The sequence below is a fragment of the Podarcis melisellensis genome (assembly GCF_964234715.1).
Source record: "Podarcis melisellensis genome assembly, chromosome: 4".
Lineage (NCBI taxonomy): Eukaryota > Metazoa > Chordata > Lepidosauria > Squamata > Lacertidae > Podarcis > Podarcis melisellensis.
In genome coordinates, this window is record NC_138531.1 from 79,082,540 (window position 1) to 79,203,176 (window position 120,637).

The following is a 120,637-nucleotide window of genomic DNA, read 5'->3' on the forward strand; positions in this document are numbered from 1 at the left end:
CCCCATCTCTGACTTTTAAAGCTTTTCAGGATTTTTCTATCCTTATTTTGACTTAGTAATTTTATTTTGATGTGTTGTTGTTGTTTTTGACATGCTGTAGCTTTGTAGTTTAAACTTCAGTTTTCAGATATGTTCCTGCTGCTTCATGCTAGCACTGCCCTGACTATTAATTATTATTTCATTTTTCTATTTTGTGAGTTGTCTTATTTTATTGCACATCTTGTCTGGAAAGGCAGTATCCAGTTTTTAATAGATAAATGTACTTTAAAATGTGCTGTTTAATCATCAGGTAGCCATGCTTGCTGCTACTGAATGAAATGTCTGCTGAAATATTGATACAGATACTTGATATATATTTGAAATAAAAATGTAGGTGTTTTTTTGTTTTGGTCTTCTTGGTTCCTGAGCTTTCCGGTTAGTTTTGCCATTTCAGCAACTTCAACAAAGAATGGGATTTTTTTTTTATAATTTAACTTGGAGACCACTGTAAGCAGATGAAAATATTAGCAATAATACTTGTAATGTAGCAAGTACTATGGAGACAATGGAGTAATATAAAATATAGATTATGGGAAAAGATCTAATAATAGGAGCCGTGGAGGGGAGGTGGGAAGCCCAGAGATTCGGAGGAATCTGTAAATGTGTATGTGTATGGTTGTATTATTATTTTATACTTGGAAAATCAAATAAAAATTATTTCCAAAATAAAAAGATGTAGGTTCCCCCCCCCCCGTGTGCTGTGTTATTTCTAGGTGCAATTCACTTCTTTGGGAAAACATTTGGAGGAATAGAAAACCACAGAGCTCACTGGAAGAGAACAGGACATTTGGGGCTTGCTTGTGCATGTACTGAGTCCAGAGATGGCCCTAGGGATGGCAAACGCCTTCGTTTCAAAAGGTCTCCTTAGCCCAGGGACTGGGGACTGACTGCATTAAGAACATAAGAACAACTTGCTGGATCAGGCCAATGTGCATCTATTCCAGCATCCTGTTCTCACAGTGGCCTGTGGGAAACCAGTGTGCTGGGCCTGGGGGTAACCCGAGTGATGTAGTCCAGGTCCGGTCCTGAATCCAAGGGTTCTGTGAGGAGTCAGTCCGACAGGGCCAAGGCAGGACACGAGGCAGGAAACCAGGCAAGGACAGGTGCAGAATCTCAGGCAGGATCTAGCATACAGCAATGTTGGGATGGGGTGTGACAGCCTTTTATCTTTGTTGGGGTAACGGCCGGTCCTGATCCCCCGGTGACTCACCACCTTGCCTCGCCCGAAGGCGAGCACTCCTTGTGCGAGTACTCAGGTCTCTCCTCTCAGACCTCAGTCTCTGCAGCTCTGGAGATGTCGTTGGGTTACTAGACGCAGAGGCCGCCTCAGCCTCTCCTGACCCAACTGGTAGTGGAGCAGCTGTAAGTGATGGCCCAGCTGGAGGCAATGAGGTAATCCCCGCATCTGGATCCAGGGCAGGCTCAGGCCCCTGACTCGGCCCAGCTGGTGCTTGTTGCAGGGGAACCTGTGCAGACTGGGATTCTTCAGAATCAGGCCCCAGACTTGGTTCAGACGCCGCCTCCTGCGGACTGAGACTCCTCTGGTTCCGAGTCCGAGCCCAAGTCCCAGGCCATCACAACCAGCATGCAGATCAGAGCACAAGAGCTCTCTTCCCTCATGTGGTTTCCAATAACTGATATTCAGAATCATTACTGCAGCCATCATGGCTAGTAACTATTGATAGCCCTCTCACTGAATGTGTCTCTTGTAAAGCCATCCAGCTCTGTGGCACCCCTTTCTCCTGTGGGAGTGAGTTCCATAGTTTAACTGCTCTGCAGTGCATGCAGAAGTACTGTTCTCCCATCGCCAATGGGGAATGGCCAATGATTAAGGATGGTGGGGATTTTAGCCACCACAGGTTCCCCAGCCCTGCTTTAACCCATCTTCTTCTCCAAGTTGGGGCAGCAGCAGAGGCTCAATCACAACTCACCTCTAAAGAATCAAGGCTGGGCTGAATCACACCTCTGGTGATAAGGTGTCGTCCAATTAGCAAACCACTGCTACGAGGGTACTTTGCGTTTGGTTTTCCAATTACAAACACTAGGTGGAGCTGTAAGCTCATTTTTTTGTAGCTGGGTATTTGCAGAATGCTCGAAAATAAACGCGTCTTGTTTGCTTTCCAATGAGAACAGAACCAATTTGGTGAGAGATTCTGAAGCAGAATCTCCTAACTAGAATTTGCTTTCAGAAATGTTTTTGTATTTTCGTGATTCAATTGTTTTTAATCTTTTCAACTCCGAATGCTACCACCAGAGAGATACAGCAGGAAACTTTGCCAAACTGACTTTTGGTGTGTGAAATTTTCTTTCAGTCCTCATACCAAGTGGTATGTAATATGTCAGCCCAGGACATCCCACAGATGTCTGTGCAGGTCCTAATCCTGCACTCTAACTGCCACATCACACTGCCTCTAAGTAGTATGTACCATATATTCTCTCTCTCACACACAAACTCCAAACATATTGTTGTACCTTTATAGGCTACTTAGAGGCTATTGTAATTAAGCTAAATATAAATTGTTTAACTAAATAAAATAAAATAAAAATTCAGAAATTAACGAATGTATTCTGCTCTTAATTTTTAAAAATATAAAACATAAATCATGTGCAATGCTAATTTCTTTTTTTTAAAAAAATCCTAGCTTTGGCTGCGGCAAAGTCATGAATGTTATAATTCCTCCAAGGAACTCAGGAGGCCTCATGTATGCTATCCTCACAACAACCTCCTTGTGAGGAAGGTAAGGTTCACCCAGTGAACTTTGTGGCTGAGCTGGGAAACTGCTGGTCTAAAAGATACAAGACCCCAAGACTATAACTTTATTAGCCTACTTGTGGCGCCCTGTCTACAAGAGCCAAGGAAATGCAACTTTAAAAATTAGCTATTATGCAGCTGCACTAAAAGAAAAGAAAAAAATTTGTGTGTGTGTGTGTGTGTGTGGGAGAGAGAGAGAGAGAGAGAGAGAGAGAGAGAGAGAGAGAGAGAGAGAGATATCTTTGGTTTCACATAACATGCACATATTTTGGGGAAGTTACTCTTACTCGCAGATCCCTCAGATACCTTAAGGGATAAAACGCCTTATTTGTATAAAAGTAGGTGGAACATGAAAAGCAGGGTGGGGAGACTGGTTATGTTCTTGCTAAAACTGTGGTCAGGATGCCAAGGAACACATGAGAGGATGCAAAACTTGTTTTTCTTAAACCTCATCCTTTTAAGTTTTATTTTTAAAAGGTGCTCCTAAACTCCTCTTTAAATTCCTCCAAATTCAAAAAGCTTGCTGGAGATTTGGAGAAAGGGATTTACACAGAGTGTGAAATTGTGCATAGACTCTGCCACCTCTCCCGCTCTGAATAGCTCTAATGAGAAATCCACAAATGTCTTCGGTTTGGAGACCAGTTTGAAGGTTCTAGAGGAGCACCTTATGATAAGTGTCACATTGACATCACACGTCTAAAGCACACTTAAGGCACATTTAAAGCACATGTCTTGTCCGATCCCGCCCAATGAGTTGTGTCTGTGTTTTTGGCCACAGATTTCAATGCTCAAGTTTAGTTACTCCACCTATGTTTACCATTCTGCTTATTGCCCAGCACGTAGTAGTAAAACACTGGCTTATGTTTTCTGAATGTGAAATGGTGAAATGAATTGGTGAAACTACAAAGCTGTAGTTAATGTTGTTTAGTTGTTTAGTCGTGTCTGACTCTTTGTGACCCCATGGACCAGAGCACGCCAGGCACGCCTGTCTTCCACTGCCTCCCGCAGTTTGGTCAAACTCATGTTTGTAGCTTCGAGAACACTGTCCAACCATCTCGTCCTCTGTCGTCCCCTTCTTCTTGTGCCCTCCATCTTTCCCAACATCAGAGTCTTTTCCAGGGAGTCTTCTCTTCTCATGAGGTGGCCAAAGTATTGGAGCCTCAGCTTCATGATCTGTCCTTCCAGTGAACACTCAGGGCTGATTTCCTTAAGAATGGATGCGTTTGATTTTCTTGCAGTCCATGGGACTCTCAAGAGTCTCCTCCAGCACCATAATCCAAAAACATCAATTCTTCGGCGATCAGCCTTCTTTATGGCCCAGCTCTCGCTTCCATACATCACTACTGGGAAAACCATGGCTTTAACTATACGGATCTTTGTTGGCAAGGTGATGTCTCTGCTTTTTAAGATGCTGTAGTTAATGCCAAGCAGTAAATGGAGGTTATGTGCTGTGCTGGGCAGCATGGCAGATTTTGACCTGGGTTCAAATCCCAGCACAGCATTGGATTCACCTGGGCAAGGTACTGTTTCCTTTAGCACAATTGCATGTGTGTCTTCTAAGAATCACAGAACCTTAGAGTTGGAAGGGACCCTAAGGGCCATCTAGCCACCCCTTGCAATGCAGCAAAGTACATCCTATAGCATTCCGTGGGAATCAAGGACCACTGATTATGCTGACTGAGGTTTACAGAGACTGGAGATGAACCGCATCTGTATACATCCCCCATCCCTGTATACATCCCCCATGAACCGACTGTATACATCCCCCATTGCTGATGTACACAGTCAGTATGTCCAGAAGAGTGTGGGGATTGTGGCTGCAAGTACCCCCCCATACACATGTGGATGCCTCTGCAACCAGTATGAACATCTCTATGTCTTGGTCAGGGACTGTGACTTTTCCAAGACTTTAGCTGTTCAAAAGGATCTATCTGCTGCTAGTTTCAGTAAGTCATAGGAGACTTGGAACAGCACACCATTTTCCAGATTACAGCCATGCGTGAACCACAATTATTAGTCACCCATACCACCAGAATGCAGAAATCTTGTTCCCCAGTGCCATACAACCCCCTCCTCCTGACATTATTGCCATGCATTGAGACTACCAAGCCGCACCTGTCTAGCTGTCCCAGAGTGCTGAACTGGTAGCATTTCAGGGGGGAAAGCTACCTTAATTGCAGGTCCAGGCTTTCACCATTCTACCTATCTAGCAGCCTAAATTTGGTTTCCAGACCCTCAAGACTATGTTGTTCCATGTCATTGGTGCCAGGGTGCACCATGACCACTCACAGCTCCTCAGCACCATCTACCAGGCTATCTAGATGATGGGCAACATCCTTAACCTTTGTACCAGGCAGACAATTCACCCTGTGGTCTGTATGCCCGCCACACACCCAACTATCTATGTCCTTATTGATTAACTACCTTCCACCCCTTGAAGTACCCTCAGCACAAAATCATACAGCTCTTTGTCCCCCAAAGGAGTAGGTCCCTTCCAAAGTAACTGTGGTGCCCATCCTCAGAGCGATGCTCTCCTTCCCCAGACCCTCATTCTCCCTGAGAGCAGGGAAGGTATCATTATGGTAGTGAGAAACAGCTATAATGTCCCTGAAGGTCTCATTCACATCCCTCCAAGATTGTCTCCTTTTAAAAAATAAAAAAGTGGTTTGTTGTTGTTGTTGGTTTGTGGGGTGTTGCCTGTTGAGGGGAGAGTTGTCTAGTGGTGGTGGTTTTTCTGGCCCGTGTTTTATTTATTTTTTTCGGGAGTGGGAGGTGATTTTTGCCTGTTGCTTGCAGGAGAGTTGGTTCTGAGCATCAACAAGTTTTCTTCTGTGAAATGGGTATTTTATTAGATTTCCGGATGTGCCTCTGGGCCCAAGAAAAGTTTGGGGACCCCTGTAATACCACCACACTCTGCTGCATCCTGGAAACCAGGCCTCAGTTGCTGCCTGAGGAGTTTATCAGGCTTGGCTGTCAAGCTGTGAGCTCTCCTTTTGTGTGGAACATCCTTCAAAGGAAGTTCAATTGAAATCCAGGGGGCTTCACTTCCTGGGAAATGAGCTTAGGCCGAGGGTGTCATAAACTGCAGAAAACAACCTGGAACTTCTTTCTGGGAGGGAGAGATCTACCCTGGGGGAAGGGGCTTGCTCTTCGTTCTCTCTCTCCTTTCCTTTTTGGTTAAAGCTCTTTGACAGAAGACCGAGGATAGGGTGGAGTTGAACTGTTACACTGATGATCACCCAACAAGTTTCTCCTTCAAGTTGGTTAGCTATCCAACTTGTTTATCATCTGCTCCCTTGCTAAATTCAGCTTGGGGAGAGCTGCCGTTTTTCTGGGAGAAGGCAATTTGCACTGAGGGCATGGAAACCTCTGTATGGAGAAACCTCTGACTTTTGCAAGGATAGCCTGTTGTAAAAAAAAAAGTCAAAAAGATAAGATATACATTGCTCCACCCACTTTTGCCCCTAGCCCCGCCCATAATAAGTGTGTGACCCCTGGAAAGTTGTCCAGAAGGGAATGTGGACCTTGGTTTGAAAAAGGGTCCCTTTCCCCAAGTCATACTGACATAATACTCCCTGGAAAGTGGGTCATTATGAGCTTTATAGTAGATTATTGTTTTGTGGTTAAAGAAACAGATATGTACATCGAAGGTGAGTTTGGCATAGTGGTCAGAGTGTTGGACTAGGACCTGGGAGACCAGAGTTCCAATCTCCACTCAACAATGAAGCTCACTGGGTGACCTTGGGCCAGTCTCTGCCTCTCAGCCTAACCTACCTCATAGGGCTGTTGTGCGGATTTAATGAGGAGGGAGAGAACTGTGTATGCTGTCTTGAGCTCCTTGGATTAAGAACATGGGATATAGGCAATAAATAAATTCAGCTTCAGAAGCCAAAAACTTGCGGGAAGGTGAGGTACTAAGAGACACCTTCACTGTCTCCTGAATTATATGCCTTCTTCTGGGCCAAATGAATTAAATATGCTCTCTCTCTCTCTCTCTCTTTTTAGTGTAGGTTTGTTGCGCTCGCTAATTTACGCCCAACTGTGCCAGTTCCATAACCAATTTGCTTCTCCTCCCGGATGAGCAGGCCCTGCGATCCCAGAGGCGTGTATTTCAACAAGCCTAATATCGTCCCCCAGGATAAAAGTATTGGCTTATTCTGCAACATAATCTACATCAAAGCCCTGGGGGCAGCCGTCTTGAAAAGGCCCAAGATGCTTTTTAACTTCTTATCTGGCCTGTGCTTAGGGGGAGCCATAAATTCCACAGGCTGCTCTTCCCACAAGCTCCCTCCTTTTCTTCTCCTCTTCCTAGGCCACCAAAGGCATTGAGGGAGTGGTTCAAACATAGAACTTGCAAACAAAACCCCCCAAGGGAAGTGGGGGAGGAAGGGAGAGAGGGAGGGGAAGACAGCCCCAGAGAGCTCCCCTGAGCTTGCTGACATTGCTGGGCATCAGCAGGTGAAAAAATAAAACGAAATAGCCAGGGTAACTTGGAGCCTAGGATGCAAAAACCCTCCTTCCCTAAATAAATGTCCTCATCCCTATACCTAAGCAGGACATCCTTCATAATATTCTGTGCAAACAGGGAGGTCCAATTGACTGGTGTTGACTGGTGGGCAGGATGAGACACGGTTGCTCTCTGTATCTCCTTGAAGTAAACTTTTCTTAGGATCTAAGCCAACGTCTAGAATGTGCAGAACAGGGAAGATGGGAGTAAGGCAGCTTCCCCCCTCCATGTGCCCGGCCTTGTTCTGTTGTCATTCTTCTGTCTTGCTACTTATTTACTTATAAAAATATTTATATACCGCTTTGGCACAAAAATATATCAAAGCGGCTTATAACAGCAAAAAAATACATTAAAACCATAGAAAGAAAACAAAGTTAAAGACAGAGATCAGTAACCCATTGGGGGGGTGTGCTCTTAATTGCCTGCATTGGTCTGGCAGAATAGAAAAGTTTTTAGCAGGCGTTGGCACAGGAGGTGCCCAATAAATTACTTTTTTAAAAAAAAAAAAAGCATGCCAGAAACACAAAAACCTTTCCTTTAAAAAGCAGGAAGGGTAGTCTGACTGCCTTGCATGGATAACCTTAGTTATTCTGAGATATTGAAAAGACAAAAAATGTTCTTAAAATACACCCAGTGGTCTGATTTCCTTGTTGCGATTTCATCTTCATATCCAACTGTAGGACTTTAAGTCTTGCCGAGAATCTTGCATTTCATGCAAGAAGATAAAGGCTAACTGATGCCTGCCTTCACCCCAGTATGGCTCCCCTTTATCACATACACAGCCCAACAAGACAGCAACAAGAATCCACCGATAGCATATAAATCAATCTGGTTTACCTGACCTAACAAGTCCCCCTCATGAAATGCAACCAAACCCCATGGCAGACAACCACAGACAACCAACCACACCCTGCCCCCAAGACCTCTCACTACCAAGAAAATGTAATAAACGAATAGAAAGAGAATCTACCCTGTTGGTGTGGACACCAAACCCCACACATACACTATATAAAAGAATACAAGCCTCACCACCCCACCTTTCCTCTTCCCCGTCTTCTTCCTCAACCTTATACTGCACTCAACACTAATGTCTCACAACAAATGTAACTGATTTGTAAGAAAGACTGTACAACCTGAAAAAAGAGACAAGGCACGTACTTTTGTAAACCAAGAAAACCTTTCATTAAATAAATTATTTTTTTAAAAAAAGAAGGCAAAGGCTAACTTCATGTGTTTTTATTCAATAACTTGAGGGCTACAAACTTATATTCTTAACACAAGGTTGTTAAGTTTTTACAATATAACTTCATTTGCAACTCCATTAAATTGAAAACACATTTTGCTATAGTTGTGAGTGCTGGAAATTGAAAAGGGATTCTAATTTGATCAAGAAGGTGTAACTCATAAATTGTATGCCTGTCAGGAGGCCAAGGTACAGAGGGGAAACTATTTCAGATGCAAACTCCCCACCCACCCACCAGTTGAGGAATTTAGAAACTCAAATTGTTTGGATTGTGAGTATATCATGTGTGAAGGTGTCCATAGGTTTGGGTTTGAGAAGGAAACTGAGGGCACCAATAGTAGCATCTATTTTTAATTCAAAGCATTTTTATTTTATTTTGCTCATGAGGTTGAAAACTATATGGGGTGAAATCTAACCAGTGGCGTAGCGTGGGTTGTCAGCACCCGGGGCAAGGCAAGTAATTTGCACCCCCTAACCCGTGGATTTGCGCCCCCTAACCCGTGGATTTGCGCCCCCTAACCCTAACCCCCAGATGTTGCGGCCGGCCCCCCCTGCACCCCCCACGCTATGCCACTGAATCTAACATTAGTCATGCTCAGAGTAGACCCACTGAAAACAATGGACTTACATTGTAAGTATGCTATCTGAAATATTTCTACTCAAAAATTAGTTCCATTGAATTCAATGGGACTTACTCCAAGATAACAAGGATCAGGACTATAGCCTTTGATGGATATTACTCACCAGGCTTAAAAAAAATAGCAATCACTCTTCCTCTTGGTTTGATTAGAACTTGTATGATTGAGAATTTCTATTGTCAACAGGAAGGATCTGGCCGCATCTCTAATAAGACATATATAGGTCACTCTTATTATCTCTTCTCCTGGTTAGGTTTCATAGATTTCACAATCGCTTGTGTGTGCGTGTTCATCTGTGCGCTTCTGAGTGAGACTTCCTGAAGGCAAAAATATTTGCTCCGATAAAGGAGAAGCCATCTTCAGCTTGCCTGGAGAGGTGTTTTTTGTGCAATTCTTAAGCTAGAAAGTGTATCCTCTCTCACAAAGCTGTATATAAATAGTAGCTAAATAACAGGGACAAGTCTAATTGCAGATATTGAGCCTTGGGTTTATCTCCAGTGCAAAATTTAAGGTGGGTTGTTGTCCGTCCCCCCCAGAATCTTCTGCAGGACTTCATATTTCCTCCTTCAGTGGGTGGGAAAGCCGGCTTGTGAGGAAGGAGTCGATTTTGACAGCCAAGAATCCTGGTAGGGAAAGACTTAAACCCACCCCCAGTGGCGTAGCGTGGGGGGTGCAGGGGGGGCCGGCCGCACCGGGCGCAACATCTGGGGGTTAGGGGGCGCAAATCCACGGGTTAGGGGGTCAAATTACTTGCCTTGCCCCGGGTGCTGACAACCCACGCTACGCCACTGCCCACCCCACCCCTCCCTCACAGTGCTGCTGGGCTGAAATGTCCCTCCTTATATTCCAGACACTCTCGGATGAAGCGTTTCTGCTTCGGGGCTCCCCAGAGGCCTTTAGTTGGCCACTGTGTGAGAACAGAAGGTTGGGCTGAATGGGTCTTTGAACCGATCTCACAGGGCTCTTCTTGCAACCCTTCGGTTTTCTAGGTCTGTTCCAGGAGAGCCTTCAGGCTTTGCTACCAGGCAGAAACTGCTTTGGCTGGCCTTTGCGGGTGGGCTTTGCTGAGAGAGGAACCAGGGGAGTTACAGCCCTGTTGCTTCTCTTAGACCTCCAAGTGGACCTTCGTATCTTTCTGGATAGGCTGCTTGGGCTTGCTTTTGGAGGTACTACATCTCAGCAGTGCTGCAGTTGCTTGGGTGGCTAGTCCTTTGGCCCAGTATACCTGAAGGAGCGTCTCCACCCTCATCGTTCAGCCCGGACACTGAGGTAGATCGCCGTGGGCCTTCTGGCAGTTCCCTCACTGTGAGAAGTGAGGTTACAGGGAACCAGACAGAGGGCCTCTTGGTAGTGGCGCCCGCCCTGTGGAACACCCTCCCATCAGATGTCAAGGAAAGAAACAACTATCTGACTTTTAGAAGACATCTGAAGGCAGCCTTCTTTAGGGAAGTTTTTAATGTTTGATTTTTTGTGTGTGTTTCTAATATTCTGTTGGGAGACACCCAGAGTGGTCAGGGTATACATTAATCATCATCATCATCATCATCATCTGTTCTAGAAGGTGATGTTGAGGGATTCCAGCTCTTTCCATTGGCTGTTATGCAATGGGGCACCAGAGGACTCTGTGTTATCCACATGTTCTTTACCATCCACAGGAGAGGTCATCTGGCATGTTCAGAGTGAGGTGTCACCAATATGCAAAGCTCTATCTCTCCTTTCCCTCTAATTCAAGTGAGGCAATGGCTGTTCTGAATAAATATATGAACTAGACCATGGGTAGGCAAACTAAGGCCCGGGGGCTGGATCTGGCCCAATCGCCTTCTCAATCCGGCCCATGGACGATCCGGGAATCACCGTGTTTTTATATGAGTAGAATGTGTCCTTTTATTTAAAATGCATCTCTGGGTTATTTGTGGGGCATAGGAATTCATTCATTTTTATTTTTATTTTCAAATTACAGTCCGGCTCCCTACAAGGTCTGAGGGACAGTGGACCGGCCCCTGCTAAAAATGTTTGTTGACCCCTGAACTAGACTCCTGACCAGACATAGAAATTACGAGTGAGCAGTTTGTCTGCTCTGCTCAGTGATATTCAACCTGTTTTGGAGGGTGGGGTGCCCTTTCCCTAAAGGAGTGGGACTCAAATGTATCCTTCCTGGGCCCTTGGGACATTCTGCAGACTAGTACGCCCTCACCAACCCTTAGCAGCCTCCTTGGGATTTTGTCAGTTGGCTGGTTAGTTTTTGCATCCCTGGCAAACATCCTTGATCTCTCATAATGCTTCTTCTTTGACAAGATGAAGCCGAGAGAGGAGTACGGATAGAAACTAACTTACTGTACAAAAGTTAAAAATGGCATTTGCTGTTCCACACACTTTGCCTCAGGCCCCACCCACTACTGACGGAAGGTGACCCAGAAGGGAAGGTGGCTGAAGAAGTTTTCCCTTCCCTTCCCTGAAGGATCACATTTATAATTGGGAGAGATCTTGGATCCAGTAGTGTGCTGGAGGCACACAGGTGGCCTCGGTAGCTCAGAGCGCCTTCTATCAGCTTAGGCTGATATGCCAATCACAACCCTATCTCAACACAGATAGCCTTGCAACAGTTACCCACGCTCTGCGGGATTCCTGAAAAATGCCATACATTTGATCTGGATCTGGAAACTGCAGCTAGCCCAAAATAGGGCAGCCAAGCAGGGACTGGCTGTTGCAGCGGTAGAACACCAGGCACACTTTGTCATCTGTACTGGCTTCCAGCCTGTTTTGGCAAGTGGCTACAGTGGTACCTCAGGTTAAGTACTTAATTCGTTCCGGAGGTTCGTACTTAACCTGAAACTTTTCTAAACCTGAAGCACCACTTTAGCTAATGGGGCCTCCTGCTGCCACTGCGCCACCGGAGCATGATTTCTGAAGCAAAGTTCTTAACCTGAAGCACTATTTCTGGGTTAGCAGAGTCCATAACCTGAAGCGCATGTAACCTGAAGTGTATGTAACCTTAGGTACTACTGTAGTAGAGTAGGGTTACCAGGGACAGTCCCTGGATTTGCCAATCTGTCCCCGGAAAAATTCCATCCCCGGAACGTCCCCTGATTTCATTAAATGTCCCTGGCAAATGCGACACCCTGCTCTCCTTAGAGTGATATGCAGCTGGAGGGGTGGGAACATAGTTTTTGCACAGGCAGAGGTGGGTGGGGGTTAAAGAGTGTGAAAGAAGGGCTTTGCACCTGGCCTGGCAGTGAAATCGCACTTGCACTCCTTCCGGGAAATGACCGTCCACCCATGACTCCCGAGCCTCCCCCAATCTGTCAAAAGGAAGGGGGCAGGAGATTGGGGGAGGCTCAGGAGTCACAGGTGGGCGGCACGCGGTTGTCCAGGAGGGGCGCAATGTGTACGGTTTCTCTGCTGGGCAAGGTGCGGAGGGGTGAGGTGACTTTGATCCCCTCAGCCAACTGGAACAGTGGCAGAGCTGCTGCAGAGCCAGGCAGCTGAGCATGAGAGAAAGCGTGAACGAGAGCATGTCCCCAATGGCCAGGAACTGCAGAAGTCAAAATGGAGCAGGGAAGCCTTATGTTCTTTTAAGCTGAGACTGCTTGAGTTGAGATACCTCCATTGCATGGCCTAGTTGCCCCATAGAGGTCCTTTCCAAATCTGTGATTCTGTGAACATCCCACAGTCGTATTCTCAAACTCTGCTTCCAAATCCACCCCCCGGGCTTCTTTCCTCCACAGGACTTCTCAAGACAGCAAAACAGCTGATGTATAGATGTGCAGTGGTACCTCGGGTTACATACGCTTCAGGTTACATACGCTTCAGGTTACAAAATCCGCTAACCCAGAAATAGTGCTTCAGGATGAGAACAGAAATCGTGCTCCGGTGGTGCGGTGGCAGCGGGAGGCCCCATTAGCTAAAGTGGTGCTTCAGGTTAAGAACAGACCTCCAGAATGAATGAAGTACTTATCCCGAGGTACCACTGTAATTACGGATTATAAAGCATGCATATATATATTTTTTAAGTGTCCTTGGATTCATTGAAAAAAATCTGGTAACCATATACTAGAGCGAAGGTGTATTCAGTGCTGGCCCTCTGATTATGCAAACCCCACCCTGGCTCTCCTGGCACCTGCAAAATGGTGATTTCAATGCTGGGAATGCTTTACTTAAAGTTCCTCCAGGCTTCTCAGTCTTGGTTTTTGTTTTTTTAAGTACTCTTCAGATCTGCTACACAGATACTGTTATCTGCTGCTGGCTTTATTCTGCTTTTAGATTTTATTTTTCTGCTCTGTCTTTCTTTTCCTATCATGATTTTATTTACTGAGTTTTAAAACGGTGAGCATGTTTTATAAATAATTTATATTAGAGGCGATATGGACGGATAAATACGTAATCTATGAATATTGAAAATAAAATAAATAAAATAAAATATTGTTTCTTCTCTCTGCGCTCCTCCCAGTGGTCATTCCTCCTCTAGTCGCTGCTGTGGGTGCACAACCTGTCTGCCGATCTCCAGGCACTGCGATCATCTGTAAGAGATTTCCACATAGCGGGGTTGAAGTTTCCAGCTGTTTGCAGACAGCCTTGTAGCGCAGAGCTGGTCTGCCCATGGACCTGGTGCCTGAAGCCAGCTCCCCATAGAGCACATCCTTGGGGATCCTGCCATCTCTTCCATTCTGTGGATCTGACCAAGCCAGCATAGATGTCGCTGAGACAGGAATACGAACATGCTTGGGATTCTTAGCCTTTTCTCTGTTCTGAATCTGCCTAACATTCAGTTTCACTGGATGACCCCGATTGCATTTTATGCTCAGGCCAGGACTCTGGCGAACCTCCCCTGGGACATTGCTCACCAGAGCCCAAGCAAGAGAGTAAAGGATTCCCCCACCCAGGAATGTGTGGTTCTGCAGGTGATTTAACCACCATGGAGCAATTCCTCCCTTTCTCTCCCATTTAGCTTTTGCGAAGAGAAAGGTGGTTACAGAAAGTGCGTTCGGGTGTAATTAATATTGCAGCTCCCATCATCTCCAGCTCTCCTGGGTTTCTGCTCTGCATTGGCCTAGGTTCATTTGCAAAGCTTGATCTGGCTCCATGTTAGATTAACTGGCGAGGCCCATGTTGTCCCGACAACCATAACCCAGGAGGCTCCGGAAGCCGAAAGGCCATAAACATTCCTGCTGTTGTTCGCAAGCGCCTGGTCCTCAATGGAGATACACAATTAGAGCGGGGAGGGAGGAAGATCCACAGCTCTGTTCAGTTCATGCATTTTGCCCCCAAAGAACTTCCGCTCCCTGCTAAGCACAACCTTACTTTGAATTCCAGAGATACAGCCGTGTTGATGTGGGGGGCTGAATAAAATTTAGCAAGAGCCCCAGGTTAGACTAAAGACTTTGACATTCACTAGGTCAGAGGAGTGAAGTGGCATCTTCAGCTTGTTTTTATTTATGGTCTTTATAGAAGATCTTTCCTCCAAGGGGCTCCAGGTGGCCCATGTGGTTCCTCTCCCTCTCCATTCCAGTCTCACAACAACCCTGCGAGGTAGGCAAGGCTGACAGTGAGTGACTGGCCCAAGGTCACCCAGTGAGCTTCATGGCAGAGTGGGGATTTGAACTCTGGTCTCCTGAAGTTGCCTAGGGTTGGGTGAGAAGACAACAGGTCTATAAGCAGAAAGTGGAGTGCCAGGGTGGCATAAGAGTGTGTGTGCAAGAGTCTCTTATTTGGAAGAGGGGGAATTTAGTGGGTCGCAAAGTCCATTTCAAGGGCTCAGAGCATGCCGCATGCCGCATGCCGCATAATAATAATAAAGAGATTTATTTATACCCCACCACCCCCAGCCAGAGCCCTGGGCTCCGGGTGGCTAACACCAATAAAATCACAGTACAGTGGTACCTCGGGTTAAGTACTTAATTCGTTCCGGAGGTCTGTTCTTACCCTGAAATTGTTCTTAACCTGAAGCACCACTTAGCTAATGTGCCGCCAGAGCCCGATTTCTGTTCTTATCCTGAAGCAAAGTTCTTAACCCGAGGTACTATTTCTGGGTTAGCGGAGTATGTAACCTGAAGCGTGTGTAACCCGAGGTACCACTGTAAAAACATAATAGGGGGAAAGAGAGGGAGAAAAACCCAGTTTAAAATACAGGTTAAAATGCAATTTAAAATGCAGCCTCATTTTAAAGTAGCTGATAAATCAAGACCATAAGGGGAGGGAAACACAAGGGTGAGACCGAGCCCAAACCAAGAGGTATGCCTCGCCTCTTGCAACAGCCCTGCAAGTTCGACCAGCATTATTCCTCCTGTCCCACAAATTCGTAGCAGGGTGGAGCTGCGTGTCAGAGTGCCTTGCATCTACTAAATCCCCCGAGGAAGGTGAGAGTTGAAACGGGAGCTTCCTTCTTGCAGCTCACGCCCTTAGCCGCCAGCTGAAGCCCTATTCGCATTGATTTACACAGCAGGAACCAGCTGGATCTAGTCCAATATCCCGTTCTCACGTAGATGGTCAAGTAGATGTCCGTGGGGAAACCCGCGAGCAGGACGCCAGAACAGGAGCCCTCTTCCCTCCTGCGGTTTCCAGAAACTGGTGTTCAGAAGCATTGCAGACTCCGACCTGCCATTGTGGGTCGTATCCAGACTTGTGTGCAAGCCTCGTCATAATATGTGGAAGCAGGAGTGCCTGCTTGCCCCCGCGACTGACCGTGGGTGCCCGGGGCCATGGGTAATGGCCCCTGGCGCCGAAATTTGTGGATGCCCGGCCCCTTCATGGGGAATGTGTTAGTGGGTGCTCGGACACCCAGGGCCCCAGGAAGTTGGCACCTATGTGTGGAAGACTGCAGGCGCGGGTAGGATCTGGCTCCATAGCCGCCATGCCGAGCACACTTACTTTAGAGTAAACCCTCGCTGAAGTCAATTGGGTCTACAAGTTCCATAGTATCCGGCTGCACGTGGGATTTAGTTACTGGTTTCGTACAGTTCCCAAAACACATTTCATCAGATGTAAACCTCTCTGGGTTCAATGGCATTTGCAAGTTTTTGGGTTTGTTTTTTTAAATAGTTATTTATTTGACAAGATTTATATACTGTACTGCTCAATGGGGGGAAACTAGGAAGTTTCTATGAGAAAATATAAAATATTTAGCAAACGTACGGATAAATGTTAAAAACAAATGGACTTAAAATGCATTAAAATATAAACAACAGATAAACGTAATAAAATTGCATGTAATACATTTGCCTAACCAAAAATGTTTTTAGCTGTTGCCGAAAACAATGAGGCAAAGGCACCTGCCTAATATTAATAGCCATGAAGTTCCAGTAAATAGCTCTAGAAATTCAGATTCCCCATTTTAATTGACCTTCTATTTGCAGGGCGCCTAAAACAGCTCTCAGGTAGCACTTTCTCATGTGCTGCTGCGAGTAGCAAGCCTTGGAGTTACACAGAGCTGTTCTTGTGGCAAAGCCTGAAGAAGAGTTCTGTGACACCCTTCCTTTGTCCAGACCTTTTGTACCCTGCTTTGGAATGAAGAAGGCGCCTCTCTACTCCACACCTCCCACCTCTTACTGCGCCTTCTCCAACCTTGTGTCCCCAAATGTCCTCATTGCAGGGACTGCAACCAGCCTGTATGGCACAGCGGTTAGAGTGGAGGACTAGGACCTGGCAGGTGAGAGTTCAAATCCCCACTGGGTCATGAAGCTCACGGGGTGACTTTGGACCAGTGAGTCACTGCCTCTCAGCCTAACCTACCTCACAGGGCTGTTTGTGGGGATTAAATGAGGAGGGGGAACCAGGTGTGCCAGCTTGAATTCCTTGGCGAAAGAGGCAGGAATATAAATGCAAGCAAGCACACAGCCTCTACCGTGTTAGCAATGCTTTTTTTAAAATAAGATTTTTTATTAGGAATTACAACATAACATTTTATCATATCATCCTCATTTCCCCCCCTTAAATTTTCATCCTCATTCCCCCCCCTTAAATTTTCCCTTCCCCCTCCCCAAAATAGAACCCCCCCTCCCACCCACCCCCAGACTTCCCTCAGCTTCTCTCTCTGGTTTTTCCATACTTATAATTCTCTGCATACCGTGTTAGCAATGCTGACAGAGGATGATTTAAGTTTGAGGAAGGCTATATTGTATGGGGATTTCGCTATCCTTTGTGTAATTAATCATACTTGTTCAATCACCACACCAAGCCCAGCGCTTCTCCGGCAAGAAAAACCCAAACAGCTTCACCTTTCCTTGCCAGATGCGATGCCCCAGATTATTTGGAGGGTGGGGGCGGAGAGAAACGCACGAAAGTGAAATGGGGGGAAATTCATGTTAAACGCTTTGTTTTATTTTACTTTTTTTAAAAAGTGCAGGTTTGATTCCGGGAGAGATTTATCCTTGTACTCCGCTGTTGCGCTATGCTGCTGTTTGATAAATAAGCAATATTTCGTCTCCCAAGGCTAACTGGTACTGAAAAGCGGGGTGTACATTTCAACAATAAAAATACCCCTGTGCTCAGCAGAAAGGGAGGGGCGATCCTGTGCCATAAACGCAACATAATGTGTAGAAACGTCGGTAGCCAATGTGGGATGCGCTCCAGACGTTTTGGGTTGCAATGGCCATCACCTTTGCCATTGGTGTCACTGGCTGGGATATTGCAGTACACAACATCTGGAGGGAGCCAGATATTAGCTACCCTCCTGGTATAAGTTTCTTGCCTGCATGCTAGCTTCGCCGCGACCAACTAGAGCAGATAAAAACGCAAAATCCAGGCAAAGAAACAGACGACTCGGATCCATGTTGTACCTCTACACAGGCCCAACTATGTTGGCGAAGGGCGCGCATTTAAAGGAGGGTTTTTATTTTATTCTTTTGGCCTGTTTTAACTTTGCATATCGAATTTTGTTTATATTTCCCTTTGCACGGGGTCACAATATTTCCTAACGGTGGCAGGTTTATAAAAGCTTTAAATAAGTAAGGAAATGTGTACGCGTAAAGCCTGAACGGTTTCCGTGGCACAGAATCATCCAACTGTAGAGTTGGAAGGGTCAGTGGCGTAGCGTGGGTTGTCAGCACCCGGGGCAAGGCAAGTAATTTGCACCCCCTAACCCGTGGATTTGCGCCCCCTAACCCTAACCCCCAGATGGTGCGGCCGGCCCCCCCTGCACCCCCCACGCTACGCCACTGGGAAGGGTCTAGAGCCAACCCCCTGCAATGCAAGAATCTCAGCTAAAGGATCCACGACAGATAGCAAGTTCAGCCTTCGGCCGGATCGAGAATCCTGCGGAGATCAACAGGATTCGAGGAGGCGATTTTGGCCGGTTGGCAGCCAGCGCTGAATGAGGGAGAGGCAGCTTAAAATTCAAAAACATTGGACTTGAGGCTTGTGGATCGCGTCTGCCTGAAAGGTCTTCTCAGTGAATAGATTTCCCTCATTTAACAGCTTCACAGCAGACAGGAAAGTCAGCCATCCGAGAAACTGCGAGAGCTACTAGCCTTCGGGGTCAAGGCATTTGCAAAATGTACGGTACTCGTCCGGAACGGATCTGACCTCTACCGTGTTAATCTTATTCCCAGTGCAAAAAATCTCACTTTCCGCAATTGATTTAAAGCGACGCTTGACGACTTCTTCAGGCGATTTTGGTACCTTTGGAGACAAATGTGTAATCTTTAGTCTTAAACCCTAGTACTGTACTACAATTTCGCCGGAAAGCGAAGCCAGCCGCAGATAAAACGAGGACAATTGAATCGTAGTGCCACAATTGTTTGGAGACTGAAACAGTTCAGTTAAATGCGACTTGACCAGGTATTCCTCTCATATTCTGAATATTCCGTGGAGGCTGTTCTACGTTGTATTTGATTTGGCTACTACGAACCGAGAACAGAAGAAGAAAGTCAAAGGACGTAAAAGCTACGGTCTAGCCAATAGAACCGCCCTGAGACCTCCGGGTATAGGGCTGTATAGAAATTCAATAAATAATAATAACAACGCGCCTTTGATTTTGACGGGAGAGACAACACTTACCCAGAAGTAAACCCCACTGAATTCTATTGGATTTACTTCTGAGTAGACATTGACAGGCCCGAGGTGTCTGCAAGGAAGTCTATATAGGATTTACTTCTCACAATACATGGTCAGGACTGAGCTATTAGCCTGCAACCCGCTATCTGCTTACTTGGGAATAAGCCCCATTGAAAGCAGTGTGGCTTACTTCTGAGTAGGCAAGCCCCTACCTAGCAATCCCTTCCTCTTTTCCTGTGGTACAGCAACTCTAATTTCCTTTTTTTGTGTATGTGTGGGGGGGGGGGAACAATTGCACCTGGCTTGGGAGTCCTAATATATAGCGCGCGCATAGACACAGACACACACACCCCTTGTGGATCATCGTTATTTTGGATCAACATTCTCTCTGCGGCACTGGATCTCTGTCTTTCTACCTGGAGGAATATATCTCTTTAATTCCAAGTAGCTCCCAGGCAACGGCAGGCGTTGAGCAGCTCCAAAGGTCCTCTCGCCATCTGCAAAAGCAGGGAGGGCCCAGATATACGTGTGGCGCTGTGAACAAAGCGCTCCCTGGGTTAAAAACGAAACGAAACCCAACAACCAACAACAACCCTGGGAACAACGAAAAGTATACAACAAAGCAGCGGGGCCAACCTGAATAAAATATTGGGAAGGGGGGCAAGTTGGTAGAGCATGAGATTTTTAATCTCAGGGTTGTGGGTTTGAGTCCAGTGCAGGGCGTTGGACTAGATGGCCCTTGAGGTCCCTTCCAACTTTACAATCTAATGATCGATCACATGACGTGGTGCGCGGACACTATTTGAATGGCAATGCCCATCAACTGGGGGGACGAACGGGCCCCGCAAATATTTTATTGGGGGACTGAAGACCCCTCGGCCCCTAGGAGTTGGCACCATAGCTGTCAACTTTTCCCTTTCCTTGCGATGAATCCTATTCGGAATAAGGGAATTTCCCTTAAAAAAGGGAAAACGTTGACAGCTATGGTTGGCACCTATGTACCAGACCCCCTGAGACTTGTTTATAGCTGTTAGGGTACTAGACACAAAATCAAAATAGTGCAATCTTAGTAACACACACACACACACACATGCTTTTGAATTACGGTGCTGGAGGAGACGAGAGTCCCATGGACTGCAAGAGGATCAAACCTATCCATTCTTAAGGAAATCAGGCCTGAGTGTTCACTGGAAGGACAGATCGTGAAGCTGAGGCTCCAATACTTTGGCCACCTCATGAGAAGAGAAAAGACCCTGATGTCGGGGAAGATGGAGGGCACAAGGAGAAGGGGACGACAGAGGACGAGATGGTTGGACAGTGTTCTCGAAGCTCCCAGCATGAGTTTGACCAAACTGCGAGAGTCAGTGGAACACAGGAGTGCCTGGCGTGCTCTGGTCCGTGGGGTCACGAAGAGTCGGACTAAACGACTAAACAACAAACACACAACTAATCCTGACTCTAAAGGTACTTGCGTGTGTGTCCACTCGCTCCCCCAGTATAATCCACTCAGCACGAGTATACAAATGTTGACATTTTTATTGAAATGCTGACGTTTATTTGCGCCTTGATCTGCGTTGTGCCTTTCATCGGTGCTGTTGTCCTTCGATTTTTACGCACCGGGCGCAATTTTTGTGGAGAAGCAGGGTTAACAAAATGTCGTGGCGAGGACAGCAGCGATCTGCACAAATAACGTTTGCCAGGCAGTCCATGAATGTCAACAGACGCGCAGAACCGAAATCCTCATAGGTTTGGCGCCCAATCCTAAACAAGCGCGCAGCTCGATCCTCTGCTTGTTTATTCGGGAGCTGGACAGCTCCTCTGAGAGATTTACGGAGCAATCCTATGCCCATTTTACTCAGTCTCACCAAGTACAGTGGAATTTATTCTCAGCAGATAAATGTGTATACTTGTGACATTGTATATCCGAAGTCTGCAGGCGCGCACCTAGCATTACTTAACCCTCAAATGGGCTTTGCTCCGGAGTAAGCACGCACAGAACCAGACTGTTTTCTACCAAAGCTCTTCCTCTCTTTCTTGATTCAGACGAAGGCAGTAAAGAAGCCAGATATAAATTTATAAAGCATACCAGCCTTCGCCCCTCCGGATGTGTTTGGATAACATTCCCTGCATGTAACAAAAAAAGTCTAGAGAGCACCAGGTTGGCGAAGAATGAACTACAGTACATCCATTTCTTTGCCATTTGCCTATCTCGGCTTTTAACGCTTCCGCGACCAAACAAGTATCCAGTGGAAGGGAGTTCCAGAGTCGTTCGCAGGAAGTGAGCGCCTGTTGATGATGGAATTATTACAGTGGTACCTCGGGTTACAGACGCTTCAGGTTACATAAGCTTCAGGTTACAGACTCCGCTAACCCAGAAATATTACCTCGGGTTAAGAACTTTGCTTCAGGATGAGAACAGAAACCGTGCTCCGGCGGCGCGGCAGCAGCGGGAGGCCCCATTAGCTAAAGTGGTACCTCAGGTTAAGAACAGTTTCAGGTTAAGAACGGACCTCCAGAACGAATTAAGTACTTAACCCGAGGTACCACTGTAGACGCTGCTAAACATGTATTGGGGCGAGGGAACTACTTTGATTTGAGCGAGATTTGCTTGGTAGGACATATGCTTAGCCTTGTAGTCTTAGAGTGCGTTCCTTTACACGCCTCCTTAGAAGTAAAGCCCCGTTGAGGTAAGTGTGAGTAGGCAGGTTTCCAGTCCTAAGGTGAGGTCACCAGCTCCTGCAGAAACCAATGAGAAAACACTCCAAAGGTTGAGCGAAGCAAACCCTCCTCCTTACACCCATTTCCCGAAGTTACATACTGTACCTGAAGGTAAAGGTGGTTCTCACTTCGCTTTCTGATCATCCTACTAATTCCGTGTAAACGGCTCGGATGCGGACGACCGTCGGGTCACATTCGGGCTGAGATGATAAACCAGAACTCAGCGAACGGCGGAATCTGTATGCAAAGAAAGAGCAAAGTATCACTGAGCATGAACAGAGTGCATTTCCTTGTTTCCGCTTTTATACTAGGACAGAGGTTTTGACTGTGTGGGTTTCAGTGTTTGAGCCTCGTGCAGACCAGGCCCGTGCAAACATAGTCGGAAAACAACCCCCCTGTTTTAGACGCGCACAAGAGACTGAACGCCAGATTGTCCAAAGCGAATCTTCTCTCCCCTCCTTCAGTCACAGGATTCTCTCTCTTTCTCTCCCCCAAATTATCTTTGATTCACAAGGAGGATGGTGACGTCAGCAGCAGCAGCAGTATTATTATTAAATACAAGTGAATGGAGACCCCCACGTGCAGCTGCTCTAAAGCGTGCATGCAGTTGTCCCCTTTCAATACGCTGCGTCCCGATCTCTGTCAGTTTAATGGCCTTGTTTTCCAGTTTATTGCTGCTCCATCCAATGCACACATACCAATAGATCTGCTTTGTTCGCGCTTATCGGCAGAGCGGATTACATGACACAGCTTTCGTGGGTCTGCTGTAAGCCCTTAGTCCTGGCAGAGGTGGAGAGGGGGGGCAAGTGTTGATTGGGGGGACTTTAAAAAGAAAGCTCTAAAGCCCCCCTCCCACTTTCAGCAAGGAAAAATAACTCGGCGCTTTTGTTGAGAAACGGGGGTCTTCCTGTAATTTTTTTTCTGTCTAGGCTGGCTAATTCCAGAGGATCAAGTCCTGTTATCGCAGTTTTTAAAAAAAGTGAGATGATTTCTTCCACGGACTTTAGCTACAGCCAGATCCTAGGCATGCTAGCTTCTTCCTTCTCCCGAGGGCCAAGGATTTACGCTACAGTATAAACTCCCTGAGCTGAAAGCAACGGGAATTCCTCGCGAGTAAAATTGGGGGTTGACTGATTTATGGTGGCGCCATGTCTTTTCCAGGCACGACTTGGGCTAGGGCAGATAAGAACTCCGTGGATCTAATATTAAGAACCAGCGATGCCGTTAATCTTACATTGCACTTATTGCTTATTGCATTTAATCTTCATTTAATCGGCCCAACAACCCTGCGACTAGGTTAGGCTGAGGGGAAGTGACTGGCCACAAGGTTGCCCAGTGAGCTTCATGGCCGAGTGGAGCGCTGAACCCTGGTCTCCCAGCTCCTAGTCCAACAACTGGACCACACTTGCTCTCAATCCTGCTGCGTTTGGGGGCCTTTATTAATATTCTTGTGCGGGGCTGGGCGTCCTCTTACAGGTGATAATGCAAACGTCTTCAACTGGTAGCCAGTCAATCCTTGTTTTCTTTCTTTCTTTAATTTATATACAGTGGTACATTGGTTTGCAACTGCTTTGGATTACAACCGTTTTGGAATACAACCGTTTCAAACCGGGGAGTGTGTGTCCCTTTTTTTAGATTACAGCCAATTGGGGGGGGGAGGCCCCATTGGCAAAAGCGCACCTTGGCTTACAACCGGACCTCTGGAACAGATTATGGTTGTAAACCAAGGTACCACTGTACCACCTTTATCTTCCAAAGATCTCTTAGGTGGCTTACATAGTTCTCCTCTTCCCCATTTCCTCCTCAACAACCCTGTGAGGTAGGTTAGGCTAAAAGATGGTGACTGGCCCAAGGTCACCCAGTGAGCTTCATGGGTGTGTGGGGATTTGAACCCTGCTCTCCTAGGTCCTAGTCCAACATGCTAACCATTGCACCACACTGGGTCTCAATCCTACTGTGTGTGTTTGGGGAGCCCTCTTAATATTCTTGTGGGAGGCTGTTCATCCTCTTGAGTGGGGCCCTTTACTCCTGCCCCCAAGTCCTGCCCTGAGGGCACCAGTCCTAAGCACAAGAAGTATGACTGCTTTGCTGGTTTGAGATCTAAGGTTGGGTAGCGCAGCATTCTGTTTGTCACAGTGACCAGCCGGGGAGCAGGCAAGCTTTTCTGCATCTCCTCCTGGGTAACCTTCCAAGAGCCACATGCCAGGGGTGGGTGGAGTCGAAGGAGAAAGTGGGCAGAGCGATGGTTGTAAATTTTTTCACCTTTGTACAGCAGGCTAGTTTCCACACACACCTCTCTGTCCTCCCGTCCAGGCAAACAAGAAGCATAGCCAGAGTTCAAGGATACCTTCCAGTCCTGCAAAAACAGTGAAGGAGGGTGCCTTTCAGGATCGAACCTTGCCACATGGAAGGTTTGCATGGAAACCATAATTCATCGGATCCCACAATCCGGAAGATGAAGACACTGAAACCCTAGCAGTTAAAACAACACCACATAATAAAAAGCAGTTTGTAAATGAAGCCAATGTTTTCCAGGAGGGAATCCCACCAGCGCGGGGCCACTATAGAAAAGGCCCTGACTCTCTGATTCCTGCCAATCTAATATATTTATTTTCTTATATATTTATTACATGTATAACTCGTCTTTCCTTCTATGTGCCCTTCATACTTCTCCCTCACCCCATCTTGTCCTTACAACAACCCTGTGAGGTTGATTAGACTGAGAGAGAGCAACTGGCCCAAGATCACTCAGTGAACTTCATGGCTGAGTGGGGATTTGAACTCTGGTCCCCCAGGCCCTAGATCAGCACTCTAACCACTGCACTACACTGGATCTCAATGATAGACCAGGATGGCAACCCACATGCAAGACCCCTGAGATGTATCTCAAGGCTGAGGCAGGTTCCTGCTGAGGCAGGCGGTCTTTCAAATAATCTGGTCCCATAGACCAAGTCCTATGATGAAAGGTTGAAGAAGCTGGGTTATGTTTGGCTTGGAGAAGAAGAGAGGATTAAAAGACGATACGATAACCAACTACAAATATTTGAAGGGCTGCGCAGAGATGAAGGAGCACATTTGTTTTTCTGTTGCGCCAGAGGGTAGGACCCAAACCAAAGGGTTCAAATTACAAAGGAAAGAATTTAGACTAAACTTCAGGAAGAACTTCCAGACCGTTGAAGCTGTTCCACGGTAGAAAAAGTTAGCTCAGATAATGGTGGACTCTCCTTCTGAAGGCTCTTAAGTAGAGGCTGGATGCTTATAGTAATGAATTTCCTACATCGGTGGGAGGGGTTGAGCTGGATGACCTTTGGAGGTCCCTTGCAACTCTTTGATTGTAAAGCTACCTCCTGCTTATTGCTACAGATCAAACTAATACTGCATTAAAAAGATTTAGAAGCTGGCAGTTCCATCTCTTCTCCCCTGCCCCACTTTCCACACGCATTAATTTTGCATCTCCACCCTGGCTAGAATCAGGGTCTTTTCTGCCTAACTTGTGTTTCCCGTAATGAACTTTGCCTTTTTGTTTTCCATACTCAGAGTCTCAGTGCCTTTCCATCAAGGTTACAGCGTGCTCCTCCAAGCAGTGGTTTCGGTGCACCATGCAAGTTCCTGTGGTTAAGAACATGTAGCTGAGGACTCCGAGAACTCATCTTTCCACTGCTGGCTTATATGCATTTTATATATGTATGCTGGGATAGCTCAGTCGGAAGAATGTAAGTCTCTTAATCTCTGGGTCATGGGTTCGAGCCTCACATTGGGCATTGCAGGGGGTTGGACAAGATTGTCTTTGTGGCCCCTTCCAACTGAGATTCTATAATTCTGTACCACAGGGCTAGAGAACCCGTGGCCCTCCAGAGGTTGTTGGACCCCAACTCCCATCAGCCTTAGTCAGTGTGGCTAATAGTCAGGGTTCATGGGGAATGCAGTCCAACAACCTTGGGAGAGCCACAAATTCCCCATCCCCCCCAAAAAAAACCCCCGACTAAAGAACAATGGCAAGAGAAACTGGTGGACTATGCAGAACTGGCAAAATTGACACATAAATTACAGGTCAAGGATGACTGTGACTTTAAAGATGAATGGGAACCTTTTACAAAGTATTTAAAGAAGCAACAAAGTGAACTGGACTCCCTGGCAGGCTTTGAATAAACACTCACAAACTCTTTTTTGATAATAACTAGTCAGAAAAATTAAGGATTTATACAATTTTATAACATGCCTAGAATAGCATCTACAAAGAAACCAGAGATTGGAACTGAGGGAAGTCGGGGGCGGGTTGTTTTAGGGGGGAAGGGGGGAAATGGGGGGGAATTAAGGATGATATGTTGTAAGTTAATATGTTTTGTCTAAATGCCTAACAAAAATATTTTAAAAAACAAAAACAAATTCCCCATCTCTGTTGTTAGACCTGTTTTAGCTGTTGTAGTCGCTCCTCTCCTCCATGAACCCTGGGAAATGTAGTTTTCTGAGCTGTGCTGAACGTGCTCTGTCAACACACCCCTGGCCACACAGGACAAGAATTCCCCCAGAAAGAGGCCAATGCTTATTAAACCCGTTTTCAGAGGCAGTGTTTGATATGCCTTCCGTGTCTTTGCAAATAGTAAAATTTTCTTATAGAGAAGCCATGCAAGATAAACCAGCTTCACATGGTAGACGTGCATCGTGTAGATGCTCCTGTCAAGGTGTGCTCAGCGACATGATTTCCATTATTAAGCAGAATCCCTGTCTCTCATCTCTGCTTAACACTCGACTCCTCTTATGGGTGGGAATAAGAGGAGATTGCAGAAAGCCAGTGCAGAGCAGTGGTTAGAATTCAAATCCCCCCTGGGCCAGGACGCACAGCGAGTGACCTTGGCTCAGTCACCATCTCTCAGCCCAACCTACCTCACAGGGTTGTTGTGAGAATAAAATGGGGAGAACGCTGCACACCGCCTTGAGCTCCCTGGAGAGAAAGGTGGGATATAGACATCAGGAAGAACTTTCTGACAGTAAGAGCTGCTCGACAGTGGAGCGGTCTCCCTTGCGAGGTTGTAGACTTGGAGGTTTTTAAGCAGAGATTGGGTGGCCATCTGTCATGTACACTTTAGCTGAGATTTCTGCATTGCAGGGGGTCGGACTCAGTGACCCTCGGGGTCCCTTCCAACTCTACAATTCTATGATATGCAATAAATAAATGTGGATTGGACTTTCCTTCCCTGAAATCGTGTTAGTTCATCCCAGCTGCTGCAATCCCTTCGAGGAACAAGAGAATTTGCCTTATACCCTAAAAGTCAGACAATGGGTCCATTTAGCCCAGAATTGCCCACATCAATTGGCAGCAGCTCTCCAAGGTTTCGGCATGAAATCCTTTGCAGCCGTACCTGGAGACCTCGGAGAATGAACCTGGGACCTTCTGCCAAGCAAGATGGACTTTTCTCTGTACCTCAGGCAGATAAACACGGGCCGAGACCTAAGTGAGGAGCGTCAAGTAACAAATCGCTTTACAAATGGAAATTCAAATCCAGAGTTCCTCGGAGGTTCTAGCTGCCGGCATGAGAATATCGGGCCACTTATTCGCACCTCTTGATCCCTCCAATGAATTAAATGTCTTGTTTGCGCTCTTCATTCAGGAAATCTATTTGCAACTCTCCATTCATTTATTCCGCAGCAGCTCTGCAAAAAATCAATGGAGGTGATCTAGAATAAGGAGAGAAGACTGTGGCCTTCTATTATCTTCATTCAATATTCGTTTGTTTGTTTGTTTGTTTGTTTGTTTTGAAATTGAACTGAGCATTTGTTTCAGCTTGTTAGCTGCATTTGATGAATCAGAGGAAAGAGAGACAGTTGAGAGGTTAGCAAAGTTGATCGCGTGATAGCGCAGCGCGTGTAGATAGGCAGCTATAATGATCGGTAGCTGTATACAGTATGAGCATACACAGTTTTTTAGAATATAGCTTTAAAAATCTTAATGGTTTGGCTGGGGGTCTTAAGCGTACAAACACGGCCCTGCACATTGCTGGCTTTCAAGGAAGCCCCGTTCAAATCAACGGGGCTCTTTTATTTCATTTCTGAAACTTACAATTCTGTCCTTAGTCACAAAGCCCCAAGGCGGGTTACAGCACTTCGTGCGCGCGTATATCATGCACCTACTTGGGTTTCGGGGAGAAGCGAAAGGCGTGCGTGTGGCCCTGCACCTCCAAATTATTCGTGCAATATTATTTATTTATGATTTAAAGGTTTCAGCAGTTGCCTTTCTGCCGGAGTACGGAGCTCAGAGCAGTTCACTACGCCATGAAAAACACACACAATAAAACTGCTATTATAAGAACTACAAACGATCAATAAGAAATGTTGCGATTCTGAAGCACGTGGCTCCCCACTCAGAAATATTCTCCTTATTTCCCAGGAGGCATATCTGGGCTCATCTCTGCCCATTGAGGTGCGACTTAAACGTGAATGAATCTGGGTCGATGGCGCTGCGTTACTACTGCTAATAAATAATGTCGATTCGAAGCATACACAGAGGCTCAAGACTTTAATTTGGATTAACTTTGTCTGGATGTGCCACCGGTGTTAGTCCCGTTTTCCCACTAAACTTAATGGTGTGGGGGGTGGGGTGGGAGGGTGTTACTGGTTTGTTTTGTTCTTGTTTTAATTACGTATTTTGTGCTTTTATCTTGTACCCCCCCCCGCTGAAATTAGATCTACAGAGGAAGGGCGGTACGCAAGTTTAATAAATAGCAATAGTAATTGTGTATGTTTGTGTGTGTAATATGTGAGTGCATCTGTATCTATACAAAACCTTATAAGACTGACCGCGCGATCCTATGTCTACTGCGGATACTTGATTATTTGCCGCAATCCTTTACCTCGCTACCTGGGAATTAGCTGAGTGCGCAAACTCCGAGCAAACACGCGTGAGGTTGCGCTGCAAGGCTGCTATCCTATGCACCCGGGCGTCAATTATCACCGTGGGAATTCCCAATAAACACACGCATCATATAGGATCGAGATGCATTAGGTTTATTTTGTGACATACGCTTCGGAGGCTGAGAGCCAACGAAAGGTGGCGGCGCAGGAACAGCGCGATCCTGTAGTTACAGTGAGGCTCACTTCTAAGGAAGCATGCATACAACACCTCCTTTTTTTCCCTTCTTCTTTGGTTTGGCCGGATTCTGCCCTTTGCACAGCTTTCGCCGCCTCCCTGCCCCTAAGGCGACTTCACCTCCGCGATCTCAGCTGCGGCTGGTTCCCCGCAGACGATTGTTCTAGCCGGGGTCGAGAAGGAGACGAAGGGGCTGGCGCTCCTGTCCGCCGGCCCGCGATGGGAACGGAGGAAAGTTTCCAGCACCGCCGGCAGTTTGAGCAAAAGATTTGGCTGCTGTGTGTATTAAAGGGATGCAAATATACCCTGCGCCTCCCCGCATTGTCCCCGGCTCAAGGTGAAAAGTTAAAGCATAAAAACAATGAGTGAATCTGCTGGGATTTAGAGGGGGAGCCGGGGGAAGCGGGGGCCGCCTGCCGCATCTTCAAAGGGCGACTTGTGTCTGCGCCGCGACGCGCGGCAGAATGCTCATATCAAAGTGGCCTGGTCCTATCTTCACCGCAGAGGCTCTGCGATCTGGATCGGGCTTAGAAGCTGCCCGAAACCGGATCAGTTCATGGGGTTAACAAAATAAATCAGGCCAGAGTCGCAGTGACCCACATTTTTCTCTCTCTTATTGGGAAGATTGAAAGTACCACCCTCCGTTCTTCATTCCACCCCCCCTTCGTGTGTGCAAATTGATGGACTTAAAGTTCGTCTTTTTCCTTCTCCGGTGTCTTGAGAAGGTCAGTTTCTGCTCGGGTTTCATTGTATATTGACAGACTGTCCTTTGTTAGAATTATATTCTTCGGGACTTCTTCTGTAAAACAACAGCAGCAGCAACAACAACAGATCCATCTCTCCATAGAATGGTACTGAAATATATACAGCCAGATCAGCCTAGTTTAAAAGTAAAAAGCTTTGGGTTTTAAATGGTATGAAATTGACTAGCAATTGACTCTCCTACCTTTTCGCCTCAAGAACATCGATTCTCTGCCTCTTTCTTTTCGTCCATTTGATCTAGCTGGCTGGAGACTCAATTGATCTTCTTTAAAAATTTGCCTTGGATTCGGGTGCTTTAATATATATATATATATAAAAATAAAAGCCACTCTTTTCACGATCCTCAGTAATGGGCAGGTTCAGAGAGGCGGGAAGCCTATGGAACGGACTGGTCAAATATAATCTCAATAGCTTTGTACCAGGAAAAATATATAGGACCAGCCCTCGGTAACTTTTAAGCAACAAATAAAATGAAATAAATAAAAACGTATAGTCTGTAAGGAGCCTCAATGTGTGTGTGTTTCTTCTGTGAGTGTAACCCGGGACTTTCCTAAATGTGTTCAGGTCCGCACCTTGATAAGGGAATCGGGGGCTTTCTTGCCGCACGACAAAACCCTAAAGAAATTAAGATAATCCCTTGACATTCTGAATTCTCTTTTGGGGTTGTGCGCGGCGTTGGCGTTTTGTGCCTGCCGCCTCCTTATCCGGGATTAGCCTGGCAATTGGTTATTAATGAGTAAACGGGCTTTAAAACGTTAAGGGAACACTTAAAAGGGGGGAAAAGTAGTTTCGAACCTATGGAGAGAGTCTGAGCAATCTGTTTCCTAGCCTAACGTCTCCACATCCTAGGCTTTAAATTTCTGCCTTTAGATGAGGCTGAAATCTGCGTAACTGGGCCTGGAAACCTCTCTCTGTTTTGGCCAGCACAGATCCTCTGTTTTCTTCCTTTGGAAGGCACTTCTCAGCGTTGCCAACTTCTTAGGCCTTTTCCAAGACCTCACATCAAAGAGAGGCGCAGCATTTATTTTTATTCTTGAGAGGCGCTCTTTTTCCAGACCTTCGGTGCGCTTCCACCTTCGCCCACCGCCCACCCGCCCCTTCGCTCCGCTCTCCCTTTTGCAAGTTCTTCGGATCCCCATTCTTTGAACCTGTGATTGGAGGTTAAAGTGCACCAGGTTGCAATGGGAGAAGGAAGCTCTTAAACAATAAAGGCCCGAATATGTCTCTGTGATCAGGTCGCTGCCCTCTGCCTTATCTTTTTAAATGCAAATCTTCTTTGGGGGCTTGGAGCAGCTATATTACCCGGGTGCCTCCCTCCCTCCCCTCCCTCCCTCTCTCCCCTCCCTCCCGCTCCCTCTCCACGTCACCTGCCTTGGGTGCTAGGCCTGGCCTGGCCATTGCTCAGAGCGCCTTGTCAACATACAGCGCAGAACCTCGTCCCGAGCGCGGCGAGCCTGGCCGGCCGATGGAGCCGGTGGCTCCCTGACCACCGCGCGTCGGCTGCGCTCTCGGCTCCTCTGCGCCCACAGGGAGGGCTCTTCGACCACGGGGTGGTCGCCGATCCTCGCAACGCACCGGGTTCCCCCCCAGGGAAGGGAGGCCAGGAGCCCATCGCCGGCGCCCTCGCAGCAGTATGTGGAGGAGAGCCCCTCGCCTCCGGCCACCATGTACGTGAGTTACCTGTTGGAGAAAGACGGCGCCTCCATGTACCCGGGCTCGGTGCGCCACGCCGGGGGGCTCAACTTGGCGGCGGCGCAGAACTTCGTGGGCGCCCCGCAGTACTCGGACTACGGCGCCTACCATGTGCCCGCCGGGATCGGGCTGGACAACGCGCAGTCCCCGGGATCGCCCTGGCCCGGCGCCTACGGGGCGCCTTTGCGCGATGACTGGAACGGCTACGGGCAGGGGGGCGTCCCTGGGGCTGCTGCCAACGCCGTGCACGGACCCTCCGGCACGGCAGGGTTGGCTTACAGCCCCGTCGGGGACTACCACCCGCACCCGCACCACCACCACCCTGCGCAGGGGCCGCCGGCGCCCCCCTGCGGAGTCCCCGCTTCCGGGGGGCTGATGCAGCCGCTCAACTCGCCGCCCGGCGCCGAGCACCTTTCTCCCGGCGGCCAGAGGCGGAACCCCTGCGACTGGATCAGGAAACCCACGGCAGGGGGACCCGGTAAGGAAGGAGAAGGGGCAGGGAAGGGCGGCTCGTTGGGTGTCCGGAGGAAGGGGCTGTGGGGCGCAGGCCTGGAGGAAGCCCGGTCACCTCATCACCTACAGGCGCAGCGGGCGGAAGTTGTTCAGTGGGGCTCGGCACTCTGCACCAGCGCCGGGGCACGGTTGCCGTGGGAGGGGAAAGAGGGAAGAGTTAAGAAAGCAAGGACTCTGGAAAGGATCGCGGCTGGCCTTGCTCGTTTCAAGGGTTAAGGTGACGCGCACACCTCGATCAAATTGAGCCCGGTGCGGGGGTGTTTGGTCGGGGACCTACGGCCTGGTGTGAGGATCTCTCTCGGACTGAAGCGAGACAGCCATCCTACGGAGCCTTCTTTTGGAAATATGCATATATTCGGTCTGGATCCAGGGTTGGCGGGTCTTGCAGGGATGGTGGAGCCGATCGCCAGCGCTGTGAGGCCGGAGGGTTGGGCCGTCCTGCGCGCGCCTGCTTGCTTTTAGTATCCAGTTCCCTCGTAAAGCCGAACCATTAAAACGAATGCAATCATCAATAGGCTTCCTGTGCTGGCCTAAGGCCGTGACAGTTTAAAAACGAATATTATTTCCTGCTAAGTTTGAAAGCCACGCGCTACTCCAGATTCCATATAAACTTTCTCGGAAGTAAGTCCGCTGGCGTCAGTGGCGCTTTACGTGCTGGGAATACCTCGCCCTGTCAATTTATTATACCTCTGCCTCCCCTTAAAAGGCATTTGCTCCGAGGTAAAGGCTTACACTGAGAAAATCCCAGTGAAAGCAGCGGGACTTCACTCCTGAGTCGACAAGGCCAGGATTGAGCCAGATTTGTGCATTAAATATTGGGGAAGATAGTTCATTAATAGTGGGCAAAGGAACAAAGAGCGAGCCGGCACATTCTCTGGTTCGGATCTGAGTGTAAATGTGGCGGCAAATAAACTTAACAGGCTGCAAATCCACAAACTGCAATCCACAAAACTGAACTTCGTGACTCTCTTCGGTTCTTAAAACCAACGGGTGTTTTGCCCTTCAGGGGAGCATGAATCTCAGATCCACCCCGTCTGAATTGATATGCCTTACATTTGTGCCAGGATCCCAGCTCAGGATTTACATGGAAGTAAATCCCGTGGGAAGCAGGGGCACTTCCTTCCAAATGAAATTGCGCGTTCACGATCCCCTCTGCAACTGCGCTTCTTCAATACCGTTTAAACTATTTCACAGATTTAGCCTGGATGAGCCGGGCTGTCACCAGAAAGGTTCTCAGACTCTCTCCATCCTGGTCTATTTCCTCCGCGATTCATTCCTGTTGGGCTGGTGAGTTTCCAGACTGTACAAAACTACAGATCTGATTGGAGACAGGCATCTTTATCGCCCGAGCCAGTTAAACTGAAGCATGTGGGCACTAAAACTGCCATTCTAAACACACGAGACACACGCACACATTTCCTGGGAAATCCGTCCCGTTGCAAATTAATGGGACTTTCCCTTTCATGGAGCTTCTCAACCTGGCGAGGTCAAGCCCCATATATAAATCCAAGCACTGCCGCCGAGCTGAAATTTGTGGCTGGCAGGAACTGTCCCCCTAAGGCCTTTCCAATCTGCAGGGGGGTTTCCCACCGACGTTTTCTTTCGGGGAAAGGGCCGCAGCTCCGTGGGAGATCACCTGCTTTGCATGCAGAATGTTCCTGGTTCGATCCCCGGCATGTCCCGTGTCTGAAACCCTGAAGAGCCTCTGCCAGCCAGTGTAGACAGCACTGAGCTAGATGCGACCAATGGTCTGACTCTGAATAAGGCAGATCTTATGCTCCTTTGTCGCTAATATAAATAATTTGGCTTCTGTAAGGGTTCTTTCGAGCGCTCTACGCGCTCCGCCTATTGTACTAATGACATTCCTTACCGTAACTTTGATCGTAGGGCAGGTGAGGCCAGGATTACTTGATGCGGGAAGATCTGTGGTTTTAGTTGTCGGTGGTCCCCGGACCGGTGTCTCCATCCAGCTTCGCAGAATAGGTAGCTATCTCCCCTCTCTCGTCGCTGGGTTTTTGCGAGGAAGGGATACTATGGCGAGGCGCAGCGCCCCGGAGACTTGAATGTGTTCCAAATCTATAGGCGGACATGGATGAACGCGGGAGGCATGACCCAGGCAGAAATTAAAAGCTCGGGAACCCCCGAAAAGCTGCAATCCTAATAAACACACTTAATAGCGCAAATCACAGGCATGTTCACTCGGAAGTAAGTCCCCGCTGTGGGCAACGTCTATGAAGGATTGCAGCCTGGATAGGAAGCAAGTCCCATTGAATTCAGTGGGAGTTAAACCAGAGTGAATATGCTTCGGATTGTACCATAATGGTGGCGTGGGGATTTCCGTGGGGGATTGTCGCTGGAGAATCTAGCTCGTGTGTGTGTGTGTAACAACAACAGAGAGCCGGCCACGGATGGCTGAGGCCGGTGTGTGGACCTCTGTTCTTTACGCGTCAAGTTGCTGGCGTTAATTAGACAACTGAGAACACCCTTCCGGGAGCAAGGATCAAAGCCCAGGAGCAGGAGAGGGCCTCGGCTGACGTTGCTTCTCTAGTGATATTTGAAGCCGGATGACCTGCTGACTGTGTGTGGTTCAGGGATCTGAGCGACGCGTCGGCTGCTGCCCTGCGCAGGGGACGCGCGACCGTAGAAAGCGGGGAGTTTTCTGGGACTTCCCGCTTGGCGGCTCTGCAGAAAGTGCGGGAGCCTTGCTTTGGAAACTTTGGTGTATTTGCGAATTGGGGGGCAGTGATGGTGGTGGTATTGAAGAGCAAATATGCAACTCCTTTTTTTAAAAAAAACAAAACAACAACCTTTGTTCCTTATTGTCAATATTTAAAAGAAAACCACTAAATTCGCATATACATCGTTTCCGACAAGGGAAAGCGGTAACCCGCAGTGAAAGCACTCAAGAGGAGCGGTTGAAAATCAAGTAATGTAATCTACTTGCAGATAAATTTAAGTTTAGAATTGAAGCGTAAGGCGCATTATTTAGGGCCGTCTTGACGCACACGTTTTGGAATTCAGCCGGACTGGAATCGTTTTTAAAACTCTAACCCTTCTACTAATCCGAAACAGAAGGCAGTTTCATGAAAATCCCCGGGGTTTACTCTTGAGTAATGCCTGTAGGATCCGGTTTCTATCCTAGGGCTGAGCTGGTGAATTATACAATTTCCATGAGCAGTGTTTTGAAGTCCATGATACAGTCATCCATTCAGAATCCCGTGGATAAAATATTGAGAGTTTAGAGAGCGTAGAATTAGTCACACGAAAAGATAAAATGTATGTAGGGTCGGATCGTCAGAACAATACTGAACCTCTTATTTTAACCTAATGCATTCTTGTTTTGCCTTGACCCTGAAAGATTTGCTTTAATGGAAACTGGTTGTATAATCCCAGAGGCCCTGGAAGTCTCCACGTTCTTGCAGTGCACTTCACTTGCGAATGTAGGTCCATTTGCTTCTAATGTTCTTCTGATGAGCTCACTAATTCTAGCGAAGGTTCAGTCTCAGGACAAAAGCAACTGGGAAGTGAGGACACGCGCAAGGAACCAGCCTCAGCGATTGGAAAGTTCTCTTGAGCAAGACGCGTTAAAATGAATCCGAGTTCGGCAAGGCTTTGCGCTGCTGCTCCCATTGAATTTTCAACCACGCTTGCGCAGGAGAACTTCCGGTGGTTGTTTGTTTGTTTGTTTTTAAAATCAGGGTATTTGCATCTTCAAAGACACAGGCGCACACTGAATGACCCGGATCCACATTAGACTAAGAATTCAGAAGCAGTCTATAGTTGTCACTAAGATGCAAGGGCTATTGCCTGGGTTGTACATACTTCAGATTTTGGATGAGGAAATAATCGCCCATATGAAAAACAGATTCCTTGAGTAGCATGCTGGGAAGCTTTTGCCTAGTCTTCTTCCTGAACTGCTAGTTTTCTCCCGACAGAGATTCGTTTTCTACAGATGAACATGCCAGAGCCAAGTTTTGTGAGAACTGTTTTAGGACACAGCTTGGAGATGGGGAACTTGTGACTATTGCACTACAAGTCTACTAATCTCTGACCATTGGGCATGCTGGCTGGGGCTGATGGGAGCTGGAGTCCAACAGCATGGGGAGGGCCCTGTGGTATAAAATCTACATGAGCTTGTAGTGAAGAGATTGATTCTCCGGCCCCTCGCCAAAGGAAAGTGTGATCCAGTTTGTGCGCGCCCGCTTGGCTTCCTAACCTCTTAACTGATGGGCAAAGGCATCGTTCTTGTACGCAAGAGGCTGATCTGCAGACCCTGTGGGATCAGCTTGATCTAGCATTTTTTCTGGATTGAGAAGAATAAGAGGCAATGGGGGTCCCCTGCGCTCCTCCGCGCGCATCGGCCTTCCTGCAGGTCGCTCTCCCGTCGAGCTGATACCGGGCTTCATCCTTAAATCATTGGCCGGTGCACGCGGTTGGTTGTGCACTGATTTCTGACTCATTGGGCAGTGCATACCTTTATATGCCCATCGCCGCTGGGCTGCTAATAATCCGTGCAGAGAGGAGTTGATTCTGGGCAGCCTTCTCTGCAGCCCCGTAGGGCAGCGACCAGGGCTTGTCCACCCAGCCACGGATATGCAATCCCTCTCCTTCCTTTCCTCAAGAAAGATCTCCTCCTTTCCATAGTCTGTTCTGCATAGCTGGGGGGGTAGTGTCTTGGTGGGCTTCCCATTGCCTCTAACTGTACATACTCCAGAGTAAGCACATTTGAACACAATGGGAAGTAGCATCTCCTTGGTATGCAACCCCCCCTCCAGGTTCAGTGTCCCAACGTTCAGAGAAAAAAATCCTCTCTGAAACCCTGGAAAGTTGTATTAAAAGGTAAAGGTAAAGGTACCCCTGCCCGTACGGGCCAGTCTTGACAGACTCTGGGGTTGTGCGCCCATCTCACTTAAGAGGCCAGGGGCCAGCGCTGTCCGGAGACACTTCCGGGTCACGTGGCCAGCGTGACATCGCTGCTCTGGCGAGCCAGAGCCGCACACGGAAACGCCGTTTACCTTCCCGCTGGTAAGCGGTCCCTATTTATCTACTTGCACCCGGAGGTGCTTTCGAAGTTGTATTGCTTGTTATTTACTCCAGAGTAAACGTATCTAGGCTCTGACTATTTGCACCTCCTAATTTAGAGGTGTGGAACCTGTGGCCTGCCAGATGTTGGCTATTTTGGCTGGAGCTGATGGGAGTTGTGGTCCAACAACATTTGAAAGTTCCCCCCTTCTCCTTTGGGACCTAGGGAAGTGCTTGCCAGTACCATTAATTTTAATTCCTGTAGGTTACCTCTTTTGGTTTGTTGCAAACTTCTGCTTGCAGCCTTATACACCTTACATGTGAGCAAGTCCCACTGAAACCAAACAGGATCCTATGTTGTGCTTGACTCTCCCACTGAGAGCCAAGAAATTGCTCCCCTTTGACTGGACCATGCCCTTGAGATGCACGGAGACTGCAAACCTGCATCAAACGCAGTGGGGCTTTCTTCTGAGTAGATATGCACAGGATCCTGCTGTAAACAGATATCTCACCCCAAAGTGTGTTTGAGTGCAACTAGTTAAACCAGAATATAACAATCTGAATTCCAATACATTAGTGAGACCTGGTCAACATACACCTCAACTCTGCCATGAACTCACTTTTTGCAATGTGGGAATGACTAATAACACTCACATATAAGTACTGGCTGACTTTATATGCCTGCATTATTATCCCCATGAGAGAGGGAGACAGAAGCGATGGGGGTGAATGGGAAACAGATTCGAGGTACTAGTGTTAATTCACAAGCCCCTAAACAACTCAGACCCAAAGGACCTTAGGGACCATCTGATTCCTTCTGCTCCACCTCAGTCATCTGAGATGCTCAGATGGGACACTTCTGGTGGCTCCCTGCACCTCTGAGGTTGGGTTGGCCTTCACTACAGATTGAGCCAGGGCCTGTGGAATTCCCCACCAGTGGAGGTTTACCAGAAACCATTCCTCCCTTCTTTCAGAGCTGCTCTGAAAACTACATTGTTTTAGAAGGGCCTTTGCAGTATGAATGTTCTCTTCTTAACCAGTTGGTATTTATTAAAGTTTCGTGGGTGCTTTTTGCTGGTTTCATTACTATACTTTCCATACCACCATGATATTCTTTTAATGAAAGTGTAGATTGGAAATAATAAATAGAAATCATGGCTGTAGCAGGAGGTCCTGCATCTACAGTAGCCTTTGCAAGAGCAGACTGGTAATATGGTGCCTTGAGTGAGGACAAAACTCATCACACATACCCTAAATATTTCTTGTTTTCACAATAATTCCTTTTGGTACAGCTGCTTTTTAAATGGATCTTCTCCATAGGTACCCATCTAAATATAGGTTATTTTTATTATTTTGCGCTCCCTCGGCTAGAGGAACCACCCTAAATCCAGCGCTGGCCTTTGCCATTGTGAGGCCCTACAAGCAGATGCTGGGCTTGGGGTTGAGTGGAGTTAGAATCATAGAATTGTAGAGCTGGAAGGGACCCCAAGGGTCATCTAGTCCAACCCGCTGCAATCTCAGCTAAAGCATCCATCTCAGCTAAAGTTAGATAGGCCGAAACAGCTGGAGGGCACCAGCTTGGGGAAGGCTGATCCTACAGCACACCCTTCGCCATCCTTATTAAGAAGAAAGTCCCACGGAGATCAGCGCGACCTGCTCTTGAGTGAGTGTCCTTAGAATAGCAACCTTAGAAGCAACCTCGGATGCTAATGCCCTAGGAAAAGGTCACAGAGGGCCAGAGGGTCCTGCAAGCGCCCCCTTCGCCTTACTTGTGATGCTAATATTGTTCCTCCCTTCTCTTTGGCAGACCCTCATCTGTCATGAGGAGGGGGCTTTAAACCTATCTTGCTTTGATATACACCTTCCTTGCCATTGTTTCCCCCTTTCCCCTTCCCTGACCGCCCCTCACCGGAAAAGAAGAGAAAGGAGAGGGAGGTGGAACAGAAACTTTCGCAGTCAATATTGAAATCTGCCATTCCTCTCTCATTCTCTCTCTCTTTCCTGGGTGGGGGAAGGGGGGAGTGTTGGTGGCTGCAGCAGCTGAGAGTGGGAACAGGCCCTTGGGTGGATTGCAAAATTCTCCACAGTAGATCAACAGGGAAAATCTCTCTCCCGCCCACCCTGTATCTTCACCCCAAGCAAACCAGTGGTTGATTTTCTGCAGTCCTCTCTAGGAGGCATTATTATTTATGTGGGTCCCACGTGGTGATCACAGAATCTCTATCGTTTCTTTATTCCATAAAACGTATATGCATTTTGATTGTGAAAACCAAAACACAAAACAACCCCACTACAAAGTGGTTTACAAAAATAAAAAATGTAAGTCGAGGAAACAGTTAAAACCAGCTATTTAAGATATTAAAAAATATATGATAATTTAGTGATAAACTAAAAACCAGATTAAAACACATGTCAAAATTCAACAAACTTGGGTGCATAAACAAAAATGTTTTGAGCAGGCACTGAAACGGGTACAGTGAAGCCGCCTGTCTGATGTCAATAGGCAGGCGAGAGTGCTGTCACACTAATAACATTAATGTTAGTACAATACTAAACACTTTAAATGCACCTTTACATAATGCAATGCAAAATCGTCAGGCTGCAGTCTTTATCAGGTTTACTTGGGAGTAAGCCCCACCAAATGCAATAGGACTTAATTTGAGTAGACATGGATTGTACTGTTAGGGTGAAATTGGTGGACTAAAGTTACTTAAGTCTTTTGGTTTCAATAGGTCTACTCTGAGTATAACTAACATTGGCAATCACCCTTAAAAATCCCAGAGAGAGAGAGAGAGATCACTTAAATACATAGCAGTCAAGTCAGAAAGAAGTTTCTATTATTTTTCTCCTGTCTTGAGAGTCTGACAAAATATTCGCAAATGGTTAACTGACATGTCTTCATTCCGACACAATCCAGGGAAACTTTCCAGTGGATCAGGGCCATTATTTTCTCTTCTCTAAGCTCTACCTAGTTCTTGAAGGCTGTCTTCCTCCCCTGCTCATGCCCTGCTCCCAAGCAGACAAAATTTCCCCCCACTTGCGGGAAACGGCTGGTCTCTTAAATGTTTGGGGTGTCACTCACCAGGTGTTAAAAAAGCGTAAGGACTTGGGGTTAAAAACAACAGCAACCCAAACAAATAAACAAAAAGTGGCAATTCTACCAGTTCATTCTGTCTTAAATCATTTGTCTTCCGAATCTCTCTCTCAGTTAGCGAGATCCTGGGATTCGCTGGGGAAAGTCACTGCAGGCAGTGACGTTTGTGTGAATATACTGTGTATCAGACTTCATAAATCTGGTGCCTCACAGATCTTCTGGACTCCCAGGTTGATGGAAGTTGTAATTCGGAAAATCTGGAGGGCACCAAGTTGGTGAAGGCTGATATGGTATGATATATGATATGAGTGACCTCATCCATAGAATAGTGTGGCTGGGTTTGCGCTCCAGTTTTGAACTGAGGTGCCGGGGTTTAATCCCTTAAAAGCCTTAATTGGTCCTTGATTGATTTTACTCAATGTAGTTACACAGTTGCATTATTTTAACCAGGACAACAATTCTGTAAAGTTGTGGTTTGGATCTGGGTCTTCCCTCTTATTAAAAAACCCATGAAACTTGAGATACCACAATAGCTCAGGCTGCTGTTATCAATAATGTGGAAAATGTGCATTGCATGTGCTCAGACCCTTTTAAAATGATTATTGCTTAAATACAAAATACAAAACAAAACCCCAAACTATATTTATAGGGTGCCTTTCAGGGTTGCCTTGAAATGCTTCTGCCATTTTAGGAGAACAGATTTCCTGACGCCAAGTCCAAGTCTGAATGGGCTTATGGTTTTAAAAAGTTTTAAAGAAGAATGTCATTTTATCAAGGTTGTATTTGGTTTGAAAATTAGTCTGGAGGCAGAATTAAAGGGAATCAGACCCTGAAGTACAGCAGGTGGGAGGCCACATAAATTGTGTAATTGATTGGTATTTGGATTGCTATCTGGTATTGATATAATATGGGGTATATTGGACTTTTGTAATTGAAAATTAATTTAAATTTGACAAAAGAAGATCATTTTTTTGGCTTGGGAAAAGTGGTTGCCATATGTTTCTCTCCCTTTCCAACTTTGCTCAGATTAGGGGGAAGTGTAGGTGGCCCAACCTGCATGGCTGCTGTGAAAACAGGCTGATGGATCCATTGGCCTGATCCACCCTGCTCGGCATCTCCCTAAATTGGAGAAGAGTCATATTATAAACTCCCATAGGCAGAGCTTGGACCTGCAGAACGCTCTAGCTTCTCTCCCCAGCATATGGGAAAGAGCCTGAAACTGCTGCCAGCCCGTGTCCTCAGCACTGAGCTAGATGCAACAATGTTTTTTTGGCCCAGTGGAAGACCGCTTCCTTTGTCCTGTTTTGGACGCCCCTTCCCCCATCTACTGTGTTTTTTGTTTTATTTTCAAAGGGAGGGGGCAATTTGGCTGAAACTGGGAAGACTAGGTCTTCTGCGTTTTATTAGGAGCCCCCTCCCTGCTTCCCACCCCCAGATGCATTTGAATTCAAGGAGCCCAACCTCTTCCGAACCCCTTTCTTCCTTTCCCGCAGTGGGGAGGGGAAGGGACCTGCCTGTCTCCATTCAAATGCGCCGCGCAGAGCGCGAGGGGAGAATGAAAGCGCCTGCCGCCCATTTGTTCCAGGCAACCCGCCTGCGCCTGCGATTCGGGGGCGTTCCGGAGGCTCCTCGCTTTGATAAGATCGCCTTGTAGCGCATTGTCGGCGCTCGTGTTCTCCATTGAGCGGCTCCAGGGAGCTCCCTCTGATCAGCCTTGTCTTCGTGGCGGGGAAGCTTTTGTCTGGGGGCTGCAGGGACCGCGCCTTTCTGCCCCTTTTGTTTTTGTTTAGCCTCACCAAAGCCAGCCTGCCGGCCATTAAACACCTAAAGGCAGGCAGAAGAAGCTCAGATCTCTCTATTTATTTGTGGTGCGGGTGGGGGTCTGTTTAAGAAGAGAACCAGTTAAACGAGAAGCGGGAGAAAAGACCAAAGGCCAGGCGCAAACAGGCGCGCTGGAGGGCTGCCTGGGAAGCGCAGTGAATTTGGGAAGCGCAGTGAATTTGAAATTGTCATGGCGCAGTTTATTCTCCTGGTTTGGCCAACTATCCTGGGAATAAATTACCCAGGGAATGGGGCAGTCAGGGTTCTTTTAGGAGGAAAAAAAATGTAGAAAAGTACTGGAATTGGCAAGTTCTTGCATTTACGTTTTATTACGAGATAGATCTATAGATAAACCTTCAAACGAGGGGAAATTGAAATTTAGGTAGAAGTCACTCCTTCTTACTCTGGCCCAAATGTGTTTGTGTATAGCTCTGCTTGAAAAAGCCGTGGCTTAAATGACTGTAGAGCTCCTACATTCGTCATAAAATTGACTTTGTGGATTGCCCCGTTCCTATTGCCATCTCAGCACATGACTTACTATAAGAAATACTGTACTGGTGTAAATTAAGCTTCCTTCCTAAGCGGGCTTTTGAAGGCCTTATAGAATCATAGAATATTGTTTCTTGTGGTTTATCTCATTTACAAGTGGCAGTGTTTAAATCAAAGCTTTCCAATCCCTTGAAACTGCAGGAGAAAAGAGCTGATCTCCCAGCCAGATAGTCCCTGCCTGGATATTTAAATCAATTCAGTCCTTTTGCTGGGAATGGCACTGATGCCTCCATGTTTTTTGGAAGGAAGTCAGTTGTTTTACATGGACTTTTATTGATAAGCAAGAGTGCTTGTTGTGGAGCCACATAAATCACTTCATAATTACTAATAAGCTCAGATCTCACCTTTCAATTATTTTTTTAAAAGGCACAGTTTAAACAACATGAAACTAAAATAGCATAATACAAATAACTACAGCTATAAAATAATAATAAAAATAGAACAGGAAAGAGTGTGATTTATAATCAACGCAAATTTAGGGCTTTTTTTTTAAACACACACACACACACAGCCAAATATAGGTGCCTTGGAAGGAAGGAAGGAAATTGTTGTGACTTAACTCCAAGTTTTAAAAAGGCTCTCCTTGGAGAGAGATTTCAAAGGTGGAGTACCACCACCAAGAAGATTGTATTTCCTGGTTCCATCCACTTCATCTCCTTTGATGAAGGCACCTGCAGAACACCCTTCCGTGATCATGACCTTCGTCTATTGGCAGGTTGGTGTGGTGGCAGGAGGTCCTTCAAGGTCCTGGTGCCAAGTCAGGAAGAGTGTGAAGCATCAATGCCCGCATTGTGAATTCTGCCCTGCAAATGAACTAGGGTCCAGTGCAGCTGTTCAAGAACTGGTGTGGTATATTCCTAATCAACACTTAACAATTCTTATAGCACCCTTCATGTTACTAAGAAACTGATGGGTAGTGTACAATCAATGAAATATAAAATACAACAGAGGAAACCCTTTAAAGCATACATAAGATTCAAATGTCTGGGTAAGCATTTATGTCTTAGGCTGCAATCCTAGCCTCCCTTACCCGGGAGTAAGCCTCACTGAATTCAATGGGACTTAACCTCTGTGTAGATATGGTTTGGATTGCTCTGTTAGCCTAACACCAAAAAGGCTACAAAGTGGGTGCCTGGCAAGCCTTCATGGGGAAAGCATTCCATAAAGATTCCAGGTAGTTATCGTGCATCTCCATTGTTTCTGGACAACCTTCAAAGGCAGCCTCACCTACATTGAACTACCACAGTCTAATCTAAAGGTTACCAGGGCACAGATAACCATGGCAAGGCAGCCTCTGCCAAAAAAGAGTCATATTTAATGGGGATTTGTATTTGACTGCTTATAGATAACAAAGTACGTGTATCTGAAGTTTTAATTTGTGGATTCCGTTTCAGAGGTCTTTGCCTTCAAGGACCAGACAGCTGTTTTCTTTTCCAGGAAGCAGCTGCCTCACAGTTTAAATACAAACAAACAAACAAACAGCCTTTGCTTACCCACTCTGTTTTGCAAAGGCTAGTGGAGAGCAGGGCAACACGGCTTCCAGAAGGGTGATCATATTAGTCATTTCCAGGAAAAACAACAACAGTCTTGTGGCTCCTTCAAATGTGAATAGATTTATTGTACTGTAGTGTGTTTGTGGAAATGACCATTTTGTGAACGTACTTATCTTTATAGGCACTTGATCTTTGCACTGAAATGTTGCAGACTATTATGCCTCTTGCATGTCATGACCTTTGGCCCCATTGTTTACATCTTTCGCCTCTGTACCCATGTATACACCTGCAAACTAAGGACAACACATCATGCATCAGATGTGTGAGAAATCCAAATGTTTCCTCCTTGGAACGTCTGCAGATTTTATGTGTGTCAAATTTCCATTACTAGAGGTGTACACTCCTTTTCCACCACCCCACATCCAATTCAACTGTGACTCCAACCACAATACCACAAAACCTTATCCTCCTATCTTAGTAGATAGCCCATGTCTAAAGAGGGAATAGTTTATGGGGAAATGTGATATATGTGATATGCAGTTTAATGAGAAAATAAACAGTATAGCACATTACTTCCTGACCATGTAATGAATTATATATATTTTATAAATTGCACACTGACACACAATTTGTTGGTGGTGGTTTGTGTAAAAAGGCAATGAAGTAGCTCAGTTGGTGAGAGTGTGGTGCTGATAACACAAAGATTGCAGGTTCCATCCCCATACAGGGCAGCTGCATTGCAGATGATCCTCAAGGTCTCTTCCAACTCTACAATTCTATGAAATATAATTCATTGGAAATAGGGCAAAACATGTATTTAACTCTCCCACCCACGCCTTTGAAATAAATGGGAATTAAAATGGCTAAACTTTCGTTTGGTTGTGACTTAAGAGAGCACTGCTTAACAGAAAGTTGAGCATCAGACCTGGGAAAGGGGAGGCCTGAGTTTATACATATTTGTATAAGTGATGAAACGGTTGGGACTTGATTCCCAGGTTCTAAAAATGTTTATTATTGTGATATAAGTTAAGCACAATTTGAATGACTGATACTTTGATCTCCAATATTAAGTGATCTGTTTGGGGACAAAGGTAAAACTGTTAACAAGCCTTTACAAAAAAAACAACCCCGCACTACCTAGGCTTGTTTTGATACTTCGTAACGATCTAGTGAGACTGCACACATGAGATGAACTATGTTTGCCTGGAGCTTCAGTTCATTTCAAGGGGGTTTATGAGTGCAGGAGAATCTCCCACTGGATTGAACCACAGAGACAAGACCTAGCCAAACTCAAGCATGTTGAAAGTAAACTGAAAAATGAAGTCCTTGCATTAAATACTTCCCACTGAAATTTAAAGTGCCTGTTTATCTGGGTTGTGCATATCAGAGAGCTATTCTCCCAAACACATTTACTTGGAGAAGTGGCACTCCACTAGGTTTTACTCAAAAGTAGGCCCACTGAAATGAATGAAAATGACTAAGTTTGTTCCATTAATTTTAATGGGTCTGCTCCACTTAGTGCAATACCACCCATTAATTCTACTGAAGTTTTGGGACTCCATTCCTAGTAAGTGGAAGTTTGTAGAAGTCATAACAGGCCAAATTACAGAGTGCCAAATAATAATACAGATGCACAAATCAAGGTGACCCCCCCCCCAATGCATTGCTTTACGGTTGTGTTTTTGTGTGTGTTTGGCTTGGGGGCCATAAACCCAGCAGCTGCCTCCTTTTTACAAGCGTGCATTGTTTGAAAATCACTTCCTCTTGAAGCCAGACGTTTGAGGGCTTATAATTTAAACTAGCAGGAAGAAGAGGGATCCCTTCTAACCTGCTGTGTTTGGGGGATGGGGTGGAAATAAGCAAGACCTAAGTTTTGGAAACCGTAAAGGCCCAGGGTTATTGGAATCCCTCCTGCATAAACATGTCAAGCAGGGATATTTTGAAATGTTGTTTTGTTTTGCTTTGGTCAACTGTCTATAGAAGCCTCAGTAGCTAGAGACTAATGGGGATTTTTCACAGGGGCTAGCTTCTTGCTAAAGCCAAACGTTCTCCAAATATACCGTCCAAAGAATGCGCCAAAGAAATGGTGCTGTAATCGCACTTCCTTTAACGGACATGCATCTCTCTCCTCAGTGAAAACCAGGACGAAAGACAAGTACCGCGTGGTCTACACAGATCACCAGCGGCTGGAGCTGGAGAAGGAGTTTCACTACAGCCGCTACATCACGATTCGGAGGAAAGCTGAACTGGCAGCCAATCTGGGATTGTCAGAGAGACAGGTGCGACTTTGGCTATTTCTTTGCTCTGTAAGATGTCCAAGGCCCCTGCAGCCTCCCAGAAAATCCTCTTTGGCATGGTGCTTTAGCTTCAGTCCATAAAAAAAAACCCTATCAGTACAATCCATTAAGCAGTCAGGCCAAGGTCCTCCCATGAATCATAGAACTGTAAAGTTGGAAGGGACCCCAAGGGTCATCTAATCCAACCCTCTGCAATGCAGGAATCTACCCCTGGGTGGGTTCGAACCACCAACCTTCTGTTTAATAGCCAGATGCACTGACTCATTGTGCCACCTGCTCTCTTAAAAGCCTCATTTTTTAAAAAAAGTATGTCAGCTAATGTCCTTCCAGGAACAAAAGCATGGGACTTCCTGCACATGGTGTCTTTAGAAAACTGCCGTCTGTTGAATCAGACACTGGTCCACCTAGGTCATTAAGGGTGACAGGGACTGGCAACAGCTCTCCAGGATTTTGAACAGGGGTGTTTTCCAGTCAGGGATTGAACCTGTGACCTCCTGCATGCAAAGGATGTGCTCTCCCATTAAACTCTGGCTTTTCTGTCTAGAGATGCCTTATTCTATAGGTATACTTGCCAGCAAGCCAGGAGCTGGCTATGGCTGCTTATTGTGTATACGCTAAGTGGCAAAGCTGGATTCTGTAAGGAACGAGAGAAATTGCTTGGCTCAAGGGAATTGTAAACCACAGCTTTCACTTTCATATGGGAGCTATAAATCTAACCTTAAAATGTATCTTAATTGTTTTGTGTGTGCTTTACTTCTTTTTTGCTAAAATACTACTACTACTACTACTACTACTATCACTATCTTTATCCAAAGATCTCAGGGCAGTTTACAAGATAAAAATACAAGATAAAAGCACAAGTGTCAGGGGCTCAGGAGCAGAGGCACAGGAGAGGGAGGAAATGGAGAGCGAGGGGGAGGAATCCGAGGGCAGTGTAGGGGGTGACAGTGGCCCGAGGGATTCCTGGAGTCTGTCCAGCGAATCGGAAGACTCGCAGAAGGGAGCGCCGATGGCCAGGGCAAGGGGGGTGCCAAGGGGGACACCCCAGAAGGAAGGGGCCAGCGGGGACTCCCAGAGCAGCAGTTGGAAATCAGGACCAGCTTCCCCACCAGAGCGCAGTGGGGGGGGGAGGAGTCCCAGGCATCGGGACCAGTGTTCCCACCACCAGCGAGAGGAGATGAGTCAGGATGGACCACGCCTCCATCGGAGAGCGGGGAAACGGTCGAGAGGAAGGTTGCCGGCTGGGCGCGCGCGCCAAGTTCAAATGTACAGGCGAGCGGCACAGCAGATAGCCCGGATAGGGAGCCAGGTCCTAAAGCCCGCCGAAAGGAGGGGCAAGAATCAGGGGGGTCAGCGTCAGAAGAGTCCAGAAAGGAGGAAACCCCAGGGGGCAGAAGGACCCAGAGGAGGAAAGAGCAACGGAAGAGGTGGAGTAAGGCTAGAGTCTTAAACTGGTGTACAGGGGGCGGAGACTCAGATGGAGCTTCGCCGGTCTAGCTTCTAGACGTAGAGCTGCACGCTGCGGTTTGGAAATGGAAACTAATCGTCAATAAAGACTTTTGTACGTTATTACTGACTAGCGTTGGTCCTCTGTGAGCTGGGACCTAGAGGCAGCCCTGACAACAACTAAATAGTTAGAACAAAAACAAAACAAAACAAAACAAAAAACCCCGCTCCCACAAACACATTCAAAAGCCCATAGAATATTAATTGGCTAAAGGCCCGATTGAAGAGGAACAAAACTTCCAACAAACTGCAGCTCTTTATACCCCTTCCTCCTGTAATGCTAACCCTAACACTATTCAGTGCAGAATTTTTTGAACTACAACTCCCATCAGGCCTAGCTCAGTGTTTTTTCTTGCTCCAGAACAGATGAAACCATACAATACCCCAGGCCAGCTAAGTTATTTTAGCATCTGAAGCAAAGAAATCCTTTAAGTGCCTCTTGGAGAGCAAAATCATAGTAAATAAACTTAACAATTTGCTTCCTTTTCCTGACACTTAAAATCTGCTGCCTGAGGCAGCTACCTCACTCTGCCTAATGGCAGGGGTGGTCCTAGTTCCCATCATCCCTTACCACTAACCATGCTGACTGGGGCTGAGAGGGTTGCAGTCCCTCAGCATCTGAAGGACCACAGGTTCCCCACCTCTGATTTAAAGCATGCAATTGATTTCAAAATGGCTTTCTCATCTGCATGAACTTAGAAATGCATGCATTTAGAAATGCAGGTTAAAAGGCATGTTTATGTGTCCCCTTTGAAAACATCCTTTCAAGTCCTTGTGCTGAAAGTGTTAGGTAGGTATGAGGCTAAGTTCTGTGGCAGTGGAAGTGAGGGGCATTCATTTACATGGCTATATCATCTCACTTCCATTTGTACGAAGCTCTCCCACCTCCCATTTTTATCCTCATAATGACCCAATGAGGTTCTAACTGGTGGAGATTATTGGGTTTCAAGGCTGAATGGGGGTTTGAACAACTCACTACACTTCCAGTATTTTGTACAAAGATTCACTCCAGAGTCAGCCAGCTCAAATCAAAGGAAATGATTTTGAGCAAATCAACACTTCTGCTCCTTTGATCAGTTGTAATCATAGGATTTCCCTGAATGTATCCATTTCCAAGAGAATGGTGCAATCTAGGGCAAGCGTCCTGGTGTCACATTTTGGTCGGCAGACCACCCTGCAGAGACCACATCACAATGTTTCGTGAACAGTGTCAACTCCTCATGAATTTGATGGCAAGCCGTTCAATCCACTCCAATTAGATGTCCTCCGCACCTCCACCCCTTTTTAAAGCATCGCTACCCTTTTAGTTCTGGCAGGTTATTTGTTGTTTAAACATTCAGCATGATAACCAAAAAAAGTTGTTATGTGCGCATGGACTTGCTTTGCTGTGCAACGTAGCACTGTCACCCCAATAGCCAACACCCAAAACAAGTACGGTATGTAGCTGAGCACTCATTCCATGCGAGCACTCGTTGTGTGGCTTCACAATTTTATGCAGAGTGTGTTGGGAGTGTTGTGGGCTGCACTGAAGACTTTTGTATGAAAAGGTTCCAAGGTCTAATATCTGATAGACCTGATCAGGCCAAGATGATTAAACACACACACACACACAGAGAGAGAGAGAGAGAGAGAGAGAGAGAGAGAGAGAGAGAGAGAGAGAATTGGATGCCTTTAATCAAAACTGCAAGCAATTTATAATGCCAGGTGTTGGCTATGGAATTTAAGAAGTCATTTAAGATAAAAGTGCCTTTCAGCATATGATATGCAGTGTTACTCTCACTCACTACACAAAACCCAGAGGTATCATCACTTTCTCCTTAGAGGATATGATTTCTGGGGAAAACATAAAAATGAGGTAGGGGTGCTTGTGTGTGTGTGTGTGTGTGTGTGTGTGTGTGTGTAGAGATTATAGTTTGTAATTTTAAGCAGTATTAACCATTTTTCTTTTTCTTTTGAGTATTCTATTTTCACTGGTTGGGCTTTCTCCAGAGGGTACTGATACTTTATTGCAATGAAGCTTTATAAATATAGTAGGTAAATGCACAAAGAGGGCAAGTCCCTTTGTTGTCGTTCCCCACCCCACCCCCTTTCTGGGGTCCATGGCTTGAGAATTGCACTTGCTTTTCATTCAAATAGTGATACACAGATTATTCACAATTTACATGCATTTAACTTGTGCACATTCAGCTTTATGCACTTGGCAAAAAACTACAAAAAAAACCATTAAAATTGGGGTGGGTGTCTGGGGAAAAAACTGTTTAGTAATCCCACCTGCATTAGAACCTAATGTGTTTTGACTACACACAATTTTGGCTTTAGGCGCTATCTCTTGAACATAATCCTTGGGGTTGTCTGCTGGCCAGGCATCAATATCTGGAGGGAGACAGGTTCCCCTTCCCTAGTTTTAAGGGATCTTCAGCAATACTTTGAAGCAAGTGGCTACTGGCTCACCAAAGGAAGCCACTGGGCTTGGCTCCAGAAACATATGAAATATTGGATTAAAGTTTCAACACAATATGGCCAATCTAAAAGTGATGAGGGCCATATCACTGCCTTTACTATTTCATTACCCATTTCATGCAAGATGGGAGATGGGGAAAGCGCCTCTGATGTGGAATGTTTTTCCTGTGATCCTACAGAAGTGTGGAGAATCTATTGTGGTTATTCAGTGCTGAGAAGGTATGCTCTGTCCATGCTCATGAGGCATTCTGACCCTTAAGTCCAGTGTCTGAAATGACCTAGCTGCAGCACAGAGAACTTGCTTAAATCCCTTTAGTGTCCATGGAATCTTGGCACACCTGGACAGGGTTTTAGGTTTAAGGCGGAAATGACAACTCCATGTGCGCTCATATATCCAGTTCACATATTGGGTTATGAGGCTGCTTTGTATATATCAACATGCTCAGGAGGGAGAGTTTGTTTATTCCATTCCGATCACCTTAAGAGACTTTCCAGGCAGCCTCCCTAACTGCAGTCTTTGCGGATATTACAAAAGTCACACACCTTCGTTCTCAAAGTCCAAGAGAGTTGTGTTTCTAACTTTTCTGAGTGCCACCCCTGTTCCGAGTGTCCTTGCATTTCCTGGAAATGCATTAGTTCTGAGTCAGGCTCCCATGTGCATAATGGCTTTTCTTTTCTTCTGTCACTTATATAAGGGCTGGTGTTTTGATGACGGCTGCATTGATTTCTAGAGTCCCTGTTTGGCCATGAAAGCCGTAAGAAATCAGCTAAGCTCTAATGTACCATATCCGTTTGCTACTGTGGTTGTATTTTGGATATTAACCTGGGATTTATTTTCCATTCCCACTCTTCCTGTTTTGAGCTTGCCATTAGTTTCCCACTCCAAATATATATTCCCTTAAAATGGGGTGAGGGGAACCCAGCTTAACCACTTTGAAAAAATAACCCCCATGAGCAAACCATTCTAAATTGAAACTAATGTTCAGCGTGCCCAAACAATTTCCAATCCTAAATGTAGATATGCCTCATCCTGTCCCCTTAGTAAGCTTCCTAAAGTAATGAGAAATGAGAAATTTAAATGGAAGGCTTATTATAATCCCCCATAATTGAATAAAGGATGTTTCTTATGCAGGTAGCATTGACATGTCTCCTAATTTAGAGAGGACAGTCCCTTGTCTGAAAGGCTGCCTGGTTCTAGTCTGATTTGAAAACAGAGAACTCCAAGAATGAAATTACCCATAAACATTATTATTTCTTAAATTTCTATATTGCCCTTCATCTAAAGATCACAGGGCTATCTACAATATCAAAACACAAGAATACATAGCATTTTTCTTTCAACAGGCTATTATATCCCAAATGCTTTGGTTGACAAGAAGATGGATACAGTCATTGGTAGCCCTAAGAAAGTGTCAGCAAATCCTTACAGGATAGAAACCTCTGTAAAAATTAAATAAAAAATATGATATGTGTAATGCCAGCAGAAAAAATATATATGTAAAATGTAACCATACAACACAATACAGATCTTATACTTGGAACTGGGGTCACTAATGTGGGAATGTTCAGGGAGGCAGAAGAGGGTATGTTGTTTATTAATATTCTTCCTAACTTGTGCTAGCAAGTTCTATAATTTAGCAGAGTTTTACATTCCCCTTTTAAAAGCACAGCAGATAGTTGGTTGCAGGCTTGTTTAAGCCTCTCAATATTAGATTCATGGTAAGTTCCCTTATATCCCTCTTAAAAGAATAAACACTCCACAATCTTGAGTAAAGTGTATTAAAGTAGTTTACTCACTCATTCACTTCACAGTTGGATCCCTGAAGGCAGACTTAGTTACAAAGTATATACATGTGGATCTATCCCATATGAAGATAGTTCCAGTTTCTCTAGCTAAAAAGCTGCTGCTCCAACAAATGAAAGAAGTCAGAGAGAGAGTGGCAGCATGCCTTGTCCTTTTGGTTACCTGGACAAGTAAGGTCACACCCACCTCTAGTCACATGCAAAAGGAAGTATATCCCAACCAGGAGGAAACAGGAAGTTTTCAACTGACTGGACCAAACATTCCCTCTCATGTCCACTCTAGGAAAACAAGGAATGTTGAACTTGACTGCTACTTATGTATCACATCCCACAACTAACATACTTTTGGGCACCTTAGGTCTTCCTCACTATGGGGAAAGGTGAACATATAGACAATACTGAACCAGACAGACCAAAATTCTGACTCGGAATAATGCAACTCCTTGTGTTCACATGACAAGGCTCTTTTCTACAGGGCTGACCCTTGAAGTGGGAAGGAGGTGTGTCACGGGCCTCCCTTACATTGAATGAAGCCATCTAGAGACATAGGCAATTTCCTGTGCTGAACATACACTCTCTGCTTTTGATACCCATTGCATTGACTTGCAACAGATTTTGGAATTCTGCTTCTGATATTATATTTTAACACCTGGTAACCATGTCATCATATTCTATTAGCTTTTCAACAGATGTTGTTGAAGAACATGTCATAGTCAAAGAAATAATATTGCCCTGGTTTGCTTGAAATTTTAAATCTGGAGGCTCACACATTAGTTTATAAACATGGAGCACAATTCAGTCCAAGTGAATTAGACTTGACTTTGTTTGATTTCCATGGAAAATTAGGAACATGCTTAAGTTTATGTACATATGTATCTAAAAACAAGGGTGTGTACACTTTTCAGTCCAGTGAATTGAGCCTCTCAATCATCCCTCCCCCCACAATTAATGTTTACCCACTGACTACTTTAAAATTTTTAAAATTATTGAGGGTATTGGTGGACCACTTAATGTTTTTTTCTAACTGTGGTAGCAATTGTAATGCCCTGGGTTAGATGCTGTATGGTTTTTAATTGTATTTTTTATTGCTTCTTTTATTTCTTATCTATGCATTTAGTATTAGTGTCATTATTGTTATCTCTATTTTGATTAATTTACTACTGTCCTTCTAAACCATTATCTCAAGGTGATTTACATATAATTAAGAACAATTAAAGGCACAACAATAACAAAACATTTAAAACAAGACTTAAAACCCTAATAAGTGGACACTCATGGTAAAGACTCATTTATCCAGCTGGGAAGTACCTCAGAACAAAAATGCTTTTAATTATTTCCAGAATGTGCACCTAGTGAGCAACTGTCGTATTTCAACAGGAATGCTATTCCACAGAATTGAAAAAGTGATACAACATAAGAAATAAAAGAAGCAGTTAAAATTGAGTTTAAAAGCAGTGTAAGCATTTAATGCAAATAGTGTGCTATCTCTTATCTTCAACCACAAATCCACAGACATGCTGCAGACCGCCTGAATGAAGCTTGCAGATTACTGATGGTCCCCGGATCACAGTCTGGGAGCCCTTGGCCCAAATCCTCTAACAGTGGATTAGTCGTCATGTCTACCCCTCTGTTGTGCTTCAGATTGATCATGTGCTGTCATTTTCTATTTTTAAAAGTGCCCGTCATTTATGTCACTAGAAGCTCACTGGGTGCTTTTTTGGAAAACATATATATTGACTGTAAACCTCAATCTTTTTTTTTTTTAAGTTGCAAAACTGCCCCGGGAGAAGGTGGGAGTAGGACCACACCCATCAGCCAATGTGCTCTGTGAGTAACTGGCTCCTTCTTCCACACTACAGAACCAGTTTCTCCTGAGCCCAGTCTTCCTTTAGCCTGCTTGGACTTAATGCCTGAGAAATGTGGGTGTGGCTAGCCCAAAAATGACCTGGCCTGGGGAACCTAATTAGGCCTGTGGTAGGCCTCAAACTGGGATGAGTGTGATTCCAGAGTGCAGACAATAAAGTGTTTTAGGTATGTCCGAATGCACTCTTTAACACCCTTCCACTGAATTAAAGGGGCTCAGAAGTGTATCACTTGGGCCAGACTGTAATCTTTACATTTTGGTGTGAAGAAAAAAGAGATAATTTAATAATTCAGGGTCCTATCAGTTTTGCTAAGAAGATGCAAACTTAACAATATGGAAATTATGTTCCATCTCCATGACAATACAAGTTTGTTGGCTCCCTCCTTCCCCCTGAAAAACATGTTATTTTTCTGCTTTGAAAAGGAGAGCTTAGATTCTCAGGAATTTATGAGGAGCCCACCCTCTTTCTACACATTCTCCACTCCCTGTCCTTTTCTGCAGGACGGGAAGATTTTTTTGGTCAAACAGCCCAATCCTTTGAATCTTTTCTTGAAGTAAGTCCCACTGTATTTGTGGACCTCCTTCACAGGTAAGCATGTACAGGAATGCAGTCATAGCTGTTGTCCATAAAGTACCTTCTTAGTACATACTGTATTGAGGAAACACATAATGCAGAAGGACCATAGCTTTGGGGTAGAGGATTTGCCTTGTTCCAAAGTTCAATCTCCAGCATCTTCAAGTGGGATAATGGGAGAGCCATTCTCATGGGTCTATAGCACTAAGTTGCTGGAACTTATTTTGTCTTCCTCTTCCCCCAGGTGAAAATCTGGTTTCAGAACAGGCGGGCAAAGGAGAGGAAGATTAACAAGAAGAAGTTGCAACAGTCTCAGCCAGGGGGTGTGCACAGTGGATCAGAACCCATGAGCCCAGTGTCCTCGATGCAGCCAGGGACAACCGGCTCCGGCCCCAATGGAGGGGGAGTGTTGAGTGCTCCCGGTTTAGTGCCAGCCACTGCACAGTGACAGCCGTGGGGAGAAAAGACTGAGCAACTGGATGCGTCCTGCTCTCCTTCGTTGAAGGGGAGGCACACATGCACACCAGCCCCTGGTGGGGAAAGGCCACTGGTCCATTGGTGAAATCGATACAGGGACACTGTGGCTCTGCATCCCACCTGGACTTCTATCCACAGCACCACACTCCAGCTTTTGGTTTCCTGCGCATTTGTACAAAATGTACTGTGATCAACCCACATTGTGCGGCAACAGGGGAGGGGAGGAGATTTGATTCCCCACCCCCCACCCCCATGATTGACTTCACTTTGTTCCCACGCTTGTGGTAGGTGCCACGCAACTGACACTCCTCTTTGCAAATGAAAAACACTGCTATCTCAGGGAACTGGGCCTGGAATGCCTTTTGTTGTTGTTTGTTTGTTTGTTTTGTTCTTGTCATTCCTGTTTTTTTATTACCAATGTTGTTGAGCAAATGATAAATATTAGTGGGCGAAAGAAAATGGGGGGGGGAGGGGGTTAAAGCATATTTCACTTTGTTTCCCTGGTACTCTAGATATATCAAAAGGAGCACTGTTTTACATGACAGCTCGTGGGGAAAGATTGAGATAAGCAGCAGCTGAAATGCTCCAAAGAAATGGCTTGATACAAATTGCTTGCACAAGAGATTGCAAAGTTGGCACTGAAGGCTATCTCTTCAGATTTATGCATCTCTGTGGCATTGCAAACTGGAAAGAAGCAAATCCATTTTGACAGGAGGTGGTACTCAAGCAGCAAATGCTTTGAAAAGACAAGGTTTACATCTGCAGAAAACTTATATGAGGCACTCAGGACCACAGTTAGCGGTACAGCATCTGCACTGCATGGAGAACATCCCAAGTTCACTTCCCGGCTCCTACACTGAATTGTACAGCAAGTATATTGTACCCTGCAATGGATTTAAATTGTAAATTATTTGGGGGCCAACCTGGAGTAAGAGGCATGCTTAAATTATACAGTGGTACCTCCTGCCAGGGACACAGGTGGCGCTGTGGGTTAAAGCCTCAGCGCCTAGGACTTGCTGATCGAAAGGTCGGCGGTTCGAATCCCTGCTGCGGGGTGCGCTCCTGCTGCTCGGTCCCAGCGCCTGCCAACCTAGCAGTTCGAAAGCACCTCCAGGTGCAAGTAGATAAATAGGGACCGCTTACCAGCGGGAAGGTAAACGGCGTTTCCGTGTGCAGCTCTGGCTCGCCAGAGCAGCGATGTCACACTGGCCATGTGACCCGGAAGTGTCTCCGGACAGCGCTGGCCCCTGGCCTCTTAAGTGAGATGGGCGCACAACCCCAGAGTCTGTCAAGACTGGCCCGTACGGGCAGGGGTACCTTTACCTTTACCTTTTTACCTCCTGCCAACCTAGCAGTTTGAAAGCACGTCAAAGTGCAAGTAGATCAATAGGTACCGCTCCGGCGGGAAGGTAAACGGCGTTTCTGGGCGCTGCTCTGGTTCGCCAGAAGTGGCTTAGTCATGCTGTCCACATGACCCGGAAGCTGTACTCCGGCTCCCTTGGCCAATAAAGCGAGATGAGCGCCACAATCCCAGAATCGTTTGTGACTGGACTTAACTGTCAGGGGTCCCTTTACCTTTACCTCGGGTTAAGAACTTAATTCGTTCCGGAGGTCCGTTCTTAACCTGAAACTGTTCTTAACCTGAAGCACGACTTTAGCTAATGGGGCCTCCCACTGCCACTGTGCAGCCGCTGCACGATTTCTATTCTCATCCTGAAGCAAAGTTCTTAACTTGAGGTACTATTTCTGGGTCAGCAGAGTCTGTAACCTGAAGCGTCTGTAACCCGAGTTACCACTGTACTGGGGCTGCAATATGTCTTGAGTTTCCTCGACATAGCCAGGATTTAGCAGTCAAAAATGTCCAGGAAAACCTTGACGTATGGCAATCCATGTCGGAAGTGACAAATTTCCTTTAAAATAGCTCCAAAACTACTTCTTTTTTGTATCTTGAGATTTTGCAAAAGAAGCTCAACAATTTTTGTGTCCGGATTTTCACTTTTCGAAATATGGCAACCCTAAATTATACAACACTGGGTGACAGGAAAATAATTATCTGGGATATTGTATCTATGATTGATTCATTCACATGTGCAAGTCACAACTCGATGCTACAGTTATCATGTGAGAAGCATCCACGGGGAATCCAAGCCTAAGTTTGTACTGATTTCACTGGATCTATTTGGAACGAGGTTGTTTTTTAAAAATGGAGATTATGAGATTACCAAATTGGTCCCCAAAATTCCAGGTAATATCCAAGGGGGTTTTTTGTTTTTGTTTTTAAAATAAAAATAAAAGAATACTGTGTATAGTTCTGGTCACTCACCACACATCAAAAACGTTATTATAGAGCTAGAAAAAGTGAAGAAAAGAGAAAGCAGAATTACTGGGGGCTGGAAAAACTCTTCGAAGGGGCAAAGTTATCGAGGTTTTTTAGTTTCGAAAAAATGTGAGGTGGGGGATGGTCATGACAGGTTTATAAATCATGCATGCTGTGGAGAACATGGAGAGATATTTCTCTCCCTTTCCCATAATACTAGAATTCGGGGAAATTCAATGAAGCTGAACATTGGAAGATTCAGGAGAAAAGAAAGTACTTCTCTACACTGTGCATAGTTAACAGGATGTTGCCACTGCCACCAACTTGAATGACTTTAAACAGGGATTAGACAAATTAATGGAGGATAAAGCTATCAGTGGTCACTAGTCGTGATGGTTATATTACCTCAATGCTGGCGAACATGAGCTTAGTTCTGCTTGCCAGCTTCCTATAGTCATCTGGTTGGCCAGTGTAAGGGGGAAAATGTTGGCTTACATGGACTGCTGATTTAGTAGGGTGTTTATGTTCAAGTTCAGTTTGTATTTTTCCACATTTGTACCCCCCACATCCTCAAAGGAGCACTTGATTTCACCACTTGCAGTTATATGCCATTCCACTGTCACAATGATCCTGCGAAGCTGTCTTAGACTGATCACGACTGGTCAGAGCCCAGCAAGGTTTTGAACCCAGGCTCTTCATCACATGGCTAGTTCTTCCAAATTAAGAAACTGGCATGCTCCTTAATTAACTTTGTTAACCAAGTGGTATATGGATAGCATAAATAAAATAAATACCTCTGGTTAAATTGATCTGATTTAAAAAAACCACTTTATATGTTTTCATAGTATCGCAGAGGATGTGCTTTGTGACTTAAACCCAGTTATCTGTAGCTGCCCAGTAAGCAGGATCTGCCTAGTAAATAATCTATACCAGTTCAGCACTGGAGTAAAAAGGAGCAAGAAAATACGGCCTCTAGGCAGGTGCAGAGTGCCACGTTTTCCCTACTGAGTTTCATCCGCGTCCTGGCAGCAAACGACTGCAATAGGATCAATATCTTCCCCACTCCCATTGTCTGACATGCTGAAATCCAACAGGTGCAACTTCCCCCATTACTACCAGAGGCCAAACCTTCACCTGTTGAATTTCTGTCCCTTTTGAAAGAGACCTGTGGCGGAGAAGCGGGGGAGGAAGGGCCATAATATAGGATGGAAAAACAAACCCCATTTGTTTCTCGCAGGCAAGCTGGAGCCCCGGCACCTCTTTAAAAAGGGATTAATAACCGCCTAATAGCGGTGCAGGGCGCCAAGGGCAGGCGCAGCTGAAGCTGGCCTGCTCGGCAGCTCTGGAAGCCGCCGCAGCCACACCCGGAGCCTGGCCAGGCAGGCAGGCGACGGAGGAAGTCTCGTGTGCCCCCGTTGCTATGGAACGCAGGTCAATAAAGCGTGTTTGGATTGTGGAGCGAAGCGCAAGGTCTGTTTGCTTAGTGGTTAGAGGTGCAAAAGTCGGCATTGTCCCACTGGCAGCGGGGCTCGCGGGGGGAGGGCGAGGCAGGAGGCTCCGCAGCCGGAGCTCGAGGGCGCCCCGGTCCTGGCCGCGGCCACCCGCGCTTCCGCCCCGCAGCCGGAGAGCAAGCGCCGGCGCAAGAGCTTCTGGAAGACCGCAGCCAGTGCGCTCTGGAGGAAGCAGGCCGCGAAGAGCGCAAAATCGGCCCAGGGCGCGAAAAGGCTTCTGGGACATAACTTGACCTGGAATTAAACAACAACAACAACAACAACAACAACAACAACAAAAACTTGACCTGGAATTTTCCTGCTTGATTTCATTCCAATCCTCAGCAGCGTTGCTCGCTGAGCACCTTATTGTTATGGTTATTATCAGTGCTCCCCCCCAAATGTTTGAGGGTACTCTCATTTTGACTCAAGAAAATCACCGTTTTAAAGTTCAAATCCGGAAAAATAAATACAGTGAGTAGACAAAAGCAAAGATTCACAAAAAGCACTGGTTATTGTTATTCTTAAGAGGGAAAGCGAAGCACCCTTTCAGGGTTTCCAAGGCGGGGAAGAGCTCACACCAAGGCCCTTTAGCTCCCCAGATGCCTCCTGCCTTTCAGGATGAGGGCCTAAGAATCTCAGAACTATAGAGTTGGAAGGGACCCTGAGGTTCATCAGTAATGTGATTTAAGGCAAACTGGGTTACGAAGCAAAGCTCCAACCCGAGGTACACTTAAAGCCAGGGAACAAGATCTGCCGGACTCCTTTGGACTTCCTTCTTAAGTAAACATGCATAGGATTGGTCTGGTAACGATCGATCGAAAGCAAGCGGTTTCATTAAAGCTCCAGGTGCGGCATGATCTAAGCCTGTTTACTCAGAAATATATGCCTGGCTGTGAGTCCCATGGGCCTTACTCCAGAGTAAGGACAGGTGCATAGGATTATGGCTTTATCATCCTGCTTAGACGTTTTGAACATGTGGAACTTCAGTTTTGAACCGGCAGCCATTAGGGTGGCTACTTAAGCATGGCCAGAAAAGGAGGCGATGCAACATAAAAAGATGCCTATTTGCATATAATTTGCACATGCTAATTTGTAGAGGGAGATACAAATTCAGGAATAAGGACTGAAATGTAAGTAGACATGAACAGGTGCTAACTCCAAGGCTTCTGATGTCCAGTTTTATGGATTTGTATATTTTAACTGGACATGGACAGGAAAGCCCTTCAAATGAGAGGACTGTCCTCTGCAAAGGAGGACACATAGCCAGCCTAATAGGCATCCATTGAGAGTCATACGAGAAGAGTGGATTGTGCATCTGTCCAGAAATTGCTTATCGCACGAGGAATGTGCAGGTGTTGTGACGGATCAGAGCTTCTTTGTGCTAGCTCCCTTTTGAGTTGTTGCTAGGGTTCATATGATACTTCTCCATCCCCTCTAGATAGTGTCACTTTAGTGCTATTTTGAGTACTAACAGATTTGGGGTATACGTATGTGCTTTCTCTGTTTCCAAGATCCCTGTTTCCATTCCTGGCCTTTTTGTGTCACCTGGGAACCAATGTGCTTTATTGTCCACTGTTTCATAGTTATAACCCCAGAGCTGTACACATTCATTCCAGACTAGGCAAATGGGTATGTAGTTTCTCCTACAAGAGGAGCAGGAGCAAATACCTCACTCCTGAACTTTCATAGAATCGCCAACTTTTATTTTTTACCCTCTTGTATCTTTTGCAGCAGCTGATCTGTAGACATTAGATGAAAATATTTGTCTCCATGCTGCAAAATTATCCAGCTGCTGATTTATTTTTTTTAATGTACATACCGGTTTTTATCAGTACATGTTTTAATAACCAGTATTTTAACAAAACAATCAGCATGGAGGCAATACTGCAGCAGATTGAAATCCCTTTGCCACAAGCCCACCCATCAATAAATACCCTTTCACCCTCCGACTTAACCCATTTCCATGGTTCTCCCCATGCCAGGATACATAATTATATTTTTAATTTATTTAAAGGTGTTTCAAAACAGCTTAAATAATTACATGTTTCTAAGCAGTATACAAAAGCTCAATATAAAGAAATAAAGGAGCAGTATCAAAAAAGGAGGCACAATCAGTGAAACAGTATAATAATCGAAAAGAAACCAAAATATAGAAGAGCGAGAGTTTCTGGCAGACATGAAAAGAGCAGCCTGATGTGCAAATATTAGCAAATATATTTGTCTTGAAGCTGTGAAAAGCTCATTCTCCTGGCTTCTGCGCAGTAAATTGCTGTTAAAGGCACAGCAGGCCTGGTTCCTTTCTGGTCATTTAGTTCTTCCTGTAGAACACCCAGAAACCCAAATACAAAGTCTTGCAAACAGAACCAAAGAAGTGGAATGAGCAGCTCCCGAGAAAACAAGTGGGTGGTTTTTCCAGTTCAAAGACAACATGCGGGACTGATAACATTCCTTTGTGAATGCCAACAGTCCTCACATTGTAGATGTTCGGTGTAAGAGACAGGTGACAACACCAATGTTTATATGAAAATATGCAAGGATGGTGTGGAGAAAGCAGAGAAGAGTTTTTCTTCCTCTCTCATAACGCTACGACTCATGGATGTCCAACGAAGCTGAATGATTCAGGACGAAAGAAAGTACTTTTTCATGCAGTTCACAGTTAAACTATGGAACTCTCTGCCACAGGAGGCAGTGCTGTCCACCAACTTAGATGGCTTTAAAAGAGGATTAGACAAATTCACAGAGAGGGATGTTGATGACTGTTAGCCATGATGGCCATGCTCTACATTTGGAGGCAGCAATGTTTCTGAATACCAGCTCCTGGAAACTGCAGGAAGGGAGAGTGCTCTTGTGCTTGAATCCTGCTTGCTGGTTTCCCGTCTGGTTGGCCACTGTGAGAACAGAATGCTGGACTAGATGGGCCACGGGCCTCATCCATTATGTTCTTAATGTAAGAATAATAATGCCATGCATTTTATTTACTTTTGAAATATTGTATCACTTAATCTAATAAAGATCTCCAAGAAGTTTACATAGGGAATAATAAAAGGACAAACAATAACATTCAATGAGATTCCAAAGAGCTAAGTAAAAACAGAACAAAATTATATACACAAATAAACCTGAGCAGTGTACAAAGCAAAAAAATCAAAATTACGAATCAGAGTGCAGAAAAGTCTGGGTAAACATGTTTTTAAGGAGCCCGTTACAAGCTAAATACTGTATGTTTCTACTCAGGTGCAAGGTCTATTGAGTTCAGTGGGGCATATTCTCAGGTGCAAAATATTGGGCCCAGGTATTGTTTAGGGGTTTTTTCTGTTGCTTTTTTTTTGTATGTTATGTGGAAATTGTTTGGTTTGGTTATATACTTGATAACATTTATTGTTTATGAGTACTTTGGTAGGGTTTGTAGTTGTGCAAATTTTTAAATATGTTGTAAGCCGCCTTCAGCATGGTTTTAACTTTAAAAAGGTGTCATGCAAATAAAATGATTAATTGATTGATTATATATTTGCATCCTCATTATGTGGATTCATTGAAAAAGCTGATAGAATTTATGAAATGCACTCTTTATGAGCTGCAAACGTTCCTAAGTAACACATTAGCACTTTGACAGCAACAAATGCATAGAGCACTGGTGTTCACACTTCCAAAGCCACACAGTTCTTGCGGAGACCCTGCCTCTGTGTGTGTCCAGAAGAAGGCCTCACCTCCCTGCCCTTTAATCTTGCTCTGGATGGTTATCCATTACAGATAATTCCTAATCCTATCTGCAATGGAAGTGACCCATCCATTCAATTCTTCTTAATTAACAGAAGTGACTGCCCCTTCTTCAGAAGTGCCCTTCTTCCTCCAGCTGGCCATTTACAATCTATTGACCCCTAGTACTGGAAACAATTAGTGTCACAGCATATATATATCATCGGGCACAATTAGCACACTCTCGGAGCTCCTTTACCCCAATGCAAAAAAGCAGGCTCAACAACATGCAAGCACCCAATCACTTAACAGACCTGGCTGCAAGAGGGCAGGAGGAAGCAACATCGAAGGGGGGAAAGGTCAGGCAATCGGAGCGGGAACACACGGCAGCAGCAAACATGCTTAGCATACAAAACCCAAGGGCCTCGTTCCCTGGGAGCATCCTAGGCTCCTTTGTCATCCTCCAGGTGCTCTTTGATGTCAGAGGCCATTGTGAGCTCTTCTGGTCCTTGCCTTTGGGCTGGGCCTTCTTCCTTTTCCTTTGCCTCTCCTGACTTCAAAGGGGAAGCACTGGTCCAGGCTACTCTGGACATTTGGTTTTGTTTGAAGGCTGGAATTTGGAAAAGAATGGGCTCAGAGTAGCTTTGCTTTAAAGAGCAGTGCTCCACTCTGCTTCCTGTTCCCTCAGAAGAGGGCTCAGATGCTCTCTCTCACACAGCTATGGGACACTCCCCTGCCACCCTCCTCCATCCATATTGTGGGTTTCCGGCCTATAAAACACCGGTTCCTCTCCCATCTGCATGGCTATGTTTATTGCACAGTCCAATACATGGTCCAAAACTGTTCTTATTGCACGGTCCAAGACATGGGTGTCAGGCTGAGGTTGGGTTGACCCAACATCATACTTGCTTGCTGATAATGATGATGAGAAGGGTCGTAGCTAATTTGCCTTGCATGCAGAAGGTTGCAAGCTACAGTTCCCAGTATCTCTAGGTAAGGATGGGACAAACCACTTCCGGAAACCCTGGGCAGCTGCTTCTAGTCAGGCCATACTGAGCAAGATGGGCCAGTAGTCTGACTCAGTATAAGGCAGGTTTACTAATTTCCAATTTGAAATTACCTCCTCTTTCCACAATAAATGGCAGTGCTGGGAGCTGCTGTAACATTGGAAGATATGAGTCATGGGGAGGGATCATAGTTCAGTGCCAGAGTGCATGCTTTGAATACAGAAGGTTTTCCTCCAAATCGGAATTGGGAATGTTTCTGTCTGAAATCCTGGAGAGCCACTGCCAGGCATTGTAGACAATACTGATACAGAGGGGTCAGGATCTTTTTGGCCTGGTGGGCCAGATCTTTATCCCCCCCCCAGCCTACTTTGACATGTGGAGGAACTACCTGTCTGTCCATTATCTGATGTCCTAATTATGTCAGGTGGCTAACAAGTAGGTGGTTGTGCCCACCTGTCAAAGTTGGCCCACGGGGGAGATAGTGAACAAGCAAGGTTGGACTTCTGGCTGGGATCAACTGCACAAGAGCTGCACTTCTACCTGCCCCACCTCTGAAGTCCCATGTGTTATCAGGTGGGGACAGGTTGTTGCGGTTTGCAGGAAATGGCCAAATGGGAACCACAGAGCCATTAAATGGGCTTTGAAGCAGCTGAAATAAGTGGGGAACCAGAGATAGTGAAGGGAAAGCTGAGGAGTTCTGACTGGTTAAATGATTCAGCAAGTGATTTAATAGCGGAACAAAGTAACCAGAATCATGCCCCCCCATGAAGTCTGGAGTTTTTTATACTCTTGTATATATATACTCTTCATAGCAAAATCCAACGTTAATTGGAGCAGGGTGGTGGTGTTCCTCATTTCCTGTGCTTAGCATGAGTCGTGTGGTGGTGTTTTCTTTTGCGGAGACAGGTGGTGGCATTCACTCTTCAGCTAGTTTGATTCAATCTAGTTTTGAACAATGAGCTCCTCTCCCGAGGGCCATACAATTGCAGTGTTTTTTTGGGTTGCATTGATTGGATCACCAAAAGTCACTTGCAGTGCAGTGCATATGACTTGTGATATTGGTCACACTGAGGTGATCCGTTTACCTCCTCCAGCTACATTTCCAGCAGGAGTCCTGCAGCCTTTTTACAAAGGGAAGCAAACTGAAGCCATTTCAAAATTGCATAGCCAATATTGGGCTGGAGTGTAGCTGAGGTTCATAAGCTGGAAGCCAGCCTGCCCAACATGCAACTCAGCTTGCGCTGGAGGCTGGTGTGTCTGCAGGGGAACGAGCAGAGAGAGAGGAACCTCCAAGTTTCCTAGGTGGTCCTTTAACCTGGGCTGACCTTCCCTCAGGGGCTAGGCTGATATTTTGAGGCAGTGCTTTTTTAAAGAGAAAAGGTGTCAGTACTCACCATGAAGTTGTTACAGTGAGTGCCACACTTTAAACATTTCAAAAAGAAAAGTGTTGGTACTGTGTACCCTTGATGTCTAAACCACTGACCCCAGGGCTTGCCAATCAGAAGGTCGGCGGTTTGAATCCCCGCGACGGGGTGAGCTCCCGTTTCTTGGTCCCTGCTCCTGCCAACCAAGCAGTTCGAAAGCACATCAAGGTGCAAGTAAATAAATAGGTACCGCTCTGACGGGAAGGTAAACGGCATTTCCGTGCACTGCTCTGGTTTTGCCAGAAGCGGCTTAGTCATGCTGGCCACATGACTCAGAAAAACTGTCTGTGGACAAACGTTGGCTCCCTCAGCCAGCAAAGCGAGTTGAGTGCCACATCCCCAGAGTCGTCCACGACTGAACATTAACAGTCAGGGGTCCCTTTACCTTTACCTTTACCCCTGATTCCCCTCCAGAAAAAAGCACTGCTTTGAGGGTTGCTGACTTCATTTCCTTCTACCCTGTTCTTCATCCTTATCTTGGGAAAGGAGACATCTTGATGTGTTTCTCTGGTTCCTTGTATCACCAACTTACTTAGATAGAACTAGGATCTTTCTTATCAAGTATGTGCTTCCTTTAATAAACTTAGCTTTCTTATTTTCTAAACTCAGTCTCGGTGTTATGATATCCAGGGTAAAGTGTGCTCCTCTAACAATGATTCAGCTAAGCTTCCGAGTTGTGTGTTAACTCCAAACAGCAGCTCACACATACACACCCACCCAAACTCCATATTCCAAAGCATAGAGGTATACAGCATAACACTTATTTTATTAGGATCAAGTGACAGTCATAGCACAGTGAGCTTGCAAAGCATGCTAAGCTTTGGTTAAAGTCTTGGGCTGACATCCCTGATCAACCATGATGCTCACTGGGTGACCTTGTGCCAGGCACATAACCACCTCCCACCAGCCGTCTACCACGGATAATGGCTCCTGCTGCAAAACAAATACTGGAGCCCTGTGTTCTTGCATTGCTGCATCATGGTGTGAAGTTGGCCCTGCCTCGGAGGTACAGTGTTTTGCTGTGGGAAAGCCAGTTCTCCAAGAAAGTGTTCCCTGCAATGTATGGACAGGTATGAGGATGATGAACATGGCAACTGTAGTCTTGTTGCTTGAATCAGGGCAGTGGCTTGTAAGAGTACATCTGCTCGAAGGGAGGCCCCCTGACTTGCAGTTTCCTGCATGGGGCAGGGAAATAGGAAGCCAGGGCATTAGTCCATCTAGCTCAGTACTGTCTAGTCTGACAGACAGTGGCTGCCCAGCATTTGAGACATTCCCAGCCATACCTGGAGATACCAGGAGTTGAGCCTGAGACCTTCTGCATGCAAGACTGATGCCCCACCCATGAGTTTCACTGTGTTCTGCCACGTAGCAGAACTATGTTTGAGCAAATGCCTCTGTCTGACACTTGCAAAGGGAAGATGGAGGTTTTTGTGTGCCAGTACTGCTGTTTTGTTAAAGCTATGGTTTTCCCAGTTGTGATGTGTGGAAGTGAGAGCTGGACCATAAAGAAGGCTGATCACCGAATAATTGATGCTTTTCAATTATGGTGCTGGAGGAGACTCTTGAGAGCCCCATGGACTGCAAGAAGATCAAACCTATCCATTCTTAAGGAAATCAGCCCTGAGTGCTCACTGGAAGGACAGATCCTGAAGCTGAGGCTCCAGTACTTTGGCCACCTCATGAGAAGAGAAGACTTCCTGGAAAAGACCCTGATGTTGGGAAAGATGGAGGGCACAAGGAGAAGGGGACGACAGAGGATGAGATGGTTGGATAGTGTTCTCGAAGCTACCAACATGAGTTTGACCAAACTGCGGGAGGCAGCGGAAGACAGGAGTGCCTGGCCTGCTCTGGTCCATGGGGTCACGAAGAGTCGGACACGACTAAACGACTAAACAACAACAACAGCTGCTGCTTTTGCTTCTGAAGAAGAGTTGCAACCTGCTGAATGGTGGAGAAGGCTGCCAGATCATTTCAACTCACACCCGTGAATCTATTTGTGAATAAAATGCTGGACACAAACCTGCACAAATTGGTGGTGCCTGCTTCCCAGTTGTTGCCGTGTTTGTTCAAAAGCAAGTCTCATTGATTGCAATATTTACTCTGAAGTAATTACGCTTTGAATTGTAATTTGAGGCTTAGAACTAGCGCCGTCTAGTGTCATTAAAGTGTGAAATGCCATGAACTGACGATGAGTGGAATGCTGATCTCTGCCACTGATTTACTCTACAAAATTTAGCAAATATTTATGTTCTTTGTCTCAGTGTACCTGAAAAGCTGCAACACTTTGTTATTACAGTACCAGCATTACTATTTGTTGATCATTCACATGGCACTCTTAAACCCTAAAATACTTTATCATCTCCACTCTATTATTCCTACATCAGCCCTGCAAGATGAGTAATTGATTTCCCTTCCCCATTTTAAAGACAGAAAATGAAGAGCGATTTTTATATATAAAGCAGGATCTGAAGAAACCCTCAGCCAGCCCTGAAATGTACAGTGTCAGCTTTCCATTAACCTCTGAGTTCTTAAGAGGGTGGTTACTGAAAACTCTTGCAAGACCTAATCCAAATGTTTGGGCTTTTTTTTTAAAAAAAAAAAAAGTCAATGGAAACTCTCCAGTTTACTTACCTTGAAATTGGACATTGCTCCTTAACTCTCCTAAAGACTCTCATTGATTACATAGGGCTTTGTAGCTTGGAATGACGCATTAGAAAATACCAGGACACACATATTGTTAGAGCAATTTTATTTATTTCTTCTGGTGTGCAAACCTAACTAAACATGGACTCAGACTTTTTTTAATGGATTCAGCAGAATTCTCATTACCGGAAATGTATTTCCGGAAGTGAAAATACTTGTGGCTATGGAGGAGGGCAAGGAACTAGGGAATTTTCCATAGGTTGTTCCAATAGTGTCATAGTAAATAATATGCTTGCAAAAGATGCTTCTAGGCTACTTCCCAAAATAGTTACAATACTTCTCCATCAGCTAGGAAGCTGGAATTTGGCACATATAATTCTGTTATATAGAAAAGCAGTCTGAAAATGGGGCATTTATTTGAATCCCTCTATCAAAATCGGAGACATGTCTTAATTTCTAGTGTTCTGGACTTTACAGGCACACTTTTCAGAGTGGCACGTGATGTGTCCTCAGTAGCCGCATGCATTGTTTAAAAATAATAACAGCTGCTGACCCTTCATTGGAGGAGCCATCCATCTTTGCAGGTATTGATAGGCGTTCTGTTTTTCTCTCAGGGGAAACAAGGACAAAGTGTCATCTCTATTACGTGGGGAGCCAAGTTTACTCAAGTTCTGTCTCGCCTTTCAGGGGGAATCGAAAGACGAGCCAACCATCAATAGTTCTGGGGTTAACATGGGTGCAAGCGTTTGCCTAAAAGGTTGGTGGACCGTCAGTCTGCCTCAAATGGATTCCTTCAGTAGTTTAAAAAAAATTATAATTCAGGGGGAACTTCCTTGGGACTGACTCACAAAACACACTGCAGGAGAGGGCCATGTGCAGATACCATCTCATCAGGAGATCTGCGGCCTATGCTGTAGGAATGAGGCCTTTAATGTGGTGGCACCTACTCTCTGGAACGCCCTCCTGACCATATCAGACAGGCGTCATCTCTATCTTTTCAAAGTCTATTGAAGACTTTCTTTTCACAACAAACCTTTTAAGAGGAGGCTTTGTTTGTTTGTTTTAAACCGCTGCTTGTTTCTGCATTAGAATTCAAAGCATTTCTATATATGTTTTTCTTGTTGATGGTTTTCTTTTTAAATTGCTCTGTGTTTTTTTTTAAAAATGGGAAGTGGCTTCATAAATGAAAATAAGCAGATAAGTAGTAGGAGCAGCTGGGTTACTCAGAGCAGCCTGCCCTTGTCACTTCAGAATGCCATCATGCCTGTCGTGTGCAGAAGGCACACATAAATCAGAGATTTCTACACGTGAAAACACATACATCCGACTTTCCATCTTCCATCTAGGCAAAGAAGCAGCATGATCACAGCTAACACATTCTAGCTAAGCAAAAGCACCTGAGGAGGTGGCAAACCACACCTGTGAGGGATGTGGCCTGGTTAGGGTGCTTGACCTTGGGACAGCTCCAGGGATCAGATAGGGAGACCCACATTTGACTCCCAGCCCTGAGGATCCCTTGCCCTAGTGCAAGCTGGCTTATGGGAGTCTTCAAAGGATGTTACCGCCATGACATCTTTAGGGAGCGGGTGGCACTGTGGTCTAAACCACTGAGCCTTTTGGGCTTGCTGATTGGAAGGTTGGTGGTTCGAATCTGCACAATGGGGTGAGCTTCTCTTGCCCTGTCCCAGCTCCTGCCAGCCTAGCAGTTTGAAAGCACACCAGTGACAGTAGATAAATAGTTACCACTGTGGCAGGAAGGTAAACACTATTTCCGTGTGCTCTGGCCACATGGCCTGGAAAACTGTGTGTGGACAAATGCTGGCCCCCTTGTCCTGAAGCGACATGAGCGCTGCACCCTATAGTCACCTTTGACTGGACTTAACCAGGGGTCCTTTACTTTTACCTTTACCTTGGTGAACACTGACATGACCCAACCAGCAATGACCTCCTCATGTTCTTAAGCAAGTCTCGGATCACTTAATTATGCCTGAACTCTTGCTTTGTACTTGACACATCAGTGATATTCCAGGATGCGGGTGGGGACCCAAAGAAGACGAGGCAAAAGGGAAGTCAACCGATGGTAAAATAGTGTTTGAATTCCATAACCCTTGTTTTTATGAGAGGTTGTTGGCAAGGGCAAGTGAGGATTCAAATTCTGGCTGCGGTGTGAAAAGGTCACTAGATGGCAGTGTTGGCTCTTACTTGGGAGCCGGACCAGAAAACTCCTTCCAGGTGAGTGGGAAAATTGATGCTTATTGTTTTCCTTCCACCTCCCTTGCCTGTGAATTCCGAAGTTTCCGGAACTCACAGCCTGCAGGCTTCAGCCCAAGTACTAGTTTAGGTGGGTGGGGTGCAGCAACAAACATGTTTGAGACATAATCCCAGTACGTTTCCGAGCACAATTCAAAGTGTTGGTGTTGACCTAAACGGCCTCGGCCCAGTATACCTGAAGGAGTGTCTCCATCCCCATCGTTCAGCCCGGACGCTGAGGTCCAGCGCCGAGGGCCTTCTGGCGGTTCCCTCATTGCGAGAAGCAAAGCTACAGGGAACCAGGCAGAGGGCCTTCTTGGTAGTGGCGCCCGCCCTGTGGAACACCCTCCCACCAGATGTCAAAGAGATAAACAACTACCTGACATTTAGAAGACCTCTGAAGGCAGCCCTGTTCAAGGAAGTTTTTAACGTGTGACATTTTAATGTATTTTTAATGTTTGTTGGAAGCTACCCAGAGTGGCTGGGGAGACCCCGCCAGATGGGCGGGGTACAAATAATAAATTATTATTATTATTATTATTATTATTATTATTATTAAGCACTTGCACAGCTAAACAGGATCAATGGAAAGATCAAGTTGTCTGTTTGGAACATATGAATGGGTGGCCAACATGAACACAGCTTTCATGAGTGGATGTTGGTAGCAGACATGAAACGTGGTTTTGACAACATTTCATGCCTGGCATGCTGTTTTGGTCACTTCTCCCATGGATCCGTTGGACCTGGGAGACCAGGGTTCGAAATCCCCACTCAGCCATGAAGCTCACTGGATGAGCTTGGGCCAGTTACCATCTCTTGGCCTAATCTACCTCACAGGGTTTTTGTGCGGATGACATGAGGAGAAGAGCCATGTACCCCAGCTTTTGCTCCTTAGAAGAAAAGGTGGTATATAAATGTAAGAAACACAAACCTGTCACCTTTTCCATGAAAAGGAAGACCGATCAGGAACATATCAGCCAGCTATGCTGACATTCTGAGGAATGGGTGAATTCTATTCAGGGCTTGGGATTTGATTGCTGTTGTTGTCTGCCAGCAATGAACATACTTGCATGTCTGTACTGATCCTGACAGTGGCATAACCAAACATTCAGATTTTGAGGTGCATTTTCCCATTTCCACTGTATTTCTTTCCAATTTTAACCCAATTCCAACACCAGAAAATGGAAATAAACTATCCAAGATATTAATAATCTGTAGCATTTTCAGCTGCAAGTTATATACTTTCCCCCAGCGAACTCCTGTCAGATTTAATTTTGCTCCTGAGGAGTTCTGAGCATGGAGGTATCGCAATCTGTGAATTTCTGTGAATGGCCATTTCTCATGGATGCTTTAGCTGAGATTCCTGCATTGCAGGGGGTTGGACTAGATGACCCTTAGGGTCCTTTCTAACTCTACAATTCCATGATTCTATGAATCATACCAGCTTCAGTTCCTCTTCTTGAACTTGACAATGTGACATGAAAATTAGTATTAGTATTATTAGTATTAGTATTAGTAGGGACCTTCTGCACACAAGGCAGGTGCTCTCCCACTGCAGCATTATTATTATTATTATTATTATTATTATTATTATTATTATTATTATTATTAATTATTATTGTCTTCCCCTGTCAACAAATAGGGGCTGAAGTTTGGAGGCATCAGCTAGGAAACCTGCACCATTCCTCTTACATTACTAAGTCCATAAGACCAAATTAAATAAGAAGATAGTTAGGCTTGCAGTGCAATCCTCTGTTAGTTTTCAAGGAAATAAGACTGGCTGTGTTCAGTGGGGCTTATTCTCCTGTGAGGCTGTGACTTCAGGCACACTTATCTAAGAGAAAGCCCTATGGAATTCACTGTGGCCTACTTTTGGGTAGACGTGTATACAGTGGTACCTTGGGTTAAGAACTTAATTCATTCTGGAGGTCTGTTCTTAACCTGAGGTACCACTTTAGCTAATGGGGCCTCTCACTGCCACCTCACCATCAGAGCCCGATTTCTGTTCTCATCCTGAAGCAAAGTTCTTAAGTCGAGGTACTATTTCTGGGTTAGTGGAGTCTGTAACCTGAAGCGTCTGTAACCTGTGATACCACTGTATAGGATTGCACTGTTTGCGTGTTTAGGATGGCAGCAGCCTTATCTACTTTATGGAGTATAATGGCAGGAAGGAGGTGGGATCCCCGAAAATGCACAACCTGGGTTGCTGCTTCTTTATGGCAACAAGGGCGATTTGTCACCAGTTTTGGTCAGCACTGCAAAAACCACATCCCATAATGAACTCTCTTTGTGTTGAGAACAAGGATTCCCGTGGGACTAACACCTAAGTGTTGGCTAGATAAGAGAAGAATGTGGAAGGATTACCCAATCATTCCATACTTTACAACTGCTCCTGCATTCCTGATAAACAAAAGAAAAAGAAACTAGAAAGTTTCCCAATCCTCTTTAAAAAGAAATACCCTGGGAATGTGTGGTTGTACATTTTAAACTCATTAAATCAGAGCACCCCCAGAACTCCAAAAATAAAATGGGCTTTGCTTCTGCTGCCCTGCTGCCCTGATCCATTTACTTGTAGAAAAGGACAAAATATATGTAAATTAAAAATAACAAAACGAGCATCTATAACCCTGTGAAAGTGTTGGGATGTAACTCAGCTTGTATTAAGGTTGATGGGGTTTTGCATAGTAGAGAGAGAAGGGAACCTCCAAACTTCCTACACCATCTTTCTGACCTAACCTGTGCTGACCTTTCTTCAGATGTTAGACTTTACCTCATTTCCTGGTCTTCATCATTCTACCACAAGTGAGGAGACATCTCCTTTCTGTCTCTACCCCCACCCACCACAGAGATAAAAGAGCAAGCATGGTTCTTTGCATCTTCAGCTTAATTAGCTAGAAGCTCTTTTCTATCAGTCAGGTGTTTCCTATAATAAACTTAGCTTTCTTATTTTCATACTCAAAGATTGCTTTCAGGGTTAAAGCATGCTCCAAACAAGGATTCATAACTAAGTTCAACTTCTGCTGTTGCATATAAACTCCATATGCTAACTGCTGTTATGTTAACATTGGTGGGTCATGGCATGGCCAGAGAGCCCCAGATACTGATGCCAGGCCTGTTTGTACCTCGGGTTAAGTACTTACAGTAATTCGTTCTGGAGGTCCGTTCTGAACCTGAAACTGTTCTTAACCTGAAGCATCACTTTAGCTAATGGGGCTGCTGTCGTGTCGCCGGAGCATGATTTCTGTTCTCATCCTGAAGCAAAGTTCTTAACCCGAGGTACTATTTCTGGGTTAGCGGAGTCTGTAACTTGAAGCGTATGTAACCCAAGGTACCACTGTAGTTGCCTCCACTGTCTTTTGCTTTCTGGATTTCAGTGCTATGATTGATCTGTACCTACACCACTGCCCAGTCACCCAGCCCTTGATAAAGGCTGCTTCACAGCCATGTAACAAGGAAACTCTTTCTGATATGTTTCTCACCTGGTTGGATCAAAGATCTCTCTGAATTTTTCACTCTCTGAGTCAGTTCTCTGCGCACAAAACAGGACCTTGTCCTAGGATCAATCCCTTGCATCACCAGGTAGTGCCAAGCCAATCCCTTGTCTGAAAGCCTGGAGAGGTGCTGTCACTCATTGTAAGGCAGTATTGAGCTGGACAGAGAAATGATCTGATATCACACAAGGCACATCGCTATGTAACCTGTTTTCAAGAGTCTCAGCTGTCCATTCTGGGAATGTATACAAATTGCCTTCTTATCAGTAGAAATTGCTCTGCACAAGTTTCACATGAAAGGAAGTAAAAGCCAGGCTTGGATCTGAGTTGACTTTCACTTTATACATTTGGGGGATAAACTGGAATGAAAAATCTTATACCTGCGGTATAATCTGATACCTGCCTACTCAAATGTAAACCCCTGGAACCTCAGGAGGGCTTACCCCTGAATAGATATGTATGGAGTTGATTCCCTAGTCCTCTTGAGTTCAAAGATCAATGCAGCCCCATGCCTGTCTACTAAGAAGAAAGCCACACTGCCTTCAATGGGACATAGTCCTAGGTAAGTGAGCAAAAGGATTGCAGACTTAAGTATATGTTGATTCTCCCATTATTGTAATTGAATGAGGCAAGAAAAAATGCTTTAACTTTGGCTGAACTATGCTCCAAGTGTCTTGTCCTGTATAAATTCACATCTTGAAAACAAACCCAAAATTCTGTTTTTCTAATAAAACGAGACATCCAACCTACCTTATCCTCTGTAACCTATCTGACTGTGGCCATAATCTCTGCTATTAGAATACAATAGTGAGCTAGATACTGCATGCATGCCCTGTTTGTGGGCTTCCCTGAGGTTTCTATTAGCTGCTGTGGAACATAGCATTTCGGACAAGATAGACCTATGTATGCTTTTATGGCTAAAAAGCACACTGACTTTGGACTGAGCCCCATTGCATGCTGGGACCTCCTTTCCTTAGTAAATATGCATATGTTTGGAAACCTTTTAGCACTACTCAGAAGTGTCTCCTATTGTACTGAGTGGCGCTTACTCCCAGGTTAGAGGGCATGGGATTATAGCCTGAACATACTCGCAGGAAAGTAAACCCAATGAGATTTCCTTTCAGGTAGGCATGTTTAGGATCCAGTATTGTTTATGGCATCCGATTTTACTGCTGAATGAGGAAGGAAGTGTGGGGTGTGAAACACAAGAGCAGTCAAGTACAACATTCCTAGAGTGAACATGTTTACACATGGGGAGAGATGGTTGTCCAGCCAGCAGGTAAACTTCCTGTTTCCTTCTGGGCTGTGACAGACTTCCTCTGCATGTGACTAGAGGTGGGCGTGGCCTCACCTGTGCAGGTAGCGACAAAAGCACAGGGCAGGGCAGCCATATCTCTCTCCTTTTTACTACATGCATCGAAGAAGCAACATTTGCTTAGCCAAAGATGCCCTCTTGGCTTCCAGCCGAGAGAGGACAGAGGGACAGTCTCCTTATGAGACTATGAGTTTCCAGGTGTATGTCTAAGCTAAGTCTGCCTTCTGGGATCCGATTGTGAACAGAATATGAGTAAACTCTTTTTATACTTTTATAGAAGACTGTGTCTTATCTTTTATGAGGGAATAAGGGGGAAATACCAGAACTGTTATTACAGAGGCTTTAGCGAGCCTGAGCAAACGCATCCGCTGCAAGTTTAAAAAGGGGAATGTTACTCTGCTAAATTGTGAACTTGTTTACTCAAGTTGGAAAGGCTATAATCAAGCAATATATCCTTTCCTGCATCCCTGAACATTCCTACAGGAAGGACCTCAACTAAGCATTCATGCATCTGTGTTGCATGCAGAAGATTTCAGGTTCAGTCCCTGGGCATCTCCAAGAAAGGCTTGCTTGAATAATATAGATGGGCCAACATTCTAAATCACTTGAAAGCACCTTTCTAGGTACATACATTGTTAATGCTGCAATCCTGTAACAGTTATTGCAGGCTGCTGGACTGAAAAAAATATCTCGCTGTGTGTACTCCCCATTCACTACATTTCCGTCCATCTTTCCTCCAGTGAGCCCCATACTCCAGTCACCAAACACGTTTCGTGTCTTCCTTGTTTACCAAGGAATGATATTCCCAAGTCCATCCTAATGCAAGGAGTCTAAAGGATGACCTTATACTTACACCTACATAATTTCCCCCTAATGTCTGAATATTTATTAATATAGAATAATCACTTAAATATCCAATTTTCAAAAACATTTTAAACAAGCACGTTAAAAAAAGGCTTCTTAATTGAGATTGCTTTTTTTTTAAAAAAAAAGAAACAAGACACTAAAGACTTGAAGGGGAAAATACTCATGTTTTCCTCCCTCCCCTCTTTCCTTAGGTCATGGGGCAGGGAACCTTTGACTCCAGATCCCAAGAGCTCCGGCCAATATGACCAAATGGTCAGGGATTTTGGGAGTTGTAGCAACACCTGGAGGGTCCCCCGGTCCCCACACCTGAGAGTTTCCTTCTTTTTGTGCCCGCCCCCGCCCAGGGATGCTGTAGTCTACAGCAGGTCCCCTGGAGATGTTGTGGACTACAACTCCCATCATCCCTTTGTTGGGAATGTTGGTGATACCGCTAGTGGTGATGGGAGTTGCAGTCCACATCTAGAGGGCATCAAGTTGACTTAGGGCTCACAGTCCAGAACATCTCGAAGGCATCAGGGTGGCTAGAGTTGATGGGAGTTGTAGTCCACAGTGACACCTTGAGGGCACCAGGTTGTCCCTTCGGACGAGATAGGACCAGAGACCTCTGAGGGCTTATCTTGTGGGACGGCGGTGACAGACGTCCAAGACAGGTTGCCACATCTGCTTTCCCGCAGGCTCCGGAGCCTGGGCTTCCTTCACCGTGCGTCCTGCTGCCGCCTGGGCGAGGCGTCGGGGCTGGAGGGGAGCAGTTCCACCGGAAGCAAGCTGGGCGCCGAGCGCTCCTCTTCGCCCTGCTCTTTCCCGGCCAGTTCCCCCGACGACACGGCGCAGTCTTGCTCGGGCTCCTGGCTGCTCCCTCCTCCGCCGGCGCCTCGCTTCTTGTCCTCCTCCTTCTTCCACTTCATCCGCCGGTTCTGGAACCAGATCTTGATGTGCCTCTCGGTCAAGTTCAGCAGGACGGCCAGCTCCACCCGGCGAGGCCGCGAGATGTACTTGTTGAAGAGGAACTCCTTCTCCAGCTCCAGCAGCTGCGCCCGCGTGTAGGCGGTCCTCGTGCGCTTATTCTCCTCCTGCTCCACCACGAAAGAGCCCCCTAGGAAGAGGAACAGATCAATGAGAATAATCGACCCAGAGGGAGGCACCGCGAGGAGGGCGTTGCCATGGATGGCTCGTGAGGACTAGAACCTTGAGGAGGCGACGACCTGGTTCTAACTTTTCTTCTAAGCCAGGGTTTCCCAAACTTGGGACTCCAACTGGGACTAAAACTCCCATCATCCCTAGCTAGCTGGACCAGTGGTCAGGGATGATGGGAATTATAGTCCTAAAACAACTGGAGACCCAAGTTTGGGAAACACTGTTAACCAAGCACAGAACAGAGTTAAAAAGGTGATAGATCTAAAATCCTCGTGGCCCTCTATCTTCGGGAAGGCGCTTTTCTTTGTTTTATAAAGAAACCAAAATCAGCTGTTCCTAGGATAGCAAGGAAATGTCTAGCAACCTGATCTGTGTTGATTTGGTTGAGATTCCTGCACCGCACGGGGTCAGACTAGATAGCTTAGTTGGTAGAGCATGAGACTTCTTAATCTCAGGGTCTGTAATCGAGCCTCACGTTGGGCAAAGAGATCCCTGCATGATCGCAAGGGTTTGGACTATATGATCTACGTGGCCCCTTCCAACACAACAACTCTATGACTCAAAACTCAGGATTTCCAGGGTTCCAGACAGGAGCCTGATTCTGACCTCGGACCTTCTTCATCCAAAGCAAACACTCCTACCTCTGAGCTACGGTTTTTGCTCTATATCAGGGTTTCCCAAACTTGCGTCTCTAGCTGTTTTTGGACTACATTTCCCATCATCCTTGACCACTGGTCCTGTAAGCTAGGGATGATAGGAGTTGTAGTCCCAAAACAGCTGGAGACAAAAGTTTGGAAACCCTGATCTAAATAAAGCCTATCGTTAAAACTTCAGTCTAGATGCATGAAATAAACAAGGAAGCGTGAAATAAATGTAATGAACAGAAGGCTCCTTTTCTCATATGTACCAGCCTACGCATTGATGCGGATGCTCTTCTGAAACTGCCTTCCTTACTGGGAACCCGAGGTCGTCCTTGATCCAGACCCCCAGGCTATGGACCTGCCTTCCCCTTCAAATGCAATCTGCCCGGACTCTTAAATAAGAGTTTTGCTGACAGGTAAGACCTTGATTCCACCGCCAACATCACCCAACCTTTGAGAGGAATGATTTTTCGCGCATGCTGTACTTCGGTCGTTTTAAAGCGTTTTGTTGCGGATTTTAATTCTATAACAATATTCTAACCTGTCTGGGAATGTTTTAATTGTCATGCTTTCCTGTGGCATGTTACCTAAAAGGACCGAATAAATAAACCGATAGAAAAGCCATTTAAAATATCGTTTGTTTCGTTTTCTGTTTCAGTAAAACCGTAGATAGGGTTCTCTCTCTGCTTTATGTTAAAGCACTCATTCGGTCCTTAAAATTTGCCTCCACCAAGCACAAACGTGACCGACAGCGTTTGAAGCACGCCGACCCGAAACTGAATAAAACCAGGAAGGAGCCAGGAAGAATTTTGAATCTGGAAGAAAGGGATTAGCAACTTGAACTATACCGGAAAGAAATGGGAATATAATGGTTGGTCTTTGGGGAAGGGCCGTAGCTAAGGCGTAAGGTCCGACGTTCAGTTCCCAGTACAGTATCTTCATGTTAGGCCTGAGAGAGAGACTCTTGTCCGGAACCCTGGAGAGTCGCTGCCAGTCAGTTTGGACAATACTCAGCTAGCTGGACCAATGAATTAGCTCAGTAGAAGGCAGCTTCTTCCTCAGGTGGCCATCTAGGGTGTTCAGAAAGCGTGGTGTCTCCAGGACTCACCAAACCACAAATGCTATTAAGTTATCATACACGAAAATTTTGTCATATGCAACAGTGTGTGTGTGTGTGTGTATAAAATTCGTCCTCTCCTTTCTCTCTCCAGCCTCTGAGTAGAAAAACTTAACATTCTTCGAAAAAGCTGGAAGTTATTAAAGTGAAAAAATTAAATTCTCGCAATATTCTAATACTCTCCACGGCAGAGACGGTCCTATGACTTCTTAACGATGTAAACCCTTCAGTGACTCATAAAATTGTCCGTTTTGCTTTGGGTCCAAAAACATCAGAAAGAAGACTGCAGAAAATATAGCAGTGAACTGTAAGGGAGACGCAGAGATCTAAACAAAGACCATTACTGGTGGCACGACTCTCTTTTTGCTTGTATTTATTTTTGCTTGTATTTATTTTTGATTTTTTGATTTTGATTTATGGGACACAGGTGGCGCTGTGGGTTAAAGCCTCAGCGCCTAGGACTTGCTGATCGAAAGGTCGGCGGTTCGAATCCCTGCTGCGGGGTGCGCTCCCGCTGCTCGGTCCCAGCGCCTGCCAACCTAGCAGTTCGAAAGCACCTCTGGGTGCAAGTAGATAAATAGGGACCGCTTACCAGCGGGAAGGTAAACGGCGTTTCCGTGTGCGGCTCTGGCTCGCCAGAGCAGCGATGTCACACTGGCCATGTGACCCGGAAGTGTCTCCGGACAGCGCTGGCCCCTGGCCTCTTAAGTGAGATGGGCGCACAACCCCAGAGTCTGTCAAGACTGGCCCGTACGGGCAGGGGTACCTTTACCTTTACCTATTTTTGATTCAGATTTGTCATGGCCAATGGCTAGTACAATAAAATTCTTTGGATTGGTTTGGAATATTCTAATGCAACTTTGTCATGTCAAGCCATATTACGCATAAAGATTCACCTGTCATTTATATACACTCCAAAGAGACGGAATTAAGTTTCTTCTTCGCATCATAATGTTTCAATTCCAGTCAAAAGGCATGTAATTGGATACCGCTGTGAAATCCAAGCTAAATTAGAAGCCCGTCTCCCAAAAGAACCAAAACGTTTTGCACAAGGGCCCACAACAATGTTTACACCGTACATTCAAAGCACATTTAAATCACACACCAAAAAAACCCCTTCGAACTATAGTTTGCAAAGGGCGCTGATAATTGTAGCTCCGTGAGGGGTGAACTACAATTCCCAGGACTCTTTGTGGAAAGGAAATGTCAGCAGCTGGTCCATTAGGGCAAGTGGGGCATCACCCCATCAACCCCAACCCAGCCCCCACCTGTCTGCCTTCTTACCTGCAACCAGTCTTTGGAGAGGTTCAGGGGGCACTACCTGTCCGCTTCCTTTTTCTTAGTCTCAGTATCCCTCTTATAAAACTCAACCGGAATTAAAACGGGGATAAACCTAGAAAGTGTTGCCTCTGCCTGTCACCGGCTTGGGCTCTGCCTACAGTTTGGGCTGGCTGCATTCTGCCCACAGCACAATACAACCCATCAGCTACACTAAGATTCAGGTTGGCTGAATCGTCTCTAACACGCGTAGAGCAAATTGGAGATGGGGTCGTTTGCGAGCAAAGAAAGCCCAGGAGTTGAAAAATACCTGATGGGGCTGCAAAAATTGAATTAAGTACTCAAGGGCTGTAATACTGATGTCTGGGATAATCCCCACTGAACAGTGTAGTAGGCGTTACTCCTGGTGAAATGCGCATAGGATTGCGCACTGAGACGCAAACTTGGAACGGTCCATTTTTAAAAAACAGAGTTAAGCAGCCCGCGCATTTGCGTCCTTCTGTGCTGTACTACTAAAAAGTAACTTTCAATATACTTGAAAATTTGTCTCGTGTGGGCGGGTGGGGGCTAAACTTTTCTGAACGTCAACTCTTCGCCTCCTTTTTAAAATTACAGCCGAAAATCATCACAGTAAATAAAACCAAATCAATACCAAAGTCGTGAACAGATCGGGTCCCTAAGATGTGTTTTTGTCTTGTTAAGAAATTCGTGGGGCGCCCGTGAGATGCAGGTGAGGACCTTCAAGAATTAGCTGTTCTCAGTACCGAGAACATCGAACGCAATATTTCCCTACTTGACAGAGGTCTGGAGTAATTTTCGCTGCAGCTAGATTTCTAGGTCCTTTCAAGATTTGGGGAGCGGGTTCTTCCTAAGGAAGGTATTTCCAGTTTCTAATGCAACCCACACTGAAATCACCAACCGTCAATTTATTCAGCCATCCAGTTAATTAATTATATTCATCAAACCTCTCAGAGGAGGACAAGTTTTCCAGATAACTATACAATAAAGCCAATACCGCACAGCAAAAACTATAAGCGAAAACAAACGGATTCTGATTTTGACATTTCAACTCTAATAGCTAGTAAATACTATTTTTACTGCTATGTTTAGAAAATCTGGAGTGTTATGCCCCCCCGCTCCAAGTTCCTATCAATGAAATTCGTGGGACATAAAAAGGGAAGCTTGTGTTCATTGAAATCAATGACGTTTAAGAATGCCCAAATTTTCATTATTTTGTCATAGGATAATTCCACACACATTCCCGTTGCCATCTTTCAGGTATATAGGAAAATTACTTCGCAACACAGAAAAAAAGCTATGAATAACCCGCAATTTCCTCTCCCATATCAACTAATAATATTAGCAGAGCTTTTACGTTACCTAAACAAATCAATAAACTTTAAGCCACTTCCCAACATTGGAACTGGGTGAGGATTACAGCCTAAGTAACATTGATTTCGTCCTTATTCTAACGGATTAATTGATCCCAGCATTTCTCTAGTTCTTTAGCTTCACAGTTCGGGTGTGCAGTTTATTAATTTTAAGAGATTAATTGTTTATATAGCCGTGGAAACAGACCATCACCTCAAAACTTGTTTGTTTGGATTTTTTTTCTTGACTGGGATGGCGAGTGGGATTCCACGGGATTCTACTATCATTAAACTGGATTTCTTGCATATACAGTAAATCGGTTGCCAATCTAATCCACTTTACCCTGGCAAAAAGTCTCATCAATCTTACGGTAGTGGTGGTTCGCAAGAAACGTTTTGATTTCCTTATTCTGGGATCTTTTAAACAGCTGAAATTGGATTTGATTGACTGTTGATCTATTGAATCTTGATATATAATAAACCCAATCTTTTTAACTTTTAAAATAATTTAATACCAATCAATTGGCTTAGGATAGGGCCCCACCATTCTAAGATTTTGTGCACATACCTACTTGGGATTAAGCCCCCACTTCACCTAAGTCTCCTAATGTTATACGTATTGTGGGAATCGCTTTCAATAGAGGCTGTTCAGCCAAAGTTGTGCACTTATAAAGCTGCACTCCAACAGGAGCGTTAAAGAGCATGCCCGGCACCGAACTTGCTGGGATTTACTTCCGAGTAAACATGCAAAGGATCTCCGTATAAGAGCCACCAGGATCGGGCTGCGCGGCTCAACAGTGAAATTAAGCCCATGCGTAAGGCTGCACAATATTACGCTTACGTGGGGGTAAGATCCATTTAATAGGCATTTATTTCCTGCTTAACTTTCGTAGAAACCGACTTCTCATCTCCTCCCACAATGCACGAGATTTCTAAAGCGCTTCAGTTCGGCCAGATCCTGCCCTAGGACGGTGCTTCTGGTAACATTAGGCTTCTAAATTTGGCCTCCGAGACAATAGGTAGGAATATTCCGCTTACCTTCTAAGATCCGCAAGAACCGAAGGCGGACTCAGATGTTGTTTCTGGAGAAAACAAGCTTGCCATGCAATCGTAAACCTGGCTACTCAGAAGTAAGCTCCATAGAACTCAAGATCACAGGGCTCTTTCCTATGATATCAAATTCTGTTAAAACCAGTGGTGTTTTGTTTTTTGTTTTTTTTTAAATCCAAATTAAGTATATTAGCATCCTATTTGCTTATCTGTAGTTGAATTGTTGTAAGGTCCAAGAACAGATAAAACAACATGGCAAAGCTATCCCTCCCCGCCCAAGATCGATTGGACTTTCTGCCAGAGTAGGGTGTCCAGGATTGGACTGATAGCCAATCTAATTTGCAAGAAATCCAGTTTGACTTGATCTTGAAAGAGCGGGCAAGCATGTATGAGCTTGTTCACATCCTCTCAGGGTAACCCCATACCCAATGTGGAACCGAAGTGAGGAGGACGGTAATTCCCTTCTACGTGTAATGGAAATTGATATCCTGTTTGAAAGGTCCTTCCAGTCATCATACGTGAAAACTATATACATTATTTTAATATGCCGTTTGGCATATTAAAGCGTCATTGCCTTCAGGCAAGCGTCAATTCAGCCAAAAGTCTATCAATTTCAATGGAACGTCGATACTAACTTTTGCTGATCCAACTGCTCATAGCGATACAAATTGCAAAAGCATTTTCTTGGAAAATACTTAAATTCTCCCTCCAAATATCCCTGAAAGCTGAAAAGAGAATTTCAAAAAGACTCAAGTTTTTGTGAGCTTTTTCATTTCAACTCCAATTGGGGCGGCTAATCCTGCAATTCAATGCACATTTCCTCCGAAGTAAGTCCCGCTGTGTTCAGTAGGGACTTGCTGCGAAGTAAATGTGTTTAAGATTGCCGCATAATGCAGTGGACATCAGGAGGATCCATCAGCAGCAAATCTTTTAGGCGTTTCTTATGGGGAACCCTTGCTTGCTCCTGGTTTACTATCGTTCAGTATCGAGCGTTAATTCCGAGGCTGATAGTCTAACCACCTTGGCATGCTACTCGGCCAACCTGTTTCAGTTTGCACCAGAAAATGCTCCATACCTCTGGCTTTTCCTTCCATTGCTTTAGTTCAGGGTTTCCCAAACTTGGTTGTCCAGCTGTTTTTGGACTGCAATTCCCATCATCCCTAGCTAGCAGGACCAGTGGTCAGGGATGATGGGAATTGTAGTCCAAAACAGCTGGAGACAGAAGTTTGGGATACCCTGCTTTAGTTGATGAATGAATTGCATCATTCAAGTTGCTTTGGATGGGAAGTGTGCATCTCCATGGGTTCCCCTACATATCATGCATGAGCAAAGCTGGAAGCAGGTCCTTGGTCTGAAATGTTCCAAAACCACAGAGGATAGCAATGCGCTTGAGTACAACTTCTTAGCTTTGCATGTATTCTTTTAACAGTTCTATTCTTCACATAGATACACACATAAAGCTGCCACTTTGAACAGATAAAGCTAAAACTTTTCATGCTGTGGAGATAAATGCTGGAAAAGCTGCAGCTGATTAATCACGTCTTCCACCCACCCTCGGATACTTCTTCCTTAGCCCCCAGTTCCCTTCTGTCCATCACTATGTCTCCCCCACTTTGATACCTTTTGGGAGTGCTCAACATGTTGTTGTTGAAAGCTTTGTCTAATGACTTATTGACATGTTTGTTACCTTTCTTGTATATGCACATCAGCTCAAGAAATCACAGAATCATGGAGTTGGTATATCAGGGGTCATCTAGTTCAGCCTTTACCAAGCCTAGTGGACTGCAGATGTCTTGGATTACAACTCCCAGCAGTTTCTGATATTCTCCAAAAATGTCTGGAGATGCACCAGGTTAGAGAAGGCTAGTCACATGCACGTCATACATCTAAAGCTCATTCAAAGCACATAGCTCCCCTACCCAAAAAATAAGAATCCTGGGAACTCAAGTTTATGCCTCTCACAACTATAATTCCCAGCACCCTTAAACCAGGATTCTTTAGGAGTTGTCCTTTAAGTAACTCTAGTCGAACTCCCAGCTCAATACAGGACCTGCAGTTCAGAACTGGCACCTGAGTTGCCATCACAACATATGCAATATACTGGGGCTTTTAAAAGAAAATCACACCCCAATGCTAAATCCACTAATCTCTGGTACTTTTAGATTTATGAACAGTTTAGTCCTTTGATTTTAAATATTTTAGGTAGAAATTAGTCCCACTATTTTCTTGAAGATGTTTTCAGTTAAGCAAGGATCAGACTCCTGGTCCAGAAAAAGATAAAGAAAAAGAAAGCAAAGCAAAATGGGGTTATGATTTTAGGAACTCCGGTACGATGGTTGGAAAGCACCTGCACAGTCCTGCAGGCAAGAAGCACAGGATCTTCAAAGGATATTGTCAAACACTAAATTATACAATATGTAAATAAGTGAGTGACTAAACAGCCATAAATGAATCTGTTATGCCATTCACTTATTTACCTATAATATTTACTCTCTTTATTTGCAGTCAACATATCATTATATAATATTTATTAGGAAGCATGAAATAAATTTCAGTCAATGGATAGAATGTTTGCCTCAATTACCCATTCAGTTCTGTTTATGTCTGCTCAGAAGGATCGCTGAGATATTATTATTATTATTATTATTATTATTATTATTATTATTATTTGTATACCACTCTATACTTGTAGGTCTCAGGGTGGTTCACAAGATAAAATCACAATATAAAACCACAAAATACATCATCAAAATAACAACAACCCAATAACCCCCTCTTCCCGAGAACAAGTCTTATTTAACTCAGTTGGGCTTGTTTTTGAGTAGAGATGCATAGGATGAGGAATTTATAGATTTTGAAGGGGAAGGCATACTGCGTTTTTAGATGTGCAATATGGATGATACCCAATCATATCATTCATTGATTGCAATGAGTCTGTTCTGAGTATGACTAATGTTGCATATCACCTTATACATCTCAGTAGGGACCATCTTGGAAGAGGTATAATCAGGGATATTTTGTCTAGGAAAACGCTTGTCATCTGTGGTTTTTGTAAATAAAATAATTTACTTTACTTTTTTTAAAAAGCAAAAAGGCATTATTATTTTAATTTGGGATGTTTTCTAAGTTGATTTTAAAAGACTGTAGTCTGCTAAGCAGACCTATTTGTGAGCAGGCCCTATCAAACTCAGTGGAACTTCCTTATCAGGACTGCACCCTTAAGTCTGAAGGAAGCCCTAGATATTTCCTGTCTTAACCATGTTGTCTGAATAATTTAATGTGTATACCTGAAAAATCAGTATTTTGGTTCTTGGATGAGGGCATTAATGAATTGCTCACACCACTTTATGGGTTGACTTCTGTTGTTAATAAATGCGCAGAACTCTGACTTGTGTTTTTTTAAAAAAGGATTGCACTATACAACTTGCATTTTGCTTTCATTTATAAAGTATCTCCAGATCCAGTGAAAGTGAAGCAGATTTTCAATCCAGTAAAAAGTAGCTGGGCTGGATCTGAAATGAATATTCAACAACGGCTTCCAATGAGTCCGGTTTTGCCACTCAGGTTTTGAATGGAAAAAAGATAACTTTAGAATTCAAATTTATGTTTGAAATGTGATGTTTGGGCCTTTGAATTTGTGCTTATTGGCAATTCCTTAATTTTTTTTGTATGGGTGTGGGTGTCCTTTGTCAGCCATCAAATGTGAACCTCAACTGCAGCCAAATCATCAAATGTTGTCAAATGAGAAATGGTTACTGCATTCCAAAAAGGAGCAAATATAAAATATTTTATATTTGGTCAACACCCAGAGTGTATTAAATGTTAACAATTCCAGGATAGAATTTTCATAGGCACATTCATTTCAGCTTTAACAGGACTACTGAAAACAAAAAGAATGATTTCTATTGTATACGAAATATACCTTGAAACACCTCCTACTTTGAAATAACATCTACTTTGTAGGCTGGTTTGTGTGTCAGCTTTACTGTGAGACATATGGATTATATTGCTTCATCTTAGTTTTTAGCCGCCCTCAAGACCTTGAGTTGGATTCAAAGAACCATGTGGCAAGATTCTCATGCCCAAGAGAGATCTGAAGCTCACGTTTCTCCTCCAAAAAGCAGTCCCCCATGCTGTGTGACGAATGTATTGAAAATGAGGAAAAATGGAAAAGCACTTTTTGATATGATATGGACTGCACTACAAAGGGGAATTATCCAGAATCTTCTTGGGCTTGGACAAGTCAGTATGTGCACCTGATGTGCGTCTTTGGGTCCTGCCCTTGGTGGGAAAGGGGAGATATAATTGCTTTAAAATATTATTATGAGAGAGGCAGATATAGGTACACACACGTTCCCCTCCCCCCAACATACAAAATTATATCCACGTTAAATGCATAGGGCACGTCTAGCGCCTAGCACGTCTCACTGAGCAATAATACTGTGTTTGTGTCTTTACGCATTATCTTACGCTGACTACACATTACATGCTTAAAACACAACTAGTCCGTTCCTTTTCTCTATTTGGATGGAAGCTGCTTTGGAGGAAAATGCATCAAAACGCAGTATTTCCCAAGGAACAACAGGAGAGATATGGTTTGTGGCTAACACTGTCCATACACACCGCTTCCCGAACCAGCGGTGGGAGCGCGCTTCAGGACTGTGCACACCGCCTTAGCAATGCGCAGGGGTTGGAACGAGCTCTGGACTGATCCCAGCTGAAGGCTGTTTAAGCTGCAATCCTAGCCCCACTTACCTGGGAATTCGATGGGACTTACTTCTAAGTAGACATGGTTAAGTCTGCACCCAGGTTTTCTACGCTGCTTTCAGTGGCATTTGGAGCGAAAACTCAGCGTGCAAATGCTTGAAACGGGTAGGAGCTCCATAGATTTCGAGGGCAATTGCTGCCAGAAAACATCCCTCTGATTCAGCCTAATATAGCGACAACTCTGTTAGATCCCCTCACACACATCCCAGCCTTTTAGCCGGTGGGGAAGGGTAGATCACAAATCGTTCTTTCCCATTAGGAATCTCTTGAGGATAAGGTTGTGTAATTAAGTATATACCGTCTAAAGAAACTGCAGAATTACGCGCATACCGGGCGCGGAGCACTCGGGAAGATCTCGTATTTTCTTTTCATGAGGAGTGTCTAAAATGGAAAAGTTAAGGATTTCGGGCCCACCCGATTGTCTCCGAGTTAGTGTTACTGTTTGGGGATAAAACAGACAGCTTTTTGTTCCCAGCGCTGTTTAGATGGAGAGAGCGCTTGCTTCGAAGTAAGTGAACATGGGCTTTCAGCCTTAATTCAGAACCTCCTTTGAAAAGTCTTCAATCTATTTTACAGAGGTGGCAAATCCTACTGAAATCGAGGAAACTTGGTCCCGAGGAAGAATCTGTTGGATTGCAGCCTTATGCAACAAATCTGTACGCACTTACCTGGAGATCTGCCCCATTGAACTCAATGACGCTTACTTCTGTGTAAACATGAATAGGATTGCACTATAAGAGTCTTGACCCGTTGACTCAAGCCTAGGTGGTTAGGCTTGGGCTTCAGCTCCGGAGAACGTCCTTGGCTCAGACTCCGGATTATTTTATTAGGCTCATGCTAAATTACCATCTTTCCCCAACCTACTATTCATTTCTCCAGAGGGAACGGGAGAGAGGGAGGAGGATCAAGAAGTTGTAGTTTTCTTTGCCGTGGTGATCAAGGAAGGGCAGTTGGGGGAACAAGCTGTGTCTGGCTGCACAATGTTATCGGCCCTGCGCCTTGCGCGCTCCAGGTCACGCCTTTCTGCAAATATTGCATTAAGGGCTTTGTTCCACCAGATAGCAGACATGGGGGCAGGGGGATCCCTATAAAGTTCTTAAGAGGGGTAACAAATAGACTTTCTCTTGTGGCCACTGACCAGATCATGTCGCTGGAAAACAGCGAAATGGGGGATGGGTAACGAAAGAGAGAAAAGCTGGAAGCTAACAAAACGGATAGGTCCGTAAATATTGACGTCGTTCCAATTTGTAAACCCGTGTGAAATCAGAGTGGAATTAAAAATAGTAGAAATAAAATGAGATGTAATAAGAGAAGCTTGTGGTTCCCTTCAGGAACAACAGAATTATTGAGGCATAAGCTTTCGCTGACGAGGGTTCATTTCATTAGATGTATGAAACGTAATATATTTGGAGAAGTGGGGAGAGTGAGAGAAAATTATACACGCGCATCTGACAAAATGAGGCTCAGAACAGAACGCTACAAAACATCTATTTGTGCCATAAGACTCTTATAGTACAACTCTATGCAGGTTTACTCAGAAATAAGCTGAGCTCAAGGGGGCTTACTCCTAGGAAAGTGTGTATAGGGCTGCCGCCTCAGGCATCTCTGAAAATATGGAATTGAGTAGACAAGGCCTGGCGGTTGGCAACAGCAAGGACACACAATGATTCTGTAACAACATCCGGAGAGCTCTGATGGATCAGGCCAGAGGCTCACTCTGGCCAACCAGATGTCCATGGAAAGCCCGCGAGCAAAACCCCCAGGAGCGATTCCCAGCAGCTGTCATTCAGAGACACATTGCCTCAGACAATGGAAGTAGAGGAACCTTGTATAGTGGCTCAAAACAACACTTTTGTTTTGGGAATCAGGGAGTTGTTACAATCGAATTTAATGTGCGAGTTTATGGATGCGTTAACTCAGAAGCAAGCCCCACGCCGGTCAACAGGCATTCCCATCTAATTGTACGGGGCTGCAGCTTTGTAGGGGTTTACATAGATCCTAACGCAATATAAATGGGAGAGGGGGACCTCATGGATTTAAATTATATTTATTTCAAAGTATAAGGGGGTTCTTAGGGCTCATGCCTTAATGGTTGTAGGTAGTTAATGGCAATGGCGCAGGGATCTCTTCTAATGAGAAAAGGCTAAGAACGCCTGTGATTTCCACTAGAAGCCGTGGGTTCTTTCCCAAATATACTCGTTTAAGAGCGAGGTGCCAGAATATATATTATTTATATTATTTATTCAGTGTGCGTACGGCTCAAGATAACCCAACTAGACACAATTCAAAGCTGCGGAAGGGACTGTACAGATCCCTCCACATCGAAAGCACTAAAACAGCCAGGGCATCTCTGAGGTAAGATGAAGGGTGGTCACCTGGATAAATAGGCTGTCAAAGGAAGGCGTCTTCCCGCTGTCAGATCTCCCTTTCTGGATTCCTAACAATGTGTAAACTTTAAATATAGACGCAATGTTTGTTGTTGTTTTTTGTATCATACTAAAATACGGACATGCTTTCCAGCGGGGACATTTCTTTTGTACCATATTTTATTGTTAAGAGTTCTGTGGAAACATCTGGGCCTTATTCTCAAGTCAATAAGTTTAGATTCAGAGTGTGACTCCTGAATCTCTTCTAATCGCCTTTGGAAGTACATTCCGAAGGAAGATCGATCATGGACATTGGAAATAAGCCCCACTGGATTCAGTGGAAGTCACTGAATAGAGGATTGCAGCTTTAAACTATGCTGAATCTGTTCCCAAACGCGTGCGTAGAACTGGTGCCCAGAAAGCGTCACTTGTTAGGGTGCAACGGGGCAGGCGGGCCCTACGCACTTCGAGCAGAGCAAGTTGCGCTTCAAGAGTCCTTGGGCAGAGCCATCCTGCTGGGGCTCTGGAGCCCGATCCTGAAGCCAGTTAAGACTTGTCGCCAAAATTAACAGCGCAAGGTTACGCCTGACAGCTAGGAAGCAAGGCCCATGGTGTTCAACGGAGCTTACTCCCTAGTAAATGTGCTAATGATACCAATCCCTGTAAAAATCAATAGAATTTAATTCCATATCGATACGCATAAGTTGCGGGCAGCCCCTCTCATCGGTTTCGGTATAAGGCCCCGTCCACAACAAACCGTCTAAATCCGGTTTGGTCCTGTCGGCGACACTGAGAATAAATCGGTTTAAACTGCAATTTCTATTTGCACTTTCCTGGGAATAGGCACCAGACTAATACCTCCGACTAAACGTGCAGAGGATTACACTGTGAAGGAAACAATTTCGCCACCAACAAGAGTCTAATCCTCAGCGCATTAATGCAAAAGTTCCACGGACGTCAGTGGGGCTCGATTACTACTGGAGTGCAGAATCAGTTTCCACTTGGCTTAAGTCAAGAGGCAACAGCTGAACGGTTCCGTGGATTGCCTTTCCAGGGTTCCGCTTGCAAATCTTTATGGAAATGGTTTCTGGCAATTTATCGTTCCCAATTCTCTTTGCTCCCCGTGAAGGTAACTACTGTAGGCTAAGTGAAGGAAATTAGTTGGCACGCTCTGGTTTAGATCCTGTTATAACTGGAGCAAACGCCGGACCAGGAAACGCGCCTCCTGCATAAAAATGCAAGATCTCCGACCAAGGCATTTGGAATCAAAATTATTTAAATGGAAAATAATTTTCCCTTTACACTTCTTCTTTCTCTTTCTCTCCTTTTTGGAGAACACGTAGAAATGCTTATCAAAGCAAGTTTTCTAAAATGATTACTAGACTACTTTAAATCCAGACATAGTGGCTTGGCTGTCTTAGCGGGGTTAAAGTGGAGTAAGATCACTGATTTCTCCACCTGCCTCAAGAGAATCGGAACATAAAAGAAAAAACCCGAATCCATTTTAAATTTTGCTGAAATGCTGTCCTCAATTCCCAAGAACCAGTAAGGATTTGATTAAGATTGAGGCAACCCCCCCCCCCCCGCCAAGTATGTCTTAATAATACATGTAAGACAAAAGTAAGTTTCACGGACTTAATAATATGTCTTAATAATAAGACATATTCTTGCCACTTTTTCCAGGAGCTCTGTGAGCAAAAACGAGAAACTGTCTCATGAAGGGCGAATACTTTTGTCTGGAGAGACACTTTTGCGGACTGCTAGTGAAGGGAGCTGAATTTGACGCACAGTGGTCATAGTGTGGGGTGATTCACAGCTTTGGATCTAACTTTTAGCTCCCAAATATGTTGGTTTTCAAAACAGTAGCAAACCAAGCATCGGTTTAGATAAGGTCAGCTTTAAGTTCTTACTCTCAACTGATCAGCTGATTCAGTGTTTGCCTTCTTTGCTGTGTAGGATTATGGCATTACAGAAATAATTCTTTGCCCCAATATTAATTGCCCAATAAATTATTGTTGGTAGGCTGCTGTGTAGTTCTAGGGCATCACACACTGTAGTAAGGTTTTCTATTGTAGCAGGACCAGGTTAATGGGGCACCTTTGTTGTTGTTTTACAAGTGGCCTTAATCTTAATGATACTCTATTTGAGTCTGGGATTCATTTAATCCTATATATACATGCCTGCTCAAAAGGAAGCCCACTTGAATCTAACAAAACTGTTTCCCGGACAGGGCTGGCCCAATACATTTTGGCACCTGAGTTGGACCCCAAAATGGCGCCTCCTTCCACATCAGGGAAGAAGAGGCAAGGGAAGATCTACATCAGGAACAAGTGGGGAAGAAAGGTTGACATTGGGACCTGCTGCCCTGTGGATCCTGCCGCCTGAGGCGGTCGCCTCACCTTGCCTCATGTGTAGGCCGGCCCTATTTCCAGGTAAACATATAATACAGGATTGTAGTCTTAGTTCTCTCCCTTTCTTGGTTGTTTCCTAATTACATCAGAAAAGTGCAACCAGGGATCCAGCCTAATGGTTTCTTTAAAGGCTGGCCATAGGCAAAATATATTGAAATGAAAAATGCAAGAAGAAGAAGAAGAAGAAGAAGAAGAAGAAGAAGAAGAAGAAGAAGAAGAAGAAGAAGAAGAAGAAGATCATCACATACAGATTGCTAGATGCTATACAAATATAAATCTCTCCCTGGATTCCCAAGACTGGGTCTGTTGTCATTAAAGTGACCCCAGCTCCAGTCAGGAAATGGAAGACCTTTAACATCCAGAAGCATTGCTGCATTAAGGCTGAGTAATCACTGTTTTTAAAGCACACACAGTCACAATCCTGGGAACTGTAGTTTGTCTACGGAGCTACAATTCCCAGCACTCTTAACAGCCTAGAGTTTTCAGGGTTCTATGAGGAAAGCCATGTGTTTTATATGTTTGGTGTGTAGCAGTAACTCCCAAAATTCTTGTGGCACCTTCAAGACTCACAGATTTATTGTGAAAGTTTGTTGTTAGTCCTTAGGGTGTCCCAAGACTCTCTGAAGATTTAACAACCAGAAGAGGAAATATTTCCTGCCTGCCCTGGGGAGGGATGTAGAACGCCCAGCTTGGTTAAGTATATTTCAGTGGCTATTATTATTATTATTATTATTATTATTATTATTAATTCCCCAACCACTCTGGGCGGCTTCCGGCACATAAAAACACAATAAAACACACATTTTATTTCAGCGACACCTCCTTACCAAGTGTGACTGCAGTCTTTTGCACGCTCCCCTTTGGAAGAACCCCCAAATGGGGTTTTCTTTCCCGCCTGGCCACCCTATAGGGTTGTGTTGCGAATGCATTTATGAGATCGAGTTATTTCACAGGTGGTGCTGGTTGTCCTTATCACCATCCTTCGCCCCCACCCTTGCCCAAGAGAGACTGGAAGCCCATTTCTTCGACTTGGCAGTCAGGCATAGAGCCGTGCCCACGTTGAAAGCATAAACCCGACCGAGACGCCGCGTCTTGCTTCAGCATGGATCGAGAGAGAAGGAGAGAGGCCAGGAGAAGAGAGGGGAAGGCGTCTTACCCGTGCCAGCCCACTGTCCCTTCCAGGCGTGGGATTTGGTGGATTTCATCCAGGGGAATGGCAAGTGCACTCTGGGCTCCCCTAGCACCCCAGAGTCCGCCCCATCTGCAAAGGGGAGCGCTTCCTGGTGCGAGTGAGGCAGCTGAGAGTGGTGGTGCTGGTGGTGATGGAGATGTGAAAGGCCTGGGTCGTCGGTGATGGGGGGCACCTCGTAGGGGGAAATGTCCGGCGGGCTGCCTTGCTCCAAGGCCCCCAAAACACTCGGGTACGGGGGCTGCTGCTGCTGCTGCGGTTGGGGCTGTCTACCCATGTACAGGCACGCGGGGGGGCTCTGGGTATAATCCTGCGGCTGGGATCTCTGAAAGGCGCACGGCTCCTTGAAGAGCTGGCTGGAGGCGTAAAACTGGTCCTCGCTGTTCATGGCTGGAGGAGCCACCGGGGCGAGCCGCGCACAGGCCAGGGCTGCGCTGCGAAGCCTTTGACAGGTGCGACTCACCTGCGCCCGCGGCTGATGAGCCCCGAGGACCAGGACATCTCGGGAAGCTTTCCCATTGGCTCTCCGGCAGGCGCGTGAGCCCGCCTGGCTGCCCCCATTGGGCGGAGCCTTCCCAATAAGAATCCGCGCTTGCTTCAGCTTAGAACCTGGGAGTTTCACTTTCTGGAGGTGTGTGAGTGCGCGCGCAACGTGGTGATAGTAGCAATTGTAGTAACAGCAACGTCCCCTTCCCCAATAAACTTCACTGTATTCGCAAGACATTCACCGCTTGGTTGTGCTATAATTGCTGCTGGCTTGGAGCAACAGCCGGGCCCCCCGGAAAAAGGGAAACAGTAACTGAACCAAGAGTGTCCTCGAACATGTACAAAGAGCTTTTCTTCCTGGATAGCTGAAACCATATTTTGGATTAGAAACAGGAATGTTTCAGATCGGAGGCATGAGTTTTATTCTCTGAATTTCATAGTCTTCATAGCGCGGGCGCTCTTTAGTTGGGGGTGTATTCATTAATTTCAAAATGTGGCAAGCCAGCTCTGCTCAGTTGTGGGGGTGGGCGCCACTTTCTTATTCTGCTGAGTGGAGCGCTGTACTTTTGCCCCTAGAGTCCTGCCCAGACAGCACTGCACCAGAACCTTTCAGGTGGTTACGAACTGCCTCTTTTTTAAAAAAAGAAAGAACCCTGAGTATATAGGTGCGCGCGCGCGAGTATCAGTTATGCAGCCGAGCCTTTTCTCCTCCGCCCGATCCGCGGGCCGTTCACTGTGCCCAACAAGTTACTGCTGCTTCCTAGTTTAAAACGAATTTCCTGTGCTGGTTGCCGGGGCGCAAAGTGCAGCGTGGCTCTGTGCTGCTTTGGCTGGGAGATGACTGTAAGTGGTATTGAATTGACTGGATTGCAGAAATCCAGGCTCCATGTTTTCCTGACTATGTTAAAAACCTTTCTCACCCTCTCTTCATTGCAAATGCAATTCCAGAGCGGGTTACAAATGGAAACGAATCCGGATCTGCCATCCTGGCTTGCGTGGGTATATGAGTGAAAGAAAAAGGGCCGTTGTCTCTTGCCATGGCCAATCGCTTATTGCACAAACCACATCCCGTTGAAATCGGTTGCAAAGCGCGCCCTCACTGTGCTGAGTGCTTCCCGGACGCCTTTTGCGCTGCAAGTTGACGAGTCCACACACTGCGCTGGGCAGAGTCCAGTGGAGCCGTTTCGAAGGGCTGGCCTTTAACAGCTCGGCTGCTGTGTGGTCAAGAAAGCACCTGGGAGAGTGTTTGGGGAGGGAGGGCTTAAAGGTATGGGGGACCGTCCTCCACGTCGTGGAGAACAGGGCAGGTGGCCAGGCCCCGCTTTCCCGCACGTTTGTTTAAGCTCAATCAACAAGTGTCCAGGATTGTTGGATTTTTTAAACCTCCAACCTGGGAAACCTGTCGACCTGGGTGAATTCTATCAGCCAGAGATTAGAAAAGGCCACCAGTCGCTTATCAACTTTCTCAGTTCCTGCAGCAAGGAGGCTCAGCGTGCAAACAGAAAAGAAACACTTCCTAAAACTCTTCATGCTCCCAGCTCTCCTCCAATTCCTTGCTTACATGCTTAACAAATATTTGCGTATTTATTGTTGTTGCTGCTATATACAGCAGCTTGCTGTCATCTTGGATAACATTAAAGGCTAGCAAATCATCTGTTTGTAAAATGATCCAAAATTGATTTCATTTATTATATTATTTTGGAGGAGGGTGGTCATTCGGGCTGTCCAGTCTCCATCCTAAAAACGTGTTGCCCTTGGGCTAACCTCTCTTATTCATTGTTATTTATTATTTTTATGATTGGTTTAATAGTAAATCAATTTGTGTGTCTCAGTAGAGATTTCTGCCTTGGCTCAGTCTCCCCTCTGCAATCATATGCATAGTTACTGAGGGGGGCGGGTAACCTCTGTATTGTGCATAGGACTGGGCTGTATGCTGCCTGAAAAGGAAATGTTTTCTCTCAGCCTCATCACTTCCTTTCTGGCAACTGCAAAATGGGCATAACAACCCTGGCCTAGTTTACAGGCTGCTTACAGGATCACAGTGGTGTTATTTGTGCAGCACTCTCAATATTCAAGCAAAGAAAAAGCCTGGTACTTAAATAATAAGGGGATAATTCAACCAATATTTGGCATTTTAAAGCCCGTGGATTTCAATGGCAAAGTTAAGCACATGGTTAAATCTTTCATAAAATACTAAATGTGCTTAATTTTTGGCTAGATTGTGCCCTGAGTGTTATTACTACTAGAGTACCTAATAATACTATATCAACCAAAAGGTGATTTGAGCCCTACCTACAGGTTTTTGGTATAAAAACACAATGCAAGAAATATGAAAGCAAGGATGAAGGTCAGATTTTAATCTGATTTTAGATGTTTTTTTGTTAACGTCTGGAAAAATTTCACTGTGGGATAGAAATCTTTGAAACAAACAACTCAAAACAACAGAATTTGTCTCACTGAGTGTGAAAATAGATGGAAGTTGAGAGTCTTCTCGTAAAAGTACGCCTATATCCTTGGGATTAAAAACCCACCAGATCCATTTTGCTGGGCAGAAGCTTCCTTTAGGAACCCATTTGGGCTGATTTGTCCCACATTAGGATCCTTTGAAAAAACAGCCTCCTTAATTTACTACTTCCATACAAATAATGAGAGCTTGTTCTTGGAATAGGACACTTTTGGGGAGGGGGAAGAGCCGTGGTCCCTGGGGTCCCCCCCCCACCTGACCCATCCAGCTCTGCCTGCCTTCAATTCCCCCTGGCGCAGGGTGAGGATTTTCAAATTCACTCTCAACCTTGTTTTGCTTAACTTGCCCTCAATTTCCCTGTAGTGACTTTGAGTACAAGCATGGATGGCGTTTTTCTTAAGGGGGCATGTGCCTAATGCACATACTTTACTAGAGCAGTGGTGGGCAGAAGATTGACCCATGTCTACTGGTAGATCACAGAACGATTTGCAGTAGATCAGAAAGAGTGTCTAATTCCCTGTTGTTTAACAACAGCATCTGCAGAAATGCTCACTCTACCTGAATTAGGCACTTTGAATCAACAATCTGCAGCAACTTAGATATTAATTTGTACTTCTGTTATGTAAGACATCCCAGTATAGCCATAGCTCATGGAGCACAGTAGGCAACGGGTTCCATGTCTTGAGCCACTATTTGGCATCTGGTTCCATGTGGTGGCCCACTAGAGGAAAGAAAAGAGTAGACTCCACTTATCTGAACTCTGCTCTAAGGGATGGTTTAGAAATATTATTCACCTTACGTGCAGGGCATAGGAAGGCTTTGCTCAAAGCCACAGTACCTGGGGAAAGTAACATCTGAAAAATATGTAGTGGTTTCGCGCCTGTGTTTTCATGCCCATAGCAGTGGTGGCACTGACATGCTTTCTCTGTGCAATGCACTCAGGGGAACTGCAGAACACAACAGGGAACCTTCCAACTTTCCCTTTCCCCATATACACCATCACCACTGGAAAGGAGCTTTCTGACAGCCTGATGCTGCGTGCAAGGTGAATCGACTGTAAACTGCTGCTACATATCAACATGTAAAGGCATCATCACCTGGACAGGGAGATGTGCAAGAAATAGTGGCACATTTGTGCCTACTCAGACCCATCTCATGGACCCTTGCCTATGTCTGAGTACACACAAATGTACCACTATTTATTGTGCACAAATCTCTCTGTCCAGGTGATATCTTTGCACAGGTATCTATGAGGTGTGTGTTCTTTCTCAGGTGAAAAAGCCACCTGGCAGAGAGAGAGATAAAATGCACAACAGGGTAAAGATTTGACCAATAGGTTACTTCTCCCCCCCACCCCCCACCATCCATGTGTTGTAGGATCTGTGAATGAGCTCATTGTATAATGGATGTGGTTGTGCATCTAGCTTGAGAACCATTGATTAGCCCAGGGCTAGTTTGGTAGCCTGAAAGAGGTTGACCCCTGGAGATGAGTAATCGGCTCCTTCCCAGCTGGGACTGGTTGACTTGGCGACGCGGCTATGAGGGGGCGGAAAGCTGCCCAAAGGACAAAGATCATTTCCCTTCCCTGGTCTCTCGCTCGCTTGCACGCTCTCGCTCATGCACTACTCGTATTGACTTTGCACTCTTTGCCTAATTGCAGCTTTCCCTCGAAAATTAAACCCATCTCGTTGCTTCACGGGTTCCCACATTGCATCTGGTTTCTTCTGGCACCCAGAAGAGGAGAAATGAAGGGAGTAACTTTGGCCAAACTGAAGAACCTAGGAGGAAATACACATAGGGGCAGGAGAGAGAAAACAATGAGCAGATTGCTCTTCTCCCACACCTCTCATACAGTCCCTTTTATTTGTTATTCTGCACCTGGCCAATGATCCTTAACTTCTCCCACTGTTCAAAGCACAGTTCACACACTCATGCCGCATCACTTGATGACTCAACACTTCTGCCATTTACCGATGGTGTGAACAGATGCTGCTGAAATGCTTTGGCCTAAAGTTCTATCCTAGTTTGGCTGGCAGTGGTCTGGTCATCCAGTAGAGGCCGATCCCCATTGGGACTGGCAAGGTGGAAGGCTGGGAGGTCAATAGTAGGTGGAGCAAGACCTCACTTGCCCAAAAGCATGCTTTATAAACATACCGGCAGTGGGGGTTGGAGGACACTGTCCAGCTCCATAATATAATTGCATATATGTATTGTTGTTGTTTAGTCGTTTAGTCATGGGTGGCGCTGTGGGTAAAACCTCAGCGCTAGGACTTGCCGATCGCATGGTCGGCAGTTCAAATCCCCGCGACAGGGTGCGCTCCCATCTTTCAGTCCCAGGGCCTGCCAACCTAGCAGTTCGAAAGCACCCCCGGGTGCAAGTAGATAAATAGGGACCGCTTACCAGCGGGAAGGTAAATGACATTCCGTGTGCTGTGCTGGTGCTGGCTCGCCAGAGCAGCTTTGTCACGCTGGCCACGTGACCCGGAAGTGTCTGTGGGCAGCGCTGACTCCCGGCCCATAGAGTGAGATGAGTGCACAACCCTAGAGTCTGGCAAGACTGGCCCGTACGGGCAGGGGTACATTTACCTTTACCTTTACTATTGTTGTTGCTTAGTCGTTTAGTCGTGTCTGACTCTTCGTGACCCCATGGACCAGAGCATTCCAGGCACTCCTGTCTTCCACTGCCTCCCGCAGTTTGGTCAAACTCATGCTGGTAGCTTCGAGAACACTGTCCAACCATCTCGTCCTCTGTTGTCCCCTTCTCCTAGTGCCCTCAATCTTTCCCAACATCAGGGTCTTTTCCAGGGAGTCCTCTCTTCTCATGAGGTGGCCAAAGTACTGGAACCTCGGTTTCAGGATCTGTCCTTCCAGTGTGAGCACTCAGGGCTGATTTCCTTAAGAATGGATAGATTTGATCTTCTTTCAGTCTACGGGACTCTCAAGAATCTCCTCCAACACCATAATTCAAAAGCATCAATTCTTCGGCAATCAGCCTTCTTTATGGTCCAACTCTCACTTCCATACATCACTACTGCGAAAACCATAGCTTTCACTATACGGACCTTTGTTGGCAAGGTGATGTCTCTGCTTTTTAAGATGCTGTCTAGGTTTGTCATTGCTTTTCTCCCAAGAAGCAGGCGTCTTTTAATTTTGTGGCTTCTGTCACCATCTGCAGTGATCATGGAACCCAAGAAAGTAAAATCTCTCACTGCCTCAATTTCTTCCCCTTCTATTTGCCAGCAGGTGATGGGACCAGTGGCCATGATCTTAGTTTTTTTGATGTTGAGCTTCAGACCATATTTTGCGCTCTCCTCTTTCACCCTCATTAAAAGGTTCTTTAATTACTCCTCACTTTCTGCCATCAAGGTTGTGTCATCTGCATATCTGAGGTTGTTGATATTTCTTCCGGCAATCTTAATTCCGGCTAGGGATTCATCCAGGCCAGCCTTTCACATGATGAATTCTGCATATAAGTTAAATAACTAGGGAGACAATATACAGCCTTGTCGTACTCCTTTTCCAATTTTGAACCGATCAGTTGTTCCATATCCAGTTCTAACTGTAGCTTCTTGTCCCACATAGAAAGTCTTTTGCATAGGACCCCTGGATAGTTAAGTCCAGTCAAAGGCGACTATGGGGTGCGGTGCTCATCTTGCTTTTCAGGCGGAGAACCAGGCTCATGGAAGATCCCTGGTCTATGGCCACATGAATGTGCTGCCTCTCAGAGAGGAGTTTGCACCAAATTTGCTCCTTCCTGGGATTCTTAAGATACTGTTGGAAAAGGACAACCAAAATGATCAAAGAGACTGTGCCACGCAGTATGGTGGACTTCTTAGTTTACAGAAAAGGCATGTAGGAGGTGACATGACAGAAGTTTATAAAATTATGCACAGCATGGAGAAGAGAAAGTGGATAGAGAAAAGTTTCTTCTCCCTTTCTCAGAATGCTAGAACTCATGGGCATCCAATGAAACTGAATGTTGGAAGATTCAGGACAGGTAAATGTGTTTGTGCAGTCCATAGTTAAACTATGGAATTTGCTCCATAGTTGGCCACCAACTTGGATGGCTTTAAAATAGGATTGGAGAGATTAATGGAGGATGAAGCTATACATAGCTACTAGTTATGATGGCTATGGTTGCATATGCACCATAAATTTGAAGCATATTTACAGCACATAAAGGTAAAGGTAAAGGGACCCCTGACCATTAGTTCCAGTCGTGACCAACTCTGGGGTTGCAGCGCTCATCTCGCTTTATTGGCCGAGGGAGCCGGCGTACAGCTGGTCATGTGGCCAGCATGACTAAGCCACTTCTGGCGAACCAGAGCAGTGCACGGAAACGCCGTTTACCTTCCTGTCGGAGCGGTACCTATTTATCTACTTGCACTTTGACGTGCTTTCAAACTGCTAGGTTGGCAGGAGCAGGGACAGAGCAACGGAAGCTCACTCCATCGCGGGGATTCGAACCGCCGACCTTCTGATCGGCAAGTCCTAGGCTCTGTGGTTTAACCCACAGCGACACCCGTGTCCATGCCTTCCCCCAAATAATCCTAGGAACTGTAGCACCCCTAACAAACCTAATATGATTTTAGGTGTTGTTGTTTTTTAAATTGTATGCTGCTTTTTCACCGTGGGAAACAAAACAGCAGAATTTATCTCACGGAGTGTGAAAACAGGAGGAAGTTGAGTTCTTCCCTTAAAGGTAGGTCTATATCCTTGGGATGAAAAACCCAGCAGATCAATTTTGCTGGGCAAAAGCTTCCTTCAAGAACCCATTTGGGCCTCCCATACTCTCAATATCATCCAAAGGCCACTGAGCATTTGATTCAATATCGAGCCATTAGGCAATTGCCCTCCCAAGCCATTTAACAGCAGCCCTTATGGATAAATAAACATAAAGGGCGGTAAAACAATTATAGTAAGGACAGTGAAAATGCATTCTATTAACAGGAATGAGATAGATGCTATAGCTTTTTCTTTAGCTCATCAATGACCCCCCCATCCTGGCTTTAAGTTTTCCATCAACAGAGAACGACTTTCCAAAATATGATCTAAAATCTAAATCCCAACTATTATCTCTAAGATACCATTTAATGTAACCAATAACCAGGCCATCGAGCCTATTTTGTAGACCAGAGCTCATCACTCATATTCCCATGGTTGGGATACTTGTCTCATGAGTAGGGATGGATGAACATGTCTAGTTCTGTTTCTCTCAGTTTTTCATATATCACTACTGGGAAAAGTATAGGTTTAACTATACGGACCCTTGGGATCTTAGGGATATCTAAAATACAGTATGAGTTCTCCTGCCTCAGGTTGGGAGATCAAACAGGAGTAGAAGCAACAGCTTCCTACCTTAACAGGGTTGGTGTTGCTCCCTGGGTGCTAGCACCACCTGATTCCTCCAAGAAAATTTCAGCCTGGGTTTTTGGGATTGGTTTTCTTTGTGGGAATGTTGTGGGTAGCAGGAGAGGATATAGTGATTAAATATTATCCTTCCTAACTCATGCTAGTGAATTTATTCATACAGCAGAGTACATTCCCCTCTTTACACAGCAGGCAGCTAGTTGCAGATTCTTTAGAATCTCTTAAGTTCTATTGTTCCTTGTAAGACCCCTTTGATTCCCTCCTAAAAGAATAAAGACACAACAGTCTTCTGTTGAAAGTAATAAGAAGTTTACTCACATTCAGTTCACAGTTGGATCCCTGAAGGTAGGCTTTAGCTTAGAGTTATAGAAGAGGGTTTGAGTTCATCTCATATGGGAACTCAGCCCACATGCTGCTGGCTGAGAGCCAGCAGGGCAGTCCAAGAGAAGAAAAGGCATCAAAAGAGGAAGGTGGCTGCGTGACTGGACCTATTGTAGGGTCTGGAAGGGTCACACCCACCTACCTGGTCACATGCAAAGGAAGGATGCTCCAGAGTCCAGACCAAGTCTAACAGGAAGTTCAACATTCCCCTGCGTGCCCACTCTAGTCAAACAGGAAATGTACTTGACTGCTTATGTTACATTCCACATTACTGTATTGACACAGTGGAAGGTTTAAATGATGGTGAAAGTCACTCATTAAATATAAAACAGTGATTCCCAAAATGGGCATACCCCCCCCCCCGGGGAGCAGTAGGATTACTTAAAAGGTAAAGGGACCCCTGACCATTAGGTCCAGTCGTGGCCGACTCTCGAGTTGTGGCGCTCATCTCGCTTTATTGGCCGAGGGAGCCGGTGTACAGCTTCTGGGTTATGTGGCCAGCATGACTAAGCTGCTTCTGGCAAACAAGAGCAGCGCACGGAAACGCCGTTTACCTTCCCGCCAGAGCAGTACCTATTTATCTACTTGTACTTTGACATGCTTTCGAACTGCTAGGTTGGCAGGAGCTGGGACTGAGCAACGGGAGCGCACCCTGTAGCAGGGATTCGAACTGCTGACCTTATGATCAGCAAGTCCTAGGCTCTGTGGTTTAACCCACAGCGCCACCCGCGTCCCTTACTTAGCAGGGTGTTAAAAGGCAACAGGAAGACAGTGAAGGTGTAAATGACTATCAGTTTTTGAAATGCTCATGTCACTGGATCAAGTTCATCCCTTTTGTTGAATTAATTAAACAAAATAGTTTTAATTGGAATTTAATGAAATGTGCAATTATTTCTTAGTGTTTTAAATTTCATTCTGTTATTATCTTCCTTAGCTGGTCATGCAATCTGCTGTTCTGTTTTTATTATCTTATTTTATTTATATACCACCCTTGGTCATAAGATAGCAGGGCGGTTCACAGAATAAAATACAGGATAAAACCAAGTAAAGCAGTAAAACAAAACAGCAAAACAATACCCTAAACCCTTTCCAAAGACACATGTAAAAGGCTGTAGAATATGAATCAGCCAAAGCCCTGGTGGAAGAGGGCACTGGAAGTGCATTTTTGGAACCAAGGGGGTAACAGCCCCACAACACTTGGAAACTACTGGTATAAACCATTTGTGGGGCAACCATTTTGCTTCTGAGTTCTACAGGACTGGGACAGTCTGCTACCATTACAGAGAACATGGCCACATAAAATCCTCTTTTTTTATAATACCAAATAAGCTCTTGGGGACAAAATGCACTTGTCATGTGTTTCCAATGGTAGGGCCGGCTTCCCATTATGAGGGCAACCAATTGCTGTGGTACATCTGCCCTATACATTGTAAACAACAGGTGATGGTGGCAGTGAAGTTCCTGTAAACACCGCTTACTCCATAAAAGCCCAAGTCACTTTCACTTGAGCTGTTCTCTCCGAATGGTAAATCCACCCAGAGCTGACGGTGACACATTTGCGGCAACAACAACTATCACACCAAGCCAAGCCGGACAAACAGAGGGAAGGCAATAAAAAGCAGTGCAAATTGATTCCTCTCCAGGGAGAACCATTAGCTGGTGTCCTGATGTAAGCCACTCTCTCTAATGAGCATTTCTTAGTAGAACAAACAGTTTCCTTTAAAAGTACATGAATTTAATATGATTTACAGCTAATTCTCTTTAATTCTGCCTGTATGAACAGGTGATAAGGGAATGTTAAGCCAGCTAAGAGCAACAGAAGCTGTTAGGAAGAAAAAGCTTGTGTGTGTGTGTTTAAGCCCAGTATCCAGGCACTGGGTAAATCAAAATGACACGGTCTTCTGTAGAAGTTGTAGAAATAGCTGCTACTTCACAGCAGCAGTTTGTGCTGCCTCTTCTCACTATATCTTTCTTCAGAATACAGATTTTTCCAAAGCATTTCAAGAAGAAGAGGAGGAGGGTTTTGGATTTGATATCCCACTTTATCACTACCCTAAGGAGTCTCAAAGCAGCTAACATTCTCCTTTCCCTTCCTCCCCCACAACAAACACTCTGTGAGGTGAGTGGGGCTGAGAGACTTCAGAGAAGTGTGACTGGCCCAAGGTCACCCAGCAGCTGCATGTGGAGGAGCGGAGACGCGAACCCGGTTCACCAGATTACGAGTCTATCATTCTTAACCACTACACCACACTGGCTTTCAAAAATGCAAGGGAGAAGCCCACCAAAGGCCATCTTACAAATGTGTCGCTTGATGACTGCAACAGGAAGTGATGACTGTCAAGAGTAGATGCAGAGTAGGTCAGGTTTGCTTTCTACCATCTTAGGCAGATATGTCAACCGTGTCCCCAATCAATTTATTTATGTATTTATTTAAACATATTAATGATTTATAATATTAATTATACCATTATAATAGCAAAGAAAAATTTCTAAGCCGCGTACAACACTCAACATATAAAAATAATTATGTAAATCCACTAATCCCCACATCGTTTTAATCCACCATATATTTTGGGAAGCTGCTCACTAATTGCTGTGCGTTTCGACACTTTCTAAGACATCATAACCAAATTTTGCATGATGGTTCCTGACATCCAGGAGCAGGTATTTGTCTATGTTTGGATACAGCTGGACACCATTTTGAATCAAGATGGTGGACAGAATCTTTCAAAACTGCGCTGAACACTTGGTTTCTTGGACTTCCCAAGTTTCTTGACTTCTGCTCAAAACATGACTGCAGGCGCCCTTCCTTATAAGTACAGAAATGATACTTTGTTAAAGCAGTTTAATGGTACAGACTGGGTGGCGTGGAAAGAGCCAAATGCGGCTCAGGGGCTCTTCTAGGGCAAGGGGTTAACAGGGGTTAGTTTGGTCTAGGAGGAGCAAGGGTCAAGGAACCCACGTTCATTACAGGAGTTGTGAAGTCTTAACAAGTTTCCCTGCCTACCCACTGAGCTTTTAAGCTTATGAGTAGAGATCATCACAAGAATCCCTGTCCCTGTGGAAATTCCAGACCTGAAGGTGAGCACACTCATTTATTTATTTATTTATTTATTTATTTATTTATTTCCTATACCGCCCAAGGACACGGGTGGCACTGTGGTCTAAACCACAGAGCCTAGGGCTTGCCGATCAGAAGGTCGGCAATCCCTGCGATGGTGTGAGCTCCCGTTGCTCGGTCCCTGCTCCTGCCAACCTAGCAGTTTGAAAGCACGTCCAAGTGCAAGTAGATAAATAGGTACCGCTCTGGCGGGAAGGTAAACTGCCCTGAGCTCTATGTCTGAAGGGTGTTGTACGAATTTAATTACTTAATTAATAATTAGGGTGTTGGACTAGGATCTGGGAGTTCAGGGTTCAAATCCCTGCTCATTCCAGAAACGCACTGGGTGACCTTGGGCCAGTCACTGACTCTCAGCCTAACCTACCTCATGGGGCTGTTGTGAGGATAAAACAGGGGGTAAGACAGCCATGCATGCTGCCTTGAGCTCCTTGGCGGTGGGAGGTAAATGAAGTAAATAAATATTGACTTATCTGGAAATAAATCAAGGCACGACTGATTGATAGTGCAAGGCTGGAGGAGAACAGCGTTGGCACTAAGGCCGAAAGAGCTAGTAACATACCGGTATTAGCCGTGTTTGCAGCCAGGCTTCTGTTTCAGTAATGCTTAAAAATATTCCTATGGTTTCATTTTCCCCCTTTCGCTTCAGGACAATGTGGGCAGGACAGCACTTCCCAAAGGGTAGGAGGGAGAAAAGATAAAGGAGAAAGAGAACTTTCCTAGCAGTTGATTTCCTTCCCTCCCCACCCCTAAAGTCCCTGCAGTGGTATACTGTATCAGGAAGAAATGTAACTATTCACAAAGCTGGTTAATAATCAATAACCATGTGAAAACAGAGCCGTCTTGCCGATTTTGAAGGTGAGATAAAGGCAAGAAAATGACAGATATGTATTGCGCACGAGGGATATTGGATTGCAGCAAGAGAGAAAGGACTTCTGGGGTCCAGTGAGTTCAGATCAGTCAACTATAGTAACTGATGGAAAGAAATAGGTTTTGGACAGGATTACAAACTGTAACCAGTTGTGTGTGTGCATATGAGTCCAGTGGTACCTCATGTTACATACGCTTCAGGTTACATATGCTTCAGGTTACAGACTCCGCTAACCAAGAAATATCACCTTGGGTTAAGAACTTTGCTTCAGGATGAGAACAGAAATCGTGCTCCGGCAGCGGGAGGCCCCATTAGCTAAAGTGGTACTTCAGGTTATGAACAGTTTCAGGTTAAGAACGGACCTCCAGAACGAATTAAGTTCTTGACCCGAGGTACCACTGCATAGGAGATTGTGAAAAGTTACTCTGCATTTAGGGGAAAGGCCATAGCTCAGTGCCAGAGCACAGGCTCTGCATCTAGAAGGTCTCAAGCTCAGTCCCGGGCATCTCCAGGTACAGCTGAGAGAAATTCCTGTCTGAAACCCTGGATAATGAATACAACAACACCACATGCAATTTTGCCCAGAATGCACCACCTATTGATGTTGGCGTTTTTTGCAAAGCAATTTCCTCTTATATAATGCATTTTAAGGTTATTTTCACTAACATACACATTTATACATACACTTATACTAGTATATGCCTTTTCATGCATGCTACTTGACTGGTGAACTGCTGAGATCGTAGCCACAGAGATAAGAAAGGAAGACTTGTTCTGTTGTCTGGAGAGGCCACTTCCTGGTTTGCATGGAGAAGCTGTTTTCAACAGAGCCCATTGATGGAAGCTGTTTGGAGGCAGCACCGGCTGTTGAAGTTCCGTGCCCCTAACAATTTTGCACCCGGGGCAACCGCCCCTGTGTCCCCCACCCCACCCTGCTATGCCGCTGTGGTGGGCTGAACCATGTGATTTGCACCAGGCCCCACACCCTCCGTGGGATGGTCTTAAATGGAGGTGGGATGATTGGAAGGACTGGCAGCTCTGAAGAGGAAGGAATTGTTTAGCAGGGGTAAGAAGCTAACTAGGAAAGGAATGGCGCCACCATAGTACGACTTTGGGGTAGTTGCCCAGGGCCCCACTCAGCAGACAGAGCAGGACAGTCTCCAAATGCAGCAGGGCTGGCTTACAAGTCTTTGAAGTCAGTGAAGTAATATATTGTTATAGGTAAAAGGTAAAGGGACCCCTCACCATTAGGTCCAGTCGCGGACAACTCTGGGGTTGTGGTGCTTATCTCAGTTTACTGGCTTCAGGAGCCAGCATACAGCTTCCAGGTCATGTGGCCAGCAGGACTAAGCCGCTTCTAGCGAAACCAGAGCAGTGCACGGAAATGCTGTTTACCTTCCCGCTGGAGTGGTACCTATTTATCTACTTGCATTTTGACGTGCTTTCAAACTGCTAGGGCGGTAGGAGCAGGGACCAAGCAATGGGAGCTCACCCCATTGCAGGGATTCGAACCACCGACCTTCTGATCAGCGAGCCCTAGGCTCTGTGGTTTAACCCACAGCGCCACCCATGTCCCCTATTTTTATAGGACTCTCCTTCAACTCATATCTTAAAACAGAGCATGGATGGCCATCTGTCAAGGGTTCTTCAGCCATGATTTCTGCATTGCAGGGGGTTGGACTAGATGGCCCTTGGGATCCCTTCCAACTCTACAACTCTCTGATTGGTTGGCCTTTAGGAGAAGAAACTGCTGAACTGGTCAGATTAGGCTCTTTGTCAAGTTAATTACCTCCATCTGGATAACCAAGGGTTGGCCACTAAAGGATGGTGCTCTCCAGAAGGGCGTAAGTTTCTCTTGTTGGGGTGTGTGTGTTTATCTTTGACATCTATAACTCTTGCTCTGTATGTCTGTGTGCCACAGAAACTTCATTAAAGCTGTTAAACTCACCAACGCACAACAATTGTTGTTTGAAGCAGAGTTGTTCCACTTGGCACACATAAAAACACACACTATACTAAGCATGGACCAATGGTACCAAATAGTATGGGAAACAGCCCTACTAGAAAAATTAACCGATAAACTGAAACTGACACGGGGACAAACAGAAGAAGACGCCTTTACCCCGGTATGGCTCCCCTTTATCACATACACAGCTCAACAAGACAATGACAATAATCCACCAACAGCATACAAATCAATATGGCTAACCTGATCCAAAACACCCACTCACCCCACTCACACACGAAAACAAAGTTAAACACAGCCAGTCACAAACAAGCAACTGCATCCTAGGCCAACCACAATTTCTCTCACCACCAAAAGAACACAAGCAAATAGCAAAGAGAACCTGCACAAACGTCGCTGCCACAAAAACCCACACATACATTAAGCAAAATAGAAATATCGACTCCCGACCCCACCCCCACCCAGCATGACCCCCTCCACCTCTTCTCCCCTTTTTCTTCCTAATGTAACCCTAATGTCTCAACAAATGAAACTGACCTATGGAAAATGTAACTTGAAAAAAGAGACATTGCACATACCTGTGTAAACCAAGAAAACTTTAATAAAAGATGAAGATGAAGAAGAAGAAGAAGAAGAAGAAGAAGAAGAAGAAGAAGAAGGAGGAGGAGGAGGAGGAAACAACAACAACAACAACACACACACACACACACTGTGTAGACACCGGAAGGCTTTTCTCCCTCTGGTGTCCTGGAGGGGTTTATGTACTTCAAAGTACAAATCACACTTGATTGTCTAAGACAATCGGCACAGAGCCTTGCAATGGCTTAGAGTTCTCTGAATCCTGGAGTCTGGCAAATCTCTGAGTCTCCTCAGATGAGCTTCTTCTCAGTTGAGTGTCCAGGTAACCTCACAGTCCCACAATGATCTGCTTCTTCTAGATAACAACAAATGACCCACAACCCATCCGATTATCTGAGCCCTTTTATACACAAAGTTACATGCCTAATCTTTCCAGTAATACTGATAAGGAAGACTCCCAGGTGCATCTCAGGAATAAGTCAGAATGAATCAGCTCTTTCCTCTCCAATGAAATTAACCCCTTAATCACATCCCTTAACATTTCTCCACCCACTCACCAGGCTGAACATGACATCATCTTGCAAGCAGAAGAACTATAGAGTTAGTGGTTTTTGTATGGGAGATGTAGCTGGATCAGACACTGGAGACACAGAGACATGTCTCGGTCTGTGCTAGATCCAAAGCTCTGGCTTTGGGGATCCCTCTGGAAACCCAATGGGAAGCAAGACTGGTAGGAGTAATAATGCTGTGAGCCCTTCTATCATATGCTCCCCTTGTATATGTGTGTAAATAAAACCATATATCCCAAAACACCGCAGTCTCTATTGACCTTCTTCCCAAGGTGCACAGGCATCCCTGCAGTCTCTTGCCACTCTGAAATTGGAGTGTTTGCAGCACTATATATAAAAAGGTAAAGGGCTCCTGGATGGTTAAGTCCAGTCAAAGGTGAATATTGGCTGCAGTGCTCAACTCACTTTCAGGCCAAGGGAGCTGGTGTTTGTCCACAGAGAGCTTTCCAGGTCATGTGGCCAGCATGACTAAACCGCTTCTGGCACAACGGGACACCATGACAAAGCCAGAGAGCACAAAAACACCATTTACCTTTGTTGTAAACAAAATCTCCCCTTCTTCCCTTATGGGGTATCCAAGAGCCCCTATAGAGTCCTTAAGTGGGTTCCTTATCGGTAGGGGAAAATAACAGAGGCCAACCAAAGAATATTGAGAAGCAAAGCAGCTAGTAAGCCTGATCTTTATTAAAGCTGTTGCAACAGGGTGCTCCCCTCACACACAGGAGGAGGACCCAGAACAAAGGTGTGCCCGCCCATATATAGACATTTTAAATTGCCCGCCCTGGAGTCCAAGACCACCCCCCAGAAACATCATACATACATCACAGAAAAGGCGGTCTACAACAGAAATCTGAGTGTGTTGTTTATCTCCTGTCTGGCAGGTTACTTGTTAATGGTCACTTGAATGGATTACCTGGGGAGCCTGGCCAGTCTTTTGTAATGATAAATACTTAGTTCCTGAGCCAGGTCACAGGCTCACCCTATTCACACACACACATATAACCTTAAGACAGGATTTGTGAACAAAAAGACAATGGAGAGGCTTTTCCATTTTCCTTCGACCTTGCAGAGAAATATTTGAGGTCAATTTGGGAGGGACAAAATGGTTTCAGGACTTTTTCTGTGGGGTTACAGACGTGTGGTTTATATATGCAGTTATGAACATTACACACACACACACACACACACATGACCTTAAAATTCTTATAACACTTTCCCACCACAGTGGCAACTATTTATCTACTTGCACTAGTGTGCTTTCACCAGTGGCAGAAGCTGGGACAGAGCAACGGGAGCTCACCCCGTCGTGGGGATTCAAGCCACCAACCTTCTGATGAGCAAGCCCAAGAGGCTCCATGGTTTAGACCACAGCGCCACCCGTGTCCCTCCTTGCAGCACTATATTATCATCTCAATAACGTTCTTCCTCTCTAAGAATCTAAAATGACCAATCTATGTACCACTGGGAACAAGGTGAGGTTCTGAGCCTTTAAGCTACAATCTGAGTCATTTCAGTACACAACCTCCTGGAAGGATGAGGACTTATCTATGGGAGCATGGGAGGCCCCATCAGAAGAGTGGCAGGACTAGGCCAAAGCCTGATGTAGCTTCACGGGCCCCAGGAAGTCTAAGGAAGAAGTGTTCTTGGTAAATGGACAATCGTATAAAGCTTTCACATAAAACTATACACCCAGACAAATACTGTAAAGAGCCAGATTGTCAGATAAACAAATAAAGGATTGGCAATTTGAACGGGATCTATCCACTTAGGCTCCTCAAGCTTGAAAGTGATTGCCGTAATGTCCCATTAAACTGTTAGTGTGCCTTGTAAACTTTTCCCCCTATTTTTTTTTACAGAGTAATAGAAGAACATCACTGCCTTTCCCTAGATTGGTGCATTAGGTTTAAATAAAAGGGAGGCATCCAGGGTAACAGTTTGGTGCCTTTGTCATGTTTTCCGTGTCTTTTGGTGCTTGAAGGAAACAAGGCAGAAAGCAGAGCAGGTGAATCCAGAAGTGTTCTTCTTCCTAGTGGTTAAAGAATGATTCAATGTCCTCAGTTGTGTTCTACTGAGAATTCTTTAAATGATTCTTTTAGTCCAAACAATTTTTTTTTTTAATTAAAAATTCCTTCCAGTAGCACCTTAGAGACCAACTAAGTTAGTTATTGGTATGAGCTTTTGTGTGCATGCACACTTCTTCAGACTCTTTTAGTGTTTGCGAAGGAAGGTGTGAATACAAGGATAAAGGAAAAGCTTGCTAATCCCAAAAGATTAAAGGGACCTTTGTTTTTGCAGTCTTGTTGCATGTTTCTAGCACTCTGTAACAGCAAGGAGATCAATGGAGTGACTATAACACAAGGCACTTCCAGGCAGTCTCTGTTTTGGGGTAAGATTCAATCACATACTGGCATATTCAGATGTCACAGTTACAGGTGATCGAGCTGTCTTGCACAACAAACCTTCTTCCCCAAAAGATCGAAAAAATTGTGATAAGGAAAGTGATGTAAGAAATGCATTGGAAAGTGTGGTATAACACTGTATTCATGCAGCATCATTTAGCTTCCCTACAAACAGGTCAGAGTGCGTGTTCATTAAATAGACAGCACTGACTACAATCTCCCTGCAAAAAAATCAGGATGGTTTTACTCAATGAACAAGTCACTTGGAAGTGCTCACAGAGGTGAGGAACAGTGCAAAAAACAGGCAGGGAATTCTGGTGGCAAGGAGCATTAGTTGAGGCATGCAAAACCTAATGTGGTACAGTCCTTCTGCAAGATGGCATTTCCTCAGAATTTAAACAGAATGTCCTTTGTATGGAACATCAGGCTGGATGTGAAATCACTGGTTTTCATACCAGTGATTTCCTAAAATTGATTTTTAATGGCCGCTGTCACATGGGAGGACTATACCACTTAGTACAAGCTTGGATCAGCCCCAAGGAGGTGCTTGTGAAATATCCATTAGTCACAGGCACTTGTCAAGTATGAGACAGCTTTTGCCGAAGCATGTAAGCAAATAGATGTTCTAGCTTCAGACCTTGTCGTGCTTTTAATTCGGCATTTTCTGATACCTGATGCATCAGAACGGTGAACAGTAAACACCTGTCCCACTTGTCAAATAAAGCAGACTTTCATATGGACACAGGAGGTGAGCCACGCAGAGAGATAACAGAGGCTGCAGAACACAGTTGGCTGCTGTGGCTGTCAAAGTGATCTGAGTGAACACGTCTTTGGAGCCTGTAAACTGGGAAGTCCCAGTGGAGTTTGTGAAGATTTTCACATCCATATATTATCAGTGCTTGATTCCTGGAAAAAGAGGTGTCAGGCCTCAAATGTATCTGAAAATGGCACTGTGCATTTGCCCCCTGCCCCCAATATTTATGCATCATTTAATAAATCAGCAGAGAGCAAAATGCACCTTGAACCCGCACAAAAGCACTGTAGACCATTGTTACTTCTATAGCTCAGATTAGTCTTGGCACTAAAAATAGATGCCCTGGCAGAAACTAGATATTGTAAGGTTGCTCTTCTGGGGATTGGCTGCAACTGTACTTCCACCTACCCACCCCAAATAGCTAATCATACAAGCTCCATAATACTTTGAACCAGACTTTGTGCTAAAGATGGGGTGATTCACAAAGCCAAGATCAATGGCACTGGAGTGATAACCACATGGGGTTCACCCATACCATATTGTCTCTCTTTATTCTGCCCCATGACACCTTGAGAATTCATTCCATGTTTCCAGTTCGTCACTAAGGCCACGGGAACCGGGAAAAACTCCCGTTCAGAATGTCCAAAACAAGAGCCACATCAGCCGATCCAAACAGATCAGTTTTACCAAGTGAATTTAGCTGAGCAGCCAGCTGGAATATAAGAACACTGAGAAGACGTACGTTTCATTTGCTAGCCAAGGCCTGAAAGTGGAGTGAGGCAGATCAACTCCTTTTAGAAACTGAACATCAGCAATTAAATGCACAGGGAGCAGATGTCTGGGGCAAGTGTTTATTTATTCTTCCGATAACCCCCGAGCAGAAAGCTGGCCTGAAACAGCTGAGTGAAAATGCCAAATGGGCAGGAAGTTAACAGAACATAATCCAGCCTTTGCCAAGCTGGTGCCCTCCAGAGGGATTGTCTTACAACTCGCCATAGTGCCAGGCTGCACAACCATGCTGGCTGATGGGAGTTGTGGCTTAAAGCACCAGGTTGGCATAATCCTTGATTCCTCAACCCTGACTTGGGGCATCCATCCAAATGTTTGGTGTGTTCCAAAGCCTGTCTAGCTAGCTGTACTATTAAACATAAGCACATAAGACAAGCGTGCAGGATCAGGCCAGTGGCCCATCTAGCTCAACATCCTGTTTTCATAGTGGCCAACTTGATGCCCATCACAGAATCAATGTAGAATTGGAAGGCTTCCCAAAGGCATCTAGTCCAATCTCCTGCAATGCAGAAATCACAACTAAAGAATCTGGGTCAGATTGTCATCCAAACTCTGTTTTAAAACATCCAGTGAAGGAGAGTGCCCCATTTTTTGAGGTAGCCTATTCAAAGAGCTCTTGCCATCAGAAGTTCATTGGGATCAAGACCTGAGTGCAGCAACACTCCTCTCCTGCAGTTTCAGAAGCATATTGCCTCCAACTGTGGAGTTGTTGTTTTTTAAATTTTTATTTATTTTTATTTTTAAATTATTTATACTTTTCAAATTCATACATTTCATGAATTTTACAATCATTTTAACATGTCAAGGTTTGACTTCCTTCCCCCTCTTTCTTTCTGCAGTTTTAAAATTTATGTTTTAATATCTTCTGCATATCCAAATTCATTTAATTTGCTCATTTAATTATCTACTTTAAATATATACTCTTGTGAAAGTGCAGGTTACTCCAATAATACTGTCAATGTTTTTATGTGTTTGAAATTTATCTGCAAATATGAAATAAACCATTTCCATTCTTTTATATAAAAAAGTTTGTTATCTTGATTTCTTCTTCCGGTAAGTTTCCTCATTTCTGCATTATTCCATAAGTTTTTGTATCCATTCTTCCTTTGCTAGGACTTCTTCTTGCCATTATGGGGTGAGTAACATTCTTGCTACTGTAGTCACATACATAAATAAATGTCTATACAGTTTAGATCAGTAGTGGCCAAACTCGGCCCTCCACCTTTTTTTGGACTACAACTCCCATCATCCCCAGCTAACAGGACCAATGGTCAGGGATGGTGGGAATTGTAGTCCAAAAACAGCTGGAGAGCCAAGTTTGTGGTTCTGTCCCTATAATTCCCAAAAGAAAAGCTTCTGGTTCTGTTTTTTTGCAAAGCTTATTTTAAGCATCCTTTTCAATTCATTATATATCGTTTCCAACTGTGGAGTTACAACACAGCCTGGAAGTAGCCACTGAGAGGTTTATCCTCCATGAATTTTTCTAACCCTCTTTTAAAGCTGTCCAATTTGGTGGCCTCCTGATAGAGGGAGTTCCACAGTTCAATGTGCTGTGAACCCTGGCTAGGAGACCCAGCGCTGCAACATTTTGCTGCAGGCACCGCCTCGTTTCTACTCTGGTTTGCAAACCTTTGTGTCCCGCCGAATGCATTCACGATACTTTTTATCAAAGGAATGGCATTGCTTGGGCTCCACATGATTTATTGTCTCTTTGGTTTTCACTTATAAAACTGACACTGTCTTGGCTGATAAATCCTGATATATGCTGGATTCAGTGGGCTACTGATAAAAGCTGCTTGCCAAGCGGCGGCAGCTAGCCGCCTCAGCACCTTCACCCTACAAGAAGGTTAATTAGGCTTTGATATAACAAGGTTCAAAGGAAACAAAAACAGGAAGGGGAAGTGCAATTGGTCCACAAGTCTCCTTGAGCACGGTGCCTCTCTAAGCGCACAAACCCACCCAAAATCCCCTTAAGCAGCCCCAATATCAAGTATGTAACATTTTTGTTTTCATGTTAATGTAGTTTTGATCGACCATCCCTGAGCCTGGATTGAACAGCCTGGCAGGCCAGTCCTCAGGATTGCAAGGACATTATGGGATTGCACAGATCTACCACTCTTAAATGTCTGGGAGGGCAGAGGGGGGAGGCTTATGCAAGTGATACGGACAAGGAGTAGTTTTGATGGACAGGATGAGGAGGAGTTGGAAAGGCCCCTGGAAGGTGGGGCAGAAGGTAAGAACATAAGTTGAACTTGCTGGATCAGACCAATGGCCACCCATCATATTCTCACAGTGGCCAGTTTGAATTATTATTATTATTATTATTATTATTATTATTATTATTATTATTACCACGCCCATCTGGCTGGGTTTCCCCAGCCACTCTGGATGGCTCCCAACAGAATATTAAAAACTTCCCTAAACAGGGCTGCCTTTAGATGTTTTCTAAAAGCCGGATAGTTGTTTATTTCCTTGACATCTGATGGGAGGGCGTTCCACAGGGCAGGCGCCACTACCAAGAAGGCCCTCTGCCTGGTTACTGTAACCTCACGTCTCACAGTGAGGGAACCACCAGAGGGCTCTCTGAGCTGGACCTCAGTGCCTGGGCAGAACAATGGGGGTGGAGACACTCCTTCAGGTATACTGGGCCGAGACCGTTTAGGGCTTTAGAGGTCAGCACCAACACTTTGAATTGTGCTCGGAAACGTACTACAACTACACTATGCCTACCTGGAAGCAGAACATAGCCATCATGACTAGTAGGCATAGCTGCTGAAACCTGGAGAGGTTTCACAAGAGTTCAGGCCAGTGATTTTTGAAACCCTTTTTGCATCAACCCATCTACCATGGAACCCCCAAACCTAGGAAAAAGTCCGGGGCTAAGACATGACTTCTTCACGTTTAACAGCTGCCTGTAAAAGAGAGTTTCAGGTTCAGGTGCTACTTGTCCTGCAAGCTACACCTGCTGAATTTCTCTCTTCTACCCAGTGCTTATAGAGCCAGGAGCCCTGCTGTCCTGTTTTGCGTCTAGTCCCCCTATACTGCTATGGTGAGCAGGGATAGACTTGGCATAGAGCAAAATCCAGTGGTGGATTCTGAGCACCATTCAAGGCGGCAGCATGAGAAGCAGGCAGATCTGCTCCACGCACCACAACCCACCAGGATGTTCTCAGCACCAGTCCCACTGAAATGCCACTTGGAATGACAGCCTCAGAACTGAAATATAAGGATTTAGAAATTAATTTTTACAAGTCTTGCAGCTTTGATGCAGAAAAGAGATGTAAATAAAATTCTCTTTTAAAAATCACGGGTGTTTTTTGGGTTCGCTCTTAGAAGCTGAGTTCTCCAAGGTTTGCTTTGTAACTTCATAATAAGGCGAAGTTTTTTAAAAGGCCCAGGAAACACTCTCCTGACATAGCGGCAATAAACTGGCAGGGGGCGCTATAACTTCACACTTTTTAGAGCAGCCTTTCTGAATTCCTGCCTCGCTTCTGCTGAAAGCTGGCTTTCCTAGGCTTGTTGTAATAGCAAATAGCAAGGCCCTAGGAAAGGCCCCAATACCAGCTTTGCTGAGGGCAATGTGAAATGCACACCAATATATTTGAGGCTTCAGCAGCATGTGCATCTCTAGCAATTTTTTAAAAAAAGTTTGTAATTCAATAAAAACTCACATACTTCGATGGAATCACCCATTAACCAGCACAACAAACTAGCCTGAGAAGGAATCTCTCAGGATAAAATCCCAGAGGTGAATAATCAGGTTATAACAGCATGTTAATGTGGTATATGCCAACAGGGAGGGGGTTGTTGTTCTAACTATTTATATGTGCTTTTATCTTGTATTTTTATCTTGTAAACAGCCCTAAAATCTTGTGATGAAGGTAAATATATAAATTATTATTATTATTATTATTATTATTATTTATTAATAATAAGAAGAAGGTGGCAAGAAAGGCTGTTCCGGCTAGTGGGGTATCTGACTATTCAGGCACCAAGATTATCAATAATGGTAACTACACTGAATGCTTATAGATGATAAATGGCACCAAGTGGGCATTGCAACAAAAGGTTGCAGGGTGGAGTGGACCTGTTCAGGATGTCAAACATGTCTTTTTCTAGGTTACTCCATTACACACACACATACACAAACTCCCTCACTCCCTCACTTGCTGATTTATCCATTTATTTATTTCATAAAATCGATATACCGCTTAATTGCAAAAAGAAAAATGTGAGCTGAAAATATATTAAAAAGTTAACAAATGTCATATTTCCACACTTCAAAAACCCATTTCCGCTTTTCTATTTATCTATGCATCCCTCCCTAAGAAATGCAATTATATGAAATTTGCAGAGGCGCCACCTTTGGAATGTCCAGCCCACAACATGGTCTGGGGAATGGTGGACCGGCCCACGGCTGAAAAAGGTTGCTGACCCCTGATGTAAGCCAGCTGGATCCACTAGATGTCACTGGATCCCAACCTCTTTCTCCAAGCCACAGTAAACATTTGGAAAGAGGTTTGATGGGATGTTCTCCTGCACAAGCCCTGTCGAAACAAATGCTCGACGTGCATCTCCATGGGCCTTTAACAGGTTAACATCCCAGTGTTTATTCCCAATGGGATCAGGAAAGTTGCTTGCATTTGTGCCGCTGAATTATTTAGTAGACATTCTGATCTCCGCATTATGGGCAGGCCAACACTGCAAGTGTCTGGAGCAGGCCATGGGACCCTCAGAATTTGTGGAGAAAAGAGGTCTGAAACATAGCTGGCAGCTTGATCTGCCTATTTCTATGCCTTTAGCCATTGTTTTTTATGAAGGACATGAATCTCCAGGTGAGTCATGAGGCCTTGCCATGGGGTCACAGTACAGTGGTACCTCAGGTTACAGATGCTTCAGGTTACATACGCTTCAGGTTACAGACTCTGCTAACCCAGAAATAGTACCTCGGGTTAAGAACTTTGCTTCAGGATGAGAATAGAAATTGTGCTCTGGAAGCGCGGCGGCAGCGGGAGGCCCTATTAGTTAAAGTGGTGCTTCAGGTTAAGAACGGACCTCCAGAACGAATTAAGTACTTAACCCAAGGTACCACATAGCCTTGGGCAATGGGGGTTCCATTTCAGATCCCAGTGGGTGTGTGAGTGTCTGGAGAAATTTCTGAAGGCCCTGCAGACTGCAAAAGGCAAAAAGAACTATGCCCTCCCAAGAAAAGTGATGCAAACTATGTCAAGGCACAACTGGATTACAAGCCTTGCCTTAAAGCTATTCAAAGTCCATCAAGGAGGTTGTGGACTGTCCTTCCTTGGAGGTTTTTAAGCAGGGATTGGGTGGTCATCTGTCATGGATGCTTTAGCTGAGATTCCTGCATTGTATGTGGTTGATCTAGATGACAATTCGGATCCCTTCCAATTCTACAATTCTATGAGTTCAAAAGCAAGCACATCCTGAAAGTTGCATGCATACAATTGCAAAATGCATTGACGCAGAAGACTCCCTGGAAAAGACCTTGATGTTGGGAAAGATGGAGGGCACAAGGAGAAGGGGACGACAGAGGACAAGATGGTTGGACAGTGTTCTCAAAGCTACCAGCATGAGTTTGACCAAACTGCGGGAGGCAGTGGAAGACAGGAGTGCCTGGCGTGCTCTGGTCCACGGGGTCACAAAGAGTCGGACACGACTAAACAACAACAACAACAAAGGTGCACATGTCCACCTTTCGGCTCAGACATTTCCCTCTTGGCTTTGATATTCCTGAAAAGAAAAGAGCTGCAAATGTACACTTTGCACATCATCATAGCTCTTTTTCTTCTCCTCTGGGCCAGCAGAAATGGGCTGTGGGTTCTCCACCTTTGCTGTGGGGAGAACAACAACAAATTCAAGATTGAATTTCAAGAAGCAGCATATCTGAAAGCATTTATACTGATTATCTGTATATGTTATAATAGGCATAGTAATTTATTCTTTGTATTGCATTTATATTCCATCACCCCTCCCAAATCAGTAGACCTGGCTCTCCCCAACATTATCCTCACAACAGCCCTGTGAGGTGGACGAATCATGAGGCCATCCATTTGTATCATCCCTTTCTCAAAGAATCATGGGAATTATTCCATTTCATCCTCACAATAGTCTGGCAAAGCAGGCTAAACTGGGAGAGTTTTCGGAGCCAAGGTCACCTCATGAACTTGATAATGAGGAGAGATTTGAACTCTGGTCTCCCTGTTGGGCAGGGGACGCAGGTGGCGCTGTGGGTTAAAGCCTCAGCGCCTAGGACTTGCCGATCGAAAGGTTGGCGGTTCGAATCCCTGCGGCGGGGTGCGCTCCCGCTGCTCGGTCCCAGTGCCTGCCAACCTAGCAGTTCGAAAGCACCTCCGGGTGCAAGTAGATAAATAGGGGCCGCTTACCAGCGGGAAGGTAAACGGCGTTTCCGTGTGCGGCTCTGGCTCGCCAGAGCAGCGATGTCACGCTGGCCACGTGACCCGGAAGTGTCTCCGGACAGCGCTGGCCCCTGGCCTCTTGAGTGAGATGGGTGCACAACCCCAGAGTCTGTCAAGACTGGCCCGTACGGGCAGGGGTACCTTTACCTTTACCTTTTACCTCCCTGTTGGGCAAGCCATTTTTCACTCTCTTTCCCTCTGTTCCCCATCTGTGCATCACTTGCAGAGAGTAAAGCAGTGGCCTCCATCAGAGGGTTGTTCTATGAGAGTACAGTGGTACCTCGGGTTAAGAACTTAATTCGTTCTGGAGGTAATTCTTAACCTGAAACTGTTCTTAACCTGAAGCACCACTTTAGCTAATGAGGCCTCCTGCTGCCGCCGCCGCCACCACCGCCACGTGATTTCTGTTCTCATCCTGAAGCAAAGTTCTTAACCCGAGGTACTATTTCTGGGTTAACGGAGTCTGTAACCCGAAGTACCACTGTAAACCCAAAGTAAAGGAGCAAACCATTCTGCGATTAAGTAGTGGTAGTCCTGAGGCCTCACTCCTCCATTCTGAAGCACTGAACAGAGGATGGGGCACCTCACCACCTGAAGGCTAAATGCAGCCCTCAAGGCACCTCTGTCTAGCCCCCTTGGGACACCAGCCCCACCCCTCTCTCCAGGCCACACCCCTGAATCTCCTTGCCCAATGCCCTCCTTGAGCATTTCTGCCTGCAGTGGAGGACTTTGGGCTCTCAATTTTCCTTCTGCCTCTCTTGCTCCATTCTGCAGGATTGTTGTGGCACCAGTGTGGCAGCACCTGCCATGCTACCCTCAAACTGTCCCTGCTGCTTGACTGGAATGTGTTCTTCAACTCTGATTGTTCCTCTCAGGGGCATAGCATGGAGGCTGGTGCCCCGGGCACACAATTTTTGAGGGAGCACAAACCAGACGCTCCCAGCACAGCATGGCCCAGTGCTCCTCTCCGCCCACAAAGAGCCACATTGGACAGCCAGGTTCCCCCCTGATGCATGGGTGGGCAGGCTGCTCAGTGTAGACCCGCTTTGGAGGTGGGGTTCCTCCAGTTGCATCAGCGGTGAGGGCTGGGTAGCACCCTGCCCACCACCTGGTGTGTGTCCCCTGCACGGCCTGGCCACCCACCCTGGCCACCGTCAACCAACGCTACGCTGATTCCTCTTGCTGGTCCAGGTGAGGTTAGAGGGGGTCAATGTGTGCAGAAACCAGACTTGAGTGCAAAGCTAAAATTTGCACCCATTTTTGCTTCTGGCCCCACCCACCAAGGGCAAGTGGCCCTCAAAACTGATTGGCAGCTGAGCTGTCCAGGATCTCCCTAAGCCCTACCTGGAAATGCGGGAATATGAACCTGGGACCTCCTTCTGCCTGCAAGTCAGATGCTGTACCGCTGCGCCCAAGGGCCGTAGCTGGAGCGTGTTGAGGCTGATGTTGGCCTGTTTACCCGCCCCCTCCAACTCCCCAGCCCCGTCCCGCTCCTTCTCTGGAGACCCAGCCCTTTTGCAAGTTCACCAAGCTGTGTCAGGCTTCATGACTTATTCACATATTTAAATGGGACCGGTCAAAGCTGGACTATTTGATGCCAGCCAAGCGCGTTTATCAGGTCAAAAAGCTCACAATGCCCCGAGGCGATGCGGAGAGAGGGTGTGCAGGCGCCGGGGGTGGCGAGCGCGATGCAGAAAAGGGGGCGTAACGAATACAACAGGCCGGCTTCGCTC

General features: G+C 45.4%; 2 protein-coding genes and 1 long non-coding RNA gene across 3 annotated transcripts; 1 reads left to right on the forward strand and 2 right to left on the reverse strand.

Annotated features, from left to right (window-relative positions):
* Positions 1 to 31,150: 31,150 nt before the first annotated feature.
* Positions 31,151 to 55,516, forward strand: CDX2 (caudal type homeobox 2). The gene is made up of 3 exons (XM_081909447.1): positions 31,151 to 31,900; positions 46,048 to 46,193; positions 54,663 to 55,516. The coding sequence occupies exons 1-3, from the start codon at positions 31,396 to 31,398 to the stop codon at positions 54,864 to 54,866; spliced, it is 855 nt and encodes a 284-aa protein (XP_081765573.1). The 5' UTR covers positions 31,151 to 31,395; the 3' UTR covers positions 54,867 to 55,516.
* Positions 55,517 to 55,604: 88 nt separating this feature from the next.
* Positions 55,605 to 57,614, reverse strand: LOC309369019. The gene is made up of 2 exons (XR_014168015.1): positions 56,477 to 57,614; positions 55,605 to 55,855 (listed from the first exon to the last, which is right to left on the reverse strand). It is a non-coding gene; the product is annotated as an uncharacterized lncRNA (long non-coding RNA).
* Positions 57,615 to 75,250: 17,636 nt separating this feature from the next.
* Positions 75,251 to 93,165, reverse strand: PDX1 (pancreatic and duodenal homeobox 1). The gene is made up of 2 exons (XM_081909449.1): positions 92,689 to 93,165; positions 75,251 to 76,491 (listed from the first exon to the last, which is right to left on the reverse strand). The coding sequence occupies exons 1-2, from the start codon at positions 93,107 to 93,109 to the stop codon at positions 76,094 to 76,096; spliced, it is 819 nt and encodes a 272-aa protein (XP_081765575.1). The 5' UTR covers positions 93,110 to 93,165; the 3' UTR covers positions 75,251 to 76,093.
* Between the last annotated feature and the right edge of the window lie 27,472 nt (positions 93,166 to 120,637).

Coding starts and splice junctions, on each gene's coding strand:
- CDX2 (XM_081909447.1), top strand. CDS start 31,396: ATGTACGTGAGTTACCTGTTGGAGAAAGACGGCGCCTCCATGTACCCG. Junction 31,901..46,047: donor ACCCACGGCAGGGGGACCCG/GTAAGGAAGGAG, acceptor CTCTCTCCTCAG/TGAAAACCAGGACGAAAGAC. Junction 46,194..54,662: donor TGGGATTGTCAGAGAGACAG/GTGCGACTTTGG, acceptor CTCTTCCCCCAG/GTGAAAATCTGGTTTCAGAA.
- PDX1 (XM_081909449.1), bottom strand. CDS start 93,109: ATGAACAGCGAGGACCAGTTTTACGCCTCCAGCCAGCTCTTCAAGGAG. Junction 76,492..92,688: donor GGGACAGTGGGCTGGCACGG/GTAAGACGCCTT, acceptor TCCTCTTCCTAG/GGGGCTCTTTCGTGGTGGAG.